This window comes from Engraulis encrasicolus, chromosome 1 (genome assembly GCF_034702125.1).
Source record: "Engraulis encrasicolus isolate BLACKSEA-1 chromosome 1, IST_EnEncr_1.0, whole genome shotgun sequence".
Taxonomy (NCBI): Eukaryota; Metazoa; Chordata; class Actinopteri; order Clupeiformes; family Engraulidae; genus Engraulis; species Engraulis encrasicolus.
Genome location: NC_085857.1, coordinates 51,652,635 through 51,796,813, shown reverse-complemented (window position 1 = coordinate 51,796,813; position 144,179 = coordinate 51,652,635). Strand labels below are relative to the sequence as shown.

At 41.8% G+C, this 144,179-nt stretch overlaps 5 protein-coding genes and 1 long non-coding RNA gene across 9 annotated transcripts; all 6 read left to right on the top strand.

Annotated features, from left to right (window-relative positions):
* Nucleotides 1-2,191: 2,191 nt before the first annotated feature.
* Nucleotides 2,192-14,509, top strand: LOC134454189 (zinc finger protein 239-like). Its single transcript, XM_063205026.1, has 4 exons — nt 2,192-2,459; nt 2,589-2,681; nt 10,406-10,540; nt 10,883-14,509. The coding sequence occupies exons 1-4, from the start codon at nt 2,346-2,348 to the stop codon at nt 11,660-11,662; spliced, it is 1,122 nt and encodes a 373-aa protein (XP_063061096.1). The 5' UTR covers nt 2,192-2,345; the 3' UTR covers nt 11,663-14,509.
* Nucleotides 14,510-14,723: 214 nt separating this feature from the next.
* On the top strand, nt 14,724-30,192 carry LOC134458148 (uncharacterized). Its single transcript, XM_063210301.1, has 8 exons — nt 14,724-14,910; nt 15,036-15,128; nt 16,860-16,994; nt 27,401-27,481; nt 27,618-27,692; nt 27,906-28,002; nt 28,099-30,024; nt 30,158-30,192. Exons 1-8 carry the CDS (start codon nt 14,896-14,898, stop codon nt 30,190-30,192), a joined length of 2,457 nt encoding a protein of 818 aa, XP_063066371.1. The 5' UTR covers nt 14,724-14,895.
* On the top strand, nt 29,783-36,271 carry LOC134454170 (zinc finger protein 35-like). Its single transcript, XM_063205002.1, has 5 exons — nt 29,783-30,024; nt 30,760-31,371; nt 31,760-32,607; nt 33,252-33,435; nt 34,432-36,271. The coding sequence occupies exons 2-5, from the start codon at nt 30,885-30,887 to the stop codon at nt 35,115-35,117; spliced, it is 2,205 nt and encodes a 734-aa protein (XP_063061072.1). The 5' UTR covers nt 29,783-30,024; nt 30,760-30,884; the 3' UTR covers nt 35,118-36,271.
* Nucleotides 36,272-56,987: 20,716 nt separating this feature from the next.
* Nucleotides 56,988-59,905, top strand: LOC134441027 (uncharacterized). 2 transcript variants are annotated; one of them, XR_010033096.1, is made up of 5 exons: nt 56,988-57,042; nt 58,372-58,523; nt 58,746-58,838; nt 59,032-59,200; nt 59,473-59,905. It is a non-coding gene; the product is annotated as an uncharacterized LOC134441027 (long non-coding RNA). The 2 variants fall into 2 exon arrangements; XR_010033090.1 differs by lacking the exon at nt 56,988-57,042 and having other exon boundaries at nt 57,445-58,523.
* Nucleotides 59,906-82,181: 22,276 nt separating this feature from the next.
* LOC134440948 (CMRF35-like molecule 6) lies at nt 82,182-100,382 on the top strand. The gene is made up of 8 exons (XM_063191143.1): nt 82,182-82,220; nt 84,826-85,161; nt 87,601-87,681; nt 88,433-88,507; nt 89,166-89,222; nt 89,465-89,551; nt 98,041-98,096; nt 99,781-100,382. Exons 1-8 carry the CDS (start codon nt 82,187-82,189, stop codon nt 99,862-99,864), a joined length of 810 nt encoding a protein of 269 aa, XP_063047213.1. The 5' UTR covers nt 82,182-82,186; the 3' UTR covers nt 99,865-100,382.
* A 10,719-nt stretch (nt 100,383-111,101) lies between these two features.
* Nucleotides 111,102-143,269, top strand: LOC134440742 (adhesion G protein-coupled receptor E3-like). 3 transcript variants are annotated; one of them, XM_063190887.1, is made up of 18 exons: nt 111,102-111,150; nt 111,251-111,322; nt 116,954-117,018; nt 123,685-124,023; nt 126,725-126,760; nt 127,362-127,397; nt 129,135-129,166; nt 130,147-130,215; nt 130,522-130,678; nt 130,854-130,967; nt 131,609-131,790; nt 132,097-132,258; nt 132,647-132,853; nt 133,486-133,718; nt 135,113-135,179; nt 135,501-135,592; nt 142,193-142,355; nt 142,880-143,269. In XM_063190887.1, exons 2-18 carry the CDS (start codon nt 111,267-111,269, stop codon nt 143,189-143,191), a joined length of 2,322 nt encoding a protein of 773 aa, XP_063046957.1. In that variant the 5' UTR covers nt 111,102-111,150; nt 111,251-111,266; the 3' UTR covers nt 143,192-143,269. The 3 variants fall into 3 exon arrangements, with proteins under 3 accessions (XP_063046957.1, XP_063047032.1, XP_063047106.1); XM_063190962.1 differs by lacking the exon at nt 111,102-111,150 and having other exon boundaries at nt 111,250-111,322; nt 116,860-117,018; XM_063191036.1 differs by lacking the exons at nt 111,102-111,150; nt 111,251-111,322; nt 116,954-117,018; nt 123,685-124,023; nt 126,725-126,760 and adding an exon at nt 125,650-125,670.
* The last annotated feature ends 910 nt before the right edge of the window (nt 143,270-144,179 follow it).

Below are 144,179 nucleotides of genomic sequence, written 5' to 3'. Positions count from 1 at the left end.
AGTGTCCTTAATGAAGCTAAAACAATCCTAGACGGTTAACTGAAGACAGAAATCACAGAAACATGTGACAAAAATAAACAAGAATGGGGTTCTTTCTTCCAAAAAATATTGCTTTTAGCTTTGTGAAAAAAATGCTGCACAGAATTACTGCTAAATACTTTGTAGACCAAAATTGAAAACAAAGTTGAATTGTTAAGGGGAACATTCAAAGTCATCTTAAATTGAATAACCATACTTTCACCAAAACCCCATCTCCACTGTAAAGTATGGGACTGGGAGCATCATTATTGGACTACCTTGGTGCTTCAGGCCCTTTTCAATTTGCTATTATCAGTGAATTAATGAACTCACAAGTTCATTGTTCGACTTAAAAATTGCTTGTTAACAATAAAATACACATTCTGGAATAGTCCTGTCAAAGCCCTGACATACCCAATTGAGATGATCTGGCATGACTTCAAAAAAAGCTGCTCACTTCAGACATTCCAACCTTGCTGCAGAGGGGCCGTTTTGTAAAGAAGAGGGAGACTGTTAATCTTCATTGTTTTGCCCATCTGATATGCAACTACAGTAAATGGCTGGTTAAGGTTTTTGCAACTGAAGGAGGGTCAACACCTGAATGCAAAGGTGTACTTGCATGTCTTGCTGTCCTGTGAATGCTTAGATCTTCTAGCGAATAAAGATTTGATAACATACAACTGTTTGGGTGGTATAAGACAAAGCAGACATCATATATCCATTAGTGTGATTCTGGTGAAATCAGACCATATTTAACGACCAATTTAAATTAAAATGTGAGAAATTCTAAAGGGTGTCTATGTTTTGAAAGATGGCTTAATGAAATAATAGCTTTTCAGTTTTGCACAACTATTTTGACCTTTTCATGAATATTTGGAAAGTACTTAACTAATAAACTCTTTGTTTTGCAGTCAAAGTTTTGCAGACAAAGATGTCTTACCAGCCTGGATATTAAAGGTACACTGTGTAAGATTTTTAGTTGTTTATTTCCAGAATTCATGCTACCCATTCACTACTGTTACCTTTTTCATGAATACTTACTACCACCTTCGAAAGTATTCATTATGACTGGAAAAATTGCAGCTTTCTTTTGTGAAAAGGGATCTTCTCCATGGTCTGCCATTTTGAATTTCCGGAAATAACCATTTTTGGCTGCAAAAATGACTGTACTTGGGCCATACTAGAAAATATTAGTTTATTTCTCAGTAAACTTTCATGAAAAGATCAAATTTGGCAATAGGCAACCCAGTTTCAATGAGCAGCATAGTTGCAGTACCTTTTTTGGCCATTTCCTGCGGTGTACCTTCAATAATAAATATTTGGCCCTAATAATAATAATAATAATAAGTATAAAATGTATAATAAAGTCTTTGCTTTCAAATGTTCCATGCTCTTTATTAGGCCTGGGGAATGCTTCCATTGAAGCGGGGGGTTGGTGTTATACAGGCCCAACTGTAACTTAAATGACAAGACATTTTACTATAATCTGGATTTTAATGGTGTTCTGAGTGGTGGGTCAGAAAGATGCTATTCCTGAACCTGCCACTTTTTGGTCTGCCGAAAGACCTCCTGGAGTATGCGGGAGGTGAAAGTGCAATACCTTACATTGTAATTGATACTGTAATGTAGGCGAGGCTAACTTTGAAAAAGCAGTAGGCCTAACATGTAATAATCAGTATGCCTATTGAGTAACTTGTCCATCATTGTTTATGCCTAATACAAGGAGTTGTATTTCGTAATGAGGATCACATTCACTATTGAGCTTCAATCAAATGTTATTTATAGCCATTCTCCAGGGCCGGATTAACGCACAGGCTAGATATGGCTGCAGCCTAGGGGCCCCCACCTACCAGGGGGGCCCTGATTGACCAAAAGTGAAAATTTACAGAATTGTGACAAGATGCAATATTGCAAAATGTATCTGTTGTGTTCAGTAAAGTTGGTAGACATGTTATACTCAATTATAGCTCATAATTATGACACTGTCTATGCAAAATTGTAGCCTAGGAGCCCCAGGCCATCTTAATCCGGCCCTGCCATTCTCCCTTGAATAGGCCTACTACTACTACTACACTAGACTGGGAGTGGTCTTGCCAAACTCGCACGACTGAAATGCCCAGCTGCTTTTCCGTGCCATGAGATTAAGCTCCAAACCACCAGGTGGCGATAAGCCACTGCACAAAAGCGTTACATCGCCGGAAAAAATAAACAACGAAAGAAACACGGAATTGTTTTGCAGTAGGTGTAGCTAGTTCGACATTGCACACTAAATTCAAGTCTGTAAAGCACGGGTGAATAAAATCAAATTTAAACACGGCTATTTAATAATGCAGACCCCAGTCGTTAGTGTACACGCCGGGTTGAAGTCAAACGTTGGGAGTGTTTTGCCGTATGTTGCTGACTGTTCAAGCGAGCACCCAGCTAGCATGAAGGAGTTTGAGGTAAGTGGTCGTAGCTAATTTAAGGTTTTGTCTAGTGACTTGAAGTCGATAACGTGTATTTTACAGAAAAGACCGTTTTTCGGAGCTCATGTTCTTGCACCATGTGTGCGCATGTTATGTGCCTTACAGATAAAAGACGTTTTGCGCCATATCGGCGCGAATCACAAGCAGACGTGCCCTGAACTCGAGAAAGTTAAAGAATGCATCACGGAAGCTTTACAGGTGAGACAATCGGACTGGAAAACATTATTTGCGCGATAGGTGACACACATACATCATTCGCTGGTCCATCCAAAACTCCTGTAGGCCTACGTTCCCTATAGTGGCGGCTGGTTGTCTTACACAAGGGAGAGTGGTTAGCTAGGCAGAGAAAATGTCACTTCTTGCCCATCTAGGTACTAGACACTCCAGTGAAATGACTATTGGTTGTAGCTCAGTGATCAGCAGCACTCTTAACTTTGTCCAGGGCTGGCTCAACAAGCTTGACAGAGCATGAGATAATAAGGCATTTATATTTAGACCAAAATAGCCAATTAAGTATTTGTCACATAACAAACATCAGTCTACTGTAACTTAAAATAATGTTGAACAAGATTAACCTTAGTGTGATGATGTGTGGGCTAAGTGATGTCAGTTTCAGTGCTCCGCTCAAAGCTAGGCCTTATGGCACTTTTAGAAGATAGCTGATGTTATATTCTTGGGTCATTTCACGTGAATTCAGACACTTTGGGACCCGACCGACACAGATTTCAATCATACTTGCTGTGCCTGTTTAGTAGCAAGGTAGCACACCAGAACTGCATTTGTGTGAATCTGACACCAATATTAAGGGAGAAACAGACTAGGAAAGGTTTACATATGAGGGTAGGACACTATACATTCAACATTGATTATATCGGTCAGTGTAAGTCACAAAAAGATGTCTGTGGTGTTATTTGAAAGCTCTTTTCTGGCTCTACACATTACACAAACAGCATGGAATACAACAACCCTTAGAATATGAATTATGATAAATTGAAAAATTAAAAATTGAATATCAAAAAACGTTATATTCTAAATTGGCCAGTTCCTTGTAAACATAGCCTGCAATGTCATGAACAACACCAGAAATGCTGGTGTTTGGTTCTTTATTCATTTAAGAGATAATGGGACTCAAAAATATGTCATCATACAGATCACCTAGTAATAATATGGTAAGACCATAGTAATATCACATGACAGCATGTGTTATCAGAATATGTGAAGGATGGAGATGGTCCATGAGGATGCAGGAAGTTCAGTTTCACCTCTCCAGTGCTCGGCGTATTCCTCAACACATGCTAGCCACTAGTTGCCATCATATACAGCTACAACATACCCTTTGATGCTTGAACATTAAAACAAATCCTTGACTGATCTTATTCTTTCAACCCTGCCTTCTCTGAGTGCTGAAAATGGCCTAGCTTCCACTGTGTCCATTGACAATGGGCAGAAGCTGTGTAGTTTTGGAGTTCCTGGAATAGGGACAGACAAAGGTGCAGGGCCCACCAGGAAAATGCCCGTTTTGCCAGATGGCCAGGCCTGTCCATGACACTACTCTATTACTACTTCATTACAACTCATTTCAATCTTTATGTCCCATTATCTCTGAAATTAATAAAAAACCAAACACCCAATTTTCAGGTGTTGTTTATGACCTTACAGGCTATATTTAGACAAGAAACCGGCCATTTTGAATTTTAAGTTTTTTTGATATTCAATTTTGAAATGTTCAATGTATGATAATTCATATTCTGAAGGTTGTTGTATTCCATGCTGTTTGTGTAATGTGTAGAGCCAGAAAAGAGCTTTCAAACAACACCGCAGACATATTTTTGTGACTTACATAATCAATGTTGAATGTATAGTGTTCTACCCTCATATGTAAACCTCAGCTAGTCTGTTTCTCCGTTAATATTGGCGTCAGATTCACACAAATGCATTTCTGGGGTGCTACCTTGCTGCTAAACAGGCACAGCAAGTATGATTGAAATCTGTGTCGGTCGGCTCCCAAAGTGTCTGATTTCACGTGAAATGACCCTCTTTAGTTTAGGCTTATTACACTAACACCAAAGTGGAGGGTGGTTCTTACTGAGTAAACACACATAAAATGATACGATCGGACACACAACTCACTTCTTCATCAATAGAAATGACAGTCGTAGATTATATACCCGTAGATTTCCATGCCACGTTTAGGTGCTTTGGGGGTATCGACCTTCTAACTCACATAATATCTATCTCGCATAACATCCCATTCATGGGGTTTTATGTCTGGTGAGTTAGAATGTCGATACCACCAAAGCACCTAAACGTGGCATGGAAATCTACGGGTATATTGAAGAGTGAAGTGTGGGTCACCAGACCAAACAAACAGAAACAGCTAAGAGCAAAGCATCAAGGATATCTGGGCTTCCATAACTCCCATGCAATGCCCTGCCATTGACTTCAATGTTAAATGCAGCATTCCAGTTACAGCTTATAACCAAGTTTTGAACATTGAAATGTAATTTAGAAGGTACCAAATGCCAACTGTTTTGATGTAAATGGGAAAAAAGAAAGAAATTTCGATTACAACACTATAAAACTGTTTTGCATAATAATTCGGAACAGAGCACTTTTGGGCATTTTAAGTTTTTTATTATTTTAAAAAATACCATTATCATTGGAAGGTTCGTTCAAAAAGTTTTTAGTTGTACTCTAATGGCTGATGACTTGAAAATTATGACGGCTGTCATTTCTATTGATTATTTGGGGAAACAGCGAAAAATGTCATTTGCGTAATAAAGTGGAATGCGGTGTAATCCTTAATGCTGCTTCTAGAATTTTAACCAAATTAAAAAGAGATCATATCACTCCAGTACTTGGGTCATTGCTGAACTGATGTGTAACAGCTGGACAAGATGGTATGCAGAGCCTCTAACATCATCGGCCACAGTCTTCCCACCTTAGCCTCACATTATAGCATCAGAATTGACAAAAACAGCCAAGAACATCACCTCTTACCCTTCATCCTGCACACCATCTATTTACATGCCTAGCGTCAGGGAGAGGGTACTGCAGCATCCTATGCAATACCACATGTTTTAGGGACAGTACCTACCCACAGGCCATCCACTGCTTGAATATGCAAGTTAACAGGTACTCCACAACCTGGCCTTCCTACCTATCTTGCTCATTTGGACAATGATACTCCAGCTGTTTTATGTACATATAGAGATGCACAGAGAGAAAGATAAGGAGACAGTGAAGAAAGTGAGTGAACTCAATCCAAGCTCCCACTTTGAGCCACTAGTGCTCTTCTCACGCAAGGTTGCAACATTGACGCACAACTGGAGGACCGAACAAATACACGGCAAAAACATTACACAGCGCACCTTTAAGAAAGTTGTCCAACCGCTTTCTCCTCTGAAGTCTTGTCGAAGTCTTGTCCCGCCCATTTCCACTTATTTATTTTGGATAGCCCACTTGCCTACAAGATACAACCTGGCTCCTGTATTTACGAAAATGAGGACTGCAGAGTCCAGACTCTTCTATTAGATGATTTACCTCTTAACTTATCCTGGTTTACTCCTGAACCAGCTTCTTAGTATCGACCCCTGTTGTGCCTGCCACTGACTGATGTGCATAGCAGGCAGTTCATGACAGCCAACACACTGTATAAGCCGGTCATTCAATTTCTAGAGCTGAAACCGAACACTGAACACAAAATATCAGCCATTTAGACCCTCTTCAAAGTGTTTTCAGAACCAAAACCATGTTTGTAAATGTAACTATCTTAGTTTTGCAACACAATCTACTAACGACTACTGCTCAGTGGCACTGTTCGCACCCTGTTCACAGTGAGGCCAGCTGTGCCCTACTGGTGAAGGAGATGAGCTTTAGATCTATCAAATGGTGGCGGGTTCGAATCCCACCCTCCTATACCCCGTCTCACTCCATGGCTGAGGTGCCCTTGAGCAAGGCACTTAACCCTACACTGTTCCAGGGACAGTAACCAATACCCTGAACTAGACTTTTAAAAAATTCGCTTCTGAGTAAAGTGTCAGCTAAGTGTAATGTAATTTAATGAAATGTTATGTTTTACTGTGACAGCTTTGGCAAAACAGCTATAGGATTGTTGCAATTTCATCATCACAGCCATCAAAATAGAAAGTGTGTGTTGAGTTTCAGTTGGTTGCTAACTTCAAATGTGACGTTTCCAGTGTTTCCCATACCGCCATAGTTTCGAAAATCTTAAAAAAAAAAAAAATTTTTTTTTTTTTTTTTTACTTTTTTTTTAAAAACGATTTCCGTTTTCTATTAAACGATTTGAAAAACGATTTCCTTCGCATTTTCATCCTGGAGTAAATACATCCTATAGAGAAAACCATGAGTGCTTGAAAGACAGAGGGATCAAAAGCCTAGCCAAGTTGTTGTAGTTAACTCGGGTTTGGGAGCAATAAAAAACCTTGAGAGAAGGGACAGTTGGGATGAGTTTACTGACACTCACCAGGCTTTGTTTTACAGTTGTATGATATGTATGTACAGTGCCCTCCATAATTATTGGCACCCCTGGTTGAGATGTGTTTTTTAGCTTCCAAATATTTTATTTTTTTTCTAAATAATATGGGACCTTAATGGAAAAAAAGAGAAAAATCCAACCTTCAACACTGCCTACAGACGTAGTAGTGCTGAGCTATCGGCCTATACCTTTGGCTCGGTGGTATCGTAGGCTACCTGTGCCTCCCTCCTAACTGAGAAGTTGTGAGTTCGAGCCCCTAGAGGCAGATTGCGCTGCGTGTTTGAGTGTTGAGAGTGTCGTAACTGAAAGATGATGGTTATCAGATGAACCCCTTCTCTAGTGAAAGCTATAAATTGCAATCTATTGCAACACACGCACAAAGTTCTTCCCACATTGCCGCAATAACATAACATGAGACTACATTACATTACATTACACTTACAGTGCCCTCCATTATTATTGGCACCCCTGGTTAAGATGTGTTTTTTAGCTTCCAATTATTTTTTTTTTTCTAAATAATATGGGACCTTAATGGAAAAAAAAGAGAAAAATCCAACCTTCAATACAAGTGCATTTATTCAGTGGGGAAAAAATCCCACATAAAGAAATAATTATTTGACATCAAATAATGTGTGTCACAATTATTAGCACCCCTGGTGTTAATATTTTGTACAACCCCCTTTTGCCAACAAAACAGCACCTAATCTTCTCCTATAATGTTTCACAAGATGGGAAAAGACAGAAAGAGGGATCTTCAGCCATTCCTCTTTGCAGAATCTCTCTAAATCATCCAGAGACCTGGGTCCTCTCCTCTGTACTCTCCTCTTCAGCTCACCCCACAGGTTCTCAATGGGGTTGAGGTCTGGGGACTGAGATGGCCATGGGAGGAGCTTGATTTTGTGTCTGGTTAACCATTTCTGTGTAGATTTGGCCATATGTTTAGGGTCATTGTCTTGCTGAAAGACCCAGTGACGACCCATCTTCAGCTTTTTGGCAGAGGGCAACAGATTTTGATTTAAAATGTCCTGGTATTTCACAGCATTCATGATGCCATGCACCCTAACAAGCTTCCCAGGGGCTTTGGAAGCAAAACAGCCCCACAGCATCACTGACCCACCCCCATACTTCACAGTGGGTATGAGGTGCTTTTCAGCATGCGCATCTTTCGTGGCACGCCAGACCCACTTAGAGTGTTTGTTGCCAAAAAGCTCAATCTTGGTCTCATCTGACCAAAGCAGTTGAAGCCCAAATACCGCTGGGCGAACTCCAGACGTTTGCGTTTATGATTGTGGGTGAGGAAAGGTTTTCTCCGTGCATGCCTCTCAAACAGCTTGTTGGCGTGTAGACAGCGCCTGATGGTTGATTTGGAGACTTTGTGACCCCAAGATGCTACCATTTGTTGTAATTCTGTAACAGTGAGCTTTGGAGATATTTTGATTTCTCTTACCATCCTCCTCACTGTGCGTGGTGGCAAAATAAACTTGGGTCCTCGTCCAGGCTTGTTTACCACTGTTCCAGTTGTTTTGAACTTCTTAATTATTCCTCTCACAGTAGATATGGGCAGCTGCAGTTGAGTGGCAATCTTCTTGTAGCCTCTGCCTGACCTGTGAAGGTCGACGCACATCTGCCTCACTTGTATGCTGTGTTCCTTTGTCTTTCCCATGTTTAAGAGTGGATAAGAGAAATGGCCTCGGTGTCACGTCATATTTATACCCCAGGGAAACAGGAAGTGATGAATTACTAATTAAATGTTCCTACATACTCTGGTAAACTTTGTAAACTACTGTAGAAATGACAGAAATTCTTCAATTATATTTATTTCCTGGGAATTGTTAAGGGTGCCAATAATTGTGGAACAGGTGATTTAATGAAAAATAATTATTTTTTAGTCAGGGATTTTTTTTATTTTCCCACAATTCATTTGAGTTGAAGGCTACATTTTCCTAAAATTTTCAGTGTGACAGTATTCTTCTGCAATAAACACTGAATTTATTTTAAGGCTTTTAACACATCTCAACCAGGGGTGCCAATAATTATGGAGTGCACTGTATGTAATGAACGTGTATAGACATAAATGTGTAATATGTTCTTCAGCCCTTTTACACTTTTATGGGAGGAATTTTGAAAAACTGGCCCTGTGACCAGCACCCCTTATGTAGAATGTGTATGCCTATGTGTGTTGGGTAAAAGGTATAGCCTACTGTCTTAGACCTTTTTTGTCTGTACGTTAACAATTTCACAGTGCTCCTAAATTCTTATCTGTGCTCCTATTTCTTTCTTTTTTACGCTGCGTCCGCACCGCCCCGCCCATTGCCCCACGTGAAACACCCCCCCAACAAAAACATCCCCGCTGCCCCATAGTTTCCAAAAATTCTGTGGGAAACACTGGACGTTTCATTCGATTACTTTATTGAATGTTGAGAGAGCCTGGTGTGCTTTCAATTCCCATCCTGTCTGCAAAATCCATACATGTCTTTGGCATAGTTTTAATGTTTAGTCCAAGTGTTGGACTAAGTTAATTCATTGTAGTTAACTTAGCACTGTAGGGTAATCCATACCGCGTGACAACAAAACTTGTCTGGATAAAAGCTGTCATGTGTTCAACTTTTTTGCCCTTTTGGATGTGAGTGCTGCATTGATGGATGGGTGATGTTGATTTATTACAAATGTGACAACATTTTTCTGAGAATTCTTGGCAATCCTGTGGATCGTTTGAAAATTGTCTTGGGAGGTACAGACTTAATGGTTGCAAAACAGCTCATGGACATTGCCAGCATGGAGTTGTATTAATATGGCCTCTCAATGATGATGTGATGTGATGATGCTGTGAAATTAAAACCACCGGGTGAATTTTACGTGTATTTTACGTGCATTTGTTTACTTTATCAGAAATCTTTGATAAGAAAGCAGGTATATTTGGTCCTCCATATTTTGTAGTTTGATCGACCTGACTTTCAGGTGGAAAGTAGCAGACTCCCAGAGGCATATTTTTCCTGTCGCTCCGGAACACACCATATCAATACAATATTAATATTAGTTAATTTTTTTACACAACATTGTTTTACACGGAAAACGGCAAGTGCAGACATCTTTTGTAGGTTGATCTGTGGTCCTCTGTCACGTCAATGAAAATCAATGGAGAACATGCCCACCTCAAACTGTAGGCCTAAAATGCTCTCAGTAGTCTCTGAGAGATGTGGCCTGTTTTCTTATGGCTAGTCACATTAACTTCACGTGCAAGGAAACAATATTTAACATACACACGCACACAAACATGCCGCCTGTGTTGTTCCTGTAAAACACACACGTGCACACACTGAAATTACTTTGGTGAAATTATTTAAAGCTTGGGATGTGAATATTGTGCTGCACTAACTAGAATAATGTCTAACTTGCTCATTGTACATCATTTAAATTTTTCCAGCTCCTGATGCAACACAGAGACTCAGTCATAGAGATCGCTGGCGCGTTGGAATACATTACGCTTCGTAAGGCTGTGGATGTGCAAGTCTGCTTTCACCTCCAGAGGGCCAACCAGTTCATCACAGACGCAATACAGGTAACTATGCACATACACACGCACAGAGAATGCAAAGAATCTACAATCGCCTCATTGAAAACAGACACACAATAAGTGACATACCAGGATTTGCCATACCTTATTTTTGACATAATAAACAAATCTTATTGTTTGTCTTATAGATTTCATAGCACTTGCTTATCTTTGTCATCTGTCAGGTGCCATTTCAAGAATAAACAGCTCTTCTTTTGTATGGACAGTGACTTAACAAGTGCCCAGTTTGTAATGATGATGTGTTCATTGCATTTTGAGACATTCAGCAGAGCATACTGTAGCTCTGTGCCCATCACCACTAAAACGTTGAATGTCTTTTGTTCACAGGCAGGACACATCAGACGACGCCAGCGCATTCACACGAGAGAGCGGCCCTATCAGTGTCAGCAGTGTGGGAAAAGCTTTTCGCAAGCGGCAAATCTCCACCAGCACCAGCAGCAGCAGCACATGCACGTCGGGGACAAGCCCCTCGACTGCCACCTCTGCGGGAAGACCTTACCACAGGCAGGCCACCTGGGAGGACACCAGTGCACTCTGCCCGTCGGGGACAAGCCCTACCACTGCATTCTGTGCGGCAAGAGTTTCTCCAAGGCGGGAAACCTCCGAGCGCACCAACGCACGCACACGGGGGAGAAACCCTATTGCTGTGCACAGTGCGGGAAGCGATTTTCGAAGGCGGGAAATCTCAAGGCGCACCAGCACATTCACACGGGAGTCAGACCCTTTGGCTGCCCGCAATGTGGCAAGAGCTTTTCGAAGGCGGGAAACCTGAAAGCCCACCAACGCATTCACACCGGAGACAAGCCCTATGGCTGTGGACAGTGCGGGAAAAGCTTTTCACGGGCGGGGACTCTCCAGCACCACCAGCTCATTCACACGGGAGAGAAGCCATACAACTGCTCCCAGTGTGGCAAGCATTTCTCCCAGGCTGGAAATCTCAAACACCACCTCGACAGAAGATGCTGCGTTGCGGAAGACAGTCAGTTCATGATCAGGACGCCTGAAGCTCAGCAGCGTTTCAAATCGGCTCCCAACATATTTGAGTATCTGTCTCAGAAAATGACCATGCCCCCACCTGAAAATGCCCACAGTCTGTCAAATGTATGAGTAATGTGATGTATTCAAACAATTTCAATTTGATTGATATTGATTACCAATCAATATCAATCATACTGTACCATGTGTCACCAATGTAGTGGGATGAAGTCGGGTCACCTATATGGGTGTGACTTTCCATTGGACTCTATTTATTCTCCTGATCTCCTAGGCTCCTTCTCAATATCCAACCTCCTATTCTCTCCTTTTGCTTGTGGCCTTGTACTTCCCGGATGCCCCGCCTCCGTGGAGAAAACGATAAAGTTTCCCAGCAGTATAATAAACGATTTAAGTTTCACAACCTAGGCACTTCAACTTTTGGTGGACCAACATCAACATCCTGATTGCAAATGAGAAAATGACCTTTAAACTCTGCTTTTGAGCAGAGGTAGCCAAAGTAAATGTATAGTGCAAGTACAACACTAGCACATACAGTATATTACCTAGTGGTAACACCTGCTATTCCAGTCTACCTAATGAGGTGGCTAAACACTAGTGTTACTGAAATAAAAACCTAAGAAGAAAATCACCAAATTTGATCCAAACAGTGCATAATCGGAGACATCGCTCTATTGCAGTGGTTCTATTTTGAACGCCCCCTTGACCTCACCATAAGCATCCCAATGCCCCCTTGAACACATCATCAGCCTGCAAACGCTCCCCTCCGTATCGAAAAATAAAATGGACTAATGCCCCCCAATGGGGACTACACCCTGCCCCCCACTCGGCTGTATCCTTATCAACGTCCCCTTAGGGGTCCCCAACCCTGAGGGGCTGTAGTGCCCCTGTTGGGATACATTACTCTATAGCAAGGGTCCCCAAACTTTTTTCTCTGGGGGCCACATTATCGTTCCAGATTGTGATCAGGGGCCGGGATCAATCATGTGGGCTTTATCCTAGGCCACTGCCTGTTATAACCATAATGTCTAGCCAAAAATAGTTCATCATTACAAGTGATTGAAAAACATGTGAAGTACTCACTTCTTTTGCAAATTTGAAATACCACAGGTATTCCTTTTAATGTCTAATAACCATGTAAAAATACCAAGGAAAGGTAAGAAAAATATGGTTGATTGACAGTTTATGAAGGATACAATAGAAATGGTAGGCCTGTTTATGTAACAGTGAGATGAGCAACTATCAAGACAAGATAGGATTGCTTCTTTGGAGCAGTTCAAATGGTGAGGTGCAGAGAGGTGGAGGGCCGGTCAAAGGGGCATGGCGGGCCGCATCCGGCCACCAGGCCTTAGTTTGGGACCCCTGCTTTATAGTAACAGTAGACCATTTACTCAGTCAAGTTACTTGTGTTGGAATGAAATTATGGTTAGTTTTTTAGTTTTTTGCTTGTACTTGGGCTACCTCTGCTTGAAAGATATTGGAAAAAAAACCTTCTATTTCCAATGACGTATTGACTCGCATCCAAAGGCCATAAGCACAAGGAGAGAATGGGAGGTTAGATATTGAAATGGACCCTAGTCCCCGAAAGGGGCATGGCTGCCAAAGGATTGCAGCTTAAAACCTTATGTCACGTGCACTACCGTTCAAAAGTTTGGGGTCACCCACATTTTTCCAGTTATTTTTCATTCAAGCTGTAGACATCCATTAAATAGCCTCAAATGGTAAATGTAAGTACTGAACAGTAAGACATGAAACAAATCCCATGAGATTGGTTAAACTGAACAAAAAAAGGGAAATCTAACCAACCTTTTTCACACATTTATTACATAGGAATACTTTAAAGCCTTTTTCTATAGACATTTCTTTGGTTAACTAGAGAATGGATGGGACCTCTGGAAAGGTCTGTTTATGCCCTTTCCAGGTTTATGGCATATGTTGCGTTGCAACCTCAGCTTCAAATTCAAATAATTTCAAAAAGCGGTACTAATTTCTACCTTTCAGAATGAACCTGATTGGACCTGTTATGATGAATTCACAAAAGATGGTCGAGGACATGTTTCCAAAATAAAACCGTTGAACAGTAAATAATCATTTATCAGTTATCACCAGACTACTGTATATCACAAGGGATACATAGTGTGGGGACCACCTACGTAATTTCTCGTGTTGGAGGTGAAGTTTTCCGATCGCCTATGGCCATTTAGTTGTTGTTATGTGTCATTTGGCTTATAGTTTGCCCATAGCCAGCAGTGTCGGTTGTATTCAAAGAACCTACAAGCTTCCAGTTGTCGAGTAATAGACCTACGCATCATATTTGTACCCCTCCCCACTCTTGGATTGGCTCGTTATCTCAAGATAGCGCTTTGGAATGAGCATTCATGCTGTCTTTCAGATCAGAACAATCATAGAGAGCAGCAATGGAATTTTCCAGGCTGCCTATCATCTGTGTAATCTCACCAGATTGGAGACTTTTTGAAGGTCTAGGACCAAAACAGCAAAATGGTCAGTGTGCTGGAGTTATTCTCTCTGAAATTGTCTGACCCATGGGCCATCTCCTATGCAGCTGCCAGTGGAGGTGTGCATGAAGAAAGTTAACCCAATATTAAGGGAAAAGTTTAAGACACTCTTAATTTAGTTGAGTGAGCGGTGTATCATACCACTCACCCTTATCACAGTACAGTTAAGTCACAATGGGTTTTGATGTTGCCTGAAAGCTTTTATAGACATGTTTTTTTTTTAGAAATGGTGTTGCTGTTTTAAAGCATTGTCTCTGACTCGCTTCACAAACAACCTGGAAAACAACAATCAATATGAACTAGGTAAATGATGGTGATGTGTTGTCTTTTGTGTTTAAATGGGTTTTAGAAACAAGCTGGATCAGACGTGGCTTCAGTCCTGAGGTATGATATGTTGTATTGTATGTGTTATGCAATGTGAAAATATTAAACATTTTATATGAACAAAAAATACGTTTTAAAATGAGTAATTTCTTCTAAGTCTGTATTGTCCAGTATCAACTCAGGGCTGCATTTTCAAATATTTCATGCTCCAAGCCGCCAGGTGGCGACAGCCCACTGAATAAGCGGTAGGTCATGTCGTTGGAAAAGTAAGCAAAGAAGCCCGTGGACGCAGCGAATTGTTATTCAGTAGATTACATTAATCGTTAATCTATTGATAAATCGTATGACAGTTGTACAGCAGAGTAGGCAAATTAAATACACTTAACATAAAATAATACAAACTCAAGTCGTTAGTGCACACGCCGATTGGAAGTCTAGAATCTAGCAGCTTATGTTGGAAGTGTCTCGCCTCATGTTTCTGACTGTTGAAGCGACCACACAGCCAACATGAACGAGTTTGAGGTTAGTTGTCGCTAAAGGGTTGTCCTGTGGCGGGGATGGCTGAATGAAGATTCTAACATCTGACTTACCAAAATGACCTTCTGTCGTAACCTATGAGTATGTACCATGTGTTACTGTTTCCTCAGATAAAGGAGGTTTTGCGCCATATCGGCGCGAATCACAAGCAGACGTGTTCTGAACTGGACAAAGTTAAAGAATACATCACGCAAGCTTTACAGGTGAGGTAGCCACTCTGGAAAATATATTAGAGCTCTAAGCGCTAGGTGTAGCCCATATCTATTCGCTGGAGCCCACTTATGGCCACCCAAAGCACATCAACCGAATTTCCCTGATGGACTTGTACGAGTGAATCGAAGTTGTAGGCCTACTCCTACTGACATATACCAACATAAGGAGAGTGCACTAAATGATTAGGTGTGCGCAAACTTTTGGTCTTTATTATCCATTTTGTTTGTCAGACCTGTAACCGCTATTCTCACGCGCGTACCGGTATATTTCCTCTGACACAAACATTCTAAATGAGCGTACGCAGTGGATGGAATGTCACAGCTGCATCAAATGTCACAGAGTCTTGACATTTTGGCAAAAACATGTCCCAGCAATAAAAGTGATAATTCTGTTGAGAATCAATTGCATTTGTCATGGACAAAATAAATGAACAAGCGGTCTGTTACACAAATGTACAGTTGTTTGAAATATTTAACTCCCAGTAGCCTACCAGGCAGTAGCTGGCGAAGTGAAGTGTTTAGGCTATTTTCATGGCCTAAACCTGCTCACACCCTGTAAATTGTGCCTGCAGTAGCCTACACTCAGTTAATACTAGCTAGACAGATAAAACAAATAAATATTATATTCCCATCATTCATAATCGCATACACTGCTACTATGCGCTGTTGCGCTAGTCTGGACCCGCTTATATTCTTGATGTACAGTAGCCTATGTATGGTTGCAATGCACAATTGTGCGTCCAGGTCACATTTTCTATATATTAATTATATTATTTTGTTGCATATGAGTGTGAGTCACTGACATGGGCCCACTCTCATTCCTGTGACACACCAAATTTCGTGTTAAAGTCTTAATTCATTAGTGGTGGTGCCAGCTGTGATGCGAGTGATGTGAGCCAACTGTAATAAACATCTGAAATTATTTAGTGGACCATATAAAATAATTTTTGTATTTGACCCCTCGTCTTGAGTTTGACACCTGGGTTGTAGCTAGGGGTGGTACGGTTCACAAAATTCACGGTTCGGTTCATATCACGGTGTCAAGGTCACGGTTTTCGGTTCTCTACGGTTCTTTTTTTAGTTCATGATAAATGGTGCACTGGGAATATTAAACAATATTTATATAACTGCAGTTACGAAGTGATGATGCGTAAGTTGAATTTGACCTTTTGCATGTGTCTGAGAACTGCCTCTTATAACCTGCGCCTGCACTTAAACTGTTGTCAGCTGATGTGCACTGTCTGAGCGTTCCAAATGCCCTCTTTCAATTGGCTAATAGAATCTGACTTATCACTAAATATCCTACATATGATTTGTATAGGCTTATAATGTGAAAATGGTGTGATGTTAATTGTGTCATCCTCTGATTGGTCTCATACGCTAATGTTTTAACAGAGAGACTGGATAAGACATTCCTATAATCTCTGTTTTACATATTTTTCTGGGCAGTACATGAATTGCGGTTTGCCACGGATTGCACGGTTCGGTTCGGTATGTGTGTGAATTGTACGGTTTCGGTTTTCGGTGCGGTTTGTGCCATCCCTAGTTGTAGCCCATGAAGGCACAGTTAGCTCAGAGCTTTCTGACACTCTGTTACGAGCTAATGAAACACTGAGAAGACTTACTGTAAGTGACGTGACTGGAAGCTTGGATAAAACCATAGCCTTGTGCTAACTGAAAATATGTCTGACTATGGTAGTACCCTGTATATGTATTTTCCAGCTCCTGATTCAACACAGAGACTCGGTCATAGAGATCGCCGGCGGGTTGGAATACATTAGGCTTCGTAAGGCTGTGGATGTGCAAGTCTGCCTTCACCTCCAGAAGGCAAACCAGTTAATCACAGAAGCACTACAGGTAAAACACGCACGCACGCACGCACGCACGCACACACACACGCACACACACACACACTTAATGACAATAGCAATAAGATTTGTATAGCCCATTATTATACATAACATAGGCCTATTATACATCATTTTATTCGCTTGAGAGGGAAGAAAGAGAAGAGAGAAGAAAAATAATATAGGAAGTATTATAGGGAGTAGACCAAAGGCAGATGAAAATACAGCTGTTTGTAATTTACTTTTAAACCGTGACACTGTTGGGGCAGTTCTAATTTAAACAGGAAGCTGGTTCCAGCATTTGGCAGCATAATGGGTAAATGCCATTTCACCCTGTCTGGATTTGACCCTAGGCACAACCTGTAGATGAGACACTGAAGACCTAAGACATAGTTTAGGATGATATTGCTCTGGCATATCTGCTATAGTTCTAGACTCAGTTTTAAACATCACTGGCAGCCTAAGTACTGGAGTTATACAATTTCTTTCTTTTTTTTTGTGGTTTGAATTCTAGCAGCAGCATTTTGGATTAGTTGCACCTGCCTGAGTGACTTTTGGGGAAGCCTATGAGTATTGCAATAGTCAACTCTATAAGAAATAAAAGCATGGATTCATTTCTCCATATCCTGCTTAGATGCAAAATCTTTACATTTTAGCTGTGTTCCTAAGGTGCCAAAAAGCTTAGTTATGTATTTTGATATGAGAATTGAAACTGTACCACATCACACCAAGGTTTTTAACGCTAAAAGTGATTTGGAGTAGAACAAAGCACATCCAAATCACCTATCCTATCCAAAATCCCCAACAGCCCCCACCCCCCCCCCCCACCACACACACACAGTATAAAACGTGCAGAAAATAGATTGAAGTGAATTTAATATCAATTTATCTTTGTTGTTTCTCAAATGTACTTATTAGCAACTGCTGTGTAGCAGAACGTAGCCTATCTTTGTCTGGGGCTGATGCAAAACTTGGTGCTGGTGTAGGCTGTGATGAAGTAAATTCTCACGACTAGCTGTTACCATATGAACAGAGTTGTTTGTATCATGACAGTGTTTCCCACAGAAATTTTGGAAACTATGGGGGCAGCCGGGGTTTATTTTGTCCGGGCGGGGTTGGGTCTTCTCACACGGGCCTTTTTTTGGGGGGGGGGGGGGTATTCTTGCAGCGTAAATGCAAAACGGCAAAACAATGACTACAGTATGACATTGGCGCATGGAGAAACTGTAGGCCTGGGCCTATATTTCAGCCATTTATATTTTGAGAAATAAGGCTACATAAGATTTTACCCATGACTTGTATAATAGTAGTACATTGTCATTGTCAAAAAATGCAGTACAGTGAATAATTTCTGTTTACAACACAGTTTCATTCGTCCCTCATGCAGGGGTCTGGGAAACAATAATAAAACAAAATAGGAGCAGAGATAAGAATTTAAGAGCACTGTGAAATTGTTAACGCATAGACAAAAAGGGTCTTAGAGGGTAGGCTATGCCTTTTCCCCCACACATATCTGTAGGCGTACACATTCTACATGAGGGGTGCTGGTCACAGGGCCAGTTTTTTCCAAATTCCTCCCATTAAAAGGGCTGAACAACATATTACACATTTATGTCTATAGTCTAGGCAGGATTTCTGAAAAGGTGCTTATTTAAGGTCCTGAAGGCAAATCGTGTTAATTTTCGGCATACAACTGATTTAGGGGTATTCAAGGGTGCTGAATCCAAATCTGCCGTATGCCGGACGCAAAAATGTACCGAAATGCCTCAAAACGGGCAAAATCCAATATGGCCGCCGCCACCATGTCAAAATCCTGCAATCACTTTTCTTTTGGACTAAATAAGGTATGAATTTGAAAATAGCACTTATTTTTATGTTTTCAGACATGGGGAAAGCCATTATGTCATCAGATTTAAGCTCAGATTGGAGGAAAATGCTTATGTCATTGGCTGGCAGCCATTTTAAAAGCAGAGAGCCTCATATTGTCAACGATTTTTAACATTCTTACTAATCTTTCAAGATCCACAGAAAAAAATGCTCTTTGTTTCTGTGAACACAAATACTACAGAAAACTGCACTGAACTGTCTACTTTCACCTGAAAAAAGAAGTTTGTGTCTACCTTTTTCCATTCTTTAGTTATGGGCAGTAGAACATGGGGTGACACCACAAAAAAGCACAGATTTTTGACCAAAATACTGCACTTCTCACTGCCCATATTTTTGCTTTAAGGACATATTGTCTTTGATAGTGTTCATGTTTGATATACAACATTTTCAGGGGGTTTGAAGGATGCTTAATGCCTTTAATTCCCATGGTACATCAAAATGAAGGAATCCAATATGGCCGCCGTCACCAGTCTACAGTGTACATTTCTTTGATTACACAAGGTAAACTCTTAAGTAGGCCTACATTATGTAGCATCAGGTTTTCATACAATGAGAATTAATTTCCATACTCAGATTTAAGAAAGATATCAAAGGAAATTATTTCAGTGTAGACTGAATTCATGTTTGCAACAGGAGATTATCTTTTCCATAAATTGACCATTTGTATTTAAATCTCTCCCTATTTCAATTACACTTTTAATGCATTATACCATGAAAAATGTTCCCACCTCAAACCACCACACAATGTTTCCACACCTCTTCACCCATAATAAAATAAATGACCACAAGAGTCTGAAATCAAATATTTTCTAATATTTTCCTTTGTACAATGGGAATTACTTCATGTTTGTCGGTTTAATTCCTGTGCTCAGATCACAGTATATCTAGGACTATAAAGGGGATCAAGAGGCAGACTGATGTGAATAATATATAGAATAGAATAGAATAGAATAGAATAGAATAGAATAGAATAGAATAGAATAGAGTGTACAGATAAGGGAGTGGCATTGTGTGTGTGTGTGTGTGTGTGTGTGTGTGTGTGTGGTGTGTGGTGTGTGTGTGTGTGTGTGTGTGTGGTGTGTGTGTGTGTGTGTGTGTGTGTGTGTGTGTGAATATATACACAAAGGACATACTCAGGCTGGTATTGCACATCAGTCATCTAAAGTTATTGCATAGATTGCCTTGCTTAATGTACATATTTCAGCTGAGATGGCCACTCTGTGACAATTATAACCATTAATTACAAGGCTGGCCTTTGTTCTGTAGTACGGCAAGAATTCAGCTCAACACATTGCACTGTATCAATTATTTCACAACAACCGGAGGATGGAAGGAGATCAGGGGAACAAGAGATTGTAATGAACAGTCAGACAGTCCATTTGTGTGAAATGTGGTTTTAGTCTTTGGTCCTTACTTTGATGATACATCTGTAGTGCCAATGATACATCTGTAGAGACCCAAGAACTCAGAACCAGGATAATGTCCAAGACAATGTTTTAGCTCTGTTAAGACAGTGGGAGGTTCAGAGAGGGCTAGGTCTATTCTTGCTATATGTGTGCCTCCTGAAGGCAGCAATGATCTCTTTGGTTTTCTTTTCATTCAGAGCTAGAGAAATTTGTCTCGGTCTCTGTACACCAGGCTGCCACCTTCACTCCCTTTTGCTGGCCATGCTGCAGTCATGGACGGATAGACTAGACTTTAGATGGGGGCTCAGCATGCAGCCATGTGGGGATCCAGCCCTGCTGAACAGGGGAGCAGGAGGAAAAGAGAGTCTGTCTTTTATCTTCTGTTGGTAGAATTGTGCAAGTATAGACTTTAAATTGGCCTAGTTAACACATTGAATTACGGCGGTGCTTAGGGAATTATGTCGTAGAATACCAGCGTTCTAAGCCCTTTTTTACGTTTTTTTGTAGACTCACAGCTTATTATGTGATAGGGCCACTGAAATATGTTATGACTCGTTTGAAAGTGGAGACGCTGCCCTCTTAGTAGGTGAAAAACTGTGTGTGTCTCTACGAGCTTTTATTGCCGAGTAAACCCACGCTAAACCGAAGTGGGTATCCATGGAATTCAGCTACAATCGGAGATATTGAGGTTTTTGTGAAGGGTGCGCTTCTTCAGAATGTGACGAGTTTGAAAGAGGATGAGTTGGTTTTAATCACAATTTGGTGCAAGGTTAGCTCTGACACACATCTTCCTGCACGTCAAGACACACCTCCTGCTCTAAACCACTACGACACCGGCAATCAATGCCCTTCGAAATCCACGTTTTTCACACAGACTGAACACAAGCTCTTTGCACACATGCAGAAGGTCGGACATTTGCTAAAATAGTTCCCGATGACTCCCGAAATAATAGCCCCAACATTGACAACAAATCCCAATGATATGATGCTTAGATGTAGCCCATCCGATCCATATGTAGCCATCTATGCTAGCTTCTGGCTTTTCACATACAGGAAGACAGTTCAACATAGGGGTGAATAATCAAATAAACTTATCTGGTTGGCGATCAAACTTCTAAATCGGAGCGCATTACTCCAATTACAATTCGGGTGCCAGCTTGATCCAAGGAGCTGGTAAAGGTCTAGGTAGCAAGCCCAGAAAGTTCAAGATACTCCTGGCACGATATACAATGGTCTCTGTGTTTACCTATTGCGTGAAGTCAGACACAATACACGCTACCGATCGTAGGCTACTAGGGAAACAACAACATAGCACGATTCACGAATACGGCAGCACACCTCCTGCTCTGTCACACTACGACACCAGCAATCGATGCCCTTTGAAAATCCCAGTTTTTCACGTGGGACTGATCACAAACTCTCTTTTGCACACATGCAGAGGGTGAGACATTTGCTAAAATAGCTTCCCGATGACTCCCGAAATAATAGCCCAACATTGACAACAAATCCAAATGATATGATGCTTAGATGTAGCCTAGCCCATCCGATCCGAATCATATGCGGTGGCAGATGGACACACTCCCAACTGAGATCGCTCCCGGACGTGTAGTCCCAGGTGTTTCTATCACTCCCGGACGTGTAGTCCCACCCGGATCGATAGTCTGGCTAGTGGGAGCGAGCCGACAGGGGAGCGTCCTGCGTTGGGAGCGACAATCAGGGAATCATGATATGTAGCCATGCTAGCTTCTGGCTTCTCACATACAGGAAGACACAGAAACTTATCTTTTTGGCGATCAAACGTCCAAATCGGAGCGCATTACTGCAATTACATATCGGGTGCCATTTGGATCCAAGGATCTGGTAAAGGTCTAGCAAGTCCAGAAAGTTCAAGACACTCCAGGCACTATACAATGGTGTTTACCTATTGCGTGAAGTCAGAGACAACACATGCTACAGTGACCGTACTAGGGAAATCAATGCAGGCAGCGCGATAGGCGACATGGGTTGGCATCCAGACATCTTGGTAAGTTAAATTAAAATATCCAAATCATAAACACTCAAACATCATAACAATCAAACACAACTTTGGACTGCAAATGTTGTCATTTATGTCCATCACAGAGCTACCAAAATCACATATATTGTCCATTGAAGGGTGTAGATTCGAAATATGATATTTAAACGCAAAAATGTATTTTTACGCTTTGGTATACAACGCATGGGCGTGAAAAAACGTATTATTACGTCGTCAGTACTCAATGTGTTAAAAAATATACTGGAATGTACATCTGCAGTGTATCAATAACGGTGCTCAGCTGGAGAGAGAGAGCCAATGGCAGGCAGAAGAGCAAGTGGTAGTTTTAAGGTACCTAGGCACAGACATGGGCACTTCCCTGTCTTTCTCACAGCACATGAACACAATACTCAAAAATGGACTGCTAATTAACCCATTTTGTCCTACGCCCTTTTTGGGAAAGGGTGCCCTCTTCCTATTAAATCCGCAACGCCTCAGCCTCTGAAGCACATACAAACATGAAATGAGTTACATTTAAAGCCAATACCCTCCCCTTGCATTGTAATGTGTTCATTCAGCTCCAACATAGCTCCAACACAGTTAATAAAACAGCTAAAATCTCAAGATCCTGAAAAACCTATATGTGTTTCCAGGACACAATGGGTTAAGTTATACTAGGAGGAGGTATCAAAAATCAGAATGTCCTTGCTGACTTGGAATGTCCTTTTTTGAATATTGTGTTCATGTGCTGTGAGAAAGACAGGAGGGTGCCCATTTCTATTAACCTTGCGCACCATCCTACGTATTTCCGCCAAGAGACTTGACTCCACACTACTTCTGATACCAGTTTATAGGCCTATATATACCAAATATATATGCACATACAGTCACCCTCCTCTACTCTAACCAAAATTGTTTACTTGGTATACTAAGTTAACCTATTCCTAATCACCCCTCCTTGAGTTACTGAATTGCAGCAACTGCTTGACTCCATGTACTCCATGCCACTTCTTGCAGATGCAGTGTTGGATGAGGCAAGCACAAGTTGTGATGTCTTTGTGTGCCTTGAGAATACATGGGTTCTAAATTTTGTTTATAACCTGACTGCGAACCTAGCCGCGCACAAGTCAGCCTCTGATTGTTGGAAACCGCTGTCTGTCAAAAAAAAAAAAATAGCTCACGAGGTTGGCTGCCAGTGTCTTGCCCCTCTTCATAACATTGTGTTGATAAACAATGAGAACCCATGTATAAGTGGCAGATACAGCCCTGTTCAATACCACCCATCCCACTTCGGTGACTGGCAGGAGGATAGGAAGGGGTGTGTGGGCCTGACTCAATATAGAGATTTGATGATATGGGGCATTTTATGTAACCATGTGACATCTGAATTAGATAGGACTGATCATTGCAAAACGCCATACTTTGCTTTTGTTGCATTTGCAGCCAAAGTGCCATGCAGTGCATGATATTGTGTGTCCTGCCAAATCACTGGAGAGGAGGAGGTTGATAAGCCTAATGGTTGGGAATGAGTTAACATATATCAAGTAAATTCCTCACAATAACATAAACTGTTTTGATCCACGTTTCACCTTTCCACCATTCATGATATAATGTAAGCACTGCAATAAAATCGGCAAACAATGAATTCCTAATGCACAAAATGTAGATGTGCATATTATATTTAGGCACATTCAGAATTATGTATGTACATTTGTCTCATAATGGAAGAGGTGGATTGAGGTGGACATATTGCATCATGTTATAATAAGCATTAAAATAAAAGTGGAAGTAGAGAAAACATTTTCATTCAAAAGAACAGCTTATTGACATGAAAGTCAACTGTCACTTGTAAACATGAATTCAACCTATGAAATCATGACCTTTGATTCTAATCTTTAATCTGAGTATGGAGATGAATTCTCCATGTATGACAACCTATAGCTACAATGTAATTAAGAGTCCACCTTGTCTAGTGTTGGCGTCCATATCCGATTAATTCATTTTGAGGTAGGCCTATTAAAGAGGTTTTGAGCCTAATACACAGCATATTTGAATATTTGAAAACCCCTGAAAATGCTGCATATCAAACATGAACACTATCAAAGACACATTGTCCTTAAAGCAAAAATGTGGGTTGAGACAAGTGCAGTATTTTGGGGTCAAAAAAATATTGTTTTTTTGTGTCACCCTATGTTCCTGTTGCAATCATGAATTCAGACTACACTGAAATAATTTCCTTTGATATCTATCTTAAATCTGAGTATGGAAATTAATTCTCCCTGTATGAAAACCTAATGCTACATAATGTAGCCCACTTAAGAGTTTACCTTGTGTGATCAAAGAAACATACACTGTAGACTGGTGACGGCGGCCATATTGGATTCCTTCATTTTGATGTACTATGGGAATATACATTTATTTATACATCATATTGGCATTAAGCACCCTTCAAACCCCCTGAAAATGTTGCACATCAAACATGAACACTATCAAAGACAATATGTCCTTAAAGCAAAAATATGGGCAGAGAGAAGTGCACTATTTTGGGGTCAAAAATCAGTGTTTTTTTGTGGTGTCATCCCATGTTCTACTGCCCATAACTAAAGAATGGAAAAAGGTAGACACAAACTTATTTTTTCAGGTGAAAGTAGACAGTTCAGTGTAGTTTTCTGTAGTATTTGTGTTCATAGAGACAAAGAGCATTTTTTTCTGTGAATCTTGAAAGATTAGTAAAGATGTTAAAAATCGCTGACAATATGAGGCTCTCTGCTTTTAAAATGGCTGCCAACCAATGCCATAAGCATTTTCTTCCAATCTGAGCTTAAATCTGATGACATAATGGCTTTCCCCATGTCTGAAAACATAAAAATAAGTGCTATTTTCAAATTCATACCTTATTTAGTCCAAAAGAAAAGTGATTGCAGGATTTTAACACGGTGGCGGCGGCCATATTGGATTTTGCCCGTTTGAGGCATTTCGGTACATTTTTGCGTCCGGCATACGGCAGATTTGGATTCAGCACCCCTAAATCAGTTGTATGCCGAAAATTAACATGATTTGCCTTCAGGTGTCAACTTTTTGGAAAAATGACCCTGACCATTCATTACACATTCATTTCTATATGCAGCCCGATGTCTCCTCTGCTGTGTCAATGAAGGTCTGTCACCAAACTCATTACAACTGTAAAACAAAGCCTAGGGAGTGTTAGTAAACTCATCCCAACTGTCCCTTCTCTGAAGGTTTTTTTTTATATTGCTCCCAAACCCAAGTAAACTACAACAACTTGACTAGGCTTTTGATCCCTGTCTTTCAAGCACTTGTGGTTCTCTCTATAGCAGGGGTGCCCAACCTTTTTTTTTAACCAAGATCTACTTTTGAAGTTGATGGTCTGCCGTGATCTACCAAGTCAAATTCAAGGATGTTAGTATGAAAATTTAAGACCACCATTTATTAATCACCATTATTATGAACAAAATGTTTTCAGTAGGCTACCATGGCCGTATCTTTTCAGTGTGTTTTTAAAGTGTGTTGAATAGCCTATCTTTACAAAGCAATGCAGCACTGATAGTATGCAGAGATAATTTCAGTCATACACAAGTCATAAACAACTGAAACGATTTCAAAATGATAAACATTTGGTATATAAAAGGCACATAGGCCCTATTTCTAAAATATGATGAAGCATTATCATGCCTTCAGTGGTATAGGCTACAAATTAAAAAGGGCTCAGAAATTCACCATTTGTTATGGGTAAAATTTACTAAATAGTAGGCTACTATGAGAGAGAGAGAGAGAGAGAGAGAGAGAGAGAGAGAGAGAGAGAGAGACAGAGAGAGACAGAGAGAGAGAGAGAGAGCAATGAGAGAACTCATTGGATTGTTTAACACCCCTGTTAAGTGTGACTTCTTCTATGAAGGTTTTTTTTTCCAGCTCTCTGGGACAGTAGCACAGCAAAGGCTTTCTATTGTGAGTTTGGCCAATCGTTTTGTCCACAACTGAAGCAAGAAACAGCACAAATTGAAGTGAATTCCATACATGTCAACAACTAACATTTCCCTTACACGCGGCACGCGATGCAGTTAGCGATGATGCATGCGACTAGCGATTTGGACGAAGATCCTCGCATATCGGCGTGTCATAACGCATCGTTGCGCACATGTTCTATTACTCACCCGATGTTACACGTGTGCACACATGAATCAACTGTAATACCCTTACGGTCACTTCCTAATGCTTTCCCCTCATTCTGTGTTACCGTGGCACTACTTATCTAACCAATACAGAGTCTATAGGATGTATTTACTCCAGGAGGAAAATGCGAAGGAAATTCAAAATCGTAATTCAAATCGTTTTTTAACAAAAACGGATATCGTTTAAAAAAAAAAAAAAAAAAAAATTTTTTTACATTTTCGTAAACTATGGCGGCCAAATTTAAACTATGGCGGGCCGCCATAGTTTCCTCAATGTATGGGAAACACTGCATGAATTGTCGCTTTCTGCGAAGCAAGGAGTGGACTGCGGAACTGGAGGTTGAGAGCTTGCATTTTTAAGGACATGACTTCTTGGAGGCGTCTGGCATAAAAGCTACTGGCAGCCTGACCAGCCAGACCCTCTACGAATGGAATGAGTCATTGTCAGGTTAACCTGCAGGGTCTTGAGGGTTTATTTTCAGGAATATATCAAAAGAAGGGAGAACACACACATATTCTGTGAATGACATCAGCTGTATTTGTTATGAATTCAGATAAATGTTATAGTATACTTTTTATACATAGTACTTGGTACTTGTATAGCACTTGCTTGGTGTCATTTGCATTCCAACAGTTTTCCGTGTCATTGATCTTGCAATCCTGACCAAATACCAAACTTGTGGCCCTAATAATATTACAGCAATGGACATATTTGACATGTATGATGTGTGGATATTTCTTTTAGTGAGGCCCTACTACTACTGCTATTATTAATAATAGTATTGATACTACTACTACTACGACTACTACTACTACTACTACTACTACTACTACTACTACTACTACTACTAATAATAATAATAATACCGCAATATAATTTTAAAAAAATCATATGCTTGATGTTTTCTGCGTTTCTTAGAGTGGAGTCCAGCGGAACACGGCTCTGTGCATGTCGATTCAGGAAGAGACTGAGGGGCTGCAGGACAAGCCCACTGTTGTGGTACGAACACACACACACACACACACACACACACACACACACACACACACACACACACACAGTCACAGACACACACAGTCACAGACACACTTACATTGGTAGTAACGGTTAATGTGTGTGTTTGCTTTTTTTTTAGAGTGAAGACCAGCAGAACGCGGCTCTGTGCCTGTCGATTCAGGAAGAGACTGAGCAGGACAAGCCCATTATTGAGGTATGAAAACACACATGAACACACAGGCAGTGACATTCACACGCACACATTCTTTCCTTTCCCCCTGCCCTCTCTATCGAATGTCTCATGCATGCAAACACGGCAACATGCCGTGACATAGTCCACAACCATAACATTCTGTAACGGTGTGCTGAGTATGTTTTGTACACTAAGTCGCGTTTGCGTCATGTATAATTCCTCTTTTTTTTACAGACGAGGGAGGATGAGGATGTGCTGCAGGTCGTAGTCACTACGGTGAAAGAAGAAGCTGAAGTGGACGCCGCTGCTGCCGATGACGATCAGGATGACCGTCATCATCATCATCATCATCATCATCATGCGTCGACTGCTGCTGATGGTGATGACCCTCATCCTCGTCCTCATGCTGCTGCTGCTGAGGTGGAAGTTGAAGTTGATGCCGATGCAGCCAACGCCGTGTCTGCTGATTATCACGCCTCCAATGACTCTGCTGCTGCTGCTGCTGCTACAGGTGCTGCAGCTCAACAGGCTATTGCAGAAGGTTCCAAAGACACTGCCGTGGATCATGCAACTATTGAAGCTGAATCAGATGCAGAGGCTACAAATGTTGAGGCTGCTACTACAGAGGCTGAGAGTGTTGCTACTGCTGTAGCTGGTTCTGAGGGAGCTGACACTGAGCAAGTTGCTACTGCTGGTGCTACCACCCACGCTTCTCGCAGAAGAAGAATTGCTGGTCAAATTTCTGCTTCTGATGCTACTAACCGTGCGTCCACCAGAAGAGTTGCTAGTCAGGTTGCTACAGCTGCTGATGCTACCCGCGTTTCCCGCAGAAGAATTGCAAGTTCTGATGATCCTACCACCTGTGTGTCCACTAGAAGAGTTGCTAGTCGGGTTGCTGCAGCTGTTGATGCTACTAGCAGTGTTTCCAGCAGAAGAAGAGTCCCCAATCAATTTGCTACTTCTGATGCTACTAACCCTGAGTCTCCCAGGAAAGTTGTTAGTGAAGTTGGTACACCTGCTGATGCTACAACCCATGTGTCCAGAAGAAGAGTTGCTAGCCAAGTTGATACAGCTGTTGATGCTACCCGTGTTTCCCACAGAAGAGCTGCTAGTCAGATCGTTAAAGCTGATGATGATTCAAGTAGTGTTTCCTGCATAAGAAATGTTGCTGGCCAACTTCCTACTTCTGATGCTACTAACCATGTGTCTCCCAGAAAAGTTGTTATTGAAGTTGGTCCACCTGCTGATGCTACTACCCATTTGTCCAGAAAAAGAGTTGCTAGTAAAGTTGATTCTCCTGTTGATGCTACCCGTGTTTCCCGCAGAAGAGTTGCTAGTCAGATCGTTAAAGCTGATGATGATTCAAGTAGTGTTTCCTGCATAAGAAATGTTGCTGGCCAACTTCCTACTTCTGATGCTACTAACCATGTGTCTCCCAGAAAAGTTGTTAGTGAAGTTGGTCCACCTGCTGATGCTACTACCCATTTGTCCAGAAAAAGAGTTGCTAGTAAAGTTGATTCTCCTGATGATGCTACCCGTGTTTCCCGCAGAAGAGTTGCTAGGCAAGTTGATACTGCTGTAGATGTAACCCGTGCTTCCCGCAGAAGAGTTGCTAGTCAAGTTGATACCCCTGCTGATGCTAATGGTGTTCCCCGTACAAGAAGAGTTGCTAGTTCTGATAATGCTAGCACAACTGTGTCCCCTAGAAGAGTTGCTCGTCAGGTAGCTACAGCTGATGATGCTACTAGCAATGTTTCCCACAGAGGTGTTGCTAGTCAAGTTTCGACTGCAGCTGATGCTACCCAAGTGTCTCCCAGAAGAGAAGCTAGTCAGGTTGCTACAGCTGATGATTCTACTAGCAGAGAAAGAGTTGTCGTTCAAGTTTCTGCTGCTGATGCTACAACCCAAGTGTGCACCAGAAGCGTTGGTAAAGTTGCTGCTTCTGACGCTAGCAGTATTTCCAGCAGAATAGTTGTTGGCGATGTTGCTTCTTCTGATGCTCCTACCCGAGTGTCCCACAGAAAAGTGACTGCTGATGTTGCTGCTGCTGATGAGGCTACCATTGTTTCCCACGAAAGAGTGCCTGGTCAAGTTGCTACATCTGATGACGTTACCTGTGTATCCAGAAAAATAGTTGGCAGTCACATTTCTACTCCTGATGACACTACCCACCGAAGAGTTGGTGGCGATGTTGCTACTGTTGACGATTCTGCCAGCGTTTCCTGCAGAAGAGTTGCTGGCAATGTTGTTATTGCTGACGACTCTGCCAGCGATTCCCGCAGAAGAGTTGCTAGTCAAGTTGCTACTGCTGATGACGCTACCAGCGTTCCTCGCAGAAGAGTTGGTGGTCAAGGTGGGTGGGGGGGTGAGCGGTCTGGTTAGCCCTCAACAGCTGGTTACTCAGATGTTAGGGCCACAGTGATTGGTCATAATTAATTTAAAAATGGAGATAACGTTTTACCTCTTCTGTGGGTTCTGACATCTAGGTAACCAGTTGATGGAAAAAACATCTACTTTGTGACACTGGTGTCGGAAACATGTGAAACATCTTGATTATAAAGGCTATCGGTGTATAGTGTCATGTTAAGTAGAATTCTTAAAAGAAGTGCATTCATTTTACAGTGTTTATGAAAAGCAACCTAAATTATACTAATAAAGTAAATGCATCTTAAAAGGTGCACAGTGTTGTATTTTTTGTAGTTTATTTCCAGAATTCATGCTGCCCATTCAGAAATGTCACCTTTTCTACGAATACTTAACAGCACCATCACATTTTAAGCATTCATGATGACTGATTGCACTTTTCATACATGAAAAGGGGGATTTTCTCCATTGTCTGCCATGTTGAATGTCCAGAAATTGATTTAGCTGCAAAACATACTACACTTAAGTTATATTAGCAAATATCAGTTTATTATTTAGTAAATATTTGTGAAAAGATTATATTTGGTAATAGCCAGCACAGCAATGAACAGCATAGTTGCAATACCTACTCTGGCCAGTGCAATACACAGTGCACCTTAAACTAGCTTTAAAATAAAATAATGCAAAATCTTGTGTGTTTGTTCTTTGATTGTTTTTTTTCCAGGTAACCTAGTCAAGATTGTCATTTGTAGTCGGGGTGGCCGCTTCAACTACAAAGGAACTGCGAAGGAAACCCTGGGTGTTGCAGCTGATGCCCCCGTGGCCTATGTAGAGGGCAATACTGCTGCCATGGCGACTGGAGCTTCTGATGCTATCACAGGCCAAGCTGAAAAGGCTGCTGCTGGTGTTGGTGCTGATGCAGAAGTTGCTGCGTCTGACAAAGCTGGTGGTGGTGCGGAGGCCGGCATAGATGTGCAGTTCAGGGAGCAAGGCAGAACTGGTTGTAGTGGTGCTGATGCTGCAGGGGCTAGTGCCGAAGAAGGTCCCAAAATGAACAGGGGTGATGCGAGATGTGGCAGGGATCAAGATGCGGTCGAAGATGAAGCTGGTCGTGCTGGTAGTGATGATGTTGCCGGGGCGACTGGAGCAGCTGGTGATGCTGGTAGTGCCACTGATGCGGTTGCTGATGCTGATGCTGGCGGCACCACTAGTGTAGCTGGTACTGGTGGTGCTACTGCTGAGGATGCCGCTGCTGCCGCCGCCACAGATGCTGCCCTGGCCATGCTAATGCTGCTCAATCGACCTGTGGATCACAGACACCACCATTGTCAGTTTGGTATGTACAATGGTGTGCCTTGACACATACTGTATGTATTGTATGCCCGTATATATGCATATTTACACACACACACACACACACACACACACACACACACACACACACACACACACACACACACACACACACACACACACACACACACACACACTTCTCTACAGAGGTTCAACGACAATACAAACTGATACAAATGTATGAAATCACATCATTTAACTAAGTTAGATATTTAGCCTGACATTTCAAATCTGGTTATCGTTACAACTCAAATTCACACATTTTTCGTAACTTTTTTTGACAGAGGTGACAGTGTTCTTTATTTCTAGCCTTTTTCATTTAATTATCTTTTTTTTTTCATTTCTCTCGCTGTTCTTGTTTTGTCCTGTAGATGGAGCTGACGCCAAAGAGCAGGTACAGACCTCATCTGTAGACATCAAAGAAGACGTCCCAGTTGCCATCCGCATAGAGCACAACTACTTCTCTTCTGAAGACATCCCAGTTGCTGCCCTCTCAGTGCAGAACCGTTCCTCATCTGAGGACGTCAAAGAAGACGTCCCAGTTGGGATCATCCCCATAGAGCAGAACTCCTCATCTGAAAACGTCCCAGTTGGGATCATCCCCATAGAGCAGAACTCCTCATCTGAAGACGTCCCAGTTGGGATCATCCCCATACAGCAGACCTCCTCATCTGAAGATGTCCCAGTCGCTGCCTCCTCAGGGCAGAACTCCTCACCTGAAGACGTGCCAGTCGCTGCCTCCTCAGGGCAGAACTCCTCATCTGAAGACATCAAAGACGACATCCCAGTTGGCATCCCCATAGAGCACAACTACTTCTCATCCGGAGACGTCCCAGTTGACGCCCCCAAACAGCAGACCTCCTCATCTGAAAACATCCCAGTTGGTGACCCCATACAGCAGACATACCCACCCAAAGACGTCCCAGTTGAAGCCCCCATAGAGAAGAGCTCCTCATCTGAAGACATCCCAGTTGAAGCCCCCATACAACAGAGCTCGTCATCTGAAGACATCAAAGAAGACGTCCCAGTTGACATGTCCATAGGGCAAAACTCCTCATCTGAAGACGTCGCAGTTGACACCCCCATAGAGCAGAACTCGTTATCTGAAGACATCCCAGTTGACACCCCCAAAGAGCAGAACTCGTTATCTGAAGACGTCCCAGTTCACACCCCTATAGAGCAGACTCCATCTGCAGACATTAAAGCTGAACTGTTGCCGGTATGTATGATGTTTTTTTCTTTGACATTACATTACACCTAGCTGATACTTAGCTGAGACTTTCATTGAAAACCGCATAGTTATTTACAGGGTATTGTTTGAAAATCCCCCAAGCAATGTGGGGTTGGGTGGCTTGCTCAAGGGAGAGCACTTCGGCAGTGAAAGAATGTGTTGGGAGAGGTAAGGGTGGGATTCGAACCTGCAACCCCCTGAACATCTTCAATAACCATTAGGCCATGGCTGCCCCCACTCCATTTATGTAAGCACAACACAACTGAATGCTTTATCCATATCAGACACAAGTACATGGTCCACGTCAATGTACCGTACACAAAAAACACAGAGTAAGAAACAGACAGAATAGTCCGAGTGCATGGTGGGGGATTATTTTCCAGGTAGGGTGGGAGACTGTTTAGACACTGGTGTGGTGTGTGTGTGTGAGTGTGTCTGTGTACTCTACTTAAACCTTTGCTAATGTAGTGTAAAAAAAAATCATAATAACAAAATCCACAGCACACCGGATGATCTCTTGCACACTATTGTTCCCCAGCACAGTGGTTGAATAGCACTGGTTTAGCTGGTGTGCCAAATGAGTGTTTGCAGATGATGGTGATGTGCATCCTTTTTTTCTTAATTGGTTTTAGGAACAAGAATCAGAAGTGGCTCCAGTCCTCAGCCTTGAAATGATGGAGTCTTCTCCAGATCTGGTGTCTCTATTTCAGTTAAAGAGATTATCAGTCCGACTGGTCGACTGCCGCACAGCAATACGTCAACAAGAAACAAACAAGACAACTGGCAACAACAAATATGGAGGAAAACCCAAAACTGGTAAGGGAACACACACTCTCTCTCTCACACACACACACACACACACACTTTACAAAATCGTACAAGAGACGTGTGGATATTGACATAGCACAAGATGAGATATTATTAACTTTTTGTGCATGTTACAAAAATCATGGTTTGGTACGTACCTCGGTTTTGGGGTCACAGTTTGGTACATTTTCAGTACAGTAGATGGGAACAAAATGGAAAAGCCATTTTCTTCCTCAGCACATTGTTTATTACACCAAAAAAGGAAAATTCTTTTGAAGTGCGGCTTTTTATATTATTTTAAAGCACCAGTTACAGTAGAATTTAATTTGATTTAAATTTCATTTAATTTAAAATGTTAATGAATTCCTTATTAACAGTGGAATAAACTAAACTTTTCAAAATGAAAAATACTTTAAAAGTGCTGCATTTCCAGCAGACTTTTTAATTCATTAGTGGCTATTTTAGTTATTTTGTGTGTGTTCTGTAACTGTTAAATCGAAGATTAAAGCTTAACCTTCATTTCAAGACGTTGTGAAGTGAATTTATTAATTGTTACATCGACATTGCGAGTAGAAACTGTTACTTAGGGTTGGAGATTTCATCAGTGTCAGAAATAGCACTTGTTTCAAGGTCTCGCACAGAACAGAACAGAACTGTTTTGTTTTTTTCTCGCATACTCTCTCTAAAGAGCGACTGCATGTAGAGGCAGCATACATGTAAACACATTAACAGTTACTGTTCGGTATAGCATTGTACCGTACCAAAAGTCTGTTTGGTTGGGTTTGACTACGAATACATTATACCGTCACAGGCCTCAGGATATGTTATTTCTCTGGTCCTATCACACAGTGTCCAATATCCACTGAATTGCCATGATCAGCTCTTGTCCTAAATAGCCAAGGTCTAAACAACGCTCTGAAAAGGCATGTTGCACACACATGAACAGAGGTCTTAAATGATGGTGAAAGGTGACGTTTTGTTTGTTTGTTTGTTTGTTTTTTGCAGAGAAGCTGTTCCGCTGCCAGGAGTGTGGCCACAGTTTTTCGCGGGCAGGACACCTCCGACTACACCAGCGGATTCACACCGAAGACAAGCCGCACCGTTGCCGCCGGTGCGGTAAAACCTACTCGCAGGAGTCGGACCTCAAGCGGCACGAGCGGCTCCACACACTGGACAAGCCCTACCACTGTGGACAGTGCGGGAAAGGCTTCACGCAGGCCACGAGTCTCAAGGTGCACCAGCAGCGCAGTCACACGGGAGACAAGACGCGCTCGTACACCTGCAACGAATGCGGTAAGAGCTTCTCGCGCTCAGGACACCTCCGACGCCACCAGCGCATTCACACCGGAGAGAGGCCGTTCACCTGTCAGGACTGCGGAAAAGACTTCACACAGGCGACGACTCTCCGGCGACACCAGCTCATTCACACGGGAGAAAAAGCTTACCGTTGCGGAGAGTGCGGGATGACTTTCTCGCGACCGGTTCACCTGCGAGTTCACCTGCTCATTCACAGCGGCGGGAAACTGCCGTATCACTGCAAAGAGTGTGGCACACGTTTTTCTCGATCGGAAAACCTCAGAGCGCACCAGCGCCTCCACACAGGAGAGAAACGATACGCCTGCGCACAGTGTGGGAAGAGATTTGTGCGGTCGGGACATCTCAGATCACATCAGCGCCTTCACACCATGTAGAATACCTACCTTGGCCAACAGTTGTGGGGGAAAGGGCAGGAAGTCTGAAACGTCAACTTGTTCATTGTGCCTTCATTAAGGCGGGCCAAATAAGATTTTGGACTGGTAATGACAGATGGGACCGGACTGGGAAATGATCCAGGTGGGATTCAAACCCCGGGCACTTCACCATCTGAATGAATTTTAACTTAAACTTTTAATTTGACTCATTCATTTGTAAAGCACTACGACAGAGAAAGACACTTTACCCAGTATACATATTATCCCGTCATGGGCGTAAGCGGTTAGAGTGTCCGACTTGTAACCCAAAGGTTGCCGGTTCGATTCCCGACCCGCCAGGTTGGTGGTGGGAGTGATCAATCAGAGCTCTCCCCCGTCCTGCTCCATGACTGAGGTACCGTCCCGCCACACTGCTCCCTTGGGGCGCCATTGGGGGCTGCCCCCTTGCACGGGTGAAGCATCAATGCAATTTCGTTGTGTGCAGTGAACAGTGAACACCCGTGTGCTGTGGAGTGCTGTGTCACAATGACAATGGGAGTCGGAGTTTCCCAGTTGGGCTTTCACTTTGCTTTCACTTCTTATGGTGTTCTGGAAGATGTGGACACTTTAAGCTATGCATGCAACCATGTGCGACCGAGTGCACTTCATACTTGCTTCAGGTCGAGCAGAGCACTTCACATGATACTGGAGACATTCTGTCGATAAAGTCTATGACATTTTTAATGAACATGAATGTCTATAAATTCTATGACATTTTTAATGAACATGAATGTCTATAAATTCTATGACATTTTTAATGAACATCTACTTTACAGTGATGAAACGTGTGTGTACATAAGTAGTTCCGGGACACCCTTTGCTAAAGGGTGGTTGACGTGACGCCCGATTTTTATGTAACATTGGGGGAAAAAACTACAAAATTGTGTAAAAAAAAATGTTTACTACATTTTTTTTACCTCCTAAAAATAAATGTACATGAAAAGAAAATATTGTATATTATGTTTTATAATAGTTTTAGATGAGGGGGAAAAAACTGTTTAGTTCAGATTTATGTAAAGGCTTCTATGTCTAATGTCCTGTGGTGTGACTGTAACATTATGAATGAAAGCTGGAATATCTACAGCTATAAAATAAACCAACAACATTTTGAATCACCAACCTCTTAAAAGTTAAATATCTTCAAGACAGTTTGTGCACAAACACTGGTTTTGCCTGCACAATCGTGCAAAAAACAGCCAAAATGTTTCTATTTAAATTTTCAACATGTGGGGTGCAAACACACAGGTGACCTCCCACCCCTACCACCAACCCACTCTGTCACTACACTCAATGTAATAATAACTATGGTAATATGAAGAGTTTTGTTGCAAAATGCCTTAAACACTTCAAAAAAGAAAAACGTTTGTGCCTTATCATTGGAAACGACTGTTCTTTCAGTTTTTTTCAACTATGTGTTAATACTAAGTTACTTGCCATTCAAATATTTTGAGAACATACTTTTATAAACCTACATAAACTGCATTTAGCTTTAGTCCTCATACTCCTGACAAACTAAATTTGACCTTCCAAGTCATTTACTACTGTATATTAATGGTACTGTATATGTGGGCCAACTGCAATACACATTTTAAATGATCTCGGGGCAAATCAAAATTTCCTTGCAGGGCCAAGTTTGACATCCCTGCATTAGGCTATGGCTGCCCCTAAATCAATTATCCAACATCTTAGTTAATTATTAACCTTCACGTTACTGTCAAAAACCTCATTTGTCATTGACAACAACAGCAGGACAAAATGAAGAGTAAGCGAGAGAGGCACATTCCACTATCCTACCTTCATTCCTCGACTTGTGCTTGTACCCTCTTATTTCGCTGATGCCCAACCTCCGTGGAGAACACTAATTTTCCCACTGTCAGCCTAGCCACATCAACTTTTGATGGACAATACCCTATTCAACATCCGGATTGCAAATGAGAAAATTATCTTTGAATTAGGCTTTTGCAAGTGTGTATCTCTCTCTCTCTCACACACACACACTCACACAGAGTAAAAAAAATGAACATGTTGTGCGCTCTGTGGGAGAGGGTTGTCAGAGATTCTTTAAGTCTCTCTACTCTCTCTGGGGTTTTAGCCTATCAGTAAGGAAATGACACACACTTGACTAAGACACACACGCACACTGTAAAAAAAAATGTGTTGTGCTGTGACGTCTGTGTGGGAGGGCTGGACTACTGGGCTGCTGCCAATTAATAAACACTTGTCCCCATCGTCAGTCTCTTCAGTGTCTCAAGGAAGTCACCGTGATAACCACTTAAGTGTTTTGGTGAGTGTCCTTAACCTTTTTAAGAAAGCATTACAAATTTGCTGTTACCACCAAGTCGTAGTGCATTTCTGTACAAAAGGCCATGTGCTGTGTCATAGTAGCACTATGATAACTGTTTCAGTGTTCAGTGAGTGTCTTTTAACCCTTTCATGCAGAGTCTCTGTAAAAAAAAACCTAAACATTATTGTCACCAAAAGGACAATGAACAACATGAACATAGAACCTTACACATCACTGACTACTTTTGTTTTGTCCCTCTGTTGTTGTTTTGCAGAGTCTCTGTAGCTTATGTCTTTATGTTTGTTTATATTGTTTTTATGTGTAGTGATCTGGCAAGCATCTTTAAAGGATAACTTCTGCCAATTTCAACATGCAGTTGTAATGCTCACACCCTGGACTTGTCAGTACCTGAGATTTTTTTTCTCTCTCTTCAGCCTTTTCCGAGATCCTGGTCTAATGGGGACAGGCGTTTGTTTACATTTAAACAATACATTTTGATTCATTAACACCTAAAAAGTTATGCAACATCAGCAGACAACAAGAAAACAGCGATACATTTTGGGATAATATTTTGAGTAGGCCTATGTTAGGAAGGTCAAGGGTAGCGTGAGCAATACAACAGCATATTGAAATTGGCAGAAGTTATCCTTTAAGTAGGCCTATCTAGAAAAACGCTATATAAAACTTATGTATTATTATCATTATGCATGGCAATGCTTTAATCTGTTACATAGGACTCTGCAGCCATGTTTTGATGTAGTTCAGCTTTTTTTTTAAGTGAACGGGATCCTCTGCGATCCTGTAGGTCGGCACAAAATGGTTCTAGTGCAGCCTGTCAATGACAAATGTGTTTTGTGAATTTGCTGACATCCAAGCAAAGCACTAAACTCTTGTCAAAAGACTCAAAACTAGATTTTGTTTGTCTGTTTTCAGTCTTGGTCTCTGTCCTGGTCTTGACTAGGTCTTGGTCTCAGTCTGGGGTCTTGTCTTGGTCCCAGTACCCTCTGGTCTCCATAGTACCTTGGTCTCTGCAGGCTGTCTTCTTGACTACAAGTCTGTACAAGGTGTTGTGTTTTCAGTTATCAAGTTTCCAGATTGCGTTCTACAGTGATAGACGACGTGTTACTTTGAGTATTTAGTAACATTGTTTTAGATTTTCAGTGATTGACTTGCCTGGTTGAGTAATATTTCATCTAAACAAATTTCTGGTATTCTTACAATCCGGCTGTTGGATTTTCAATCGAGTTACAGTAGTTTCTTGATTGTAGGGCTGGGACGATTAATCGACTAATCGTGACTAATCGACTTGGACATTGATGAATTGGACATTGTATCTCGGAGTAAATAAGCTATCATGATTTAAAGCTCATTGTGAGCTCAGGGACCTAATTTTAACGGTTTCTTTCTTTTTTCCCAATTTCTTTGAAGATTTAAGTGCTACTTGAGAAATTAATCGTTTGACTAATCGACTATTCAAAAAAAATAGTTGATAGATTAATCAGGAGAAAAATAATCGTTTAGGACAGTCCTCCTTGATTGTATTCTATAGTGCTTGTCAAGGTGTTTTCTGAAAGACTATTAATTGTGGTTTATGTATTTATTTATTGTGGTAATTGTGGACTATTGACTAACTAATATAGTTGCAGAGGTTTTAGTGATCCTGATTGTGTTCTCTAGTGCAGGGGTTCCAAACTTACATTGATCAGCTGACTCCTCACTGGTTGAATCAAGTTTATGGTGGGTCCTTGTTAGGTTTTTAATGTTTTTCAGTAACAACACAGTCTATCCACCTCATTAGGTACAATGGAGTATCATGAGCTAGTGTGGTATTTAATAACTAATATAACAAGCTCCCCCATAAACTGGTAGATTCCAGCCAATGTCCCCCTAACTGAGGGACCAGGCCGTGCACTATTTTTTTAAGGTGCACACCTTTTACAACTTCATGGAATTCAATTGATACCTCCCTAAAGTCATTCAAGTACTACAGTTAAGACAATACATGTAAAGAAAAAAAATGATAAGAAAATGATGGCCACAATCAGCCTATCCTTTTTCATTTCATACCCAGACTGCAGACAGAACTTGAACATACAGTATAAGCTACCAATGGATACCATTAGTCTGTGCCCCACTGGGATACATTAAATAACAAAAGAAGGGGAGCCGTAATGTTCAGAGATGCAATGGATTATTATAGGGCAGTTCTCCACTAATGGGAATATTGCTAAGCTTTTTTTTAAATGTATTTGTTTACTTTAGTTATTCGTTGTACTCAATTATTTATTTTGTTATACTTTTTCTGCCAACCTGCTGAGGGCCCTCTAGAACCCCCTCAGCCCACAGTTTGAAAAACTGAATTAAAGAAATGCAAAAAATAAAATAAAATAATAAAACACCAGCCACTGTAATGTGTACACAAAAACCTGATGTAAATATGTACATTTTCTCCAAGGTCCTGTCCTTGGTGACCACATAGCTGGCCACCGCCATGGTTGTTCAGATCTCGTCCTGTAAATGTGCGGGGATGAAGACCATCACACTCCTGCAAATCACCTTAATTATACTTCTACCAGGAGGTGAGGTTGTCACACACACACACACACACACACACACACACACACACACACACACACACACACACACACACACACACACACACACACACACACACACACACACACACACACACACACACACACACACACACACACACACACACACACACACACACATTAACGCATGCATGTACTGTCATGCATACACTCTCTCATGCATGTGCAAAACCCAGTGTGCCTGAAACATCACATTAAAATAAGAGAAACCGAAGCTCTGTATTTCTGTTTTCATGTGACTTTGCTAGTCCTGCACCCATTTCTGAGATGAATATGCATGTTTTTTTTCTCTTAAAGACTGTGCGCTGTGTCACAATGCCAGTGGGAGTTTCTTGGGTGGGCTAGTATTGAGCTATTGCTGCCCTCATTTTCTCGGATAAAAAATTGCACTGACGACACTTCTGGTTTCTGGCTGAACGCACGCTGGTGCCACTACCTTGGAACAATGTGGCAGAGCCGATCACTGTGCCACGAACCACACTGTTTGTATTGTTAACAAGCATAGGGCCACATTCAGTGAAATTGAATACTCAGGGACTTGCTTGCTGATGTGTGTCTTTGATTTTGAACTACAATGAGATTATAATACCGAACGCATCACACAACACTGCATGCACCGCCAAAAAAAAATGGTTTTAAGGTACATCTTGAAGTTTGTTGTTTCAGCAGACGCTAATGCAGCAGCCATAGCCATGACGCAAATTGCATAAAAGTATGTGTACTTTTACGTCTACTGGCTTTGCAACTTCCGCACGAGATGAACGAAAAAAAAAAATCCAGACCTGACATTGTGTCACAGGCTATTTTTCCCGAGTTTAAGTTCGGGATCTCGGGATTCCCAAGAAAATGGGAAAATGGGCCACGTATGTATGGATGTATGATTTTGTTTGAGTGTGAGAGAGAGACACACACAGAAAGAGTGTGTGATCTTCCTTCAAATCTGTTCATCACTTACATCACTTTTTTAATTCTTCTAATTCTTCTTCTACACACACACACACACACACACACACACACACACACACACACGCACACACATCCTGTCCTCGTCTCAGGGAGCTCCATAAGGGAGCCAGGGAAACCCTGTGTATTCCCCTTCATCTACAAGGGCAAAAGCTACACAGAATGTACTGATGCAGATTCATCTTCAAAGTGGTGTGCCACCACAGACAACTATGACCGCGATTACATATGGAGATATTGCACAGGTGAGTTTGCCGTGTGTGTGTGTGTTTGTGTTCAGGTGTATGGTTGTGTGTGAATGTACGTGTATGGATGTCTGAATGTACATACCTGTATGTTGTTTTTGTTTGTGTTACACGCACGCACACACACACCCACATTAAGGTCTCTGTAAGGTTAATCTCTCTCTCTCTCTCTCTCTCTCTCTCTCTCTCTCTCTCTCTCTCTCTCCCCCTCTCCACACCCCCTTTTCTCTAGTTTCCTCCGTCAGGGCTATATATTGATGTATTAATGTGTGTGTGTGTGATAGAGAGAAACACACAAAGAGAGGTGTGTGCTCTTCCAAATCTACTCTAACATCACCTTTTTCTTCTTTTTCTTCTTTTCCAACCTGCACCCCACCTCTCCACACACACACACACACACACACACACACACACACACACACACACACACACACACACACACACACACACACACACACACACACACACACACACACACACACACACACGCGCCTACACACACCTGTTCTCCTCTCAGTGAGCTTCAGTGTACCCTGTGTATTCCCCTTCATCTACAAGGGCAAAAGCTACTCAGAATGTACTGATGCAGATGAACCTACGCTCTGGTGTGCCACCACAGAGAACTATCGCCATGACACATGGAGATGGTGCACAGGTGAGTTTGCTGTGTGTGTGTGTGTGTGTGTTTGTGTGTAGGTGTATGGTTGTGTGTGTCGTGTGTGTGTATGTATGTACGCATGTATAAGAATGTGTGTAAGAGCTCCAGGAACATCATTGGCTGCCCTCTTCCATCTCTAGAGGGCCTTTACAGCACCCGCAGCCTAAAAAAGGCCAAGTGCATTCTGGGAGACAATTCACACCAAGGTCACAATCTGTTTGAACTGCTACCGTCTGGAAAGAGATACAGGTCCATGAAAACCAGGAAACCAGGTGTCTTGGTGTGTCTGTTTTCTCGAGTGATACATTGTGTTTGTGTGCAGCTCAGACTGGTCAAGGCCAGAAAAGGCTGTTCCGAAGTTTAAAGCAGGGGCGATTTTAGATTATGATCTTTAGGTGGGCCTGGCCCCTGGTGCTGACAGTGGTACCTGACAGAAGTACCTGACAGAGTAAGCGTTCCATTTCTATTTCAGATTTTAGATTTTGTTTTCAAAAGGCTTTCAATTTTAAATAACAGTTCACTCAATGAAGGACTACCCACAAGTCATGACATTACATTTCCCCCCACGAAATCTAACTTACATTACCTACATAGGTAATCCTTGTGATTGGTAGCCTACTGTGTGTCATATATGCACCCTAATGGTTGACATAGTTCTTATGTGATTGAGAGGAAAGAAAAAGAGAGAGGAAAATATTATAATAAAGTATAGGAAGTGTTATACAGAGTAGATACAAAGCCAGATGACAATGAAGCTTTTTTGTCAAAACATGATAGCCTAGGCCTACTGTTAGGGCAGCTCTACAGGTACAGTAATTTGAACAGGAAGCTTGTTTCATCTTTTGGCAGCATAATGGCTAAATGCCATTTCACCTTGTATGGATTTTACCCTTGGCACAACAAGTAGAAAAGACACTGAAGAACTAACACTCCTAATTGGATGATATCACTGTAGCATATCTGCGATATATTTAGGGCTAGGCCATTGAGTGACTTAAAAATAATCAGAAGAGTTTTCCCTCTCATGTGCGCTCCTTGCACCGCAAATCACAGTTCCAATCGGTAGCTCAATAGATAAATAGCCTATTCATTGTGGGTTTTTAAAATCGGACATCTCCTTCTCAAGCAAACATAAAAATAACAATTAAAACATCCCCTGCCCAAAGTCATGCCGATTATGGGAATCTCGCAACAAGGTGCGCGCTCCCTGTCACTAAATGGACAGTAGAAACGGCACGGGCACCAACGTCACTCCTGCTCTTTCAGAGCCAGTATGTTAATAATAGCAGTCCAGCCTTCACACTTCCCAATCATTAAAATCAGTAGGCTAAGTGAGAAGTTGGAGAGCCCGCATTCTCACATCACAATTAGGCCTACAGCATCACCAAAATATGGATAAACCTCATTTGGGCGAACCTCGACTATCAATGTAGCCTAATGGTGACTCGCAGTATAATTTTCAGCCGAGATTTGCCTGCTGTTCGCTATTCCAACGCAATTGCTGAAGCATGTTTCATTCCCTCGAGTCACAACTTCTAAACGCTGCCAGGCAGATATATAATTTTTGACTGTCCTGATTGTAGCGTAAGCTATCTCGTTATCTTGCTACCTCAAGCTTTTGTGATTCTGACTGACTCACCTTGCCTTGCATGAAGTGGTCAACAGAGAGCCCCATAACACCGGCGAAAGTAAAATTGTGCGTCGCACCTCACAAGAGCTTAGCCAGTAGCCACCACTACCTATGTTAAGCATATTTCACTGATATCCACAACCTAATAGTGGACGTTTTTAATGGTCTTTCATTGCAACACTTTTTTTAACCAACGCTTACAAAATTATGTCAGTTATGATGACAATCAATGTTATCATAGTCCGCACATAGCACTGTAGCCTACACCACCTTATTGTGTGTAGTGTGTGCTCCATACCTTCTCATCACAAGAATATGCGCCGATTTGGGTTCTGCCTCGGCTGCATGATAAATCCAGAAACTACTTTCGCAAAAATCATAACTCAACACAACTCTGGCGGCAGGCAGTTGCATGGAGATGCAAACCAATCAGAAGAGGTGTAGCAGACTAGTCACAAGACCTTTCTTGAAGCTCATACACAGGGTTGCCAGACGGGGCAGGAGCAGCAGAATATTGCGCAGGGGCAAAGCGACTGCGCAATTGCATTCATTTCCAAGTGGGGCTAGTGGGGCCGAGCCAAGTCACGCTGGGGCCGTGGCCCCACTAAAAATAGCCTAAACTTGCCCCTGGTTTAAAGCAAACATTTTCTTAGTCCCAATAAAACGTCTCCACTTAAGCCATGTCACTGCCTTGAACACGCATCTACCCAGGGCCGATGGAGCTGCTAAAAGTTGATTGGTTCCCGACAAAGTGGTTCGATTTCACAATTTCTCCGGAGCTCAGAAACAATATTTGTGTTGCTCTTGGTCTGACTAGAAGTAACGCCGAAGGTATTGCATCACAAGAAGGGCGTGGCCTGGCTATCATGTTTGTGTCTTGTCTTTTTCTAGAGAGTGACAGGGCTACCCCTCCTCCAACAGCCACTCCTCCTCTTCCAACTCCAACTGCCCCTCCTACACCTCCTCAAGTCAGTGGTGAGTAGCCATCTTTTTTTTGTAGCAATTCCAAACTTTCGAGTGTAGTTCTTGTATTTTATTTTAGTGGGTTAGCATGACAGATAGATGTTTCGGCCTAAAGCCATCTACAAAAACTGTACAAATCTTGTTAGAACAGCAAAACAATACACAATACACAATACACAGACCTGCTCCATAGTACGGACATGGTTTTACTCTCTGTAGTTTTGTACAGTATGTATTTTGTGTATATGTGGTATGGGTATAATGTTTGCATGTCCTGTCATGTTGTATTGTTTGTTTTATTGTTTGTGTTCAACCCAACCCACTCTCCCTCCACTGTCAGCCCCTAGCCAGCAAGGCCACTGACAACACCCCCCCCCCTCATCCCCCACCACCATATCTGCGACTGAACATTCCACCTGCACTACTATATTTGTGACTGAACTTTCAACCTGCACTAACTCAAAACATGCGCACACGCACACGCACACGCACACGCACACGCATACACACACACACACACACACACACACACACACACACACACACACACACACACACACACACACACACACACACACACACACACACACACACACACACAAGCACACTGCACTTTCTGCACTAAACCCAAACGTACACGCACAAGCACACGCACACACGCACACACACGCACGCACACACACACGCACGCACGCACGCACGCACGCACGCACGCACGCACGCACGCACGCACGCACGCACGCACGCACGCACGCACACACACACACACACACACACACACACACACACACACACAAACACACACACACACACATACACACAGACACACACACACACACAGACGCACACCGCACCTTCTACCTGCACTAAACACACACACACACACACACACACACACACACACACACACACACACACACACACACACACACACACACACACACACACACACACACACACACACACACACACACACACACTGCTGCTGGTGTACTTTATAGACCTATTTTAATATTTCTTTATTTATTTATTTTCCTTCAAAATGCTACTATTACTATGTAAGAACGCTATAAAGCACAAAAGCACAACAATTACCTCCTCTTAATGTATGTTCTCTACAAGTCTTCTGTTGTCCAGTCTTGCACTTTAAATGTCTGTATGAGCACTGTCTATGTCCATACTGTCTTATGTCCATGTATAAGTACTGTCTATGTCTATACTGTCTATGTCCGTACCTAGATTAGTCTATGTCTGCATGGGAAAGCAAGAAATGTAATTTCAAATTCTTTGTATGACCAGTGCATGTCAAGAAATTGACAATGAAACCTAATTGACTTGACTTGACATGATACCCGTCTAAGGAAAACGGATAAAATGTAGCAACCATGCTAACTCCGGCATATTTATATTGTTTTTTTTTACCTACGCATTGATTAATGTGCATTCATTGCAATAATCAACTAATGAAATTTCACCTCTGCAGCTCTACGTAGTGTTGAGGACAATTAACTATATTAACACTGGCATTTTTTTTTACTATGTACAATCACCACTGCAGATACCCACCCTACCACTGCCACCACAGATACCAGCCCTACCACTTCAGATACCAGCCCCACCACTTCAGATACCAGCCCCACCACTTCAGATGCCCATCCTACCACTTCAGATACCAGCCCTAGCACTTCAGATACCCGCCCCACCACCACTATTCCTGTACAAACTCTGCCTCTCACACCATCCTCCCCTCCTCAAGTCAAAGGTGAGTAGCCTGCATCCACCACCTAGCCAACCATTTTTTGACATAATCACAATTGAGAAGGAAGATTTCTTTTCTAGAGAGTGACAGAGCTATACGTCTCCCAACAGCCACTAGTCCAACTGTTGCCCCTACACCATCATCCCCTCCTCAAGTCAATGGTGAGTAGCTTGCATCCACATAGCAGTTGTGTGACATGAGCTCTCCTCTAAGTGAATGTCCTTGGTGTTCCAATGACATGTATATGGGTCAGTGACGTTACAACAGTAGCACACGTCAGGGCGGCGCAATGACAGCCAGTGCCACTATTTTTGTTTGTTTGTTTTTAGTGGACGATCTAAGAGGCATATTCATTGCAGCATACCAACCACCAATTACTAGTACACAGTAAAAAATTACAAGGATTTCACAGTAAACTACTGTGAAATGAATGCAATTATTAGCCAGTAAGTTACTGTGACATCACAGGAATATTTTTTACTGTGTAGTTTATGGGCATAAATGTTGTTACTCCATACACCTTTAATCACAATAATAGTTTTTTTGGCGTTGAATGTATGTATTTTTCAATGTGTAATGGAATTAAAAGATAATTGATGTTTTATCAGCACCTCAATTTTGGTCCAGGCCTTGCTGGCATGGCGTGAATCACACGCCGTGTGCATTTACTTCCACTGGCTGCATGCACTTTCAGTGACTGTTGCAGGAGACACAGAGTAGACTTTGAGTAATCATCTGGAGAATTGGCGCTGACAAAGTATTAAATTGATATCTAAATTCTATTACACTTTGAAAATGACATGCACAGTGTGTCTTACATTTTATTGGGACACCCTGTATGCACTTTGTGTGTGTGTGTGTGTGTGTGTGTGTGTGTGTGTGTGTGTGTGTGTGTGTGTGTGTGTGTGTGTGTGTGTGTGTGTGTGTGTGTGTGTGTGTGTGTGTGTGTGTGTGTGTGTGTGTGTGTGTGTGTGTGTGTGTACAAGCGGTGCCTCAACTATAACCTCTGCTGCTTCTCCTAAACACACAGACACACTGTACAAATCTCCACTTTTACTCAACGTTTTTAAGCTTCGATTCAGAGGAAAAACCTCCGTTTGTGTGTAAACAAAAGGCACAAATGAAGGGAACGGTCTTAGTTTGTCAAATTCTATGTATGTATAAACGGCTCCTTAGAGCAGTGATTCCCAACATATGGGTCGGAACCCACCTTATGGGTCGCCAAAGATCCACAGGGGGTTGCGGAGCCCTCTTGATTTTAAGGGGTTTCATTTTAAATATATATAGCCCATGTTGAATAAAAGACAAAACATTTAGGCTAACTAATAAATGCATAGAAGCAACAAATTGTAAGTGCTACATTAAACATTTATTCTATATTTGACCAAAGACGAATTGAGGAATAAAATAGGCCTAACTAAAATTAGTTTTCGCAGGAAACAGAGGGCATCTTGTGACTCCGTCTTATGCGGGTGCTCGCGTGGTTGGGTCACCAAAGCTTACAATAGTCAAAACATGGGTCCCTTAAGAAAAAGGTTGGGAACCACTGCCTTAGAGTCCTCTTTGAGACGTCTGGAGAAAAAGAGAAAAACAGAAACAGTACTGGAAGAGGCCACTCGTGTGCGCGCGCGCACACACACACACACACACACACGCACGCAAGCAAACACACACTGGCTCTCAGACAGATACCCATGGATGGCGAGATTTTTTTGAGCGTACTATGCACATTGCACACATACTCACACGCATACAGTACAAGACAAGTCACTTTCGGAAGACACATATACGGCCCAGCATCTGAGGACAAGAATTTCCTTGGTTGTCTACGCAACTAAAGTCAGAAGAGGAGGACAGAGAGGATACCTGGAACCAGTAAAAACTGGTAAGAGTACGTAATCCATTCCATTCATTCTTTTTGTTAAAATCATAGTTGTGCCGAGTCCCATCGGAGAGTAAACCAAAAAAGCTTTTGCGACGAGTAATCTTGGGTTCAACATCAATTTTGTCCAAGCTTGGGCGAAAAAGAGAAAAACTTGACCAAGGCACTAGCTTGCAGTGTTCTGATACTACCAAGGGGTGGATATAGGCTGCTGCAGGGGGGCAGGCACCATTAAACCCAGGCCAATGTAATGTTGCAAAAAACACGAATTAGTATTATTGACACGTTATTACTACAATATTATGGCGTCAGTCATTTTAGGATCGCCACTGGATTTTAGTTGCATATTGCCTACTGTTTTATGTAAATTGACTCTGAAAATTAGATTTGGAAAAAAAAAACACAAAATGTTGTGTCTGATTGATTAAGTAATTCTATGGACTGAGTCTACTGATTCTAAAAACTTTTTTTTCCTCCTATAAGAGCAGTCACACCACAGGACACCATAAAATTAACCTAAGCATTGCGTGACAGAAAGATTGCAATATGAAGACATATTAAGAGGTTAAGAGTCACCTTAAACTTCCAAAGCACTCTCCAATAACTGAGGTACTGACTGGTTAGGAGCCAGTCTTTAAGACCCTTGTAGTTGGCCTTGCAGCTGCCCATTCACAAACATTGACATACATGTCACCCCACAGGACGCAATTTGTGTTACGAAATTGAACTTGTAGTTAATATTACTGTCTTGAGTTTTTTCCACATTCACATATCTTAATATTACATTACATTACATTACATTGCATTTGGCAGACGCTTTATAACCAAAGCGACTTTCAAAAGAGGACATAATCAAGCCAACATCACAAGCAAATACAAAGTGCACAGGAGATATACAGAACAACAAGTGCAGTTGCAAAGAGGGGTTAGTTGTTTTTTGTTGTTGTTATTTTTTTTTTTGTGTTTTTTTTTTTTTTTTTTTTTTCACACACACAAACACACACTCACAAACTAAACTAAACTAAACATCATGTCAGGAGTCTGCCCTGGGGCAAGGCCAGTTCAAGCATTAGTCTAGTAGATTCTCTCGAAAGAGGAATGTCTTTAGTTGTTTCTTGAAAGCTGCAAGAGATGTGCTCAGTCTTGCTGCCTCTGGGAGACTGTTCCACCACTTGGGTACCACTACGGAGAACAATCTTGACTGGGAGTACCTAGAGCGACTGGATGGCAGAGCCAGACGGCTTGTGCTGGATGAGCGCAGTTCTCTTCCAGTAACATAAGGCGTTAGTAGGTCCTTCAGATAAGCTGGGGCTGTTCCTGTGATGGTTTTGTAGGCAAGGGTCAATGCCTTGTGCTTGATCCGGGCGGCGATCGGTAACCAGTGCAACTCAATAAATAGAGGAGTAACATGGGTCCTTTTGGGTTGATTGGGTCAGCACAGGTCTGATATTCCGTACGTGGGACATCTGGATTCGACAGGTCCGGGTGACTGAGTTGATGTAGTTGGAGCATGACAGCTCATCATCAATCATGACGCCGAGGTTTTTGGCGACTTTGTTTGGGGTCACGATGGTGGAGCCTATCTTGAGGTTGATGTTGTGACTGAGCGACTCTTTAGCTGGGATCACCAGGAGCTCTGTCTTGGCCAGGTTCAGCTGTAGGTGGTGGTCCTTCATCCATGTTGACAAGTCGGTGAGGCAGGCAGAGATGCGTTCCGAAACCGTGGTGTCCTCTGGCCGGAACGACAGGTACATCTGGGTGTCATCAGCATAGCAGTGGTAGGAGAACCCATGTGTTTGAATGACACGTCCCAGGGAGGAGGTGTATATTGCAAACAGAAGGGGTCCCAGCACTGATCCTTGGGGTACGCCTGTGGAGAGGGTGTGAGTCGTAGACAGCTTCCCTTGCCATGACACACTGAAGGTGCGTCCAGAGAGGTAGGAGTTGAACCATGAGTGGACAACGCCTGTGATTCCCATGGCTCTGAGTATCCTCAGGAGGATCTTGTGGTTGACTGTGTCAAAGGTTGCAGACAGGTCTAGTAGTATGAGGACCGAGGATAGTCCTTCCGTTCTTGCAGTCCTTAGAGCTTCAGTCACTGAGAGTAACGCAGTTTCAGTTGAATGTCCACTTCTGAAACCAGATTGTTTTGGGTCCAGTAATCCGTTCTGGTTTAGGAAGTTGGTGACCTGCTTTGCAACTGCCCTTTCTAGCGTCTTGGATAGGAAGGGAAGCAGTGAGACAGGTCTGTAGTTCAGTGGGTTCAGTGTAGGCTTCTTCAGTAGTGGTGTCACCCTTGCTTGTTTGAAGGCGGAGGGGACAGTGCCGGAGGAGAGTGAGGAGTTCATGATGGATGTGATTGCTGGGACCACTGTTTGGGCAATGTCTTGAAGAAGGTTCAATATAAAGTTAAGATTTATGCAATCATGCCAAATGCTTCATATATTATTCAAAATGTTGTTGGTTAATTTATATATATATATTATTATATATTGTTTCATTAATGTTACAGTCACACCACAGGGAAAAACTTGACCAAGGCACTAGCTTGCAGTGTTCTGATATTATCAAGGGGTGGATATAGGCTGCTGGGTTACAGGGGGCAGGCACCATTAAACCCAGGCCAATGTAATGTTGCAAAAACCACAAATTAGTATTATTGACACGTTATTACTAGAATATTATGGCGTCAGTCATGGATTTTAGTTGCATATTGCCTATTGTTTTATGTAAATTGACTCTGAAAATTAGATTTGGAAAAAAAAACACAAAATGTTGTGTCTGATTGATTAAGTAATTCTATGGACTGAGTCTACTGATTCTAAGTGTATTTTATACAGGTGTCCTGGTGTACTTGTCTTTAATTCAGAAGTACTTAAGTGGTCTGTGGGACCTGAACTCACAATGATTGCCAGGGGTGAATGTGGACTGATGGATCGACTTTTACCTTGTTTGATTCCATATTACTTGTCCCAGGCCTACTCTTGTAAACCATTGTAACTTGTAACTCGTTGAAAGTTGTGACTTGTAACTCATTGTAACTTATTGCCAATGTGTATATTGTAACTCGTAACTCGTAACTTGTACCTCGTAACTTGTAACTCGTAACTCCATTATCTGATATCATTAATGCGTGCACTAGTGTGTGTGTGTGTGTGTGTGTGTGTGTGTGTGTGTGTGTGTGTGTGTGTGTGTGTGTGTGTGTGTGTGTGTGTGTGTGTTTGTTAATGTACCGTGTATGTGTGTGTGTGCTAATCTATCGTGTGTGTGTGTGTGTGTGTGCGTGTGCGTGTGCGTGTGCGCGTGCGTGCGTGCGTGCGTGTGGGTGTGTAGATTTGTCTTGGTGCATGGATATTTCTTTCATGATCCCACAGTTCCTACATGTTCTAACTAAATGTCCTTGTTTTTGTTCTCATTTCCCTCAATAAAATAGGCTACTAATCAATAAATATATACACTCACCGGCCACTTCATTAGGAACACCTCTCTAGTGCTGTGTTGGACCCCCTTTTGCCTTCAGAACTGCCTGAACTGCCTGCAACAATACTCGGGTAGGCTGTGGCATTCCAACAAAGATAAATTGGTACTAATTGGCCCATATTGGGCTAAGAAAATATCCATATGCAATTATATCCCCAGCCTGAAACGTTGATGTAGGGCAGGGTTGACCCATGTTTTCATGTTGTTAACGCCAAATTCTGACCATTCCACCTGAATGTTGCAGCACAGTAAATTGTGTAGTGTTAAAATAACACTTAAATAGTTAAAATTAACACTGTTCTAGTGTCTATTTGGTCCTGCTCCAGATCAGTGTTAAACACTGGTGTTAGATTTATAGTGTTAAGCTAACACTATAAAGAGTAAAGCAGTTTCGGGGAGCACCCTACTAACAATTTTTACTTCTAAGAAGGTTCCTGGAACACAAGCCCTTGGTTCCAGTTTAGTTCTGGGTACATCCCCAGAGAGTCATGTTCTCTCACCGTCACTTTATTCCTGTTCATGTCATGTTTGTTCCCTTGCCATTCCCATATGGTTCCCTTAACCTTGTTGGTTGCATATTTGGTTCCTTAGACATGCTCCTGATGTTCCCCCAACCTTGTTTATTATTGTGAATGTGTTTTGGTCCTGCCCCACTATCTCTCACCATAGTTGAGGTACCCTGATCATGGTAATTAAGCACCTCCCATCCTCCACCATGACTGAAACACCCTGCGCCTGGCATCAGTTTGCCACACTGCTCTCTTAAGATAATGTGTAAAGTTGCTGAAAACATGTAAAATGTCTATAGGCCTATTTTATATATCAGTCTATGCTGTACTGCACCACAATGTGAGAGAAATATCAGCTGAGCATGTATGAACACAATCTAGTGGGGATTAATACTAAATGTTTTCCTTAATGAAGTTCAAAATATAACCATACCATCTACATCAAGTGCACAATGGAGCAAGCAATGTAACATGTGCTGTTACTGACTAGCTCACAAAGCAAGGCACAAGATGTAGCTAACAAATGCCATAAGCCAAAAGCGCCTTTAGCTTGCTTGCAAACATCAAGTGCACAATGGAGCAAACAATGTAACATGTGCTGTTACTGACTAGCTCACAAAGCAAGGCACAAGATGTAGCTAACAAATGCCATAAGCGCCTTTAGCTTGCTTGCAAAGCAGGTAAACAAGCGCTATGCTGTGCCATGCTGACCAGCCAGCAGGCAGGCAGGCAGGCAAATATTTAAAGCACTGTGACAGTCCAGGTTTATATACAGGCTCAAGAGTACCATGTGACCAGATTGATTAGGAGTTTTTCAGGTGCAAGCAATTGAGTCATGATATACCAGCCCTAAGTAATTAGGTTTGGTCAGGCGCTGATGGACAGATTGGTTGTGAGGGGCCTGCTTGTTACCGGCAAAGGTGTAACAAGTTCTCAAGTTATTTCTTTCACTCAACACATCTTTTGTGTGATGTTGTGTGCACAGCCAAACCCTAGATCAACCCAACCAAGTTGAGTTAAATGAATGAAATGGAATAAATAAAAATAAAAAAGATTGTGTACATGATTAAATCTGGAGGAAATACTGTTACTAATATGTAGACGTATATGATTTAATCGGGTGGACAGTCATCGTTGCTTATGCTCCGAACAACACAGTATAAACAAAGTTGGGGGAACATCAGGAGCACGTCTAGGGAACCAGACGTGACCAGACCTATAATGTAACCATCAAGGTTATGGGAACCATATGAGAACGATGAGGGAACAAACATGAAAAGCAATAAAGGTACGGTGAGAGAACGGCGAGGGAATGGAATGGGAACCACACATATATCGTTCTGGGAACTTAAATTAAACTTTCCTGGCAACCCAGTGAGAACCGAAACAGAACCAAAAATGACGTATCCAAAACGTATCCAGAACCGAACCGGAACCAATGGCTGCTTGGTTTTTACTGTAACCAAAGGGAACGTTTGTAAGTGGTAGATTTTGGTTTAGTAATAACCCCAACCTTTAGAGAACCAAAAGTCAAACGTTTTCTTTACGTTCTCTGTTACTAGGGCATACAATGGCGCAGACAAACTCCATCACCTCGAGGAGGCGGGGGCTCTCTGGAGTACTTCTAACTCCACACAATTTAACAACTTCATTTGTCACTGACACTGGAGAGCATCTCACTCCATTTGGTGTTGGAATTACTCCAATAGTGTTAATAAGCCTTAACACTGCAAAATTAACACTGGCAAATTTACTGTGAGTAGATATCAAGACCATGCAACATTTTTCCGATCTTCTAGTGTCGTTTATGGTGAGCCTGTCCAAATTGTTGCCTCATTTTCCTGTTCTTAGCTGACAGGAGTGGCACCAAATGTGGTTTTCTGCTGCTATAGCCCATTTGCCTCAAGATTTGATGTGCTGTGTAATCAGGGATTCTCTTATGCATACCTTGGTTGTAATGAGTGGTTATTTTGACTTAATGTAGCCGTTGTATCAGCTCAAACCAATCTGGCCATTTTCCTCTGACCTCTGCCGGGTCATTCCAGCTGGAATCAGCAAATTTCTGAAAAATCTCCCACTCGACCCCCTCGGATTTGCCTGAAAAAAATGTATGTGATGGCTTAAACATCCAATAGATCATATCCACAATATCAGAACTCAGCTCTGGATACTTTTGGCACAAAAAATCTGTAAATAAGTACACCCCCTACGCTTGTTTTAGCGACATTGCATGAGTGACCATGTTCAGACTCAATTATCTCCAGAACTATTTGTGTCAAATTCATTATATTTTCAGGGCTAAGAGTCCCAGACCTGAATATCATATATTACAATTTGCAGCACTGTAAGTCAAATCACACCGTAATAATGTGCCTCTACTTTTTGTAGATATCATATGTTCTAGGGTTTCCAAATGTCTGTAAAAACCTCAAAGTTCTACATGTAAGGTTCATCCTTGGTAAATGGTCTGATATGTACCATGACTTTCACATCATAGTATATCTAACAAAAGGTTCCAATGGTTGTTGAGATACAGAGGTCCAAAGATGGGAAAAAATTAATTTGCACCAATGTTTGGAGCAATATTTCCAATCTATGACACTAGTTAGGAACTTTCTGTTTGGTGTTTCTGAAAGAGGATGTTTTTTTTAACAACATATAAAAAAATTGGGATGGTGTTTTGCCTCATTCTTTTTATAACGGACTTCAAAATCTCAATTGGCTACAATTACTTGAAGCTATGAGGACCATGTCACCAACCGACTTGTCACAACTCTCAAATCCATGGCTCTGATGTCACCTTAATAGTGAAAACAAGATGGCTACCCTGTGAATGACAAAGCAAATTCTAGGGAAACCATAACACTTGTAAATGAATTGATTGATGCCACACAGCAAGAATAGCACATTGCACATGGCTTTGATAGACATTAATTATTTTAATTGTAAAATCATAATAATAATCATCATCATCATCATCATTTTAGTAGTAGTAATAGTAGTAGTAGTAGTAGTAGTAGTAGTAGTAGTAGTCTTGGAATAAAGTGATGAAATAGGAGAGGATTAAAGAATTGTAGCACTCTTGTTTGCAACAAGGACTCCCATCCTAACTAGTCTTTCAATCAGCACCTGTAACTTTATATTTGCTATGAAGCTTGTATCTTACTCGTTAAGTTATCAGCTGTATTGCACAATAACTTAATTCATACTGGCTAGAGATTCCCTCAGACTATTTTGACAGCATGGTCCTGGAGTTTTAGTTAGAAGAGTTTGCTTGCATGCAGTATTCAATATCAGGTGAATATTGAAGGCACAGAAGTTCATATTGGCACCAGACAACCATGTGATTCTTATCACATTGATGCGATCTAGTTCAGCTGCTTGCATCATTACATTATTATATCACTGCAATGCTGGCAAGTGGGTTGCAGGTTAGCAGTAGTGATTATAACAACCAGGGTTGGGATGCTTGTAGATAATGTTCATTACGTGTAAAGTTCATCATCACATTGATCCAGGTGAGATGATAGAAGCCGAAAGGAAGCTTTGCAGCATGCAAAAGCGTTCAGATATGGTGGTGGATTGGGGGCGGGGCACAGTTCTACAGTCAGGGTACCTCTGTCGTGGTGACTGTTGGCGGGGGTGGGACTGTTTTATGGTCGCATAGGAAAGTAAAAGTTGATTAGAGATGACACATAGGAGGAGACAGTTTGTAAAGAGGTATCCTGATTGTAGAACTTCCCGCCCCCCATCATCCTCCCCTGACCGAAGTGCCCTGAGCATGGTGGTGGTATCCTTACTGAAATCAACACCTATTTTGACATTGTCCTTCAAGGTACCAATTTCGTTGTACCTGTACAATGACAATAAAGTTACATTCAAAGTTTCATTCTGGTGTTCCTCATTGATTTGCCAATGATGGATGGTTACACACAATAATATGAATACAGATACCTAATGCCCCATCATTGACAATGGCAAGCTACCTTATAAAGTCAACTCATAAGATGCAGCTAGTGATTGAAAGTTAAGTGTGTATAAAATCATTTGTCACAGGCCAGAGCATTGAAAGTTCCTGACTTGCTTAATACATTTCATTTTTTTTTCTCCAAATATTAAATCACCATTAAGGAAGTCAAGGTTGCATCAAGGAAATCATATCAACACCTTGTTTTATTTCCAGAGGTTGGTTTTTTTATGACTTCTCTCAAAATGGTACTTCTCTCAACCATCTTGAATTTATTGCTAACGTAGCGCCAGTGAGAACATGTTGCGTAGTCACTTGATCATCTGGCCGATAGTACACTTAAAAAGATGAGGCCAGAATCCCTGAAAAAAATCAGAAATACTGAGCTGAACAAACAGCTTTGTCTTGGCCCGGGATAAAGTCGTCTGAAGAGACCCCTTCCCAATACATGCAATGTAATGCGTACCCAATCTTGATTCCCCCATGTCCTTGGCCCAGAACAATTCACCACTTCCGCTTCCCTCTGCACTATTTGATCACAGGCTTATGTCACACCGCAATGCGCTTTACGATTATTGGCAAATGAATGAGGCAAAACACCATTCTATTTTTTTGCTATGTTGTTAATAAAAATATCCTCTTATAGACACAACAAAAAACAAGTTCACAGCTGGTGTCATACTTTGGAGGTATTGCTCTAAAAAATGGTGGGGGGGGTTTTCATGATGCCACTTTGGACAATATGGTCCAGCTGCGTCTTGTCCAGCTAATACCGCTACGCCCATTCCTCCTTACTAGACCGCCCTCACAGTAACGCCCCTTTGGCTGTTCAAGTTTCTGAAGTCAGTGCTGCCGAATGACAACACAAGCGCCGCGCGGGACTTTTTAAAACGCCTGGATGGATTTCGCTGCAGCGATCACTCAACTGTCGGTAAGATTTCGATATAAATGCCTGAATATACATAACGGTTACTTTACGAGTTGACTTTCAGTCGGAGGGCGAACATTTAACCACCTCGGCCCACCAACTAGCGGTTTTGGCTAATGTGTTTTAGCTTCAAGGCAAGCTAACAGGCCGCCCTTCGTAAGTTTGTTTCAGATGTTGTGTGTGTATTTGTCATAATGTACAGCACTAAGTTATGGGCAGACAAAACAACTATTATTCCTGTGTAATTACCATTCTTGTGACTACTTCACTGCATATATTAAGCAGGAAACTGCCTTTGGTTCCCAAAATATGAACATCTGTTGCCCTTCATACCCCACTACAGGCTTCACTGCCTGGGAAATCTGTGCTAGTTTATTACAGTATCTCCAACCTGGTAGCTAGCTAGCCAGCCTGGTCAGAATGGACAAAGGCAGCACATCTCAGAATCTTGTTACGACAATACGAGGCAAATGTGAATGGAGTAATACTACATCGTTATGTGTAAGATAAGACGTTAACATGACAAGGGTGAGATGAAAGATACTAAGGGCTAGCCAGACTAGAATAAAAGTTAACTAGGCCTACCACGAAAAGTTCATTCATAAACGTTTTGACGGTCTTTCGAATGGTTATCGGATGGTGTGCTTGCTTGCTTAAATATCATAAAGTTCGCCACAAAGTGATCACGAAATGATCTCCGTATTAATAACAGTTTCGTGGTTTGTTACTCGTTTGAATAAACGTATAGTTTTGACATCCCTTTCAAATGACACGCGGAAGTTTTGAATATTTGTTGTACCACGAGCTATCACGAAATTATGCTGGGCCAAAAGGTGTTTATACAGTAGTTTCTTCCTGTGCTGCGTTGTGCACGTCTGTTTCATCATCTGAGCTATCAGTTGTGTTTCTTTGAAGCAAAGATGTATAGAATAGCACTGAAAGTCGGAGGTGTCATATTTGTTCAACCTGGTGTTAAACGTAATTTCAATTCTTGACCAGTGCATGTAAAGAAATTGAAAATAAAACCGACTTGACTTGTCATTGGGTCTGATTTTAAATGTGCCATATAGTTCAATGTGGGAGCAGGTTCACACACTAAATAAGACACTAAGGTCAAGCACAAGCAGATTAAAAAAAAAAAAATCCAGGGCAGATTAGAGCAGACGTTTCAGGTTGCTGCCATCAGAGAGTATTGACTTGACCTTAGTGTCTTTAGTGTGCTCCCACATTGAGCTCTACTTTTTGGGTCCATGCACCTACTTATTTCTAAACATCTAGAGCGCAACAATACCCCTGCCTCCTGATGTGCCATATAACCTGTATCTCTCCAAGTGTGTGTGTGTGAGAGAGAGAGAATGTGTGCACGCAGATATAAGAAGTTGGGGTTGATGATCCACATGATGGTGATGGACCAGGACAGCTCTGGACCTCCTGACTGGCAGCTCCATCCTCAACCTCTCTTCCTGCCCTTCACACATGTGCAGGTAAGGCCAATTTTTAAAAACTCACTACATTGTCTGAGGCAAAAGTAGGAGAAAAGGAGTGTGCGAGTGAGTGAGAACCCGGTCATTATACATGTGACCCTTAAAGGGCGTGTGTGTGTCCTAGAACCAAGACAGTGGCAGTGTGTGTCTGTCTGCCTTTGGTTAAGGGTATCTTTAAGATACTACCTTGTTGTGGTAACATAATTTTGCTATTTCTGACAGGCAGCCAGTTTTCTGAAAGATGGTTGATGTCAGTACCAACATGTTGTGATGGAGGCTTCCACCTGAGCTGAACACAGAAACTTGCACACAGTGGTGAGTAAATCACTGAATCTGCTTTGTTCTGCACTAGACCAATAAGTATAGTACAGTAATAGTGACCCCTGTACAGGTCAGACGCTCTGTAACTCTTCAGCCTGGAGTTCTGCATTAAAATGATGGGTGTGATTTTTATGTAGTGTATTCTATGTATACCCTCTCGTGTGTGTGTGTGTGTGTCTGTGTGCAGTTGGAAGCAGTCGTTCCTGCTCAGCATCGATATGCCAGTAATGGGTTTGATGAGCCACAGCATGGTGATGGGCAATCAGCATCAGGACCAGGGCAGCTCACAAGGAGAACCTCCTGCCCTGCCTCGTCATCCTCAACCTCCCATCTCCCTGCTCTTCACACATGTGCAGGTGAGGCCAACCTCTAAAATGCACACTTGACTTGAGGCAAAGGGGGAGAATAGGCCTGCGTGCGTGCGTGCCTGCCTGCCTGCGTGCCTGCCTGCCTGCCTGCGTGCGTGCCTGCGTGCTACACTTTAAGACAGTAGCAGTGTGTGGGGGGGGCGTGTGCACAAGCATATGCACATGGTCATGTCATGGTCATGTCTTTCTGTAGGTAGATAGGGGGTGCTTGTTTTTGTCTTTATTTTCATTCATAACATTAGCATGCCTTTTTTTGACAGGCACGGAGCCAGTTTTCAGAGGGAGGGCTGATGACACCAGCAACTTTGGTGAACCTGATCAACCCAGCACCAACCACTGTGCCCCTCCTCCTCTGCCAACTGCACCACATGGCTCCACCATCTCAAAAAGGCACAGACACTACTCCTACTACTTCCTGCGAAGGATGAGAGAAGAGCCGACCGCCCCACATCGGCACTCACCACCTTCTACAGGGGTGTCATTGAGAGCATCCTGACCAGCAGCCTCTCTGTCTGGCAGCCGTCAAGCTGAAGACTAGAAGGCAGTACAGAGAGTGTGGTGAGAACGGCAGAAAAGCTCATAAGATCACCCCTACCAGCCATTCAGGATCTGTACACTTCACACTGTTCCAAGAGGGCAATGAACATCATAAAGACACAACTCATCCAGCATACAGACTGTTCTCCCTACTACACAAGCCTTCAGACTCCTCAACGCACTGAAGAAAACCACATGAATATTCCAAGGACACTGGAGAATATTCCATGAACACTTCTTTCACCATGCCACTTACACTTTACTCATTGCTCCTTATATACAGCATCTTCACATCACCTTTATGATCTCCTTCTGCCTTGTGTGTGTGTGTGTGTGTGTGTGTGTGTGTGTGTGTGTGTGTGTGTGTGTGTGTGTCCACTGTGTTTGTGTATTTATTGTCCATCAGTATGTTAATCTTCTTATTGCACACTGTTTGTGTCTCTGTGTGACTGTATTTATTGTATGTATCAGTCTGTATTTCATACCAATGCATTATTTTTAGTTATTAGTTAAACTGCACATTGGAGACTGGTCAAACACAATTTCAAACTTTGTGTTAACCCTCCATAGATTTTTATTTAAAAAATGGAGTCTAATCTACTGTACTACACAGGCTATCAACAGACCACACAGTTGAGTGCTGTTTTATGCACTCTGAATATGAGAAGGAGAGGTAACCGTTCACACTTCATAGTGTAAAAGTAAACAGAAATAAATTTTCACATTTCATTCCTGTCTCGTTCACTTCTTTCAGCAATGTATGTGGCCTACATGCAGGGAAGCTGACAGGGGGGGCAAAGGGGTCCGTTGACCTGGGCCCAGTGAGACGAGGGGTCCAGGAATGGGTCCTCATTACATCATACCTGCAAACTCGTCACCTTTTGGTGACAGTCACCTTTTTCCTGTCCAATTAGGTCATTCACGTGAATAGAAATAGAACCCCCGCTCTACACTGTCACCTTTTTTCTTTGAGGAGTTTGCAGGTCTGTTACATTGTATGTAGTCTATGTATTGAGTGGGGGGCCCTTTCAGATGACTTTGTCCTGGGCACAGCCAAAGCTGTCAGCGGTCCTGATTATGTACGCACAAACACTGGTTATGATGGTAGGAAAAATGTTCTCTGTTTTCTGATGGCCTTTGAATTAAGACAGGCCAATCTGGAACCTCTCCTGGATAAAGAGGTAAGCTTCAATAGTGTGGTCACTCCTAAATCATAGACAGACATGGAGTATGGTAGGCCTATGGTAATGAAGAAATTGTTTTTCTCCAATAAAACAAACAAATAGCCTATTGCTATTTCAAATACTATTTCATATATTTTTTCATTAATATCTGCTCTTTCCAAGCTGACCACATTGCCACTATGTGGTGAGGTGACACTCATTACTTTAAAAAGTCGGGAATGTGTTGCTGATGTTTTACATCGTTTCAAACTTTTCTAAGTAGCCTATATCATGTCTTACCAAGTGAACAACCTCGACAAAAGGTTTTTTTTTAAATTATTATTATTTTTCCGGGTGTGTTAATATCCTGGAAAGGATGTTTAATCATATAGCCTACACAGTGTTAACAGTGACCTCGACACACAGCTAGGTAAGGTAATGTCAACGTCGTTGTGTTGACATTTTGGCGACCTGGTACGTTGCTATGACAAATTTGTGCATAGCGACACGAGTCCTAAACAGTAGGCTACAATGTCCGAGGTACGGGAAGACAAAGCAAAAGACATATTGGGATTAGAAAACGTGTGATTTATCTCACTTTCTTACATAAATTGTTGAGAATATTATGTCAGTGGAATGTTCAGTGAAACGTTTCTCTGGAAGATAACAATTTGCACGGGACATCTTTGTAACAATCATGGAGCATTCATCCGGAAATGGCCTTGAAAATGACATCATGCAGTATCCCTTCACGATTGGCCAATACGGCAAATGCCGGGAACGCCCATGGGCGTGCTTGCATTAAGGGTGGAACTGTTTTACTGCAGCTGGACCCTTCTCACTTTGGATGGATTTGAGGGATGCATGCCACACTGCATTGAGATTTGAAAAGGCAATATACAAATAAAGGGGCAAAACACCATCCCAATTTTTAGATATGTTGTTAATAAGAATATCCTCTTCAAGAAACAACAAACAGCAAGTTCACAACCGCTGTCATATATTGGAAATATTGCTCCAAACAATGGTGTTTTGTTTCCTTCCCTTGATGCTGACTTCCTGGAACTATTTTGGAACTATGCCGATGGCTCCATGAGCCGCCATCTTTGTGTGCAAATGGAACACAAAGCTCAATGGGATTGACCACCTTCTTAGGATGGAATTGAGGGTTAAGTCAGATATACTGAAATACTGAGCTGAACAAGTATAAAATCACCTATTTGGTATCAGAGATTTTAGGTTTTAGTGTACACTGACTTGGCTATTCATTTTAGGTGTAGTAAACCCATTTTTTTCTAAGGTAACAGGGCTCCTAAGGTACACCTGCATGTCACACAAGAATGAGTTTTTAAAATTCATTATAAAAATAATGGGGCAAAACACCATCCCAAATTTTAGATATGTTATGAATAATAATATTATCTTTCAGAGACACCAAACAGCAAGTTCACAACTGGTGTCATAGATTGGGAATATTGCTCCAAATAATGGTATAAATTAGTTTTTGCCCATTTTTGGACCTCTGCATCTCAACAACCATTGGACCCTTATATCAAATATGATGTGATGTGAAAGTCATGGCACATATCTGACCATGTACCAAGGATGAACCTTGAATGTTGAAATTTGAGCTTTTTATGGACATCTGAAAACCCTTGCAATTTTAATTTCAAAGAAAAGTAGAGGGCCAGTATTAAGGTGTAATTTGACATACAGTGCTGCAAATTGTAATGTATGCTCATCAGGTATATGACTCTTAGTCCTGAAAAAATAATGGACCTACCACAAATAGTTTTGGAGATAATTAAGTCTGAATATGGTCACTCAGGCAGTGACGCCAAATCAGGGGGAGGGGGTGTCCTTATTTACAGATTTTTTGTGGAAAAAGTATGCACAGCTGAAATCTGCAATGGTGGATATGTTCTATTGTATGTTGAAGTCATCACATATATATTTTTTCAAGCAAATCCGAGGGGGTCGAGTGGGGACCATTTGCTGATTCCAGCTGGAATGACCCTGCCATCAACAAGACATTTTTGGCCACAGAATTGCTACTCACAGCCAGTTTTCACGCTAGAATTCTTGCGGCCGGCTGCATTGCAGAATACCGGATATTTAGACTATCTAACGAACCTTCCCTCATATAGCCAAACACACACTCCCTAATTGGTCAGAATGGCTAGTAAATTGGTCTATTCTACCAGCAAAACTTAAATTTCACTAGCATTGGGCCAGTTGGCTGGTGTTAAAGAGCCAGCTGCTTGTATGCACGGGGAGCAAACGTGCACTCTCTTTCACATACCCGAGAGCTCGAACGAACTGAAAGAAAAAAAAGCAGCCAGCCAACGTGCTGTGCGCATAGGCATATCTAGCAAAGTTATCGACTGAAAACATTGTGTTTTATCAGCAAACCCGAAGAGGATTTCCCTACTCAAATTGGGTAACGATGTGATGCCTGTAATGGTTGTGCAGCAACGGTAACAACACTACTGAAATTTGAACTGTATTGCGTTGTGTCCCTGCGCTCTAAAGGGAATTGACACATTCCGTACGACGCTCTATATATGTGGGCGTGTGAGATACATCCACTAGCCATTTTGGCCGGTGATGAAAAAAGTGATAAAGCCCTGCATGCACTTTTACTGGGACTTCTCATGAGCATATCGTTCTCTGAAATGTTTAATTTGACCCTCGACTGTAGCCTAGCCTACATGGAGATCCACCACCATTTTTCAGCAGAGGTTAAAGTGAAAGTGATTCGATGCTGCGATGCTGCCATTGGGTCCCTAGGCTTGACTTGGCAACTGGGCATGAAACGGTTCTGCAAGCGCAATGCCCTTTGTGTTTAGGCCTACTGGTAAAATACAAAAAAACCCTGAATTGTTCCTCGACATCAGCCAGCGTGAGTCAAGTGATAGGGAAGCAACTTGATTGGGGAGAACGCCGTGGGAGACGAGAGCGCAAGCAACACTATTGCGTGCTGTTTATGACACGTTCATTTACATAGGCTATTCATAACTATTTTCGTCTTTGTTCAGTTTCATATCACTGGTGTTTTGTGTAACAATCGGTATTTAAAATGAGCTAATATTATTTACTGAATAATTTATAATTAAATAACCTTTCTTCCCCATTATGATGCTCCGGTTGAACTGCATCAGGGGTCCGTTTCTCGAAAGCGTCTTTGCTATCGTCGTTAGCAAAGTCCTTCGTACGAGCGACTCAACTCTCTCTCGACAGCGACGCTCACCACTAAATCCAAGAGAACGGTAAGACTGTCTTAAGACGGTCTTCAGACAGTTAGCAACGACAATAATCGAGAAACGGACCCCAGATCATCTCGACCATGTCTACATGCACAAATGCATTGAGTTGCCACCATGTGTTTGGTTGATCAGAAATTTGCTTCATGGATTTTCTTTTTACTATTCTGTCTCTCCGTGTTAGAATAGGTGTACACATAGCATCATGTCTTGATTAGTGGTCAAACAAACGTAATCAGCAAAGGATTTAATACAGTACTTATTGCCACCACTGTGTCTATTCCAGATTATTGGCTGCAAGCCTACTCCTCTACACCATTGCGTAGATGTGCCTGTGTAACAGATGCCAATGAGGTGAGTTTGGTGACATTACGTTAGTACAGTAAACCTCCCTCCACAAGCCTCATACAGATGTGCTAGTGCTCAGCTATTGGCGTAGACCTTGCTTCAGTTAAAACACACACACACACACACACACACACACACACACACACACACACACACACACACACACACACACACACACACACACACACACACACGGTTCATGCAGTCCAGTCACCAATGATGATCTCTTCCAGTGTATCTTTCTTATTCCTCCGTGAGGTGTTGAAGAGCTGAATGGCCCTGGGGACAAAGGACTTCCCCTGTCTGTCTGGCAGGGGATGACACGGAATCTGTAGCTGAACAGACTCCTCTTACTGGCCAGAAACGGGTGCAGGGGGTGACTGTCATTGTCAAGTACAGAGTCAAATCTGCCCAGGGTCCTCTTCTCGGCTGTTGTGCTGAGAGCCTCCAGTTCCATGCCCACGACAGTCGCAGGTTTCTTCATCAGCCTGTCTAATGAAGAAACTTAATATCACAGCAAGCCATCTAACAAGCAGTGTTACAAGCTAGCTCACAAAGCAGAAGATGCAGCAAGGAAGTGAAGAAACAATGCTGACTTGCAAGACAAAAGATGTAACTTCCTTGCTGCATCTTTTGCTTTGCAAGCTAGCGTTTGTTCTTTACCTATAGTAATGCTACATGCTCGCAGTGCAGCTGACAAACTATGGCAAAAAAAGTAAACATTCCCAAAGCCCAGGATGGGGTTTAAATACAGGTGCTAGATTACCATGTGACCAGAGCAATCAGGAATTTGGCAGGTGCAGGCAATAATGGAATCATAGCATATCAGCCCTTAGTAGAAAAGAAAGTTACAAGTTAGATGCAGTTTTTGAGAGTAGCTATGTTTACATGACATTTTTAATTCCGAATGGTGAAGTGTTTACATTTCATTTTCAAAGCTGCATTAAATGTATCGTGTAAACAAGGCTAATGAGTGTGTTCAGTTTGGATGGTTTTACAGTAGTAAGAAAAAGCACCTGAAATGAGTGGATTTTTAAACGTCAAATATTACAATTCACCCTTATCAATTTAGGTTAAAAAAAAACCTCTTAACTTGCACTTTGCACAATGCATTTTACCAATGGGAAATTGAGATCTGTTCGTTTTGGACCTTGGAACTACAGTAAAGATAATTTTAATCTTACTGTCATAACACCATCACCATGTGTTAGTGCTGAGCTATCGGCCTTGACCTCCGGCTCGGTGGTGTTGTACCTGTGCCTCCCACTCCTCCAACTGACAAGCCGTGAGTTGAAGCCCCGAGAGGCAGACAGAGCACAGATGTCCCTGCGTGTTTGAGTGTTGAGCGTGGTTATCAGATTAACTCTTTTTGTAATCTATTGCAACACACACACACACAGACACACACAGACACACACACACACACACACACACAAACACACACACACACACACACACACACACACACACACACAGACACCGTCTATTGCATGTAGTTTAAAGGGGAACCTGGCGGTTGGAACTTGACTTATTGTAGTGCATGCACACACAGACAGGCGCGCGCACACACACACACACACACACACACACACACACACAAAGTTGCCATGGCGCTGCATTGTTTGGCTGCCTCTCTGGTAACTCCGTCAAAACCGTGCAATTTTTTCATCTTTTAAATGTATTTAGTCCATATGAATTCAACATTTTGGACAGATGATGTGTTTATAGAAAGCACTTTTTAGTAGTAGTGTCGACAAGGTGATGTAATCCAATGCGGGGCATGGACGACCCAATTCAATGTGGCAAGTTCCAGAATCAATCCTGCAATTTTTTTAAGTTTCAATTACTTCCGTGGATATTTCGGGAGCAAATGAATGTTAAATTAAATAAAAGTATTTCAAAGCATTGTAAGACTGATACAGACTAATACAGACTGATGAAGAAAACAGCCAATAAATTGTTGCTCAGTATCTGACTACTTGTATTGCCTCATCATGACTGATGAAACATTTGTTTTGCTTTCAGTAGAACTGTAATGTATCGCAATGCATTGTAGAATTGAATCGGATCGGATCGAATCGCATAGAATCGAATCGAATGGAATCGCTACCTCCCGAATCGAATCGGATCGTGAGGGCAGTGCCAATCCACACCACTACTTTTTAGTGCTATTTATTGCCGTCTGCATTTTTGTTTTTATTTCTTAATCCAAACTGATGTTTTCGGATCACCGCAGCGCAACGGAACTCCATGGAGATCAGAATGCGCATAGCCTACCAACCGGCCTGGCAGAGAAAGAATGTCATCCCGACAAGCCTTGCACTACTGACTACAAGAGGTCATGGACACCAGATGAATGGGGACCATCACAGTGTAGCCTATAGCGTGGGGTGAGAGCCTGCAGTTTTGCCACCCGCGATGTAGTCTCCGTCTCATCTAGCACCGTATCCACCCAGGAGCCTCGGACACCGCTCAGCTGTCTGCTTTGTAAAGCGATGCGTCCAACTCTCGCCTCGATCGACACATCTATGGACAATCTGACATCTAGGAACATTTTCTTTACTGCTTATTTATTTCATGTGTGTATTTATGTTCACATTTTAAGTCTTATGATCTCTGCACGGTGTGGAGTTGTACCAGAACCGTCATTTTACTACAAGCTGTAACCTTGGTTATGGCTTTGTATGTGACAAATAAACTACTCAAACTCAAACACAAACACAAACACAAACACAAACACACACACACACACACACACACACACACACACACACACACACACACACACACACACACACACACACACACACACACACACACACACACACATTTTGAAATACTACAACTACAAGCTGCACTCTCTGGCCTGTAATTTCACATCATGCTGGAAATGCTAAGTATATGACTAGGCCTATGCAGTCGTCGAAAGACCTTACCTCTGCCGCGGCGCACCTACACTATACCTTGTAAATATGTAGGTTGCTTTGGATAGAAGCATCTGCTGTGTAATGTACGAATAGGACATTAGGTCCTGGTTCCTGGTCCTCGGGTTGCCAGATTGGGTCCTGGTAACGACTAGGGTTGCCAGATTGGGCAGATGGGCTGTTTAGGATGACCAGCAGTCTGTGGGTAAAAATAGGCATTGGCCATTTTTTTTCTTTGCTGTTTGTGGCCATAGAAATCAATAGAATTTAGTAAACATTGGGCGATATTTGTCTTTTGAGAAGTTATTGGGCTGGAAATCATTAGTCACATCTGGTTACCCTGGTAATGACTCCTACTGTATGTCAAGCTCAGGCCCAGGGGGCAGATCTGGCCTGCAAAATCAAGCTCAGCCTACATTTTGAACTTTGTTCCTGATTTTGGCCTTCAGTCAATATGAGTTTGCCACCTCTGATGTAGGGATTCTTCTACAGTGTGAAACAAAGGGTTCATAGAGAGAGAGAGAGAGAGAGAGAGAGAGAGAGAGAGAGAGAGAGAGAGAGAGAGAGAGAGAGAGATACAGTAGATCACAATTGAACAATTGAAGCAATGGGATGCAGGTGAATGAGTGTTTGGTTCATGTTACCTGATTGGTGCATGGGGAAGCCATTAATCAGTGGCGTTTGTGTGTAAAATCCCAGTGGCCGGTTCTTGTTCAATGAGATGTGCACAGAAACTGTAAATGACACCATGCATAGTTGGTTTGACATGCTCTCTTGTCAAGAGGGCCATATGCCCAACAGATGCGGATACAACCAAAAAAACATAATTGACTGCTTAGGGCCAAGGACTGGACAGAAGGGAAGTCTTCACTTGCCTCTGCATCCATGTTTCTCCCAGTGGTGAGAGCGTGGTATTGCAGGAGTTTTGTTGTCTCTGTAATGGGCTGCTTTATCAGCATTGATCAACAGCCTCCTCTGCTGGACATTTATCACATTACAATGGCTTTGAGATTTCTCAGCAGTCATTCAACTATTGTAGCCCAGCTGTTTGTGAATTTACCTCTCTGTCAAGAGATTTTACTGTGTTTTTGTTTTCTGAATTCCTCCAGAACTGCAGAGATGACAGATGTTCTCAGTGCAGGTGAGTAAAACTGGAGTTTTACAGTTCACCTCTGTAATATATATCACTTTGCTGTCTTTTCTGAAAATGAATGGGTGAATGGATGGAAATTAATGAATCAATCGATCAATAAATTGAGAAATCAATCGATAAATAAATAAATGAATAGATACTGGATATAGACAGACAGACAGACAGACAGACAGACAGACAGACAGACAGACACGCAAGCAGAGGCACACTTGAAAAAACACAGAAGACATCCACATATCACAAGTACATGTTCCAAACGGTATCCCTTGAAATTGTCAAGGACCAACTTTAAGTAGTTTTTTAGATACAGTAATTTGAAAGTGGACTCTCTGAGAACTTTGTTCAAAACGAGTCAGGGGGGTACCTTACTAAAACATTTTTAATGGCATAACTTTGTGGAGTTGGCAGCTATAATGTTGCACTTTTGCTATTATGACGTGTGTTAACCTCCTTGATTTTTTTCAGCCAAATCTGAGATGGTCGTGCGGGATGATTCAGTGGTTTGGTGTGGAATGACACACACACACACACACACACACACACACACACACACACACACACACACACACACACACACACACACACACACACACACACACACACACACACACACACACACACACACACACACACACGGAGAAGCTAACCCTGCTATTCTGTGACTCTGATGTCAAGGACGAGATGATGATCCAGGCATCTCCAAAGGGACCCTTGTTGCCACCTTGCCCAGGATGGGGTGCTTAAAAGGGGGATACCGTACCAAGGCAGACCCCCTCCTAGACTGCGCCAGCCTCTTCCACCTTCTACTCCTTCTCTCACTCTTTTCTGGCCTCCCCAAGGGACATTTGCTGGCACTTTCCCCAGGAGAAGACACTGAAATGGGCAGTACCATGCTGTAGAAGATACAGAGCCTTAAAAGACAACTTCAGCCAACTTCAACATGCAGTTGTAATGCTCACACTACCCCAGACTGAGATTTTTTTCTTCAGCCTTTTCCGAGATCCTGGTCATTGTAATGGGGGCAGAGTTTGTTAACATTTTAAAAAAACACATTGATTTATTCTCAAAACATCCAAAAGGTTATGCAACATCAGCAGACAACTAGCAAGCAGTGATGCCTTTTGGTAAAATATTTGGAGTAGGCGTATGTTAAAAAGGTTTTGGTAACACTTTATTTTAGGGACACATCTATTAGCACTAATACATACAATATTAATGCATGTGTAAGTAACTTGTAAGGCATGTACTAAGCAAAATAAGACAGTTGTTAAGCATGTATTCACAAATGTCTTGTTCATGCCCAATTAGGGATTTATTACTAATATAACCTTAGTAAGGACCAGTAAGCCTATATTTCTATTTATTAGTAAGTAGTAAGTGGCAGAATACAATGTGTATAAGCTCCTGACACACTGTGTGAACAAACCCTGAACAGTGTGAAAACAGATGCAGAATAAGGGTCCCTATTCTAAAGTGATGCATTGGTCAGCCCAGATGGCTCAGGGCCTCTGCACTACCAAAGTCCTAGGGCCCCCACACCACCCAGGCCCACACTACCTAGCCCCCCCAATCTACAAAGTGTAAGGGTAGATCAAATAATCAATACTATCCCAGATGAGTTTTCTAGTTATCTCTTATTCATGTCAATGTAAGGATGGTAACAGGAGCCTATATATAGCAAGAATTGAACGTACACTTGTCAATGGCGGTGGGTTGGTGAGATGTAATTTTTTTTCATGTACCACTGAGTTTTAATTGTAAAAAAACCCAAAATAAATGCAGAACATTAGAATAATAGTTTTGAAGCAAAACTAAACTACTCTTTTGTGATAATTAAGTGAATGTTTGAGAACATTAGCTTCAAGAAGTGCAGTGCATGATGGGTACGCAATCTAGGCCAACAGACAACCTACCCAGCTCTGAGCCTACGTCCTTAGCTCCTCCCCTCACTTGTGAAATTTAGTTGCTATCCAAACAATTTGCCATGTACGTAACAACAGAAATATTGCTGCATTGGCCATGCATTGCATTTCTGACTAAGGGCGTACCCATCATGCACTGCACTTCTTGTAGCTAAGTTTCTCAAACATTAACTTATTTATCAGAAAGGAATAGCTTAGTTTCGCTTCCAAACTATTACTCATAGTTATATTCTGCATTTATTGTAGGGTTTGTACAATAATTGGTGTATGAAAAAATGACATCTCACCACCCACCGTCATTGATAACTTTACGTCCAATCCTTGCTATATAATGCTTCCAATTACTCATTAACATAGTGAGTAGAATAAGTGAGATCTTCACACCTACTGAGACTAATGGAATACAAAATGCTCTTACACTTTGCTTCCCGGGGGGGGGCGGTGGGGGAACACGTAGTGCGGGGCCCTAAGCCATCTGGGCTGAGCAATGCATCACTTTAGAATAGGGACCCTTATTCCACATCTGTTTTCACACTGTTCAGGGTTTGTTCACACAGTGTACCAGGAGCTTATACACATTGTATTCTGGCCCTTACTGCTTACACATAAATAGAAATCTAGGTCTAATAGGTCCTTACTAAGGTTATATTGGTAATAAATCCCTTATTGTGCATGAACAAGACATTTGTGAATACATGCTTAACAACTGTCTTATTTTGCTTAGTACATGCCTTACAAGTTACTTACACATGCATTAATATTTTATGTATTAGTGCTAATAGATGTGTCCCTAAAATAAAGTGTTACCAAGGTTTTTAATGTAAACAAAATCTCCCATTAGAATAGCTCAGATCTCGGAAAGGGCTAAGCCGAAAAATGCAGCATCACTGGGTACTGACCAGTCAAGGTTAGTGTGAGCATTACAATAACATATTGAGTTGGCAGAAGTGCTCCTTTAAGTAATAGATTTGGTCATTATGGCCGTGTTCTTTCAAAAGGAGGTACAGCACCTTTCCTCTTGATGCCTGGTGGGTGAGTGGGTTCCAATAGGTGAACTATACACTGTAAAAAATTACTGTGATTTCAGAGTAATTTACTGTGAAATCTCACAGTTAATTACTCTGATGTTCTGGTACACTATGCTACTGTGATGTTCACACGGCACACAGCAAATTACTCTGAAATCATTATATCACTTGCCATTTCTCACTTAACTTGCACATCACAGTATTTTACTGTGATCTTCAAGGATAACCAGCATGCCAAAGTGATAAACTAGGAAACATCACAGTAAACTACTGTGTGGGCGGAGTATCTATTGAATTATTAGTGCATTGGGGCACAACTTCAGTCATAGACAGGTTAGGCTCTTCATTACAATCACACCTTTCATTGACATTTTCAGCAAATTATTTCATTTTTAATGTTGTGGTTTACATGTATACACCCATCATCAGTTGACTACTTTATCCCCACTCTCTGTCAAATAACAGAAGAATGAGCTTATATATATTGGGAGATATACATGACCATCTTCATGACGGTGGGAATATGGTCATTTTTCTTGTGTACCACTTTAAATAGTACAACCCCTACAATAAACACAGAATATAACAAGGAGTAATATTTTGAAGCACACTTAAGATATTCCTTCTAGATAAATGGCTCTCCATAAGTGCATTGCATGATGGGACACGATCTGAAGCCCGTATGTCCTAAGCCCCTCCCCCTCAGGTTGTACATATTGACATGAGGAAGTGAGAAAAAAGGAGATGACCAAGCATGGGAAGACATGTAGCAAACAAGAAGTTGATGACTAAATAGTTTGCTGTAAATGTCCATGAAGTGTCTGAAGGCCCAGATTGTGCTATGTGGCAGCCTTGGCCTAATGGTTAGGGAGGTGGACTTAAGTTCAGAGGGTTGCAGGTTCAAATCCCTCCAAACCCTACATTGCCCTAGGGACAGCAACCATTATTGTATATTTGTATATCACTTTGAGTAAAGGCGTCAGCCCTCAACCCAACTGACATGCCTTCCCATTGAACTTTCGCCCACTTCAAGTGTGTAACAATATCTTACTGTGAACTCACAGGGAGTTACTGGCTACTAATTGCATTCATTTCACAGTAACATACTGTGAATTCGTCGTATCACAGTTAACTACTGTAAAGGCGTCAACCTTCAACCCAACTGACATGCCTCCCCATTGAACTTTTGCCCACTTCAAGTGTGTAACAATATCTTACTGTGAACTCACAGGGAGTTACTGGCTACTAATTGCATTCATTTCACAGTAACATACTGTGATATTCTGCCATAATTTGTTACTGTGAAATCCAGAGAGACTTTTCGTCATATCACAGTTAACTACTGTGCTGTTATAACAGGTGTTTCGTGGCTCTAGGCCATGATTGGGTGCATTATGTGGCTGCCTTGGCCTAATGGTTAGGGAGGTGGACTTAAGATCAGAGAGTTGCAGGTTCTAATCCCTCCTAACCCGGCATTACCCTAGGGACAGTAACCAATGTTGCATATCTGTATGTCACTTTGGGTTGCTCCTGGCCATGATTGATTGTAATTACTAATTGCCAGGCCTAATTAGAAGAAGGTCTATGATTGGAAATGTTGCTGGTTCTGCTTCCAATAAATTAAGTTGCAACCAATGTGCTACACAAACACTTTTTTAAGTTGGCACCTGCTAATGCCTTTGTCTTGGATGTGCACGCCAAAACTCCAGCATCCAATTTTAAATCAGAATATTGCCACCTAGTAAACAAAATTAGGCTATCTTGTGAAGTGCCATTGCACAATTGAAAGTCAAATGCTGCATGACATGATTGACATTGCCTACCATCAACCAGGAACAATGGTAGTGCCAAATCAATCTGTCAATTAGTATCTGACCTCACTTAAGTACAACATCATTGAATTACTGCCTGCAGCTGCCACATGCCTGGTCACGTGGTTATCTTTCACCTCTATACAAACTCAGACTGTCATAATGCTTGGGTTGCTTGCCTAAATGACTGGTTCGCTGGCTCTCTGTCCGGCTTGTTGGTTAGTGAGCTAACTGACCGACCAACTGACTGTTTGTTGGCCAGCTGGTTGGCTGGCTAACTGACTCTTTTGGTTGACTGGATGGCTGGTTTGTTAGCTGGCTAGCCATACAGCTGACTTGTTTGTTGGTTAGTTGGCTGACTAAATGAGTGTTAGTTGGTTAGCCGGCTCTTTGGCTGGCTAGCTGACAACTGACTCTTTTAGTTGCCCGGTGGACTGGTTTGTTGGCTGGCTAGCTATTTAGGGCGGAATTCTCCCACCCGCTTAAGTCAAAAAAAGCGCTTAACAGCGCCTCCGCGGTTACTCAAGTCTGTGATTAAGCGGGGTTTACGCGCGATTTTACCAGTTGCGCACTTTGGGTGGGGCCAGGCCAAAATCAGGGAGTTTCGCATGTAAATGAATCCTAAGCGTATTCTCCCGTGCACTTAAGCGCGTTTGCCTTTACGCGCATCAAAGGGCTGTAGTAAGGTCAAGCGCCACTATGAGGTAAAATGTAATATTGCATTTGATGCTCGCTTGGCTCGCATTTTGAACATGTTACACGGTATGCTTTGTTGATGTTCCTTACCGTCAGCGTGAGTCCAAATCGAAATTCATTCACAGTTCCACATAAACATCCTACATTAATTGTGACAAAATATGACCACCTGCCCAGAGCATGTTCTCATATCGGTGAACTTACAAACAAAAGCAGGTAATTAATTAATCAGTATGAGGATCATCATGTCTCCACGGACGGTAACCAAAACCAAAAACACCTCGTTGCAGGTTGCACCATGCAAAAGTAGGCTAAATTGACAAGGCACGTCAGACTAAAGACCGCTGTTCCAGTCGTCCTCACAGCCACCCAAAGTATGCCTATTCAAAAACAACCTTCACAATTTTTACTATGTTGTAGCCACGACGTTAAGTAAAGGGTTTTTATTTCAACTCCTCCAGATTTATTGGAACTCGTGCATATGTGCATGTAACCTATTAAACTTTCTGAACTGATGCCCGACATACAAAACCACCACATACTGAGGTAGGCTACAGGTTGTCCTATCTGTTTTTGTAGGGCAGAAAATATTTCCTGAATGTCATTACAGCTAAACGTAAAAGGTAGGCCTACATATCAGAGCATGTCTTTGGCATTTCGCTTCTGGTCTCTATTACACCCCATCAGCTGCGCGTTTAAGTCCTGGCTTGGCATTGCATGCCCATGTCCAATTAATTACCACGTCTGCGACAGAATATAAAGTCTCCGTTTTTTCATGACGATTGATTTCCTTGTTCATTCTTCAGCATGCATGTGGCCTAAGTGTAATATCGTCGGCTTGCTACCAAAACCGCCTAAGTCCGAATTTGGTCGAAATGAGATTTTTGCATAAACTTACTCCCCTACCACAGCTGCATCACCCTGCCTTTCTGCCAGGGTCATTGATCAATCACAACAGTCACCAGAGTCAAAAATCTGTATGTATAAAGTCACACACTGCCTATGAGAAAATGAATGACCGGTGACGTAGCTATAGGGAGGACAAGGAGGGCATTTGCCTGTAGGCCTAGGGCCCTCCTGCAGGTGGCAGGGGTAGGGGCCCTATCATGATCTTGGCAAAAGGTATGGGGGCCCTATCTATTCATCCTGGGGCCCTGTGCACAATTGTTCTGCGAATGTGAATGACTTGGGTAACTTGACTTAGCCATTTTTGATGCAAGAAGCCGTTTATTTACATCTGTTGAGTCTCTCTCTCTCTCTCTCTCTCTCTCTCTCTCTCTCTCTCTCTCTCTCTCTCTCTCTCTCTCTCTCTCTCTCTCTCTCTCTCTCTCTCTCTCTCTCTCTCTCTTCAAAGACAATGGCCATGTTTTAAAACTTCATCCTCAGACATCTGTCTGAGATAATCTTATCACACAATGGTTGTAGCCCTACATTAATTAATAGTTGTAGCCTTGAAACGAATTCGGCAATTATTAATCGTGTACTTTATTTCATGCTATCACAGATTTAGAGAACACTGCCATAAGCTGCGTTATCTCATGACAATCTGTTACATTGTATCCTTTCGTAATTTTTCATTAATGTAGATTTTGATTGGCATTGGGCTGATGTCACTGGTGCGATGCATTATTGCATACGCAGTGGGATGACCAACTCCATTCTGTTGCGGATCCAGTAGTGGTTCTATATAATATTCTGAATGCCACGGTCATGGTGTTGAAGTGGGCGGGGCACAGTTCTATGACCAGGTTACCTCGGTCATGGGCAAGGTTGGGAGGGTGGGGCAGTTCTATGAGCATGGAGAAGAGCAGAAGTTAAGCAAAGATGATAAACAAGGAGGATAAACAAGGAGGAGACAGTTCTTTATGAGGTACAAGGACCAAATAAGTGCCCCACCCCTTCATCCTCCTCCATGACTGATGGGACCTCAACATGGAGATTGGGCGTCACTGCATGGCTTACTTTGTGTGGCACTGCAGTCGGGATCTGCCCTGATATGAGCAATGTATGCATTACCGATGTGGCAAATGTTCTGGTACAATGACAAAAAGAGTTATACTTCCGATGAGAATGCAAGTAATATTTTGGTGGAAGCTAATATGACTGAAAGTGCTAGAAAGTAAAAGAAATCTGTGAAAATCTGTTGGTAGACATGAGATTCACCAGCATGCTAGATTTACATGTCTTAAGGCAAAAGAAACCCCTAAGTGTTTAAGTTAAACAGTTAGACATAATGAACTTAATACATAGCATGCTAGATTGTTACAAGGTCTACAAAAATATTTCAATCATTCACCATATCCAGGATTAAAGTTTGGAATAAAAATAAAAAAGAATAGTATAACTATCAAAATAATGTGCAGTGCATTGTTCTTGTTTTGCTGCTTCAAATAATTTATTTTAAAGTGTTTTGTTTTCCTTAGGAGCCATTTCATGTTTGACTTGCAGCTTCACTCAAAATAAATAAAGAAAATAAATTAACATCTTGGTACTGTCTGTAGGGGACCAATGACACATACATGATGACAGGATGATGCAGATGTGGTAGGGGAGTAAAAAAGGGGAGTTCTGCAAAAATCTCCTTTGACCAAAATTATTAGGGGGGACTCACAATTGCTCTTTGCCCAGGGTCTCAGATTTCCTAGAACCGCCACTGATGTTTGGCGCCCCCTTTGGTGCCTAGTTTTTCCCTGTTTTCCGAAAACCCCAAAATCGGACTTAGGCGGTTTTGGTAGCAAGCCGACGATATGCTGACGGACAGCTGAGATCCACATATTTCCAATTATTTTAATGTCATGTTGCTGTACAGAGAAGCGGAGAAACACTTTTAAAAGTCAGCAAATGGGCCTACTATGTGATTGTGTAAATGTGGGAATGATCAGCATTTTAAATCACTTTTTGATTTCCGGAATTGTCCAGGCAACACGCCAAAATCAATTTTTAACAAAACGTTTAATCATGTTTATTATTTCAATCAACCTGTTGCGCACCAAAACGCTCAGCTGAGTTCCCGCGAATGGGACACATCGCGTTTCCATCTCAATATCTCACCTCCAATACTTGCCTTGTGTTTGTGAAAAGGAGCGGAGGTTAGATTTTGAAACGCTTTTGCAAGAGGACTTTTGGCACGTGGTTTTAAATTCAAAGTTAAAGTTCAGTGTTGGATCTCAATGGACTGCCGAGGTTTTCACACGGTTGATCTGAAAATCCATGCGCCATAGTTTCTTTGTAGCCACAACTGATGAACTTGGCGGAGACTCATCCCCCCATTTAGCATATATCACGCCTATGTTGGGCTACGCGCTGTTTTTCTGAGTTAAGCGCGAGGGGTGTGGCGACGTTCCAGAGGGGAGAATACGCGCGTAAAACCGACTTAAGTGGAGACGGGAGAATTCCGCCCCTAGTTGGTAGTGAGTATTATGGTAGCGGGTATCCTTTTTGGAGGGTTGCTTAATTGATCAAAAAATTTCAGGTTTGTCTAATTATGTTCAACCAGAGTATTCTATGCACACAGATTAATGTACTATCATCCAGGAGACTACAACTATCAAATGGTAATAATATTGCAGATACTTGAGTTTCTCTGTGGTTATGGATAGTTCGGTCTATCAATTCAATAGAGCAGTGTGATGGACTGGTTCCATGCCACAGTTGTCTCAGTCATGGTGGGGAATGGGAGGTGCCACAATAACATGGTAGCTACCTCTTTTGTGGTGATGAATGGAGGGGCGGGATCATGGTAGTGTGGATAGGGTGACAGTAACTTACTGTGGTGTGGCCACAGTAAACTACTGTGAGAAGATCACAGTAAACTGTGAGGATGGCCACAGTAAACTACTGTGAAATGAATGCAATTAGTAGCCAGTAATTCCCTGTGACATCACGGGAATATTTTTTACTGTGTACACTGTAAAAAAGTAGATGAATTTCACAGTAATTTACTGTGAATTCTCACAGCAAATTCCTGTGATGTTCTGGTACACTATGCTACTGTAATGATCACATGACACACAGCAAATTACTGTGAATTACTGTCACTTGCTGTTTGTCACCAGTGGCACAGTAGTATATTTCTGTGGTCATGTTCAATGTTGTGTGTATGTGGAATTCTGTGGGTTTTCTTCCACTTACTTCACTGAAGGAACTTAATGATGAGGACACCACAGCACCTGCACTAATGAACATTTTTGAAACAATTTAGTGCTTCCAATTTTCAAATATGAAACACGGGTGTAATTTGTTTTTATGTCAACGTTACATTTTCTAACTTCTGAAATTAGACCCTGTAATCTATTGTTCAAACATGTAACACTGATGGCTTTGTTTTTTTGTCAACATTTATAATCTTGGGAAATCAGTCTTTATAATATACTGTTCAAACACTGATGGCTTTGCTTTTATACCGACATAGGCGGTGACAATGAAATAAGCACCATCATTCTGGATATTTTTCAATGACAATATCAACATGTTTTTCTCAGACTTATTGTGAATAACAGTTACTCTGTTTTACCAATGTTTGGGTTATCCATTGTTATGACTTGTATATAATTTTAATGGAACATCTTTTGGCCATTTATACATCAGTAACATTGAGTACATTAATGTTGGCTGAGTGATATAATGATTATGATCTTTAAATACAGCTTTAAAGGTGCACTGTGTAAGATGGTGGCCAGAGTAGGTATTGCAACTATGCTGCTCATTGAAACGGTGCTGCCTACTGTCAAATTGGATGTTTTCATGAATATTTTAGTATGACCAAAGTGCAGTATGTTTTGCTGATAAAAAAGCCTATTTCTGGAAATTCAAAATGGTGGACTATAGAGATCCCCTTTTTTATTGATGAAAAGTGCAATTTTTCCAGTCAGAATGAATACTTAGAATTTGATGGTGGTGGTAAGTATTTGTTAAAAAGGTAGCATTTGTGAATGGGAAACATGAATTCTGGATATTACACAGTGCCCCTTTAAATTATACAAAGCGGATTCCAAAAAAGTTGGGACACTTTGTATTTTGTGAATAAAATCTAAATACTGGCATTTTCAAAACATCTAATATGTTAATAAGGTATAGCATTATGTACAGACAACATATCAGTTGTTAAAGTCGAGCAGAATTATTGTTTTGAGGTAATTATGTGATCATTTAAAATTTGACCCATGCAACAAATCTCAAAAAAGTTGGGACAGGGCCAAAACATGTTGTAATAGTTGGATAATTCTAAAAATTACACAAGGAAGAATATTTTAAAAGGAACTATATTGACTGCCAACATGAATGCACAAATAAAATACCATCACATAGAGGCTGTGGCACTCAGCAGCGAATATTTTGAGGGACTAATTACTTATCTATTACACAGAAAGATTGAATTATCAAAATTGCAGGCATATAAGGCCTATTTTCGTAATATAGAGTTCTGTGTAAGCATTGCACGAGTTATGAGATCATGACATACTACAGGTAAATAAGCAAACTATGACACTCCAACAATGACAGCTCTCGAAAAAAAATGACCATAAACACAACACTTGATTAATGCACATGATGCAGACATTAATCAATGTTGTGTGCGGAAAAGCTCATTCTATGGACCTTGAAGACATGTGAAACTGTCCTCTGATTACAGAATGGAAAATATTTAATCCTTTTTGAAAATTATGGAGTCATGCACCCTCCAGGTTATATAGAAAATGAATACTTCAACTTGATTTAGTGGTCAGTCTGAAAGACAGCAAATATGATGGTAAGGGGGTGCAGAGGTGACTTGGTTAGAGTCTTCTTACTCATGTAGAGCATTAAAATGAATGTTGAATGATACATACAGACTTTAAACAGCAAACATAGCTACCAAGGCATAATATTTTGGAGCATCGCCTTTAGATATTGCCCCATAATGGTGGCAAATTTCAATCTCAACTATGTTCCAACAGTGTGGTTCCATCATAAGAGTAAACGGGTCACAAAATTGTTTTCTTGCAGTCAGGATATGCCACATATTAAGCATAACAAAAAGGTAAACAAGTTGAAGAACACACCTATCAGTTGAGCTGCTGAAATCACGTCTCGCATATCAAAATATCTAATTTTTGAATAAAATTATGCCATCAGTCAAAGTATTTGACTGTTCAGTCTCATCCCTTGAGTTGTCTTTAGTCGTACCCAATATAAAAAGCATTTTACTGGCCCTGTCCCAACTTTTTTGGGATTTGTTGCAAGGGTGAAATTTTAAACGATCACATAATTACCTCAAAACAATAATTCTGCTCGACTTTAACAACTAATATGCTGTCTGTACATAATGCTCTACCTTATTAACATATTAGATGTTTTGAAAATGCCAGCACTTTGATTTTATTCACAAAATACAAAGTGTCCCAACTTTTTTGGAATCCGCTTTGTATCAGTTTAAAATGGTATAAACTATATCAGTTTTAAATGTATTGTATTATCTTATATTATATTATTTTATATTATATTATATTACATTCAGTGGTGTAGTGGGATTTTTTTTTCTAAAGTGGGGGTACGTGATTTTTCACATCATCAATTAATTAGGCAACTTATCGTGTCCCACCTATACTGTCATTTCTTATCGGTTTGTCTGTTTGGTCCATCACCTACTGCTGTGTGCTCATTTTTAATCTCACCTCAGGAGAAGTGGGTGGACTGCGTACCCCTGCGTGCCACACTTACTACACCCTGCCCTGATTATATTATATTATATTATATTATATTATATTATATTATATTATATTATATTATATTATATTATATTATATTATATTATAACCTCATAATTCCACTTTATGTTGATTAACATTGGAGTTCATTACATTATTCATGGACACTGACCTATAATACTGATTTATATTTAAAAAAAAGTTGCTGAAAAAGGGGCCGTGTCTTACTGGGTTCAAGTTCTTTGCAATGATTAAAAGTGTTAATTAAAAAAATTCAGGACACCATATAAGCACCACGTCTTGGTCTCCATGCTGTACATAGAGCAAATGATAACCCCATACACACTGGGGATGTGGGCAAAGGTCGAGAGAGAGAGAGAAAGGGAGAGAGAGACAATGAGACCAGAGAAAAAGACAGAGAAAGCGAGAAAGAGTGAGGGGGCAATACATCGCATACATTGTCACACACACACACACACACACACACACACACACACACACACTGGGGGTGTGAGCAAAGGTAGAGAGAGAGAGAGAGAGAGAGAGAGAGAGAGAGAGAGAGAGAGAGAGAGAGAGAGAGAGAGAGAGAGAGAGAGAGAATGAGACCCAAGAAAAAGACTAAGAAAGCAAGACAGAGAGAGGGGGGAATACATCGCTGTACACACACACACACACACACACACACACACACACACACACACACACACACACACACACACACACACACACACACACACACACACACACACACACACACACACACACACACACACACACACACAGGAGAAAGTGAGACGGGGGCTGGAGGCTGCATCCGTTGTGTGTGGGCGGTGGGTGTTGCAGTGCAGCATTGCATGCAGCTGTGGCCTTTGCTGAAGATCCAGCAGACTGTGATGTTTACTGCAGATGTAGATGCACGATAAGACAAAGAAAAGACTTCCTCCCACGTGACATGCCCGGGTACAAACATACTCACAAACACACACACACACACACTACTCGTCTCCTTTGAATATATATATAAGCTCTACTCGTCCACGTTGACTGTCTTCAAGCTACTCGCCCACTTCAGCTGACATCAAGTTCCAGTCATCCAACATCCACTTTGAGTAGCCTATAGTCTTCAAACTATTTGCTATTTCGAAACATCTTCAAATTCTACCGCTCTCCTATCTTCAAGTTCTACTTATCCACACTGAGTACCTTCAAGTTCTACTGTGACTATATCTAAGACTATCAGGTGATGAATTTGCTCTGAGTATCTTCAAGTTCTACTGTGACCAAGTTCTCCAAGACTATCAGATGATGAATATGCTCTGAGTCTTCAAGTTCTACTGTGACCAAGTTCTCCAAGACTATCAGATGATGAATATGCTCTGAGTCTTCAAGTTCTACTGTGACTAAGTTCTCCAAGACTATCAGGAGATGAAGATGCCTATGACGATGCTCCTACTCATCACTTGCTTGCTTCTACTGGGTGAGTACACCACATTGATGGCAATAATAATAACATTTACCAGTCTCTACATCACTTGTATAGAACTACACAGTAGTACCACATAGTAAAAAAATGCAGCGTTAATTTAACATATTCTGTTGTGTTTTCTTGAAGTACTACTCCAAGTGTTGAATCAACACTGCACTTGTTACTGTGCAGATAGGGCAACATGCCCCCCTGTCCAACACTGTATACTCACATGTTGTTCAACTTCACAGCTGTATATAAGAAGTGTTCATATGTGAATATCATTGTTACTAATGACAGCTTTGTCAGAGGCCTGGCAAAGTCCTCTGAAAGGGCCCCTCATCGAATAGCCTACATCAGAGTCCTGCACGGGTCCATTTTTTTTATACCTGGACCCACCCATGCCCGTGCAGTGCATTACCCACCCACCCGTAAACCCGTGGTAATTTCAAAGTTAAATCCGTACCCACCCGTGCCCGCGAAAAAATACTTCAAATCGAAAGTAGGCATATTTCCACTGTTTTATTTTTCAATGCGCCACTGAAAAAAAAGTGACACCAACGTAATTTCCAACAGCCATATAAGATGTCAAGCCATTAACTGGCTAGATAGATAGATAAATCTAAATAGATCAAAATCTAAATCTAAATAGATAAAAAAGAAAATAGCCTCCTAGTACTATGACCATTTTGATTGACGTGCTACCCGAGCTACCCACCCGTATTTTAACCTACCCGCCCGCATACCCACCCGTGAAATTTCGGAACGTTAAAACCCCACCCATTTGGGCAACTATTTACCCGTACCCGTGGGTACCCGTGGGTACCCGACCCGGTGCAGGACTCTGTTCTACATACAATGTAATGAGGACTCTTTTGTTGTGTGCAGTGAATGAGCACACACTGTGCTGTGTCACAATGACCACGAGAGTTGTCCCAGGTGGCCTTTCACTTTTTAACGGAGGATATTACAGACATAGTAGGTGTACACAGATAGGCACGAGGTGGTCCTGAAGCACCTGCCCCTTTAACCCCACTGGACAATACGGTCTACTGCTTTAAAATCAAGCATGTGCAGTTGGTTGCTCGTGCACAATTTGCGGCTCGCAGCAAACGTACCGAGGGCCAAACTCGTGTTAGATGATTCTGAGAAAAAGTCCGCTGCACGACCAGGATTTCTTTTGCTCCCAATATTTTATTTTTACGTGACGTTTCGGGTTTTACCCCTTCTTCAGACGTCTGAAGAAGGGGTAAAACCCGAAACGTCACGTAAAAATAAAATATTGGGAGCAAAAGAAACACTGGTCGTGCAGCGGACTTTTTCTCAGAATCATCTAGTCACTTGTGGTCCTGCTCCCAGGTCAGACGTTCCTGTGGATGTGCAAGCTTTCCATCATTACCCAAACTCAGAGTTACACATTGCAATAGACAAGTGATGTGGGTCGAGATAACATGGACAAACAGGGGTGGTACTGAGAGAAAAAAAGGATGATGGCTGAAGAGAGAGGTGAGGTGGGGTGGGTCGGGGGAGGGGGGTGCTACAGTGTGTGCCTTTTCGGGGACAACCACAACCTAGTTGGCTCTCGTGACACTCGGGGGTGGAGGAGTTAGGCCTACATGGCATTACACAACTGATGTGGGTCATGATAAAGCTGGTAAATGCTAGATAGTGACCTGGTTTGAATTTGTCGTGTCAAGTTGGTTGATGTGTTTTTCCCACCCATGTATTTCACAACCTTTAAGTGTTGGGCAGTCATCCTCTTTCTTGACCGAGGTCAGGGCCACTAACAGTCACCTGAAAGGGCAACTCATAGAATACACACTGTGGAATGTATTAAGAACCCAAATCTGAGCCCCTCCTCATCTTGAGCCCATGCAGCTCAACTGAAACTCTCTGTTTCATATAGCCTATAGCTACAGGATCACAAGGCTATATAGGATCACAAGGCTATAGGTACAGCATCACAAGGGTAACTGTCACCAATAAGGCCTTTTGTCTCTCTCTCTCTCTCTCTCTCTCTCTCTCTCTCTCTCTCTCTCTCTCTCTCTCTCTCTCTCTCTCTCTCTCTCTCTCTCTCTCTCTCTAGGAGGTCTTTTTCAGTGGCTCAGGGGGGCGTTGGGAGGGTTTGGGGAGGGCTTCTCGGAATCTCCTTTCATTAGTGGGCCTAAATATAGCGCAAATGTCAAGAAGGAGGTGTGTATGGTAAATTTAGGCATTGCAAAGTTGGCCATTTGGCTGACCCGCAAGCAGAAAATGCTGAACCTGGTGTATGTAGACCCTTTAGAGGGTTTTTTGGGAATAGCTAAAAGTCGCATCAAGGTGCAATACATGTATTATCACTTGGTCAATGATTTGGAGACATTTTCAAACGTTTGATGTGTGGGGGGTGTGTTGTGTGAGGTTGGGGAAAACTGGGAGCTGATTATGAACATATAGGGGGGGGTGTTGGTCTGCTTTTGGGCAGTGGCTGTACTGTGCTAATGCATGATGGCTGAATGGTGTTAATAAAAGGCTTCTCTCTCTCTCTCTCTCTCTCTCTCTCTCTCTCTCTCTCTCTCTCTCTCTCTCTCTCTCTCTCTCTCTCTCTCTCTCTCTCTCTCTCTATGTGTGTGTTTAGGTGTTTATTCTACGGCAACAGTGATCAGAGTGAGTGGACGTGTAGGTGGATCAGCAGAGATCAGATGCCCCTATGATGCTGGATATGAGACCTACTCCAAGTACCTCTGCAGAGGAGACTGTTCCTATCGGAACAAATACAAACCTGTTGAGACTGAAGAAAGGAAAACAGGGGCTGTTAGGGGAAGATTCTCTCTCCATGACAACACCACTTCTAGAATCTTCAGCGTCACCATCACTGGACTGACTGTAGAGGATGCTGGGAAGTACTGGTGTGGGGTTAAGACTGGATTTGGATCTAAAGATGTCTACACTGAAGTGGAGCTCACAGTTAAAGGTACCAAACAGGTTCCTCATTTTACACCCTTTGAGCAGAGCCTATTTGACCTAAATGTCACCAAAATTGCACTGACCAAGTCTTAATCTGTTTAAGGGTCAGCCAATTTCAACATGCAGTTGTAATGCTCACACTACCATGGACTTGTCAGTACCTGAGATTTTTTTTCTTTTTCTTCAGCCTTTTCTGAGATCCTGGTCATTGTAATGGGGGCAGGTCGGTGTTTGTTTACATTTCAAAAAACATATTGATTTATTCCCAAAAACATCCAAAAGGTTATGCAACATCAGCAGACAACTAGCAGCGATACCTTTTAGGAAAATATTTGTAGTAGGCCTATTTAGAGATTTTTAAAGATGTAAACAAAAGCTGCCCCCATTAGAATAGCTCATATCGTTGGCTTACTACCAAAACCGCCTAAGTCTGATTTTGGGGTTTTCGGAAAACAGGGAAAAACTAAATTTCCTAGGGGGCGCCAAACACCAGTGGCGGTTCTAGGAAATCTGAGACCCTGGGCAAAGAGCAATTGTGAGTCCCCCCTAATAATTTTGGGTCAAAAGGAGGTTTTTGCAGAACTTTATTCCCCTATCACTTCTGCGTCATCCTGTCATCCTGTCTGTGTCATTGGTCCATTACAAACAGTACCTGTCTAAGATGTTAATTTATTTTCTTTATTTATTTTGAGTGAAGCTGCAAGTCAAACATGAAACGCCTTCTAAGGAAAAAAAAACACTTTAAAATAAATTATTTGATGCAGCACAACAAGAACAATTCACTGCACATTATTTTGATGGTAATACTATTCTTTTTATTTTTATTCCAAACTTTAATCCTGGAAATGGTGAATGACTGAAATATTTTTATAGACCTTGTAGTCTAGCATGCTTTTAAATCTCATATCTACCAACAGATTTTCACATTTTTCTTTTACTTTCTACTTCTTTCAGTCGAGTTAGTTTTCAATGATAGCATTATCTACATTCTCATCCAAAGCAAAGCACTCTGAGATATTGCCATTGTGCCAGAGCAATTTCCATAATGGTAATACATTCATAGCTCATGTCAGGACAGATCCATCTTGCAGTGTCACACAGAAAGCATTGCAGTGGCGTCCAATCTCCAAGTTGAGGGTCCATCAGTCATGGAGGAGGATGAAGGGGTGGGGTACATCTTTGGTCCTTGTACCTCCTCTCGAACTGTCTCCTCCTTGTTTATCATCTTTGGTTAACTACTGCTCCTCTCCATGCCCATAGAACTGCCCCACCCCCCCAACCTTGCCCATGACCGAGGTAACCTGGTCATAGAAGTGTGCCCCGCCCACTTCAACGCCATGACCGTGGCATTCAGAACATGGTATAGAAGCATTACTGGATTCATTACACATCCAAGTGTGATATACCTCTGAATGTAAAACAATGTAATGCACAATAGCCTTTAATGTCTACATTATGAGACATTTGATAAACGTATGAAATAAAAGACTGTCATGGGAAGTTATAGGCTGCAGCAGCCTTCTACAAACCTTTGACTACATCAAATAATGCACCTGATTCATAATTGCTCAATTTGTTTCGTATAGCCTAATTTTAAGGCTACAACCATTGTGTGATAATAAGATTATCTCAGACACTGATGTCTAAGGATGATGTTTTGACACATGGCCATTGTCTTTGAAGAGAGAGAGGAAAACAAACTCTTAACAGATGTAAATAAACTGCTTCTTCTTGCCCATGTCAAGTTACTTGCATAAAAAATGGCAAAGTCAAGTTACCCAAGTCATTCACATTGGCAGAACAATTGTGCACAGGGCCCCAGGATGAGTAGATAGGGCCCCCATACCATCTGCCAAGGTCATAATAGGGCCCCTACCCCTGCCACCTGCAGGAGGGCCCTAGGTCTACAGGCAAATGCCCTCCTTGTCCTCCCTATAGCTGCGTCCCTGGTCATTCATTTTCTCATAGCCAGTGTGTGACTTTATGCATACAGATTTTTGACTCTGGTGACTGCTGTGATTGTTCAATGACCCTGGCGGAAAGGCAGGGTGATGCAGCTGTGGTAGGGGAGTAAGTAAAAAATCTCATTTCGACCAAATTCGGACTTGGGCGGTTTTGGTAGCAAGCCGACGATATTGAAATTGGCAGGAGTGCTCCTTTAAGGCTCTCTGCAATGTCGTAGCAACAGAGAAATGCAGCCCAATTCAAGAGTTGAGTGAGCAATACAACTGCATGTTAAATGTCCATGATTTCTTTTTCCATTTCTGCTAAATTGGTCCATTTGTCATGCTTAATAGAAAGTGAGGCATATGTGTGTAAGTAGAACAAAGAGATGAACTTTCATAAAGAGGTTTGTGTGGGGGAAAAAACTTCAAAAAATGAATAACGAGTTCGAGGAAAGTTCCCTTCTCTTTTGCTTCCTGGAAATAAAAACTTGTTCTTGTAGTTTTCTCTACAGTGACTTCAACATCAGCTCTTCCCTTCAGACCTACAATGTCCACAATTCCAGAATCAATCAACAGTACACGTAAGTACAGTAGCTGACGGCAACAGAAACATTGTTCATCCCTTCTAAGGTGTTTTGGGTCATTTTGACATGTTTTCCTTTTTTTGCTTCAGAAAAATAGTAGGCCTATCAGCTATTATTCTTTCACACTGAGATTCACTGGCTTTGGCTAATTTTCAGTGAGGAACATGAATCTGAAAAAAAAAATCAGAGACCCGTCATTTTGACCCGTATATACACCCGAGCCGGCTTATACATCAATATTTTCTAAACTCTTTGATAGCCTACAATACTGATCAAATGTGGAGTAGACAAAGCAGAGGGTGACTGATGTGGAGTAAAGGAGTACAGATATTGTTTGGTCCCCCAGCTGTGCATCAATGTTGCAACCTGGCATGAAATTCACAAGTAGGATGAAGGGAACATGAGGGTGAAAATTGACCCGAACACCTTCTATGTAACAAAAACACAAACACCTTACAAGGGTTAAATGGATGAATCAAGACACCTCATTAGTTGTTGGTCATTAGAAGCTGGTAGTATCATTCTAGGATGAAATATAGTTTAGGTGATAAGTACATGAAACTGTCGTATCATCTCTATCCTTCTGTCTGTCTCTGTCTCTGTCTCTGTCTCTCTCTCTCTCTCTCTCTCTCTCTCTCTCTCTCTGTCTCTCTCTCTCTCTCTCTCTCTCTCTCTCTCTCTCTCTCTCTCTCTCTCTCTCTCTCTCTCTCTCTCATGTTTTTTTTCTCAAATTGTATTGTGTGTCCAGCTCTTTCAGCCATGAGAACTTCTTACCATCATTCACACTCCATCCCCCAAACTTCTCGACAAAGCAATCAGACAGGTAGGTAGGACAGGTAGTGTGTGTGTGTGTGTGTGTGTGTGTGTGTGTGTGTGTGTGTGTGTGTGTGTGTGTGTGTGTGTGTGTGTGTGTGTGTGTGTGTGTGTGTGTGTGTGTGTGTGTGTGTGTGTGTGTGTGTGTCTGCCTGTCTGTCTGTGTGTGTGTGTGTGTGTGTGTGTGTGTGTGTGTGTGTGTCACTCACCGCACACTGAAGTGGTTACCACAGCGACTCCCTGGAGACACTGAAGACTTACGATGGGGACAAGTGTTTAATATGGCAGCAGCCCAGCAGTCCAGCCCTCCCACACAGACGTCACTACACATCAGTCCAGCCCTCCCACACAGACGTCACTACACATTTTTTTTACCGTGTGTGTGTGTGTGTCTTCATACTGATAGGCTACAACCCTCCCACATAGAGTTCACAACACACTCAATTTTTTGTTAGTGTTTAGTAGTGTGTGTGTGTGTGTGTGTGTGTGTGTGTGTGTGTGTGTGTGTGTGTGTGTGTGTGTGTGTGTGTGTGTGTGTGTGTGTGTGTGTGTGTGTGTGTGTGTGTGTGATTCATCCACGTGTTTGCATTGGTGCTTGATACATGTGGTAATGTATGTAGGCTACTTAATTGACATGACTGTATGTGCTATATTTACCTTCATTGCAGGTTCCAGCATTGAGGCAGGTCCCAGCATTGAGGCTCTTCCACACAGCTTATATGGAGGTACATTATGTTTATTTATATTGTCTCTTCAACTGTACCTCAGTTTTTACCTGTCAGTATTTTATTTTTTACAAACAGCTGTGACTCCTCTCATATTATCTGCCTCTCGCTCTCTCTTTGTCTTTCTGTTTTTATTTTCCCCCTTCATTTTTTTCATGTTCAAAAATGTTTCATACCAGACTGGCCCCATTCATAATAAATGATGTCATGTCATGTCATGTCATGTCATGTCATGTTCATAGGCATTGCTGTGGGGTGTCTTGTTCTGCTGATTATCGTGGTACTGGGCCTTTATGGGAAGTCCAGGTGTAGTGGAAGGCCTAAATCAGGTATGACAACACCCTATATACACCTTATGTGGCAGACTTGGCATAATAAATAAGGTGATGGGCTTTAGATCAGTGTTGCAGGTTCAAATCCCACTCTATACACCATGGCTGACCTTAGGTTAATGCCTAAACAAAGGGTGCATCCCAGTAATCTTGCCTCCTCCACTTGCGCTTGTCTCCTCGCCCCGCCTCCTGGCCCCTCCTCCGTGGAGAAAACGATAAAGTTTCCCAGCTGTCAGCCTAGCCACAACAACTTTTGAGGGACTGTTTTTCATTCACCATAACAATTGCAAACGTGAAAAAGACTCTACAATTGAGCTTTTGCAAGATATTGAAATATAATGCTGTTGTCAGTGATGTCATCATGACGAGAAGTGAGTGGAGGAGGCAAGTGGAGGAGGCAAGGTCCCATATTAAGATGCACTCAAAGAGATCCAACCCTTTATATACACCTTATGTGGTGGAACACCTAAACCAGGAAGCAACACCTTATATACCGCACACCTTATGTTGCAGCTGTGGCCTAATGGTTAAGGGAATGGGCTTTAGATCAGAGAGTTGCAGGTTCAAATCCCACACTACCGCATGCCATGGCTGAGGTACACTTGAGCAAGTCACCTATGTGAATGTATGTGATGGCTTAAACATCCAATAGATCATATCCACAATATCAGAACTCAGCTATGGATACTTTTGGCACAAAAAAAAATCTGTAAATAAGTACACCCCCTACGCTTGTTTTAGCGTCATTGCATGAGTGACCATGTTCAGACTCAATTATCTCCAGAACTATTTGTGTCAGATTCATTATATCTTCAGGGCTAAGAGTCGCACCTGAATATCACAATTTGCAGCACTGTAAGTCAAATCACACCGTAATAATGTGCCTCTACTCTGTTTAGATAGCATATGTTCTAGGGTTTCCAAATGTCTGTAAAAACCTCAAAGTTCTACATGTAAGGTTCATCCTTGGTAAATGGTCTGATATGTACCATGACTTTCACATCATAGTATATCTAACAAAAGGCTCCAATGGTTGTTGAGATACAGAGGTCCAAAGATGGGAAAAAATTAATTTGCACCAATGTTTGGAGCAATATTTCCAATCTATGACACTAGTTAGGAACTTTCTGTTTGGTGTCTCTGAAAGAGGATGTTTTTTTTAACAACATATAAAAAAAAATGGGATGGTGTTTTGCCTCATTCTTTTTATAACGGACTTCAAAATCTCAATTGGCTACAATTACTTGAAGCTATGAGGACCATGTCACCAACCGACTTGTCGCAACTCTCAAATCCATGGCTCTGATGTCACCTTAATAGTGAAAACAAGATGGCTACCCTGTGAATGACAAAGCAAATTCTAGGGAAACCATAACACTTGTAAATGAATTGATTGATGCCACACAGCAAGAATAGCACATTGCACATGGCTTTGATAGACATTAATTATTTTAATTGTAAAATCATAATAATAATCATCATCATCATTTTAGTAGTAGTAGTAGTAGTGGTAGCGGTAGTAGTAGTAGTCTTGGAATAAAGTGGTGAAATAGGAGAGGATTAAAGAATTGTAGCACTCTTGTTTGCAACAAGGACTCCCATCCTAACTAGTCTTTCAATCAGCACCTGTAAATTTATATTTGCTATGAAGCTTGTGTCTTACTCGTTAAGTTACCAGCTGTATTGCAAAATAACTTAATTCATACTGGCTGGAGATTCCCTCAGACAATTTTGACAGCATGGTCCTGGAGTTTTAGTTAGAAGAGTTTGCTTGCATGCAGTATTCAATATCAGGTGAATATTGAAGGCACAGAAGTTCATAATGGCACCAGACAACCATGTGGTTCTTGTCACATTGTTGCAATCTAATTCAGCTGCTTGCATCAATATAATATTATACCACTGCAATGCTAACAAGTGGATTGCAGGTTAGCAGCAGTGATTACAACAATCATGGTTTGGATACTTGTAGACAATGTTCAATACTTGCAAAGTTCATCATCACATTGATCCAGGTGAGATTGTGGAAGCCGAAAGGAAGCCTTGCAGCATGCAAAAGCGTTCAGATATGGTGGTGGATTGGGGGCGGGGCACAGTTCTACAGTCAGGGTACCTCTGTCGTGGTGACTGTTGGCGGGGGTGGGACTGTTTTATGGTCGCATAGGAAAGTAAAAGTTGATTAGAGATGACACATAGGAGGAGACAGTTTGTAAAGAGGTATCCTGATTGTAGAACTTCCCGCCCCCCATCATCCTCCCCTGACGGAAGTGCCCTGAGCAAGGTGGTGGTATCCTTACTGAAATCAATACCTATGTTGTCATTGTCCTTCAAGGTACCAATTTCGCTGTACCTGTACAATGACAATAAAGTTTCATTCAAAATTTCATTCAGGTGCTCCTCATTGAATTGCCAATTACGGATGGTTGCACACAACAATATTAGTGCAGATACCTAATGCATCATCAATGACAATGGCAAGCTACCTTATAAAGTCAACTCATAAGGTGCAGCTGTTGATTGAAAGTTCAGTGTGTATAAAATAATTTGTCACAGGCCAGAGCATTAAAAGTTCCTGACTTGTTTAATACATTTCATTTTTTTTTTTCAAATATTAAATCACCATCAAGGAAGTCAAGGTTGCATCAAGGAAATCATATCAACATCTTGTTTTATTTCCAGAGGTTGTTTTTTTATGACTTCTCTCAAAATGGTACTTCTCTCAACCATCTTGAATTTATTGCTAACGTAGCGCCAGTGAGAACATGTTGCGTAGTCACTTGATCATCTGGCCGATAGTACACTTAAAAAGATGAGGCCAGAATCCCTGAAAAAAATCAGAAATATTGAGCTGAACAAACAGCTTTGCCTGGGCCCGGGAGAAAGTCGTCTGAAGAGACCCCTTCCCAATAAATGCAATGTAATGAGTACCCAATCTTGATTCCCCCATGTCCTTGGCCCAGAACAATTCACCACTTCCGCTTCCCTCTGCACTATTTGATCACAGGCTTATGTCACACCGCAATGCGCTTTACGATCATTAAAAGGAATGAGGCAAAACACCATTCTATTTTTTTGCTATGTTGTTAATAAAATTATCCTCTTACAGACACAACAAAAAACAAGTTCACAGCTGGTATCACACTTTGGAGGTATTGCTCTAAAAAATGGTGGGTTTTTTTTTCATGACGCCACTTTGGATGGATTTGAGGGATGCATGCCACACTGCATTGAGATTTTAAAAGGCATTATACAAATAAAGGGGCAAAACACCATCCCAATTTTTAGATATGTTGTTAATAAGAATATCCTCTTCGAGAAACAACAAACAGCAAGTTCACAACCGCCGTCATATATTGGAAATATTGCTCCAAACAATGGTGTATTGTTTCCTTCCCATGATGCTGACTTCCTGGAACTATTTTGGAACTATGCCATTGGCTCCATGAGCCGCCATCTTTGTGTGAAAATGGAACACAAAAATCAAGGGGATTGGCCACCTTCTTAGGACGGAATTGAGGGTTAAGTCAGAAATACTGAAATACTAAGCTGAACAAATATAAAATCACCTATTTGGTATCAGAGATTTTAGGTTTTAGTGTACACTGACTTGGCTATTCATTTTAGGTGTAGTAAACCCAATTTTTTTCTAAGGTAACAGGGCTTCTAAGGTACACCTGCATGTCACACAGGAATGAGTTTTTAAAATTCATTATAAAAATAATGGGACAAAACACCATCCCAAATTTTAGATATGTTATGAATAATAATATTATCTTTCAGAGACACCAAACAGCAAGTTCACAACTGGTGTCATAGATTGGGAATATTGCTCCAAATAATGGTATAAATTATTTTTTGCCCATTTTTGGACCTCTGCATTTCAACAACCATTGGAACCTTATATTAAATACTATGTAATGTGAAAGTCATGGCACATATCTGACCATGTACCAAGGATGAACCTTGAATGTTGAAATTTGAGGTTTTTATGGACATCTGAAAACCCTTGCAATTTTAATTTCAAAGAAAAGTAGAGGGCCAGCATTAAGGTGTAATTTGACATACAGTGCTGCAAATTGTAATGTATGCTTGTCAGGTCTATGACTCTTAGCCCTGGAAAAATAATGGATCCACCACAAATAGTTTTGGAGATAATTAAGTCTGAATATGGTCACTCAGGCAGTGACACCAAATCAGGGGGAGGGGGTGTCCTTATTTACAGATTTTTTTGTGGAAAAAGTATGCACAGCTGAAATCTGCAATGGTGGATATGTTCTATTGGATGTTTAAGCCATCACATATATTTTTTTCAAGCAAATCCGAGGGGGTCGAGTGGGGACCATTTGCTGATTCCAGCTGGAATGACCCTCCTGAAATCATTGATATTGAAAGGGATTCCTGCACCCCTGCACAAGGACTCTCGGGTGATCATGTCTGGGCAAAATTTGCATTTGATTATTTAGTCTTTACATTAAATGTTATAGAAATCATGTTGCTCTCTTTTTGCATTTTGCCCATGTTCAGGGTGGAAATTAACCCTTTAACGCATAACATGGGTCTAAATAGACCCGGCTGAGTTTAAAATTTCTATATCTTTGTAAGAATACAATTTTCTTACTCAGCACTCCATGAATTCCTCAATTGACTTGTTTTTGTCCCTTAGATGACTTAATTTATTTTTATGCATCATAACTTTTTGCGTGAAAACACTTTTTTGGTTACTACCCCTTTAACGCATAACATGGGTCTAAATAGACCCGCATTCATTTGATATGTAATTTCATCACAAGCTTAATGTCTCTTAGCCATATTGAAAAAGGATTTTGATTCTTTTACGAAAAGTCCAACTTTGTATCATTTATGGAGTATAAACTCCCAACATCAATACTTATTTTAAATACTTGATGGTTATTCTTTGATATAGAAGTCATTTTATATAACTACATGATATTTAGACACATGGGTCTAAATAGACCCGCATTTATTTCCTATGTAATTTCATCACAAGCTTAATGTCTCTTAGCCATATTGAGAAAGGATTTTGATTCTTTTACTAAAAATTCAACTTTTTGTCATTTATGGAGTATTAACTCCCAACATTAATACTTAATTCAAATACTTTATGGTTATTCTTTGAAATAGACATCTTTTTATACAATTATATGATATTTACACACATGGGTCAAAAATGATCCGCATTCATTTTTTATATACAGAATTATTAGGCAGACATGTTTTTTGACCATATTGTCTTTTTTATGCTTATTTTTCAACAGGAATCTCTATGAACTTGAAAACCTGCTCGGATTTAAGCATTCCAGGCCATGCATATTTGTATAAAAATATGGGGCTGTGGTCGAAGGTGCCCAACACCTTATATCAGGTGTGCATAATTATTAGGAAACTTTGTTGTCTTCTTGGAAAATGGGCCACAAAATAGATCTAACAAACTCTGAAAAGTCGATGAACAATTTTGAAGTCTTGTAGAGGGATGTGGCTGTCGTGAAATTGGCTAGACGTTGGTCACTTTACCACAGAATTATGAAATGCATCATTACAAAGTCATCAGTCTCGTAAGAAATGTTACAGCCAAAAATTGAGAAGAATTTAAGGTGGAGCTACAAAAAAGTATTACCCTGCAGTGCTATAATATTACACAACAGAAACCTACACCAAGTGTCCAGAAGAACAGGGCATTGAGCACTCAGAGATATGGCCAAGGTAAGAAGGGATGACACTAGACAAGTTAATTAAGTCAAGACTGGGTCAAAAATACCTGGGGACAGAGTTTTCAAAGTTAGGCCTACATGGACTTGGGAAAGTGACTCTTGACAGACAGGGTGGATGAGCCCATGGCTGGATCATTGAGAGGAAGACATTTGCATCTTTTGAAGACCATTGTATTTATGCTGTACTTTGCTGGCATTTGAGTGGAACTCAGGAACTCATGTAAGTGTGCACATTGCTGATCTAGCCATAGACTCATCTACCTGGTCCATTAACAGTCACCTTCACTAGTTCATAAAACCATTGAAAAAAAAACTGTCTAAAGACATTTCTTGACCCAGTCTTGACTTAAGGTTCTTGTTGAGTGGTCTTCAGGTTTCAGCCTGTTTTACCTTGGCCATGTCTCTGAGTGCTGAATACAATGTTCTCATGGACACTCAATGTAGGTTTCAGTTCTGGAATATAACAGCACTGCAGGTAATACTTTTGTGGTAGTTTCATCTTCAATTCTTCTAAATCTGGTAGTGACTTTGTGAGTTCATGTCATGTGACACTGATGGCTTTGTAACAGTGATTTAGACGGATGGGGCCAATATTCCAAGACAGCCACACCCCTCTGGAAGACATCAAAATTGTTTATAGTATTTTTGGAGTTTGTTAGATGTCTTTTGTGGCATATTTTCCCATAGGAAAGCAAAGTTGCCTAATAATTATGCACATTAATTATGCCCTGATATAGGCTATTGGGCTCCTCCGATCACACCGTGTCTTATTACACAAATATGCATGACTTGGAATGCTTAAATCCAATAGGTCAACAGTGGTCAAAAACAGTTAATTTGTTCCTGACTGGAATCCTTTTAAATATATTTTAGTTCCTAACGTGAAACACTTCAGACTTAGGCTATGTCTGCAATAATGGGGGAAGTTATTTGTGTGTTTATTTATATAAGATACAACAAATAACACCCATTTTGTGCATTAAAAACACCCTAAATCCCAACTTTCAATCCATTAGCTATTAAAATACATTAATTGTGGAAGTTATTATAGTGAAAGATTTAGACTTCCATTAGAAATGAATGCGGGCCATTTTCGGTCCACGTCTAGAAATTAGTGATTTAATTCCAAATTCATCTTTATTTGTAAAATAAAAATATGAGAACATTTTTAAAAATACTTTTTTGAATTAAGGACCACCTATGTAATTACTTTTAGAAGAATTATGGGATAAAATGTATTGGTTTTAGAAGTTGTGTGAGAGAATACATGATTAATGCTCAGAAATACATTGGAAATGAATGCGGGTCTATTTAGACCCATGTTATGCGTTAGTGTGAGTCCAATGGCTTATGCATTAAAGGGTTAAAAAAGTAAACATCACATAAGACAAGTGTCATTGGTATTTTTAAAAAGAAGACTTCATGGAGAATGAAGAAAAAAAAAAAAAATCTGTGGACAATCCCACAAGGTGTTCTGGTGCTCTGAAAATGACACCCAAAATGATTTGTCAGACTTGTGAGGTCTTCTGGTCAAACACTGATGGGGTTTCCTTTCTATTTATAGATTTTTATGGGAGTGTTTCTACTTGTATCTCCATGGGGAAAAAATCAAGAGGCTATGTTGGGCACAAATATGTCTTCTGAAGGCCTAAACAGAGCACAGCCAAAAACTCCAGTACAATTTGTATCGTCTTTGAGGGAATGCTATGACGATGCAGGATCATACAGACCAAAACTGACAGTTTAGCAACAAACTATTCCTATCTATGTACCAGCATGCCAAATTTGAGCTTCCTACATGGTTTAGTTATTGAGCTAGGGACTTGTGAACTTTGACAAAAAAAAAGAGTGTGAACAAAATGGGCACCCCCCTCCCCCAGTAAAATTGGCTGTAACACGGAGAGTATACATCTTACATTCAAATAAATTCACAGTGTTTCTCTTAAGTACCATGGGTACACTTGGTAATATTTTCAGAATTTTTTGAGACCTAAGTGCGCGGGCACTTGTTGATTTGGCGTGGAATGACCCATAAGCTTGTAGCTGCCTGGTTCTGGTGAAATGCTAACGTTAGCTTACCCGGTTAGCTCAAAACATCGAGTGGTCAAATGGCAATGTGGAGTAGCCTATTTGTGTTACATACGTTCGTGGTGCATTTTTACATCAATCCGTGGTAGTCGTGACATTTATAAGCATTTAGGGTCTTTTTTTTTAAGCAAAAATGTCATGTTGGAAATCACAGAAATCGCCGCCATGTTTTTCAAAAAAAATGTAACTCCCGCCCTTGCTACCCATACGCCCATCTGATTGGCTATTGGACCATCAAATTTGCATGATATAAAGAGCTCGTCTATATCAGATCGCGTCCCGCTGCGATATCGCTTCACCTCCGCGCTGTCAAGCGCGATATCGCCCCCATTCAAAGTCAATGAGAGCGGAGCGGAATTACTCTGTGTGGGTACGGGCCGTGAGGCCTCCAAAGGTCTCCTAACTGAAGGTCTCCTATAGGGGCGTTCACCTGACATCACATGGATCCTGGATATTAACGTAGAAAATCTTTGATTGGACCCATGAGGACTGTTGGCCAGGAAAAAGCCCTGTATGCCACATCACTAGTTCAACCCTGACTCAACAAGACTGAAGATGCCACTGATTCTGAGTGGAAATAAGTTACTCATGTTGTGTGATTTGTTTTGGTATATTGAAGTCTTCATTATGAAGGGTAACATGACCGTCACTGTGCTTTGTTTTTGGTAGGGTTTTCACGTGTGAGAAATCCATGTTCAGACGAAAGGAGGAGTTATATCACTGTGGTGAGTCCACTGTGTGTGTGTGTGTGTGTGTGTGTGTGTGTGTGTGTGTGTGTGTGTGTGTGTGTGTGTGTGTGTGTGTGTGTGTGTGTGTGTGTGTGTGTGTGTGTGTGTGTGTGTGTGACTATGGTTGTAATTTTACAGGTATTAATTTCATTACATAAATTGGATAGTAAAACATTTTATTTGTATGGCCAATGCATTAGCTTTTTCTGAAATAATCACAGTTTTATTTAGCAATAGGGTCAAACGTATGTCTTTGAATATGGTAGGTGGGGCTCCCAAAAATTAAAACATGAACATTAACAACATGAACATGGGAACATGGACAAAGATTTTGATTTTGATGCACTGTGATTTTGAATTTGAACCGTTGCACTATTGTTAGTAACTAAGTGTGGCCGCTAGGAAGCAGTGTTACACCACAGAAGAGCACATGATTTAATATTGGGAATTAATGGCAACACTTTAGAATAGGGTTTTCATATTAGCCTAAAGACAGTCTGTGCAAGTGACTTATATGACATATTAAGGGCGTACAAAGTCCCTTTTGCAATTATATCAATAATATAAGTGCCTTAATGTGAACTAAACATTTGTGAATACATGGCTAACAAATGATTGATTTTGGGTAACACATGTCTTGAAAGGCACTGATTTGTCATGACATGAACCAAAAAATGAAGTGTTAGCACATTAATATTTAATAGTTCAGAAAAAAGACTCTTAAAGCCATAGATAATGACTCACCAGCTAACAAAAAGAGGGAGCATGTCGCTAAGCTAGTGAAAGTCAATGGATCCGTGTAGCGTGTAGCATGCTACACAGATCCATTGACTTTCAAAAGGTTAGCAACATACTCCCTCTTTTAACTTGTCTTAAAGCAAGACAACGCTTAACATGAAAAATAAGACACTTTACCACCTTTATAAACCCCAGCCAACGATTTTAACTGTATTAAAGGAGAAGTCCACTTTTTTGAACATTAAGGCCATTTTCTGAGTGGTCTGCAATGTTTTAGAGTCCCCCTCACCGTTTATTTCATGTTTGCTGCAGTCTCTGTTATTTGGCTAATTTGGATTTTGTCTCAACCAGCTTTAGAATGGCCGTCTATGGGCACCTGCAACTCTGTTCTTAAAATCACCTTAAACATTTGTTTTCGAAAGTCTACAGCTCACTAAGTGCTTAGGGGTGTTCACTAGCAGTCCCTAACAAGTTTCAAGGCGAAATATGACTTCTGTCATTTTTTATTAGCCATTTTGTGAAAGTGAAAGTGAAACTTAATTTACAAATTGCTACATAAAACACACATAAAACACGACAGATGCCATTTTTCGCTACAAAAATTGTAAAGGAACACCAGTGAATACTGCTACAAATGTTAAAGGTGATTTTAAGACCAGAGTTGCAGGTGCCCATAGACGGCCATTCTAAAGCTGGTTGAGATCAAATCCAAATCAGCCAAATAACAGAGACTGCAGCAAACATGAAATAAATGGCGAGGGGGACTCTAAAACATTGCAGACCACTCAGAAAATGGCTTTAATGTTCAAAAAAGTGGACTTCTCCTTTAAGCCCCAAAATAGTGGCATACCCCTTTAAGTACTTATATTAACACTGACATATAAATATAAAGTTCGGTATTGTGTTTGAATTTAACCCGGCGCTTTACGCTACTCCATTACAGGTTGCGGATTCTGCCCCGACATCTTGGCCGAGTGGATCGGGTCAGAAGGAGCAGGGGCCTGTGTACATGAATACACACCGCTAAAAATCAATTCTTCAACAGTGACCATTGTTTATTCAGGGAAAATTAGACATTTCAACAGTGACCAGTGTTTATTCAGGTAGAATTACAATTTTCATCGACATCCATTGATTTAAGCCTGGCTCAAACTACACGACTATCGGCCCAATTCTAGGCTGAAAACCCTTACGACAATCGGTGGAACGTTACCCCCCAGGACCATCGCAAGCGATTGTAGGGAAAAAAATCCTCGTCGTGTGCGACGCTCTAAGATAGAACTTTGGGAGCTCAAAGAGTCGCGAATCGCAAATCGTAGAAATCAAACAGTGTTTGGTATTTGCGACTGGAAATAGAACGTCGGGCATTGTCTCGGTGGTTGCGAGCAGGGATAATATTGACAGTTGCAATTCTCTTCTAGTGTGCGGTGCACCACAATGTCAAAATCGGACACACAATCGGGAGTTGTGTAGTTTGAGCCTGGCTTTAGGGACAATAAGAATCCCCATAACTAGCCATTGTTTATTTAGGGACAATTAAAATATCCACCACCAAACATTATTTATTTAGGGACAATTGGCGGACAATTGGCTTACCATTGTTGATTCTGGGAAAATTGTTTTTTTTTTTAACATCAACCATTGGTGATTCAGGGAGAAAAAGAATCTTCATGACTGACCATGGTTTATTCAAAGAGAATTGTAATGTTGGGCATGTTTCACCATTTCCTCTATGATTCATTTTCCTTGTCCGTAATGTTTTTACGGTCATGTTTGTGCACAATCCGATGTACATTCTAGATGAGGGCTGAACTTCGAATTACTGACTCCCTCCTCCCACAGTCTACTGTGGGCCTCTGAATTTTCTGAGTCACTGTTTTTTTTTGTGAAAGACATTGAACTGTCTCTGTGTATTAAATTAAAAATACAGTATTGAACTGACCTTACCTTAAGCGGGACAACATGAAAGCAATGGGCAATAAATCTGGGAAAATGTTGGGGTAAAGTGCATTATTGCCAATATTAAAAAATATAAAAAATGTACATGGGTCTACAAATTCTATAAAATCTTACATCAGAATTGGGCCACTTTTATATGTCCCCCATTACTCTAAGTAAGGACTCATACACATGCCATGTACAATGTTGCATGCGCCATATGTATATACAATATGTATGTCTGCCTTAATTGACTATTTTTAGCTGTAACATTTTTTTTACTTTATGTATGACCTAATGGGTCATGTGATGTGTATCTTGGGGAGGGGTGGGTGTTGATCACTGACTTTGTAATGTTTCAAATCTTTGAATTTTATTCACAAATAAAAAACATGTTCTGAAGTGATTTCAGTTAGGAAATCATTTCAAATCCTTTCTATGTGTCTATGACGAAGAAAGACATTTACACTAAAGCTGACTTTGGCATCTAATGGGCACTAGGGGGAGACAATGTCCATAATTTGTGACTTTTATTTATTAGGTTTTTTTTTCCAATCGTTCCTTTAGTAGTTGATGCTCACAATTGTTATATCTGCTCAAAGGTTGACAAGTTTTACACACACATTATACATAGACCCTATACATAGGCCTAAATACATGAATACACACTGTAGGCCTACATAAACACTCACACCCACATGCACAAACACACACACAAACACAAACACACACACAAACACAAACACACACACACACACACACACACACCCTCTTTTCTTTCTCACAGTGCGCTGAGAGGGGGAGGTGCATGGTGAGCGCATTTTCTAGAGAATCGGGAAGTGCTTTAGACATGTGGGTGGTGGCTACTGCGTCTAAAACGGATCTGCGCAGCAAACACAGTCTTATCACACTTGTTATCAGTATCAGTGGCACAAGGTTGGCCAGGACTTGACTGATAATCTGGCATTTCCCTATTTGACTTTAGGGACCGTTTTCTTTTCTTTGAAGGTCTCATTTATTTTTTCTCTATTCATTTGAATTAGCAGGAAAAATTAGGCCTTCAAAGAAAAGAGCACAGTCCCTAAAGTCAAATATGACAGAGTTTCCCTGATGTTTTGAGGTTGCTTTGCTGCCCCTGGCACTGGACTGCTTGACCGTGTGAATGGAATTATGAAGTCTGAACACAATCAGCAAATTTTGCAGCATAATGTAGGAGTCCACCCCTGAATCCCATAGAAAACCTATGGAGAGATCTCAAAACAGCAGTGTGGAGAACGCACCCTTCAAATCACCTCAAGGATAGTTTAAAATTTCAGCAGTGCGTTGTGGAAAACTCATTGATGGTTATCAGAAGTGGCTGTTCACAGTTATTTTGTCTAAAGGTTGTGCCACCAAGTATTAGGCTGAGGGTGTCAATACTTCTGTCCGGCCCATTTTTGGAGTTTTGTGTAAAATGGTCATCGATATGACTTTTTTTCATTCTCTTTTGTGTTTTTCATTGCAAGGCAAACAAATGAAGATATTAATAACAAAGCATTTGTGATTGCAATCATTTTCTGGAAGACATTGAGTATTATCTGACAGAATTGAAGGGGTGCCAATACTTTTGGCCAGCACTGTATGCACACGCACACGCACACGCACACGCACACGCACACGCACACACACACGCACACGCACACGCACACGCACACACACACACTTAGCCTAAAGTCAACCCGACTGCATTTACGTAGCACATCTGACCTCATTTCTTATTCTTCCACGCCGCCATCTCCCCACTCCTTTCTTTTTATCTCTTTACCTCTGAACAACTAGTGGCTAGACCCTATCATATTTCCGCTCAGCTTCATGAGGTCACAAGACGGCTGGTTCCAAACCAAAATGTGGTAGAATCAATATTCTGACATCTGTGACACAAGCAAAGTGTAAACATACTGTAGTGGAGAATGGAAAAATAAGTGAAATGTGACAGTTGTTTTAGAAACAACGCCTGCTCGCATGGACTCAGTCATCGACATTGATTCTGGCACCAAATACAGTCTGGAAGGTGTTTAACCCATTTTAGCCTAAGCCCTTTCTGGGAAAAGGTGCCCTCTCCCTATTGAAACCTAAATATCTCAGCCTCCGAAGCACATAAAGGCATGAAATAAGTTGCATTTAAAAGCTAGAACCTTCATGTTGCACTATGATGTGTTCAATCAGCTCTAACATACCGACATTTATAATAAAACAGCTCAAATCTCAAGAACCTGAATGCGGCATATATGTCGCTGCAGGACACAATGGGTTAAATTAACTCTCTAATTATTGAAATTATGAGGGCGGTCTGCAGGGCCGGATTATCCATAAAGGCCAGTGGCACAGTGCCCAGGGGTGCCAACCATTTACAGCCAGTTAGGAGGCACTGCACGATACACTTTACAGATATTGTTCATAAAGGGGTGCGGTCCTGGTGGTGTGATGCAGTGCACTAAGCCCCCCACACATGCTCGCATGCCCATGGAGACCATGGGGTTTTAGTTTGGCCTGGGTCATTTCCCAACCCTATACCCCATCTCTATCTCTCCTGCTCAGTCTCCTCTCACACTGTCCTATCACAATGAAGGCCCAAAAAGCCCCTAAAAATGCTAACGAAAGTGTTGAAATAACATTAAACGCACACTAGAAGATGTTAAGTCGACTCTCTAAGTTTAAGAGTTCCTTTTTTTACTGTTTACCATATCTTAGCGACCATAATCTCATCATTGCACATCATTATCACATTGTGACATCACGTTGGGTGTGGGCTGGGGTTTCATTTCCCCACAGTTTCACATATAAATCCAGCGCGTGTTATAACACAGGCCTGTTGACTAATCCTCTTGGTTTACCGTGGTAATGAAAAGAGCCGTGAGAAAAACTGTGGCGAGTTGAAGGCCTGCGTGGCCAGTGTCTCAGTAAAAACCATTAGCCACTGTAGCCGATGAGCAAACATGATGTTGTCAAACCCTGATTCTGACTACAGCAGGTGTCACCATCGTTGTGCCCACGGGCGCCAGGTAGCCCTCCTGGATCTTCTGAGGTGCCCACCAAGGATGTTAATAAGCAGTGATGACTACCAGATTTTAGTCACAGTTCATGTTTTTCTTGAATTAAATATGAAACTATTTATTCTTTATAACCTATAATAAATTATCATTCAATAATAGTGTGATTTGAGAATGATGCCAATACATCAGTAGAGGATTTTGAACAAAAGTATCCCTCGGGTAGCCCTCAGTAGCCCTCGGGTAGCCCTCGGTAGCCCTCGGTAGCCCTCGGACCCAGAAAGGTTGGGGACCCCTGGACTACAGTCTAGAATAGCTAGAATAGTTCTTCAACAGGGACACTACAGCCCCTGCATGGGGGCGTCAGGGAGCCCTATGAAGGCGTTGAGAAGGATACAGCGGAGTGGGGGTAGTCTTAGTTCCCCTTGCGGGGCATTTGTCTATTTTATTTCTCAATACTAATGGGGGCGTTGGCAAACTTATGATCAGGCGTTTTTTTTTTTTTTGTCTCACTATAGTCATTACTGTTCTGTATCACAAGGTGACATGTTGTTTGGGGTCTGAGTTTTTTCCCCCACAGCCTCACATTTCTCTCATGAACCTGGCACATTGTAGTAATGATTATACTGTAACTTACCTATATCAAGAGTTATATCAAGTCCTTTTTTAACATCAACCCGCAGGGGTGGTGAAGTATAGATAGGAAGATAGAGCAGAGGAGTATGGAGGGCCTACGAGATCTACTACAGATTAGTACCCATGATTAGAGGTGAGTAGAGTTCTTGTGTTATGCAGGGAAGCCAGTGACTAAATACATACAGGGGTTAGACAAAATAATGGAAGCACCTGTTATTTTAGAGTGTGAAGTTTCATGGCTCGAGTGGACCAACCAATCCAATAAGGTGAAATGTGAAGATTCAATTAGCAGGGTAAGAGCACAGTTTTGCTCAAAATCTTGCAATGCACACAACATTATGGGTGACATATCAGAGTTCAAAAAGGAGAAATTCTTGGTGCGCATGTAACTGTTGCATCTTTGACCGAGACAGCAAGTCTTTGTGATGTATCAAGAGCTACGGTATCCAAGATAATGTCTGCATACCACCTAGAAGGATGAACCACATCTGTGTGCAAAATGACAGATGCAAAATGACTGTGGATGCAAAATGACAGGTGTTTCATTATTTTGTCCAATCCCTGTACAAGCAAATGGATGAAAAATGTATTAATACGAAGTCTCCTAACGAGTGAACATAATGTCACAGCTCTGGGTGGGTTTATGTCCTGTATGTACGTCAGTGAAGTTCCCTTTCCCCTTCTGTCACCTCCCACGTACTTGTTTCACACACACACACACACACACACACACACACACACACACACACACACACACACACACACACACACACACACACACACACACACGCACAAACGCACACACAAACCACCCCCCCCCCCTCACACACACACACACACACGCACACACACACACACACCCACACACACACACAAACACACACGCACGCACACGCACACGCACACACACACACACACACACACACACACACACACACACATGCACACAGGCATATAAACACACTCGCTCCCACCTCCGTGTTTCACAACTTTCACCAGACGGTGCCTCATTTCACACGAGCACGCTGCTCTTCTCATCTCTCTTCTCATCTCTTCTCTACTTCTACCTGTTGGCCCATATCCTCTCTCCCTCTCTCTCTCTCTCTCTCTCTCTCTCGCTCTCTCTCTCTCTCTCTCTCTCTCTCTCTCTCTCTCCCCCTCTCTCTCTCTCTCTCTCCCTCTCTCTCTATCCCTCTCTCTCTCTCTCTTGCTCTCTCTCTCATATCTCTCTCTCTCTCTCTCTCTCTCATCTCTCTATGATCTCTACTTCTACCTTTCGACCCTTATCCCTCCCTCTCTCTCTGTCTCTTTCTCTCCGCTCCCTCTTTCTCTCAACTTTTTGCCCCATCCCTCTCGTTCTCTTTTCTCACTCTACCTGACGTCACTCTATTTCTTTCCGTGTTTCTTGACGTCTCCCTCCCTTGGCCCGTCTGTCTGACTCAATCTAAGAATTCCTCACAAGGTAACACTTTCTATGAAACTTTCTATAGTGCATTATGAGTGCATTTATAACAACTTATAATGCACATCATAATTAATCATGTGCATTATGACAGTTATAATGTATTATAAGCCCTATAGTTTATAATCATTCACGAGCACTCAAAACACCCTAATGCACATCATAATTAATCATGTGCATTATGACAGTTATAATGTATTATAAGCCCTATAGTTTATAATCATTCACGAGCACTCAAAACACCCTAAGATGTATGATGTTTTATGAGCTTGATTTATAGTTATTCATGACTGTTGATATACTCCATCATGAAGCGTTATTAATGTAGTCATAATGCACTATGATTATGATACGCATTATAAGTTGTTATACATGTGCTCATAATGCGCTATAGGTATGGGCTTCATAGAAAGTGTTACCCCTCATAATCTCTCTCTCTCTCTCTCTCTCTCTCTCTCTCTCTCTCTCTCTCTCTCTCTCTCCACTGTATAGTGTGAAGAGGCCTAACAACACAGGAAACTGCATATCAAAATGTCATGTGGTGCAGAGGGGCACAAACCACACATGATGTTTAACAATTCACTGACTGACCTCTCATGTGATTTTTTAAAAAAGTTTGAGTTTGAAAGAGTAAAATAGCTTTTGGTCTTTTCGTGAAAGAGATAAACAGAAAGGGAAAGAGGAATGACATTGGGAGAGGGGGTACTCGGTGAGTAAGAGAGAGAGAGAGAGAGCTTGAGAGAGAGAGAGAGAGAGAAGATTGTGGTGACCCCTGACATGTAGTAAATGAATATGCCAACTACAGACAAAGAGTTAATAGGCTATCATTTTATTTATGAACACTTCACATGTTACAGCAGTATGTACCTCAGTTCTCCCTGGAAAATTCTGCATTTGCATATTCATTTTATAAAACACATCAGTAATGAAGGTCTGTGTGACATGGCAATGACTTCTGAATAAGTTGTGAACGGCCCCATAGGAAACTGAAAATGGTTGGGGGGATGGGGCTGAGACGAGACAGCATAATTATCATGCGTTACATTGCATTACATTTCACTTAGCTGGCACTTTTATCCAAAGCAACGAACAGTTATTTAAAGGCTATTGTTTACAGTCCCTGGAGCAATAGGGTGAAGTGCTTAAGCGAACCGAACCCGGGTCTGTCACGGTTCAGACAGACGACCAGAGGACCACAATTGCGTCACACAAAAAGTTTATTGAAAACTTGAGGGGGAAGGGAATTTGGGAGAGTGAGGGTTCCACTGGTTCCAAGCCGGTGGTAGGTGGTCCGGAAGTCCTGGGATGGGGGAACACAAACACAACAGCACGATGAAACAGGGCAGAAGTACAGTTCAAGGAGAATCCAAAATCGTAGTGCAGAGACAGAAGGCTGGTCAGAATTACCGGGGTAGAAGAGTTGTCAAGAGTCGTGCAGGCAGAAGGCAGGTCGGGTTTTCCGGGGCAGAAGAGTAGTCAAGATACAGGAGTCAGAGAGAAGAGAGCAAACTGGTTCCGGGTGTGAGATTTGCAGACGATCTGACAAAGTAGAGCTGTAAGAAGAAGCTTTAAATACTGGGAGAGGTTAGTGGGTAATGCAGCGCAGCTGGCAGAGTAATCAGAGCAGAGTGGTGCAAGGAGAGGTTGGTGAGTGGATAATGTAGCGCAGCTGGCCAGATAATTAGAGCAGAGCAGGGAAGAGACAGGTGGGACCAGAGCCATACAGAGAACAGAGTTACGCGATTGGAGGACCAGGAATTAAACTGCAGCCCCGCCTTTCAACAAGATAAGGTGTGCCTAAAGCAGCTGTCTTCCCATAGACTCAACATAGAACCACCACATTGGCAGCCAAAAATAAGGACTAACAAACTATACTGCGGGGTAATCACCGCAAATATGTAAACTATCAACTGTCTCGGTGGTGATAATAACAACAGTTTTACCACCTGTGATGTTTATCTGAAGTTATTACTACGAACAGCAAGTGTTGTCATATTCCCTGCATTGCATCACATTGCATTTGCTGTGTGCTACGCCCACTACTAGGAACTAACATTCGCAACACTGAGCAGTACTGAGAAGCTAAAACAGCTAATTTTGCTAATGAGGAAGTCGGCCCTAGCACACAGCGGAGATCGCCTGACTCTGTTCTCTGTATGGCTCTGGGTGGGACTAGGGCCCAATTCGAAACAGGGAAGGCAGCTGTCCTTCCAGTGAGCTAACTGGACATCGAGTCATGAAGTGTGGATCGAAACGAAAAATTGCTTTATTTCCTCCCTCGGCAGTTGACTGCATTTGTGGGCCTAACGAGGATATTTCGAGGACACATCAGATGCTGACTTCGCTGCCTTGGTACCCAACATGCTGTGCGCCACCTCCCTCTCAACCGGAAACCTGAAAAACAAACATGGCTACTACTCAAGCTACTACCTTATCATACTCTTTATTCTGACACTTATGTATGTAGATATTGAAAATCGAATGGATAAATTCATTGTAGTGTCTAAATATGCCGTCGCTAGATCTATGTATAGCCTATTTTACGATTCCGCCGTCTGACGATCATTCACCGTTCAAATAGCATGCGTAAGCTAAGCGCTAACGTGATGAACGTAACTCCCGCCATAGAATCGCCGTAACATCAAATGCGCAAGGCAGCGCACTCCTTAGTGCCGTTCGTAACGGCTGCCTCATCAGCTAACTTCACCCATCTGATCAGTGACCTGTTTATGTAGGAGGAGAGTCATCGAGTCACTGCCTCCCGTTTCGAATTGGGCCTAGTTAGGGTGAGTAGAGAGAGCGGTGAGCAGATAATTGGAGATAATGGCAGGTAATGGGAACCAATTAAGGAAGTAAACTGGTGGAGTGAGAGGGCTCATGACAGGGTCAGCCGCATGGCAGGTGAGTGCCCTAATGGTTGTCCACGGCAGGGCGCTCATTTTTATATTTCATTTACGAATATATATTTTTATATTTCCCTGCACACTGATCTCTCCTCTCTTGTCATCTGTGTTGTCCATATGTATTTTAGGTCTCGCTGCACAAATAATTGTTCTTTTAAAACAATTGAGTTGCAAAGTTGAAGTTGAAGGTCAATAATGCAGGTTACGGTATAGACAATTAAGCTATTAAGAGTGTGTCTGTGTGTGTGTGTGAGTGTGCATGTGCGTGTGCGTGTGCTAGTGCGTGTGTGTTTGCGTGTGTGTGCAAAGATATAGTACATGTAACACCTCAGACCACTGACAAACAACAGGTTTTAAAATAGCTGGTGCTTTAGAAGTGTGTGTGTGTGTGTGTGCGTGCGTGCGTGCGTGCGTGCGTGCGTGAGTGAGGGAGTGCGAGTGTGAATGTGAATGTGTGTATGTGAGCACAGATATGCATGCACCTCAGACAATTGACAAACAACAGGTTTTAAAATAGCTGTTTCTTTTTTGCGTGTGTGTGTGTGTGTGTGTGTGTGTGTGTGTGTGTGTGTGTGTGTGTGTGTGTGTGTGTGTGTGTGTGTGTGTGTGTGTGTGTGTGTGTGTGTGTGTGTGTGTGTGTGTGTGTGTGTGTGTGTGTGTGTGTGTGTGTGTGTGTGTGTGTGTGAGAGAGAGAGAGAGAGATCTGTGTGTGTGATTGGGACACTTTTGAAGCAAGGTGGTGTTACAAAAATGCGTTATGCTCTGTATTGAACTGCACTACAGCCATCTTTTTGTAGCTGATTCCATTGGTTCACTTGACTAATTGTATGTATGTTTTACTCTTGGCTTGTTGCCATAGAGCTTGAAAATCCTGCGCCTTAGTTCCGCATATCACAGGACCTAAGCTGACCATCTAACAACATGGTAGCGAGTAAATATCTTCTGATCTCAGTCATTACATGCGCTGGGCTACAAATATGCTGTTTAAGAGGCTAGATAAAGATTCTTCATGCAAAAGTATCAATGTTTTGTTCCGAAGCCATCTGCGTGTGAAGAAACACAGCTTTCTAAAAAGTTTGGGGGTTAGTACGAAAAATTAAACAAAAATGTCAGAAACAACATATATGGAGCTCGTGGCACAACTCGAAGAGGATCGAAATATCATTTTAATAGCGCCATTGTATTACATGCTACGATTTTCGGCTAAAAATGCCGTTGAGGTCCCATGAAATAGGGGGAAGTGACGTCACTTTCAAGCTCTATGGACTGATTGTACAACATCCTCATTGTAAACATTTTTTTAAAAAAAATCTCTCTCTCTTTCTCTCTGTTTCTCTCCGCCTCTCTCTACTGTTCTCATCTCTTCTCATCTCCTCTCTACATCTATGTCTCTTTCTTCTTCTTCTCTCTCTCTCTCTCTCTCTCTCTCTCTCTCTCTCTCTCTCTCTCTCTCTCTCTCTCTCTCTCCTCTTCCTCTCAACTTTTTGCCTATCCCTCTCTCTTTTATCTCATGCTGACGTCACCCTGTTTCTTGACTCTCCCCCCCCCCCCCCCCCCCTTGGAACGTCTATCTGACTCAATCTGGCAAAGAATTCCTCTCTACCACTCTCTCTCTCTATCCCTCCCTCTCCCTGTCTCTCTCTCTCTCTCTCTCTCTCTCTCTCTCTCTCCTCTTCCTCTCAACTTTTTGCCTATCCCTCTCTCTTTTATCTCATGCTGACGTCACTCTTTTTCTTTCCCTGTTTCTTGACTCCCCCCTCCCTTGGAACGTCTATCTGACTCAATCTGGCAAAGAATTCCTCTCTACCACTCTCTCTCTCTATCCCTCCCTCTCCCTTTCTCTCTCTGCCTCCATCTCTCTCTCTCTCTCTCTCTCTCTCTCTCTCTCTCTCTCTTATCATCTCTCTCATCTGTTTTCTACTTCTACCTGCTGGCCCGTATGTCCCTCAGTGCCCTCCCTTCTCTCTCTCTCTCTCTCTCTCTCTCTCTCTCTCTCTCTCTCTCTCTCTCTCTCTCTCTCTCTCTCCCTCATCTTTCTAGGACCTGCTGTACTTCTACATGTTGGTGCATATCCCTCTGTTTCACTCCTCCCTCCTTTCTTCCTCTCTTTCAACCTCCTGCCTTGTCCCTCTCGTTCTATTTCTCCCTCTGTCTGACATCACTGTTTCACTCCATGTTTCTTGACTTCTCTCCCTCCCTCTCTCTGGCTCTCTCTCTCTGGCTCTCTCTGGCTCTCTCTCTCTCTCTCTCTCTCTCTCTCTCTGTCTCTGTGTCTCTCTCTCCTCCTATCCTCTCCCTCTACTTCTGTCTCCCCCTTCTCTACTCTTCTGTGGACACCAGACAAGGTACACGCTCAGCTAAACATTTGTTTTTGTCATCCTTTGCACACGTACGCACGCACGCACGAACACATGCATGCTGGATTAATGTCACTTCTTGTTTCAGTGTTTGTTGGGACAACATGCGTACCACTGATGTCACATCCATCAATAGTCAGGACAAGGATATTTGTCACTGGTGAGTAACACACACATACACACATTGGCGCATACATACACATGTGCACGCAGGCACACACACACACACACACACACACACACACACACACACACACACACACACACACACACACACACACACACACACACACACACACACACACACACACACACACAGGCGGAACAAGGGCATATGTCACTGGGGTGTCTGTCAGTGGTCTGCGATGTTACATAACCCAAGTACGGAGTGTGTGTGTGTGTGTGTGTGTGTGTGTGTGTGTGTGTGTGTGTGTGTGTGTGTGTGTGTGTGTGTGTGTGTGTGTGTGTGTGTGTGTGTGTGTGTGTGTGTGTGTGTGTGTGTGTGTGTGTGTGTGTGTGTGAATGACATATTTGAAAAAGTGTTTCCCTGCATTACAAAAGTAATACAATTCACCAACACTGTCCTGCAGCTCTGAGTTTGTTTTTGCTTGAGTCTGTTTCACTAAATGTAATAGTTCCGAGAGTGTCCCGATCACGAATACTTGGTATTCACAACCACCTGCCACCGACTCTTAAGCAGCTGTGACTAGAGTTTACGACATGAGGAAAGTTTATCCTGGGCGATAGTTGTGATGTGAAAGTTTATCCTGGGCGATAGTTGTGATGTGCGCGAAGCAGGCCGATGTCAAAAAAGTAGGGTAGCCTCATAACGTGGATTATTCCATCAGTGGGTCACTGTCCTAGACATCAGAAAGAGATTGGGGCAGCTGTGGCCTAATGGTTAGGGAGATGGACCGTAGACAACAGGGTTGCAGGTTTGAATCCCACCATTAACAAGATTTAAATCGTTGGCAGACAAATGGCAGAATGCCAGACAATAGAAATGCAACATCCTGTCACAATTCCGCAATAATTGATATTTTCAATAATTTGATCAATCTGAGGCCCCCCTGCGCAGGCTACAGCCATATCTAATCTGTGTGTTAATCCGGCCCTGTCACCAGTGTAACATAATAATAATTTAGAGAGAGCTACACAGTAAAAAAAGAACTGTTGTTTTTACGGTAAACTGCTGGCAGCAGTGGTTGCCAAAGTCTACCCTTAAATAAATAACGGTTTATTTCCTTTTTACATTTTACGGTAAAATTATGGCAGCAGTGGTTGCCAAAGCCTACCGTTAAATAAATAATGGTATTATTTTTTTACATTTTACGGTATTATGGCAGCAGTGGTTGGATGGATTATATTCAGGTGAGTTCAATTATAGAGTTACAATCAGACAACTGATTGGACTGATTATACTCAGGTGAGTCCAATTATAGAGTTGCAATCACAGACAACTGATTGGACAGATTCTACTCACTGGAGTCCGATAAACATCAACCTAATTAGATACCTAAATAAATGCCCAATTGCCAGATTGTCTAGTGCAGGGAGGTGGACAAGTCTAGTATCATCAATGAAGGGTATGCAAATGCATTCTTTATTTAAAAAATGCCTGAAAATAACCTTAAGGAAAATGAAGGCCAAAGCTAGCAGGGCAAGCAAGCTAACAAACAAGCTAGTTAGCAAGCCATGCAGCCACCCTTACAACGTGACCTGCTAGCCAGGGGGCCAGGCCAGGCCAGGCCAGTGAGCAGTACAATGCAACAGTCCCTGTTGGGTCACATGGTTCACTTGAACATGTATTTAAAGTGATGAAGCATTTGGCAGGTGCAGGCAGTTAATCATTGCATGACAGCCCTTAGCACTCAGGTGAGGTCAGGAATTGATTGACAGATTGATTTGGATGGGTTAGAATGACTGGGCTACTTCTAAGAGACTGAATCAAGGGATTACTGTCCCAGGTAGACTTTTTCAGATTACTGTGAAGATACAGATACACTGTGTAGTGTTGCTGCAACTCTTGATGTTTAGATTTTGGCTGAACACCAGTCTAACTCTGATCAATCTAACTCTGACAAATTTGCTGTGCACATATGTGTACACCAGTGAAAAATAAAGTCATGTACCGTTTCTTGACTACTTCATCTTCACTTAACGGTATTTTCCAATATTTTCTTTTCAGTGAACAGTTCAGTATTTTCTACATAATGACACCAGTGAAAAATAAAGTTATGTACCGTTTCTTGACTAGTTCATCTCACTTAACGGTATTTTCCAATATTTTCGTTTACAGAGAACAGTCCAGTATTTTCTACATATGACACTTGTCAAAAATAAAGTTATGTAGCGCTTTTTGACTCAATAGTAGCTTGCCGTATTTAGTACAGAGATAAACTGTTTTACATTTTACGGTCACTGACTGTTGCAATTTGACAGTTTTTTTGCCGTAATTTCAACGGGCATTTTTTACAGTGTACTGAGGGTAATGGAGTTTGGGGGCCTTAGGCAGATACTTGGTAGCCAGGCTACGCCACCTTCGGCAATGCTTTTAGTCCACGAGCAATAAACATAATGTTTCTCAGCTCTGGAAAAATCAGGACCTCCACCCAGTTTGTCGGGAACCAATCAACTTTGAGCAGCTAATGGCCTGTGTAGATGCATGTTCAAGGCAATGACGTGGTTTAAGCAGAGACGTTCTTTTGGAACTAAGAAAATATTTGGTTATACTTCGGTAGAGACAAACCGAAGGAGGCGAGTCAAAAATGCTATTTGGGAAATGTTAATCGTTATGCACGGGGTCAGACCAAGTCTCGAACAGAGATTTGAAAGTCGATGATAATCAAGCAAGGAGCTTGGGGTCTCTTTTGTCTCTTCATACTATCCCTCAAGAGGGACTGAGATAGCAGAGTCATTGCACTGAATTTGAAAACTGAAAATTGAAAAATCATGAAGAATGAATGAATGAATGAATGAATGAATGAATGAATGAATGAATGAATGAATGTTTTAGCATCACAGAACATGACTTTCTTACTGTGCAAATTCACAGACCCAAATGGCTTATTGCCACAGACACACACACACACACACACACACACACACACACACACACACACACACACACACACACACACACACACACACACACACACACACACACACACACACACACACACACACACACAGCTTTTAGTGGCTTATTGCTTAACAAACACAAACACACATGCATGTGCATGCACACACAATATTGGGTGGTTTATTGCTTAAAAAGCCATCTGTGACCTTTACTGTTGAACACACTTTAAGAAATGAAGAAACATGCCCGCAGGCACGCACGCACGCATGCACGCACACACACACACACAGTAATTATGTGGTCAGGGGTCTGGGTCCTCCAAAATATTTTAGCTGCATTCTAATAAATTTTAGGGTAATTTGTTTACAATTCCATTGAACAAAAAATACCCGGACATTCAGGCTATTTATAGCTGGAGTTGAGTTGAAAGTTTTCACCTGTCAAAGTGACTGCTGGGTTGACAAATACCCGTCGCTGCTGAAATGTAGCCGTCTTTGGCGGGTGTATGGGTGTAAAGTTCCAACCCTGACACACACACACACACACACACACACACACACACACACACACACACACACACACACACACACACACACACACACACACACACACACACACACACACACACACACACATACACGCACACACACACACACACACACACACACACACACACACACACACACACACACACACACACACACAAACCTGAGAGGAGCTCGGAAGAACCTCAACGTTTTCTAAAAAGAACTTTAAAGAACCTTATGGGGTTCCTCCACAGCGGCAAGCTGAGGAATTCCTACATTACCTTTGTTAAAGCGACGTACAGTTATTTTGATACAGGGTATTGGTTACAGTCCCCAAAGCAATGTGGGGTAAGATGCCTTGCTCAAGGGCACTCGGCACTATGGCTGGAGGTTTTGGGGAGTGGTTAAGGTGGGATTCGAACCTGCAACCCTCTGATTTTAGGTCCACCTCCCTAACCACTATGCCACTGCAGCCCCACAGACCCCTTTGATCCCCCCTGTGCAAGAACCCTCTGGGAAACTTTGCGGCTCCTCTAAGAACTTTCTTTAAGGTTCTTCCTCAGGGAACATTTTAGGCTCCCCCATGAACCAGCTGAGGGTCTTTGAGGAACCTTACATTTTTCACAGTAGGTGCATTCAGACCGACTGAGAACCATTCCGGTGCCTGTTTCCGTGTTCACGCTGCAGATCTTAGCATTTGTGAGCCGGAAAGAAACAAGTCCTACAAGCGGACAAAGATGCGTCCGTCTATGCACTGCTGCCTTGTGGCCATAGGACGGAATTACAATTTTAGAGAATGCTTTTCAGATGGATCGACTGGCAGACAGACAGACAGACCGACGGACCAGCCTGATCTCCAAAAATTCCGTGCTCCTGGACACGGATGTTAAGGACACGAAATCCGAGTCGGATTTTGCCAAAATTCCGTGCTCCTGGGCACGGAATTGTTTTCCGTGATGGGCACACGAAGTGCTTTCTATATTCCCACAGCACTGTGTTAACTTTATCATTAGAAAATATATACCAAATGCTAATCCTAAACAAAATAATGCTATAGCAATTTAAGTTGTGCCTGACCAAAACATTCCCTAACCTTAACCTGTCATTAAAGACATATTTTTGAGAAATACCTTTTCCAGTTGGTTGATAGGCTATCAAATTCATATAATGAATGAAAGAATACCAGCTGTGCCCAGACCAAAACAATCCCTAACCCTAACCTGTCAGTAAGAAATGTTTTTTTGACAAAAAATATTTGAAATTAGAAAAATCCTGAGAAAACACAAGACTGTGGAAACATAGAACATAGAACATTTTTGGAGATCATGTTGGACGGACGGATGGACGGACGGACATACCCTCTTATAGAGATGCTAGGACGCATCTAAAAATACTTGTTTTTTCTCCCCTAACCGTGACAACAATGAGGAGGTAAGCAGGTTCATCCTGATAACACAGTCACGTGCGGAAAAAAAAGTTCTGGGACCGGGTGAACACGGGTGACCATTCACTCACAGAAAAATGAATGCACATACATCCATATCTGCAGTGGTGTGTGTGTGTGTGTGTGTGTGTGTGTGTGTGTGTGTGTGTGTGTGTGTGTGTGTGTGTGTGTGTGTGTGTGTGTGTGTGTGTCTGTCTGTCTGTCTGTCTGTCTGTCTGTCTGTCTGTCTGTCTGTCTGTCTGTCTGTCTGTCTGTCTGTCTGTCTGTCTGTCTGTCTGTCTGTCTGTCTAAAGGCTATGGATGACACAATAATCTGCAAACAGGAACTACAGATGGTGTTGGTGGGGGGGGGGGTGGAAGTGGAGTGTCTTGCACACCCACCCACACTCAAAACTGTGTGTCGTATGTCAATCACTCGTCAAATCTTGTTATAGATGAACAGAGTAGATAGCAGTCCATCACAAAACTTGCACGCAACGTTTCTCACATAGCTTAGTCACTCACACTCAGACACACACAAAGCTTCACACTTAGGCTACGCACTCACACTCATACACACCACACACACGCGCACACACACACGCACGCACACACGCACACACACGCACGCACACACACAGTGTATTTCTCTTTTTTTTTTGCAGAGAGAACTTGGCCTCATCTCCTGCAGAAGTCTCAAACGTTTACACACCCCCACACACTCACACATATGTGAGTGTGTGTACATCTCGTTTGCAGTGTGGACCTGCCTGTGTCCAGGAAAATGTCTACCTTACCTCCACTGCTGGTCTTCCTTCTACTAGGTAAGTCACGTCAGGTGTATTACTGGGTTTTTTTGTGTGTGCATATGTTAGCATTGAAATTGTTTTTTTTTCCCGCACACCTCAGGGTCTAGGATCAAAATATTGTGTATTAAAGAAAACAGCGTAATGGTCAGTGTGCCGGAGTTTTTTTCAGATTGCTATCTGTTTATTATAGACAAGAAGATTTTATTCGGATTATCCTTTATTGTCTCTTCAGGAGAGAAATTCAGAATGGACACGAGAAAGTGTGACTCACAGTTAACATCAGATCACCACAACAGACAGACGTAGGACCACAAAGAACAAACAAATATATAAACAGGGTAACAGACAACCATTGTTGTCTGTAGGCCTATACACAGAAAGCTATGTATACAGTCACTATGTTTACATGAGACATTTAATTCTGAATGAACTCCATTTCATTCTGAATAAAGATTAATTCAGCTCATCTGTCTTACAGGTGTTTGTTAAACTTGTTTTTTTCCACTCGTACACTTCAGCTGGCAGGTGTGTCAGAGTCAGAGATGGCCGACAATTTGAATTAAAACTCCTGCACACTGACCATTTTACTGTTTTCTAAAATACACCGTGTTTCGATCCTAGACCTTCATCAGGTAAAAGTTAACCTGATGATGGTCTAGGATTGAAACACCATGTATTTAAAGAAAACAGTAAAATGGTCAGTGTGTGGGAGTTTTTTTCAAATGAGCAACTGTTAATTATACGCTTAACTTGTTTTTTCACACACACTTTAGTGTTTAGGACAATGCAGAGTTTAAGAGACTGAATTACAGATTAAGACTGTCATCACAATTTTGGCGACAATATGGTCACACAGACACTGTGTGCAAATGGGTTGCAGATTGGGTTGGGTTACAGATTGATATGACTCTTTAGACAATGTAGCATGTTCAGAGATAACTCTACCCACTAAAAGCTGAGTTGAAATTACACTGGCCATCCACACAACTTAACACTGACTTGATTTCATTGTGTTTGTAATTTGACTTGTCACAGTCTTGTCAATATTCTGGATTTTATATAAATTAACTCTGAAATACCTCCTCTAAAGCCATACCTCTCGATGTAAAGCTCTTACTACTTGCCCACCACAGACTTGACACTTTGCAAATGAAGACACAATTATATCTGTATTCTTTTCAAATGTGCTAAGATTTTGAAAACTGTGTATCATTTTGGTGGCGTGAGAACCTGGTTTGCATGTTTGTGTGAGTAGTAGTCTAAACAGAGTTTTGGGAGAAACAGACAAACTCAGTAAGTGTGAAAAATGTGTGTAAGTGATTGAAAAGCAGACTGTACCACTGTAAATCTACCACTCTTTCTTATTAGAGTTTGTTTTGGGGTTTCTGCTTTATTTAGATGGGACCGGTAGAGAGCGGAAAGGAAGTGAGTTAGAGAGAGAGAAACAGAGAGAGAGAGGGGGGCGGGGGTAGCAATGTGACTCAGGACAATATACCTGTAGCCCCTAAGTGGTCGGCTCTGTTAGCTGTTCTGTGCTACCTTTGAATGGAGCAAGAGTAATGACAAGTTCCGGGGGTGTTTGTTCAAAAAATGTTGAGAACCACTTGTTTAGAGTATGGACCAAAAGGCCAGATGACGCTGGCAACTTCCCTATATTAATAATAAGAAAAAATGTACGTACTGACATACTTGCTGGATGTTTCATTCCTACAGATTTTTAGTTTAGTCCATAGCAAGGGTGGGCAATGATTTTTGGGTTTAGAATGTGGACCGAAGGGCTTGATGTCGCTGGCAACTTGCCTTTGTCATATATAATGTATGCTGGCATAACTTTTTAACAATTTCATTCCTGCGTATGGTAAAGACATGCATATACAGTAGATGAATACAATGGCCTTGGTTAATCTCAAAACCTCAAGTCCCTTGTCTTATAGGTTTTAAGAGTGTTGGGTGAGAGTATCATTTTGGATTAAACGTTTTGTTTTGATGGGGAGATGAAATTAACTATATGAACTGGACTGGGACGAAAAAGCAGGAAGGGCATATTCTTAGGATCAGTTCATCAGGAATTGAGAGAGACAATTAAGCTTGTGACAACATTTTTAGTCATCTAATATGAGCAAATTCTTTATTTATATCTGACTGTTATCTGACGCCACTGGCTGGCGTAGTGGCAGGAGGACTGATTTTGACAATAGGTTCAGGCCAAAATCATCAACAGTTCACTGGGCAACTGCACTGGGAACAGGCCATGTGTCCCCCGGGGCATCGGGCCATCACTGGTCTATGAGAAGGAAGTTTTTGTTATATAAATCAACAGCATGATTGTTTTTTTTAAGTGTGCAACTAAACCTTTCTCCTTGAACTTTTTTCTTTTGCTCTATGGAAGGGTTGGGGAACCAATGTCTCGAGAGCCATTGACGGCCAAGTAGGCCGTTTTTCCGGCCCGGACATATATTTCATGTGAAACTGCATCCCATTGTATTGACAGTAAAGGAATCTTAGAAATTACATTTGCAATATACTCAGAGGACTAAAGGGCATTGATGGCTATGGTTAGGGTGTCAGGCTTGTAGCCTGATCATGGCCGTAACGAGACATTTTCAAATACTGAGGTCAAATACTGTGCTGTACTAGAATTCTTCAAACTATTTTTATCAATCACTGCCTTGAGGATGCGCCCTGGAATGCTTGAAGAGAACACCTTTCCTGCAATATCCATGACTCACGCACTTACTGTTGCAAGGCTTGCTAATATTATGATAGTATAGTCTGGATATTTTAACTGATGATTTAAAAAACATTGGTTGTGTTTGAGGCAAATAAATGGGAATGGGGGAGGGGGGGGGGTATACAGGCGGAATTTACCATTGTTGATCATAGATCGATTTTCATCATAAAAAAAATACAGAGGACACTACTTCTGTGTCCTCAATGGTAGTTACGGCCTGATGGTTTCCAGTTTGACTCCCGACCCGCCAGGTTGGTGGGGGGAGTTACTAAGAAGTGCTCTTCCCTCATCTCCCTCTGTGTCGGAGGTGCCCTGAGCATGGAACTGCTCCCCATGGGGCACCGGAGGCCCCCTTGCATGGGTGAGGCATAAATGCAATTTGCTTGTGTGGAGTGCTGTGTCACAATGACAATGGTGTGCTTTTCACTTTCATGCAGTCTATTGATCTTCAAGCCTGTTGATCTTAAACTGGTGTCAGAGAGCGCAATGTGTAATATGTAGAGTCTGTGCCGTAGGTCGTGGAAGGGAAAAACATGTGTTGTAAAGAGCTGTGTGTGTGTGTCTGCCTGCCTGCCTGCATGAGTGTGTGCTTGTGTGTTTCACCTGTAGAAAAGACCTCACTATCTACCTTGCTCTCTCACTTTCAGGAAATACTGCACCTTATCCCTATTATAACGATGCCTTTTTGCCTCTACTAACTAATGTATTATTATAAAGAGCGTGTGTGTGTGTGTGTGTGTGTGTGTGTGTGTGTGTGTGTGTGTGTGTGTGTGTGTGTGTGTGTGTGTGTGTGTGTGTGTGTGTGTGTGTGTGTGTGTGTGTGTGTGTGTGTGTGTTTGTGTGCGTCCGTGTTTATATGTGTGTGTGCGCGCGTGTGCGTGTCTGTGTGCGCGCGCGCGCGCGTGTGTATGAGAGATGATTGCTCTTACCATAAATGCTCACACACACACACACACACAGACACACACACACACAGCAACTAACACAGCCATTCTCACTATACACATTTGTATCTCTATGTCCTTTATCCACACTAACGACTTGAAATGCATCTCGAAATACATCTGCATGACTAAGTAGGTGCAACAAACATGTTCAGTGCGTTAATATGTGACTAATATACGGATAGGGCTTTCAGGCCGACCAGAACGGAGCCGCTGCCTGCACCTGTTACGTTCGGCACTAAAGTGCTTATCTACGAACCGCCCGTGTTCATACCGGGCTCTGAACTTTTTCCGCACGTGACTGTGTTACCCGGATGAACCTGCTGACGGCCACGCTGTCGTCACGGTTCACAGAGAAAAACCTAGTATTTTGTGGTTCGCATTGCGAACCAACTTTCCGGTTGGTGAACGCTAAAATCTCTGGCGTGAACACGTCGGCCGGTTCGCGATTGGGTGCGGGAACGGGCACCGGTACGGTTGTCAGTCGGTCTGAAGGTGCTAAGAGTGATTCAACTCAAGCCTGGGGGCCCACATGCATCCCACTCCCTCAGACATTACAGAGCCTTTACAGCCTTTAAAGACAAAATTGTACTAAAAAGTAGATTTGTCTTTTACTTCAGACATGTGAAAGTTTTATCTTTTAACTGACATTTTTTGACGGTATAGCTTTCGTCTTCATTAGAGGGTCACATGGATGTGTGATGTGCTATGAAATCAGCTTATGTCTGAAGTAAAAGAAAAACCTTCGTTTTACTCTGACAGTTAGACATTTATGAACGTCATCCATCAAAATGGTACTCTCACCCAACATTCTTAAAAGCGTGACCCAAAGACTGTAGCCACGACTGGCCTGGGACGGAAACATGGCCCGGGCATTTTCAGCATATACAAGTCGCTCACATACACAACACAAAAATATTTTCTATGACATGATTAGCTCAGAGCCCTGTCTATTAGTGGTGTCAACAATGATCGATTCGGCGATCCGAATCGATCCGGGGCATGGACGATCCAGATCCAGATCCGGCAAGTTCCAGAATCAATCCGGCAATTTTTTTAAGTTTCAATTACTTCCATGGATATTTCGAGAGCAAATGAATGTTAAATTAAATAAAAACACTTCAAAACATTGCAAGACTGATACAGACTGATACAGAAAACAGCCAATAAATTGTTGCTCAGTATCTGACTACTTGTATTTCCTCATCATGGCTGAACATTTGCTTTGCGTTCAGTAGAAATGTAATGCATTGCAATGCATTGTAGAATTGAATCGAATCGGATTGGATCTAATAGAATCGAATCGAATCGGATCTACTACCTCCCGAATCGTGATCGAATCGGATCGTGAGGGCAGTGCCGATCCACACCACTACTGTCTATATTAAAGATAGATCAACAGGCCAACCCATCTAAATCGAGGTCCGATGCCCTGTATGCCAGAATACCAGTCCAGCCCTGACTCTAGCCCCGTCATGCACGCAGCTCCACCAGCGGGACGGTGCAAGAGTCATTGAAATGCTCTTTGTGCAGATTGGCCCGCCGGTGGCCTTGTTCACTAGTTGCTGATAAGTCTCAACTGCGTCATAACAAAACTGCTGTGACATTAAGCAGAGCCTTAAGAAACAGATTGAGATATTTAGTGAATAGGCCCTCATCTGCAGTAAGAGTCTACAATGGCTACCCAAAGACAAAGGACGATGCCTGTGACATTTGGGCCAGAGGAAGAGAATGGGGATAGGAGAAATTGAAAGCCCTCTAGATCGGAGAGGAAGAGAATGAGGATAGGAGAAATTGAAAGGCCTCTAGATCAGAGAGGAAGAGAATGAGGATAGGAGAAATTGAAAGGCCTCTAGATCAGAGAGGAAGAGAATGAGGATAGGAGAAATTGAAAGGCCTCTAGATCGGACGGAGTGTGTTTTGTACCATTTTCTTTCTGAAGCTCTGAAAGACATGTGTGTGGCCTGGATGCAGTCTGTCAGCCATGGACGAGTCTGGGTGGGGCATGCAGGTTTAGTGGATAGAGCACACATGTATCCCTATGGCTAATACAGAGCACACATGTATCCCTATGGCTAATACCATCAGACAATTTGTGTACAAACCGGACGCCATTAAAATGCTAATCCGCCACATAAAATGTGACGTCACTCACTTGCGAACTCTATTCTCACTGTGTATTCTTTATACAACACATTTATACCCCTGTGTCCTTTATGCACACTGACAACTTGAAGCCAAAATGTGACTGTATGAGTGGGACATGGTTCAACAAACATTTACAGTGAGAGAATAAGCTCAGGCCTTACAAAGTGAAAGTAAAACAAGTGTGTGTGTGTGTGTGTGTGTGTGTGTGTGTGTGTGCGTGCGTGCGTGCGTGCGTGCGTGCGTGCGTGCGTGCGTGTTAGTTGCTATGTCATGTGTGAGACTGGCCTGCCAAGTCTGCTAACCAATGTGCAGCATTTACAGTAAGAGCAATGTTACCCCCCCCCCCCACACACACACACACACACTTAACACTCATCTAAGGTGACGAAGTGTTGCTAGACAGACCATGACATTTGTGCCTCTTCGTTTCCCTCGCTCAAATACAAGACTAGCAGCAATACATGGAAGATTTTCTTGATCTGATAATGAGTCACTTGGTGTAACATAGCTAGTTATTCTTATCTAGGTGGAACTGTGGTATAAAAAGTAAAAGTAGAAGTGAAACTGCCAGTACCACACATTCCTTCCAATTCCGATGTCTCCTCCAAATAACTGGCCATTTTAGACCAAGTGACTCAATATCAGATCAAGAAAATGTTTGTAAAAAAATACTTGGCAAATGCCTAAAACAAGGTTTAAACGTCTTGTAGTATATTTTATTTTATTCAAATATACTGTAGAGTTATCTCCTCTAGCATGCACTCAAACAAACACAGTGGGCCACTGGGGGCAAGAACCGGCAACATAAAACGTTTTAAAAACATGAAACCAAAATACATGTCGTCTTCTGTTTTCCAGGCCCTGGCTTGGTGGAGTGTGTGATCCAGGTGAGTGGATATGTGGGTGGATCAGCACTGATTAGTTGCGGCTACGAGCGAGGATATGAACGCAACTCCAAGTACCTCTGTCCGGGTCACTGCTCACTACTTGGCAAAACTAAGGTCCCCATAAAGACCCAAGAAGGCATGACGAATGCTACTGCTGGCAGACTCTCTCTCCATGACAACAGAGCTTCTAGAATCTTCACTGTCAACATCTCTGGGCTGACGTGGGGCGATGAAGGGAAGTACTGGTGTGGGGTTGAAATAGACGCCGAGATTGACAAGTACACAGAAGTTTATTTGCACATTAGGGACGGTAAGCCAATGTTTTTTTTCTGTTGAAATGTTTACAGTTCATTTGATTTGTTTAAAAAAAAGGTTACTGTTGTGTAGGCCTACGATAGCCTGGGCCCACACACTGGCCTGGTGATGCTGCACAAAATTCTGTGATACGAGTCAGTCTAGCCATGTTGGCCTTCTCGTAAAACTCAAGGTAACTAGTAAGGATTTCATAGACATGAGTGAAGCCTTGCCTGTCCAATGAACTCTGTGTGGCATCCCATTAAAATGAATGGCATACACACATGCACAGTGCATGCAGGCATGTTGTGAAATTCAGACAGGAACACACGGCTTAAATGTAGCATACATCATTTTTTAGTACTTTAGTTCAGAATTCATGTTGCCCATTCACGTTTTTCAAGAGTATTTTCCCCCACCATCAATTTCTAAGTATTCTCATTATGACTGCAAGTTACACTTTTCATACAAAAAAGTGGATCTTCTGCTGCAAAATTTACTCGGTCTTGCTTTGGTCAGACCAGTACATACAGTATTATAGTATTACCCTTAAATATAAATGCATGGAATATTAAATGTGAAAATATTAAATATGAATATTATCAAATATACAAATGGGCAGCAAAGTTGCAGTGGGTAGCAGTTTCAATGCCTGCTCTGTCAACAATCCTCCACACTGATGAAGTCAGCATCAAACATCTTCTGATAAGATACATCAAAACTGTACTTTTCTTGAATCCATGTGATGTCAGGTCAGGTGAAGGCCCCTTTAGAAGACCTTTGATGATTAGGAGACCTTTGGATATTTCAGGTTGAATAAATGGAGTATCCTTAGTGCTGTAGATGGCAGTAGCACACATTTTACGCAAGCCGTCACCAAGCAAAGGAGGGGACAACGCCCACTGTGAATTAGCCCTTGTGCAGGCAACAAGACAGACAGGCAGGAAGGCAGGCACAAGTGGATAAAAAATACAAAAAACAAGTGTGCATTTTAGAAAACTGGCTAGAACTCTGTTTTCATGTAAACAAAAGGCCAAAATACACGTACATTTAAAAATATCCATATACGTGTAAACAGGGTCTGAGAAATTGATGCACATATCAATACAGTCTTATTTTCTTATCCTTAAAGCGCCGGTGGTAACCAGTGCTCCCCCGGTAACCGAAGGTGAGTTTATGACGTTTAGTGCGTGTGTGTGCGCCTGTGTGTGTGAGTACAAGTCCAAATCCAAACTTGTACCACAGATCCTGTACCACAGTCATTTCCATCATCTCTCTGCCATTTTTTATCAGCTTCTGAATTCAATGGAAAAAGTATTCACTGATTTTTTTCCCCCACGCACCACAAAATGACGTAGTTTTGATGGATGACCTCTGACGTTGTACACTATATACTGTAAATGAGAGACAGACAGGCAGGTAGAGAGACAGGGGGTGGGGGGACATGGATGTTAGAAAGAAAGACTAGCTTTGAATGGCTAACTGAGGCCTTAGTTAATGTATGTGGATATTTATTTTATCCATACACATACAGTAGGTTGATGCTATTTACACAGTAGCCATCTGACAGTAGAATCTGAGTAATTATTGCACATATCAATACAGTCTTATTTTTTGATCCTAAAAGCACCGGTGGTAACCAGTGGGCCCCCGGTAACCGAAGGTGAGTTGATGACGTTTAGTGTTTAGTCTCTAGTGTCTGTGTGTCTCAGTACGATTCGCTTTTAAGTCCTGACAAGTTACAAGTTTGTGACTATGTAATCACTTATGGAGAGCTCTAGGGAACCGGGCACAGGGTGTGATTTAAAGAGGCACTAGGTAGGATGACGTCATTTGCGAGGTGCCCGTGGCATGCCTGTCTCAAAATCTACACCGTAATGAAAAAATGCTTTTCAAATAAACTCGCTGTGAGACTGTTTTTCATCCCAGAATGCCAGCAGTTGATACAAATCTGAATACGGTATAATAATAATAATAATAATACTTTCGTTTTATATAGCGCCTTTCAAAGCACCCAAGGACGCTTCACAGAGTGTTGTGTTGGAAAGTGTGAGTGTGTGTGCGCGTCAGTGTGTGAGCGTGTGTGTGAATGCATGTAAGTGAAAGTGCTTGTGGAACTAGCAGCCATAAGCTTCCAGGAAGAGATGTGTCTTAAGGTGTTGCTTAAACGGTATGAAAAGCGATGTTTCAAATGAATAGTGTTTCTCACGACTCGTTCGGTCTGACGCTGTCAAAAGTTGCATGTGGGGGTTTCTGACAGCGGTCAGCGGACAATGGAAGTGATCACGAGAGCCATCATTCACTTACTAAAGACACACAAGCGTCGGCTGACTCGGGACCGTGATTAATTAAACTTTTAATCCTACCTGGAGCCCCTTTAAAAGAAAACTTACACACCATAAAAGCCTAAAGGAACCAGAAAGAGCTGCCGGTTCTCTTTGTAATACACTCACAATATGAACACAAAAACAGAGCTGAGCCCTTTTGCTATCGGTTCATGTTTTGCCAGTGGCAGTTAGAAAGAAAGACTAGCTTTGAATGACTAACTAAGGCCTTCGTTAAGGTATTTGGATATTATTTAAAAAGTGGATATTTTTATACATACAGTTTGATGCTGTTTATACAGTAGCCTAAATGGATTAAAAAAACCACCCTGTAAACAGGGTCTGAGTAATTGATGCACATATGAATACAGTCTTATTTTCTGATCCTAAAAGCGCCGGTGGTAACCAGTGCTCCCCCGGTAACCACAGGTGAGTTTATGACGTTAAGTGCGTGTGTGTGCGCCTGTGTGTGTGAGTACAATTCCAAATCCAAACTTGTACCACAGATCCTGTACCACAGTCATTTCCATCATCTCTCTGCCATTTTTTATCAGCTTCTGAATTCAATGGAAAAAGTATTCACTGATTTTTTTCCCCCACGCACCACAAAATGACGTAGTTTTGATGGATGACCTCTGACGTTGTACACTATATACTGTAAATGAGAGACAGACAGGCAGGTAGAGAGACAGGGGGTGGGGGGACATGGATGTTAGAAAGAAAGACTAGCTTTGAATGGCTAACTGAGGCCTTAGTTAATGTATGTGGATATTTATTTTATCCATACACATACAGTAGGTTGATGCTATTTACACAGTAGCCACCTGACAGTAGAATCTGAGTAATTATTGCACATATCAATACAGTCTTAAGGTATTTGGATATTATTTTAAAAGTGAATATGTACTTTTATACATACAGTTTGATGCTGTTTATACAGTAGCCTAAATGGATTAAAAAAACACCCTGTAAACAGGGTCTGAGTAATGGATGCACATATGAATACAGTCTTATTTTCTGATCCTAAAAGCACCAGTGGTGACCAGAAGTCCCCCGGTAACAGCAGGTAAGTTTATGAAGTTTAGTGTGCGTGTGTGCGTGCGTGTGTGTGTCTGTGTGTCTGTGTGCGCGTGCGTGCCTGTGTATGTGCGAGAGTACAAGTTCAAAGTCCAAAAACTTATACCACACATCCTTTTGTCATTTTCATCATCTCTCTGCCATTTTCATTCCAGCTTCTGAATTCAATGGCAAATGTATTTTGCTGATTTTTCTTCTTTTCCTCCCCACACCACAAAATGACTTTGCTTCGATGGATGACAGACAGAGTGAAATGTTAAATGATTTAAAAACGAATGTTACTCAACAGACTGTTGCATTAATCAAGAGTGATCCACTCTGTTTGAAACTTCAAGACTCTTTTGCAACACACAATCAAATATAGGCCTACTGTAGGTGTTTGTTACACAGTAGATTTTGCAGTAGGCCTACTGATTCATAATGAGGAAAATGGAATTTGAACGGGTAAAAGGAGAATGGAAGCGCGGCAGGGACCCAAGTCTTTTTAAAAGCACAGGTGCTCTAACAGTCGTTGTGGGTACTAGACATCAAAAAGCAGGAGGAAACTGGCAGCCCAGTTTCATTATTTTACTTTTAATAACACTAAAAGCTTAAGTTGTGATAGGCCACCGCTCATCTGTTTAGAAGGTGCAGGATTCAGTAGAATTTCTGTATAAAAATAAGACAATCCGCACACTTCAGGTCTATTTTTGTGCAAAGAAGCTTTACTTGACTTGCAAGCTTTCGGTCCTTAGACCTTCATCAGGCAGAGTAACCCTAAAAGCAAAAATAATTAAACCAGAATGCCACAGTTTCTTCTTCCTGTTTCAATGGATATGTTCACACCTAGTCCCCTATACGTTTTTGATCACATCCGGTCCTCTCCTCAAGTGATTACACCTAGTCACAAGTGTTACTTATTTGTCATGACTCGTTTAAGCGAACCGTACTGAGGACATGTCAGTAAAGGTCTCAGTAGTACAGTTCACTTCTGAGGGCTCTGGGTACACTTTGGAGCGTTCACATATGCACAGGAAATTCTGAGGCACAGGTCTGAGTTAGTTCACTTTAATGGCTGAAAGGGACCAGGTGTGAAGACACCCAAAAGCTCAAAGTCTCTAACCTGGCTCTTGAATTTTGATTAATTTTGCTCCGACTTGCTCCATAACCATAACCTGACTTAAACTACTCACAGATTCAACAATACAGTTGAAATTGCAGAATCAATGTCAATGCTTGTCGACACTTGAGTCTGTGTGAGTGTCTGTGCTGTGTGTACATCACATCTCTGAAAATCCTGTGGCCCTGATTGGTAAAATTGCCTAGAAGTGGGACGCATATAACAGTAGGCCTACATCCAGATCCACATGTTGCTCGCAACAGAAACATGCAGATCGGGCGAGAGCCGGGTTACATGGGCTATGGCTGGACTAATGGTTTACTTCTTTGTTATCTGCAACTTTGTGTCTTTTCAGCTGTTTATGCACAGTGTTGCCAGATGATGACTGATGATATCCAGCCGAAAATACTCAAAAACTGCCTGGAGGCATCAAATCTCGCCCAACTTGAACTATTCTATTGATGTCTATGGCCTAAATCTATAAATAAAACATGCTCAATTTGTTTTCTTTTAACCCACAGATGGTCATCCTATAAATAGGCCGATTGGACAGGAAACCGGCCAATTTGGCAACCCTGTTCATGTTGCGGTAAATGTTCTGATTATTTGTGAATATGTCATTTTCAGATCCAGCTGTGGCGTTGAGAGGGCAGTGCAAGGTAAAATCTCTGTGTTTGTCTTTTTTTGTAAAAAATGTTGTTTTATTTTATTTCATTATACTGTATTTGAATTGTTATTTTTAAGCATATTGAATGACAGATGTGTATGATGTTCTAGGCCTATATAAGAGCATTTATTCATTTAATCTTAAGTGTTGAATTAACACTGCAGTTTTTATTGTTCTTAATTAGATGTGTTATATGTAGTCCATATAATCTCACTTTGCCTTGTCTTCTCACACTGCCCTCTTGCTGTTGTTCTTGAATGTGCAACATACAGTAGATAAGCCTTGCCTAGTCGTTTCTATATAAAAATACATTGATTGATTGATTGATTGATTGATTGATTGATTGATTGATTGATTGATTGATTGATTGATTGATTGATTGATTGATTGATAAATGCTGAATTAACACTGCAATCTTTTGCAATACTGTGTTTTAAATGTGCTACAGTGTAAACGGTACATAGGCCTAGGTAAATCTTGCCTTGCCTCCTCTGCTCCCACTGTATTTCCTGACCTTTTCTGCTTCTTTTCTTTTCTGTACGAACCCCCTTCTTTGTCTTTTTTGGTCACTCCCTGCGTACCTTTTCACTCATTCTCTTTATATCTTCCTCCATCATAATGCCACTATGTTTCATGCATTTTTTAGGCCTATTAATATTTTCCACATACCCTGTCATAGTGGGGTTGGGGAGCTGGGGTTGGGGTAGCAAGTGTTTTGGCACTTAAGGGGGATGGGGTGGTGCAAATCGAGCATTGGTGTCACTTTTACCTCTTTGGCGCCTTACTTTGGAAATCTGCTAGTACTGCTACTGAGTGTCGTACCAAATACAATTGCCTTGCCTTTTTGACAAAGATAATACATTCTTGATTCTTGAATCTTGTGCTTGTGTACTCCTAGTGGTCCATGTACCCCTGGTTGGGAATCACTGTTCTCCTATAAACCAACGTCCCTCTTTGCTCTTGTCCTCACAGGAGACTGATGTAGAGTGCATGCTGAAGTTCATCAACAGCACTTCCACGGCAGCCACTCTGCCCCTGAAGGTAATTGACTGCACTGACCACTAAACACCCGGCCACCCCTCCCACTGACCACACACCGCCAACTCTCCCTCCACATATACCCCTCCAACCCTCCCTCCACGCAACAACTGAACCACTAACAGTGGCAGTCCTACAATGATTTGCGCCGGGGCGACCTCCTGCACCCGGCAAAATATCAGCAAAAAAACGCTTTCTATGATGACAAAAATCACTGATAGTAATGTTATTATTGGAACAATTACCGCTTTATTGTTTGCCACCTTTTAACCTTCATTTATTCTATTCTTGTTTCAAATGAACTCTCAGGTGGTGTCCAGCCTGCTGGATGTTCTGCTGGATGCCCCAGCTGAGAGCCTGGTCAGCAGAGGGGAGGCCGTGCTGCTGTCCTCGGAGAACCTGGTGTCCAAACTGGTGGAGCCCACCCACAATACCTCCGGCAGTCGCTTCCGCACCAACTCCACAGGTACTGTAATAATAATAATAATAATAATAATAATGATAATAATAATAATAACAATAATAATAATAATGAACAAAACATATAATAAGCAGTATCGTGACTCGGCATATCATGATTTCTTGGTTCGATACAATATCGTTACAGCCCTAGTTTCTTCTTGTCTGTTGTCTCCCTACAGAGGGAGAGATTCTGAGTATCGGGCCAGATGCCTCGCTGTCCGCAGTCCCTCAGCTGACCACACCCAGAGCCAGTCTGCATATCGATCTGCCAGGCATCGCTCGCAATAACAACGGTGAGACAATGCTGCACACCATTATGCACTTCTGCTGACCTCTGAAAATGTGTTTAGGGCTGAGTACATACGTAGGTTACCGTGAGAATTTGAGACCTGTACTACTACTACTACTACTACTACTACTACTACTACTACTACTACTACTACTACTGATTATTATTAATCATCATTATTTTGAGTATTGTAAGTAATAGTTGTTGTATTAGTATTAGTATTATTATAAAAAAAATACTGGTGACAGTCAAGGTGTGTAAGAAGGTGGAGAGAAGTGCCGCACACTCTCGAGTTTTTAATGTGACAATGTTTTGGCCTGTCGGCCTTCCTCAGATCACGTGACCTTAGGAAGGCCGACAGGCCGAAACGTCACATTAAAAACTTGTTTATTTGACTCGAGAGTGTGCGGCACTTCTCTCCACCTTCAAGTACTTTACTGATTGCCAGTTTCTGGTGTGCGTTCTGCACCTACACCAGTCAAGGTGTGTTAACCACAACATTAGTCTGGCACTGTTTTAATAAAAAAGCACAAATTGAGCTTCAGCATCTGAGATGCCCCAATGACTGTCTGTCTCATGAAGATTATATTAAGTTTTTTATAATAATCGTTTTTTTTTATTTTTACTTCTCCTCATGGAATCCAGGTTCGGCGTCAGTGGTCCTCATGGTGTACAGCAGCATGCAGGAGATTCTCAATGCAAGCTTCTTCAAGATGGCGGTTGGCCAAGAAGCCACAGCCATGTCTAGCGTCATGTCTGTCGTGCTACCGAATGCCTCCAACAAGACCCTGCCCAACCCAGCCAACCTCACCATATTCCACCCCAGAGTAGGTTTGCATTTTCTGAAATTGTTAAAAAAAAAAAGAAACCTATAAAATGCCCACACACTGACCATTTTTCTTGAACTTAATTTCTGCTATTTGTATGTATTTACATACTGCACCTGTGTGTAAAAACATACAACGGTGTATATTATTGTTAAAAAAATAGAAGTTACATTTTCAAAATAAAAATCTGTTTAAATGACTTTAAACGTTTTATTCTTTGGCTTTGCTGTCTCTGTGCAACTACTAGTCCACCACCATTTACTTATTTTTACACAAAGTAAGTTTCATTTGATTTTATCTCGTCAGTCTGCTGGCCATGCGGAGGAGGTGTCCTGTGTCTACTGGAACGTCACTTCCTGGATTCAAGATGGCTGCCACGTCAGTGCGACCAACTCCACCCACACTGTCTGCTCGTGCAATCACCTCTCCACGTTTGCTCTCATTGTATCCATCGATCCAAAGATGGAGGTGAGTATGTCTGCCATCTGTCAGTGTGTGGAGCAGCCATGGCTCAAAGGTTGGAGCACTGGTCTTTAGGTCAGAGGGTTGCAGGTTCAAATCCCACCAGCACCTTCATCCGTAGCTGAAGTGCCCTTGAGCAAGGCACCTAACCCCATATTGCCCCAGAGCCTGTATCCAATACCCTGTATCTCAACAACTGTACGTTGCTGGATTAAAAGCGTCTGCTAAGTGTAATGTGTGGTTGATAGGACAAACCCAGTCCAGTGAACAGTGCAAAATACAATTGCTTACAACATGTCATGTAAAAAGAGGTAGAAGGGAATGCCAAGGTGCATATTTGAATGCCTCTAATGCCTTCAGATTTGAATACCCTCATGATATGGTGCTTCCCCAGAGTGATCCTGTGGTGGAGGTTCTGAACACCATCTTGGTGCTGATTGGTCTGGTGTTTCTGGCCTTGGCGGGGATGACCTTTGTCCTCTGTCGATGGAACCCAAGGGTGTCCAACGTGGCTCGCCTGAACCTGTGCGTGTGTCTTTTCCTGGCTCACGCTCTCTTCTTGCTCACTCAAACCTTCCGCCGACGAATCAGATTCTACCAGGTAAGTGTGAATGAATCATTAACCCATTTAAGCCTGATGCTGCGTATATGCTGAGGCGCCTGGATTATGCTGCATTCAGGCTCTTGAGGTTTGAGATTGTCATTTGAAATCTGGGTATATTAGAGCTGAATGAACACATCCAGATGCAAGACAAAGGTCCTTGCTTTTACATGCAACTTATTTCATGTTTCTATGTGCTTCATAGGCTGAGATATTTAGGTTTGTATGGGCTGACAAACACAAAAAGGGCTTAAGCAGGCATTTTTTTAATTGGTTTAATTGGTTTAATTCATGACAACAAAAAATGTGTTTGTGATCTATAACAGTTAGACATACATCTATTAATTTGGCAACAGCTGAGCAGGAAGACAAAGCCATAGAAAATCACAGGACGGTCCTGCCATGGCCTAACAGTAGGGCACTAGGTCACTACGCTGGCGACCTGGGTTCGATCCCAGCTCGGGTCATTTTGCCATCCTTCCCCGGCTCTCTCTCCCCACACATTTCCTGTCCACCTCTCAACTGTATTGTCTCAAAAAAGGGATGTAGGCATGTCTATTTAAAAAATACAAAAAAAAGTTGACAGTCTGACTGACTGACTGTCTGTCTTTCTGTCTGTCTGTCTGTTCCAGACTTTTTGTAAGACCATGGCTGGAGTCCTGCACTTCCTCTACATGTGTTCATTCGTCTGGATGTCCATAGAGGCCGTGATGCTCTTCCTGTCTGTACGGAAGCTCAGGCAGGTCAAACCTAGCGAGAGGGCGTGGCTACACTGGAAGGTCTCCCTCCCGATTGGCTATGGGATCCCGCTAATCATCGTGGCCGTGTCTTCTGGAGTCTGGTCTGATGGATATGGCAGTGACAAGTAAGGGGTTAAGATCATCCGTAAATACAGATAAGATCATTTTGTGGTTGAGTAAAGCAGTATTCAGTATTTACAAGTAATGTAGAACAGACAGAGAGCAGTAATATATACAGTACTATACATTAGTGGAGGACCTTTTAAGTGTAGTGCAAGTTCGTGCCTAGGATAAGAGATGAGTAGGATTTTTTTTTTTTATCCCGGCAAGCTCTCTCGGAAGAGATGAGTCTTCACAAGCCTCTTGTAGGTTGACAGGAATTACCCTGTTCTTGCAGCAAATGGTATCATATCCTTCCATTAAGGGAATGTAAAAGTATAGTTTTCCCCTCAACTTTCTTTCGAACCAACGACGGCCAGGAGTGGGCATTTGAAACAGAAGCAGTGTTCACTTAAGAGACAGGAAAGGCAAATGGCATGATACAGATGAGGAGATACAAACGAATGAAAGTTATATGACAATTTAATTATCAACTGCAAGGTAACATTACATTTAACTCAAGGCTACTGTAGGTTACATAGGGTACAGTGAAATCAAAGACATTTTAGCCAACCTCAGAATGTTTAGGACAAAGAGAGAGAGGGAGAAACAGAGAGAGAGAAACAGAGAGAGACACACACGTCTTGTGCATGGGAGAAAGAACTCAAAGAGGGGCTCATTATCATAGGCTTATATACTGAAAGGAGAGATGACCAAGGTCCTTTGTGTTGTAGGGTCAGTGACACCCGACCCCAGGGGTTTGAGCCACCACATGGCATGGGGGGGGGGGGATGACCTCCTAAGTCAACTTTACTGAGATAACCGCAAACAGTAACAGCAATAATATCAGTTCTGGGTCATCCAACAATCTCCATTCTTACAGGAAAATGACAGAAAACCGTTTGGACAGGCTTTGCATTGTGTGAGTGGAAGGCAAGGCTAAACGGTTGGTGTAGGAGGAGTACAACACCCTACAGCCTTCACATGGGCGGGTCAGGGCCTTCTGTCTAATTGGAGCAGACACCGGTAGCCAATGCAGCACCACTGCGTTCTGGACTATTGGCAAGGGTCTTATAATCCACAAGCTGGAAGACCAGTCAAGAAGGAGTTGCACTAGTCGATACACAGTAGGTGCATGTGTTGGCGAGTTATGTCGTCGCAAACCAACAAATAAAGTTACATGCAGACAAATAAACCTTGCCAAAAAATGATGACGTACGCTTGTGTGCGCAGTGTGTAAGGCATTGTAATGTAACTTGTTTTTACTCTGTGTGTGTGCGTGTGCGTGTGCGTGCGTGTGTGTGTGTGTGTGTGTGTGTGTGTGTGTGTGTGTGTGTGTGTGTGTGTGTGTGTGTGTGTGTGTGTGTGTGTGTGTGTGTGTGTGGTGTGTGCGTGTGTGCGTGTGTGTGCGTGTGTGTAGGTGCTGGCTTAAGGGAGAGAGAGGGTTTCTCTGGAGTTTTCTTGGTCCGGTGTTCTTTATCCTCACAGTGAGTGCACACACACACACACACACACACACACACACACACACACACACACACACACACACACACACACACACACACACACACACACACACACAAACACACACATTGTGATGTTTTAAAAACCAAAAAACGAAGTTGCACGCCACAGTCTCTGAAGTAGCAAATGCATATTAAAGAATTAGATTGCATACACAAACAGGTTTATACATCCCTCTCTCTCTCTCTCTCTCTCTCTCTCTCTCTCTCTCTCTCTCTCTCTCTCTCTCTCTCTCTCTCTCTCTCTCTCTCTCTCTCTCTCTCTCTCTCTCTTTCTCTCCACAGAGCAACATCATACTCTTCATCATCATCCTCATCACCATTCACGCCACCCTGAAAGACGTACGGAGCGACGTGTCAAAGGTCAAATACACCAGGTGGGACTACTCACTCACCACAAACACACAGCTTTAGACACCTTCGCATACACACACATTCCAGCTGCCTTACGAGCTATCGAGGCTATACGAGCATCATATCGGAGCATAATTGTCACATGCTTTTGATCATGAAGCATTTGTAGATTATCATGTCAACATGGACCACAATGCATTGTGACAAAATGCTTTCAATAAATAACTTTTTTTTTTTTTTAAAGTGTCCAGTAGGGAAAAAGGGCAGGTCCCTGTGCACATCTATGGTTCAAATTAGCCTGGTTGTCACAGATGGTGCGTTTGTGTACACAAACTACGTCTGGTAGCACTGAAGTTACCATGCTGTTCTCGAGTCACAAAATAAATGGTGCATATGGCTACTCACCACCAAAAAAATCCTCCAAAAATGTTTTCTGTTCAACTCCAAAGAGTAATAATAGTATGTAATCTGTCCTGTGATTCATCAATGCGAGCTGCCGTTGATATTTAAGCAATAAATGCTCCGGACATTTTCTGACCGGAGACCGGCATGTTTACAGCAGTGTTCCAGACGGAAGTTTGTGTAGCTCTCCACCAGGGGGCTCTAGAGCTACACACACGCACTGTCAGTGAGAGCCAGGCTAGGTTCAAATAGCCTCCGCACTGCCTTGACCAATGCTGTTACCCAGTGTTTCCCAACCTTTTTTGTTTTGTGTACCCCCAAGCCTTTTCGTTGTGCCATGAGTACCCCCTAAGTCAAGTTCTACATCGCTCTCTCCATCCCAATGTAACTAAGCACCATATATTTGTTGAAATTTATTTTTTCCAAGTACCCCCTGCAGTGTGCTCGCGTACCCCTAGTGGTACACGTACCTCTGGTTGGGAAACAGTGCTGTAACCAATCGATCAGGGCCGCTGACAGCTTTGGCCAGGCCCAGGACAAAGTCATCTGAATGCTCCCCCACCCAATGCATGCAATGGAATGAGAACCCATTTCTGGGCCCCCTCTCTCCCTGGGCCCGGGACAACTGAGCCCTTTGTGACCCCTGTCAGCATCCCTGCCTTGCAATCAGATGGCCACTTTTTGTTAGTTGTAGGCCAGCAAACTCTGCTGTCTCCATCCCAAAGATTCAAACAGAGCAGTGAGAAAAAAATGTCATTGTGATTTGTGGGCTACAGCTTGTTGAAGGAGAGGATTGTGCACATCCCGGGGAAAGGTACAGGACAAAGGCCAACTGTAGTCTGCACACTTAGAATCCTTTTGTTGTATTCTATTTTTTCATGGCAGGAAAACGTTTCGACCTCAACAGTCTTCTTCAGATTCTTCTCTCTTCTGGGGTACAGATAGTGCCTGTTGTGGTGATCTTACAAGAACTAGGACTAGTCCTACTTGTCAGGAAAAAAAATATTTTTGACTACGCTAACACACATGTGTGCTATGATACACTTGTGAAATGTGAACAAAGCAAGAATGTGTTTAATTTTAGATACCTATCGATACATCAGGTGCAACAAAGCACACAGGAAACCACACACAGAGAGCTATAGTGCATCTAGCCTCCACACCCGCTCTTCCGAAAGAGACACATCAAAGAGGCAAAAAGCCGTGTGTCAAAGCTGGAACACGCCTCTACGTGACAAAGCCCACGCAGAGAAACTCAGAATACTTTCACTTTGGACTTTTGGCCTAAAATAGGACATCTCTGTGATACGGCTCCAGATCCTGTGCAGAGAAGCACATGCTTTCACTTTTAATATGCCCAAAAACCGAGGCACACAGTGAACCACACACACAGTGTGTTGACGGTAAAGCCTGGGATGTCAATGCTTCAGAGTAAACTTATATATGAGTGATTCTACGATTCCCCTACACTTTTGGCAAAAGCAAAATGTCAATTATCAGTATTTTTTTTCAACTAAATGACCTAGATGTTTACATAGTGTATATATTTAAATTTCCAAACAAACAAATTGCCAAGCTCAATCTTAAATCATTTGATAAATACTCTAATGAAAGCGAACATTTGCTTAATTATTTTGTCAACAGTGTTATGGACAAATACTATGTCATTTCAAACATATATAAAAATACTACAGAGTTGAAACAATATATGTTTGAAAGTGCTTATGTCCCTTAGCAGTAATGATATAGAAAATGTGATTGTTGAGCTTCATAAGTAGGATTTTATGAGTCACTGTGATACAGACTGACACATTTTTCATCATAAATCCCTGTAACGTCTGATTTGAATATAGTCACCCTCCTTACACAAGACTTCCTTCTCCAGAGATAATCCCTACACAGTAAATTGTGTAGTGTTAAAATAACACTTAAAGAGTTAAAATTAACACTGTTCTAGTGTCTATTTGGTCCTGCTCCAGATCAGTGTTAAACACTGGTGTTAGATTTATAGTGTTAAGCTAACACTATAAAGAGTAAAGCAGTTTCGGGGAGCACCCTACTAACAATTTTTAGTTCTAAGAAGGTTCCTGGAACACAAGCCCTTGGTTCCAGTTTAGTTCTGGGTACGTCCCCAGAGTCATGTTTGGTTATTTTTCCGTTCTCACTTGGTTGGCAGGAAAGTTTAATTTTCGTTCCTAGAATGTTATATGTGTAGTTCCCATTCCGTTCCCTTATTGTTCTCTCACTGTCACGTTATTCCTGTTCATGTCATGTTTGTTCCCTTGCCATTCCCATATGGTTCCCTTAATCTTGTTGGTTGCATATTTGGTTCCTTAGACATGCTCCTGATGTTCCCCCAACCTTGTTTATTATTGTGAATGTGTTTTGGTCCTGCCCCACTATCTCTCACCATAGTTGAGGTACCCTGATCATGGTAATTAAGCACCTCCCATCCTCCACCATGACTGAAACACCCTGCGCCTGGCATCAGTTTGCCACACTGCTCTCTTAAGATAATGTTTAAAGTTGTTGAAAACATGTATAATGTCTATGTTTTATAGATCAGTCTATGCTGCACTGCACCACAATGTGAAATAAATATCAGCTAAGCATGTATGAATACAAACTAGTGGGGATTAATACCAAATGTTTTCCTTAATGAAGTTTAAAATATAACCATACCATCTACATCAAGTGCACAATGGAGCAAGTAAAGTAACATGTGCTGTTACTGACTAGCTCACAAAGCAAGGCACAAGATGTAGCTAACAAATGCCATAAGCCAAAAGCGCCTTTAGCTTGCTTGCAAACATCAAGTGCACAATGGAGCAAACAATGTAACATGTGCTGTTACTGACTAGCTCACAAAGCAAGACACAAGATGTAGCTAACAAATTCCATAAGCCAAAAGCACATTTAGCTTGCTTGCAAAGCAGGTAAACAAGCGCTATGCTGTGCCATGCTGACCAGCCAGCAGGCAGGCAGGCAAATATTTAAAGCACTGTGACAGTCCAGGTTTATATACAGGCTCAAGAGTACCATGTGACCAGATTGATTAGGAGTTTTTCAGGTGCAAGCAATTGAGTCATGATATACCAGCCCTAAGTAATTAGGTTTGGCCAGGCGCTGATGGACAGATTGGTTGTGAGGGGCCTGCTTGTTACCGGCAAAGGTGTAACATGATCTCAAGTTATTTCTTTCACTCAACACATCTTTTGTGTGATGTTGTGTGCACAGCCAAACCTTAGATCAACCCAACCAAGTTGAGTTAAATAAATGAAATGGAATAAATAAAAAAAAGATTGTGTACATGATTAAATCTGGAGGAAATACTGTTACTAATATGTAGACGTATATGATTTAATCGGGTGGACAGTCATCATTGCTTATGCTCTGAACAACACAGTATAAACAAAGTTGGGCAGACAAACTCCATCACCTCGAGGAGGCGGGGGCTCTCTGGAGTACTTCTAACTCCACACAATTTAACAACTTCATTTGTCACTGACACTGGAGAGCATCTCACTCCATTTGGTGTTGGAATTACTCCAATAGTGTTAATAAGCCTTAACACTGCAAAATTAACACTGGCAAATTTACTGTGTAGTGTATGTTCATAGGATTTTTCCAACACATAAGGGATCAATAGCGCAAAAACACTTTCAAAACAGTCAACGGTGTTACTCAACTGTGTTACGGTCAACAGTGCAGGGGAACAAGTCGGCACTTTTTTAGGAGAAAAAAACAGAGCAGACAAACCCATCCCCCTAGAACACAAATTATTTTGTTTGTTTGTCTGTCAATATGGATATAAATTGGCAAAAACATACTCCTCCTCAATTGTCATCAGTGTTGCCAGATTGGGCTGGTTCCCGCCCAATTGGGCTGCTTAGGATGGCCGTGTGCAGGTAAAAATGGCATCTATCAGAAAAACCTTCCCACTGCCATATAAATCAATAGAATTGGGCGGGTTTTTAGGGCGGATTTTGATCATTTTTTGGGCTGGAAATCATCAGCCTCATCTGGCAACCCTGACTGTCATACTTAATTGTAACACCATTGACGGTAACACCGTTGACATTTCAACCATTTTTATGGTGTTGTGCTAACTGAGGACCTCAGAAGTTCCACCACAACACCTTAATCAATTCATGTATCTGTATGCTTTATCTGTGTTTTTCTACATGTGATTTCTAATTCAGATTCTTATGAATATGTTGATAACACAGTTGACAGGCAATTTTCCCGCTATGAGAACATGAAAAAGAATGGATTAAATTATGGAAGGATGGAGCTCAAAATTTACCAAAAAGTCTTCCCGTATCCTGCCAAAGAGGTTATGACATCACGTGATGTTATTCGTATGGCCTAAGACCAAACCATTACTGATTTATGGAGGAGGTTTCAGACCGTGACACGGTTAACACAGTTTTCGTGGACACACACAAAATGGCAAATTTCATGCATAATGGAAAGGACAGTGGTCTTTCTGACAGTTTTGTCATATTGTGATGTTTACTGTGAATCAACATTTGCAATCGTCTTGGGCAAAACAAGTTTCTTTACATGCTAATATGAAGACTGAATCTGACATTTGGAAAACAGGACGGCATGAAAACGCCCAAAACCAGTATTAAATACTGATTCTTGCTGAGGGAAATAATGCCATGTCTACACTTTCTGTATTATATGAAAGATAAATGTTTTCTAATGTCCAAAACATCATTGGATGCAGTTAATAGTTAGTGGAATTGCCAAATAAAATCCACGGACTTAAAAGTGTAGGCGAATTAGAGAATCACTCATATCATAATATAAGTATTAAAAAGTTGAAATGAACTTCTATTCTGAAATATGTGGTATAATTTCTAGTCTTTGTTCAGCGTAACATTTTCAAAGTTAACTTTACTCAATGTTGTCTAAATATTACGCCCTGTAGAGCTGAAATTACACTGATCAGCTGCAGAATTTACACCGACTTTTGACTCAACTCTTAGAGTAATTTAACTCTCCACAGAGTTGCACAGGCTCTATCTGGATTTAAAAAAATGTTTAAATATTTACGACCCATTTTTTACTTCATGCAAATACTGTATATGGGTGGGAGACGTGACGCCTTGTTTTTTCGTAACATTGGTCAAAAACCTACAAAACTGTTATTTTCCTTTAAAAAACAAATGTCAATGAAAGAAGATGTGGTACATTATGTTTCATATTAGTCTTAGATGAGAAGAAACATTTTTGTTAATATTTATGTAAAGGTTTATATGTCAAATTTCCTGCGGTGTGACTGTAACATTAATGAAACAATATATAATAATATATATATAATAACCAACAACATTTTGAATAGGCCTAATGTATGAAGCATTTGGCATGATTGCATAAATCTTAACTTTAGATTAAGATATGTGAATGTGGAAAAAACTCAAGACAGTAATATTAACTACAAGTTCAATTTCGTAACACAAATTGCGTCCTGTGGGGTGACTTGTATGTCAATGTTTGTGAATGGGCAGCTGCAAGGCCAACTACAAGGGTCTTAAAGACTGGCTCCTAACCAGTCAGTACCTCAGTTATTGGAGAGTGCTGTGGAAGTTTAAGGTGACTCTTAACCTCTTAATATGTCTTCATATTGCAATCTTTCTGTCACGCAATGCTTAGGTTCATTTTATGGTGTCCTGTGGTGTGACTGCTCTTATAGGAGGAAAAAAATTTTTTGTTAATGAAAACACATATTAAGATTAAACACAATATTATTATCAAGTTAGCATGAGCTCAGATGTCAGTCATGTATACAAAAGGATTAAAATGGCCATAATGCAGTGAATTCCCTGTGGTGTGACTCCATTTTCCTGCGGTGTGAAATGCCTATACTATGTGTTGATGCAGGACACATTTCCCCAAAAATGGCAAAAATAAGGTGAAATTCCACAGACCACTGAGTGCTTTATTTTTTTCTTTTTTTTTTCCAATTTTTATCCATCATTTTTTTCAGGAATTTGAAAAACTTTTTTTTTTTTTGCGTTACGCCCTTAAACGTCAACCACCCCTATGGTTATGAAAAGGGTCAGTGGTCCAAGTTGTCCCATTGTGTGTATGTGGAAGGGTGTCCCTTTCAGATAACTTCTGTTTATATTTTTCCTGCATATTCTCTAAAGTAGAGTGCTGGTGTTCAGATGACTGCTGTTTATATTTTTCCTGTATGTTCTATATTGCAGAGTGCTGGTGTTCAAAGTCATCGCCCAGTGCATCGTGCTCGGGTGCCCCTGGATACTGGGCATCTTCTCGTCCTATAGCAGCGTCCTAGAGGTCCTCTTCATCTTCCTCATGTCCCAGCAAGGCACCGTCATCTTCCTCATCCACTGCCTCCTCAACACAGAGGTAGACACAAACATGCAGGCATGCACGCACACACACGCAGGCACGCACACACGTCACGCAAGTCACACACGTAACACACGTTATGCAAGTCACACACGTCACGCAGAATCGTTGTCTTCTTCATCATCGCATGCATGCACGCAGCCATGCAGGCACGCATGCATGCAGGCACGTACTCATGCATGCATACACGCACACAGAACCACCATCTTCATCATCCACTGCCTCCTCAACACAGAGGTGTGAAACGGATGCACAGCTGCACACACACACACGCCTGCACACACACACGCCTGCACGCAGGTACAACTGCACACACACACGCCTGCACGCACGCATGCACACACGCACGCAGACACAGAGGTACACAACACAGAGGTAAACGCACGCAGGCACGCACACACATAAACACACACATGTTCATTTGTGTCACCATCTTGTCTCCCTGCACCCCTCCTCCTCTCCTCCCTACCTGCGTGCCCACTCCACACCTACTACAACCCCCCCCCCTCTTCCCACTGCAGGTGCGTCGCCAGTACCGCAGCTGGTGGCAGAAGTTCCGTCCCTATGCCAACCTGACGACGGAATCCAGCAGCGGCAGCGGAACAGCCTCCGTCAGCGTGACACTGCAGCCACCAAACGCCACCAGCACCTCCACCATCTCCCCCACCACCACCACCGCCTCCCCCACCATCTCCTTCTCCCCCACCACCACCTCCAACGCCTCCTCCACCCTCTATAAAATCATCGCCACCCATAAAGTGACCAGCACCATCAAGCCCAGTAAAACCAAAGTGCAGTGTCGTGAGGCAGACGGGGAGGGCAAAAATGAATAAGCTGCGCACACAGCCGACTGTATGCATGCATGCACACACACACACGAATGCGTGCACACACTCACACACACACACAGACACACAGACACACGAAGTGTCAGTGTGAAACATCATTTTCCTCTAACATCACCCACAATGTCGGCACCCGCTGAAGCTACCCCACCCCCCGACACACACACACACACACACACACACACACACACACACACACACACACACACACACACACACACACACACACACACACACACACACACACACACACACGTACGTACGTACGTACGTACGTACGTACGTACGTATTAAGAGAAATGCACTTTTTAGCTAAAAAAGAAATGCCATGATTATTTTTGTAATGCCGCTGAATTTTTCAGGTTTTACATTATATTTTGTTTGCTATTTTTCTGGAATTAGACTGTATTGTATAGTTTTCTATTGTTCACTGGTAGTAGAGTAAGAATGTAATAGAATATGTAAATTTACAAGTACCATAAAATATAAGCTTAAGTACTGTATGCTATGTGTTTGGTTGTAGAAGTTATACTATTATATTTTATTTCATTTTGGTCATTTCAGTATATTTGGACCAATATGTGTGTAGTAAGTAGTTTTCTAATATTATTTTTTAATGTACTCATATCTACTGTGTGGAATGTCCTATAGTATGCATGGTAGAGATATGTGAGAGTGGTTTGTTAAAGGTGCACTGTGTGGTGGCCAGAGTAGGTATAGCAACTATGCTGCTCATTGAAACTGTGCTGCCTATTGCCACTTAGTCTTTTCATGAACATTTACCAAATAATAAACTAATATTTACTATTATGACCAAAGTACGGTAAGTTTTGCAGCAAAAAATGTCTATTTCTGGAAATTCGAAATGGCGGACATGGAGAAGATCCCCTTTTTCATGTATGAAAAATGCAGTTTTCCCAGTCGTAATGAATACTTAGAATTTGATGATGGTGGTATTGATTGAAAAAGGTAACAT

Bases quoted from the DNA above. Each gene is read 5' to 3' on its own strand.
- LOC134454189 (XM_063205026.1), top strand. From the start codon at position 2,346: ATGCAGACCCCAGTCGTTAGTGTACACGCCGGGTTGAAGTCAAACGTT. The intron at 2,460-2,588 runs GTAAGTGGTCGT...TGTGCCTTACAG, and splicing joins CTAGCATGAAGGAGTTTGAG to ATAAAAGACGTTTTGCGCCA. The intron at 10,541-10,882 runs GTAACTATGCAC...TTTTGTTCACAG, and splicing joins TCATCACAGACGCAATACAG to GCAGGACACATCAGACGACG.
- LOC134458148 (XM_063210301.1), top strand. The intron at 15,129-16,859 runs GTGAGGTAGCCA...TGTATTTTCCAG, and splicing joins ACATCACGCAAGCTTTACAG to CTCCTGATTCAACACAGAGA. The intron at 27,693-27,905 runs GTATGAAAACAC...TTTTTTTTACAG, and splicing joins AGGACAAGCCCATTATTGAG to ACGAGGGAGGATGAGGATGT.
- LOC134454170 (XM_063205002.1), top strand. From the start codon at position 30,885: ATGGCGACTGGAGCTTCTGATGCTATCACAGGCCAAGCTGAAAAGGCT. The intron at 32,608-33,251 runs GTATGTATGATG...AATTGGTTTTAG, and splicing joins TTAAAGCTGAACTGTTGCCG to GAACAAGAATCAGAAGTGGC. The intron at 33,436-34,431 runs GTAAGGGAACAC...TGTTTTTTGCAG, and splicing joins TGGAGGAAAACCCAAAACTG to AGAAGCTGTTCCGCTGCCAG.
- LOC134440948 (XM_063191143.1), top strand. From the start codon at position 82,187: ATGCTCCTACTCATCACTTGCTTGCTTCTACTGG. The intron at 87,682-88,432 runs GTAAGTACAGTA...TTGTGTGTCCAG, and splicing joins AGAATCAATCAACAGTACAC to CTCTTTCAGCCATGAGAACT. The intron at 89,223-89,464 runs GTACATTATGTT...TCATGTTCATAG, and splicing joins TCCACACAGCTTATATGGAG to GCATTGCTGTGGGGTGTCTT.
- LOC134440742 (XM_063190887.1), top strand. From the start codon at position 111,267: ATGCGTACCACTGATGTCACATCCATCAATAGTCAGGACAAGGATATT. The intron at 132,854-133,485 runs GTAAGTGTGAAT...TGTCTGTTCCAG, and splicing joins GACGAATCAGATTCTACCAG to ACTTTTTGTAAGACCATGGC. The intron at 142,356-142,879 runs GTAGACACAAAC...TTCCCACTGCAG, and splicing joins ACTGCCTCCTCAACACAGAG to GTGCGTCGCCAGTACCGCAG.